This window comes from Marmota monax, unplaced genomic scaffold (genome assembly GCF_021218885.2).
Source record: "Marmota monax isolate L192 unplaced genomic scaffold, Marmota_monax_Labrador192_F-V1.1 WCK01_AAM20220418_F8-fsc00056, whole genome shotgun sequence".
Lineage (NCBI taxonomy): Eukaryota > Metazoa > Chordata > Mammalia > Rodentia > Sciuridae > Marmota > Marmota monax.
The window spans coordinates 11494353-11638531 of NW_026695212.1; the positions used below are offsets into that span (position 1 = coordinate 11494353).

The 144179-nt window shown below is 35.1% G+C and overlaps 3 protein-coding genes across 4 annotated transcripts in view; 2 read left to right on the forward strand and 1 right to left on the reverse strand.

The window, feature by feature from the left end:
- Positions 1–315: 315 nt before the first annotated feature.
- On the reverse strand, positions 316–49007 carry Caps2 (calcyphosine 2). Of its 2 annotated transcripts, none has more exons than XM_046430705.2 (19): positions 48937–49007; positions 44258–44373; positions 41601–41650; positions 39183–39228; positions 38969–39091; positions 37650–37826; positions 34038–34094; positions 33168–33290; positions 29607–29674; positions 24661–24756; positions 19074–19148; positions 18009–18104; positions 17824–17917; positions 12336–12454; positions 11286–11362; positions 9666–9820; positions 5995–6132; positions 3896–3992; positions 316–520 (listed from the first exon to the last, which is right to left on the reverse strand). In XM_046430705.2, the coding sequence occupies exons 2-19, from the start codon at positions 44336–44338 to the stop codon at positions 345–347; spliced, it is 1848 nt and encodes a 615-aa protein (XP_046286661.1). In that variant the 5' UTR covers positions 44339–44373; positions 48937–49007; the 3' UTR covers positions 316–344. The 2 variants fall into 2 exon arrangements, with proteins under 2 accessions (XP_046286661.1, XP_058430624.1); XM_058574641.1 differs by having other exon boundaries at positions 48890–48994.
- Positions 49008–51020: 2013 nt separating this feature from the next.
- Glipr1l1 (GLIPR1 like 1) lies at positions 51021–70604 on the forward strand. Its single transcript, XM_046430659.2, has 5 exons — positions 51021–51214; positions 59524–59769; positions 63335–63435; positions 66764–66852; positions 70516–70604. The coding sequence occupies exons 1-5, from the start codon at positions 51044–51046 to the stop codon at positions 70602–70604; spliced, it is 696 nt and encodes a 231-aa protein (XP_046286615.1). The 5' UTR covers positions 51021–51043.
- A 19625-nt stretch (positions 70605–90229) lies between these two features.
- Glipr1l2 (GLIPR1 like 2) overlaps positions 90230–144179 on the forward strand; it is a 58289-nt gene continuing 4339 nt past the window's right edge. The window contains exons 1-4 of the mRNA XM_046430660.1: positions 90230–90463; positions 105321–105566; positions 108296–108399; positions 141591–141676. Coding sequence (XP_046286616.1) covers positions 90230–90463; positions 105321–105566; positions 108296–108399; positions 141591–141676 — 670 coding nt within the window. The remainder of the gene's footprint in view (positions 90464–105320; positions 105567–108295; positions 108400–141590; positions 141677–144179) is intronic.

A 144179-nucleotide genomic window follows, 5' to 3' on the forward strand; every position in this document is an offset into this window, starting at 1 on the left:
CAGATGCTCTCATATAGTTAATCTATTGAGACTTGTAAAAAATGACCTCAAAGATAGACAATAAACTGAGGACTTACTTTACAAACCTTGAGACAGGAGAGCACATACACAGCACCAAACACACACACACACTCACCTACACCCAGTTTTCTCAATATTTCTCTTTTCAGACTCATTTTTTTTTTTAGAAAAAATAAAGGAATTCCTAGAAAAATATACTCTACTGTTTCATCGTATTTTATATTCAATCCCTTTCTACTATAAAATGTTTAGTGCTGAAGACACTATATATATATATATATATATATATATATATATATATATATATATATATATAATTAAAACTAAATTCCCCATGGAATACGTAAGATGTTAACAAAATCTGCATCATCTGCTATCCCTATGCTTAGACCTTCGTAGTAATCTTCAAATTCACCATATGATACTTCATCAGACTTGCTGCAGATGGCCTTTAATGTTTCTAGAAAATATGATTTGATTTCTTCCTCTGTGGAATGGCCTGTAAAATAATACCAACTATGAAACAGTCTCTGTTAAAAATTGGTAAAATAATGATTATAAAGGAATGCTTATTCATTTTATAAAATCTTTTCAACAATACAAAATAATACGTAAAACTGTGCTCCAATTTATTTAAACATGAGCTAGAATTAATTCCATCTCGTTACCTTGCCACTCCCTCCTCACCCCTCTTTCTCTTGCATTATCTATTTCCAGAATTTTAGCAGAGAACATGACAGAAAAATAAAGTTATTTTAAATAAAGAAGCAAGAATTAAAGAGGAAAGGAAGCTATAGAAGGCGGTCAAATTATAAATGGAAATAAATGGGTACATATGAAAAAGCAGAAAAAGGCTAAAAGAATCTTTGTGGCTTTCTAAAATATTTTAGAGTCAGGTTGTATTGTAAATAACAGAATTAAATGGGAATATCCCCTGATCATTTATCTAGTAAGGTAAACAAAATTAGGGTAAAAGCTGGATCTTTTTCACAAACCAGAGATTCTCTAATGTATTCAGAACATAATGCTTGTAAAGTGCCTTTCAACTAATTGAATGCAATCTTTTAGAGTATCAAGAAGGTTTCTGTCATTCAAAATCATACATGAGTAATACAGAACAAAGCGATTCTTAGTCAAGGCTAAAAATTAATCATAATATAATCTATATAAAAACATAAATTTGGGGGCTAGGGATATAGTTCAGTTGGTAGAGTGCTCACCTCACATGTACAAGGCCCTGGGTTCAATCCCCAGCACCAAATAAATAAATAAATAAATAAATAAATTTTGGCAGGAGAAAATTCTCTCCCTGTTCACCATTCATACATTTGAACAGATAAGTTCTAGTTCAATATTTTTTTCTAAGAAAAACTTTTCCTAGTTAAATTTATGCTTCAAATATCCGAAGATTTTATACCTCCTTAAAATCTTCTACATAGGAAAGTGCCTATCTGCTATCATATGTAACTTAATTTTACTATCTTTAACTCCTCTTAAAGATTAGAAAATATTTACCACAACCAATACATCTAATACCATTACACAGAAAAACACTTGGGATATCCCATTTTTGTTAAACTTTAATGCTTGTAATTAATTACTTAAAGTAAAAAAAATATAATATTTCGTATTAGTCAAATAATATTGTATGTGGTATAAAAGCCTTAAAATGAAATTAATTGTAAATGATAAGCAACTTTTGCCCTAGAGATGGGCATGTGAATAGTTTGCAATAATAGATAACAGAGTTTTTCTTTTCTAAAAACTTGTGTTTCTCTTTCGTAAGTGTTTAGCTTGCTAGCTAGTCCTCCTTAATGTGAATGCAAAGACCAAGTATAGAAATTTTGAAACTAACAAAGGCTTCCCAACAACAAAAGAAAAACCCTCTTCCACAATTCAATGACACAAAATAGAACTAATAATGTCTTCTGTCTAATAATGCTTAACATTATTAGACAGAAGACAAAAAGAAAAAAATAAACAATAATGAAGTCACCTAATTTTGAAATGAGTAAACTACTATGTTCTGATATTCAGTATGCCTAGTTAAACATAAAGCATGGGGAATGACATGTTTAAAGGGTAAAAAGTATACTATGAAATATTATTAGAAATTCTCTTGGAGTAACTGTAATTCATTTAAAGTCACTAATAATCCAACGAAACTATTATTTTATTTTATTGGCACCAGGATTTGAACCTAAGGGTGGATGCTTAACCACTGAGCCACGTCCTCAGCCCATTTTATATTTTATTTTGAGACAGGGTCTCATTATGTTACTTATTATAGCCTCACTAAATTGCTGAGGCTGGCATTGAACGTGAGATCTTCCTAACTCAGCACCTCCCCGCCCCCAAGCTGCTGGATTATAGGCATGTGCCACCACACTCAGCTTCAAATAAAACTATTTTAACCTAAAACAGATTACTGGAAATTTGGAAACCAGTAATAATTAGCACTAATCTTCAATACTAACTCATTTTTTTCTGTTTTTACTCCCCAATTAAAATTAATAAACAAACCATGTGCAGAAGTTAATAAGAAAACAAAATAATTAGTGCATATTTTTAATATTAAAAAGCAAAAATTTAAAATAATAGTACTATATAATTTAAATGATAAATTCAGAAACTTCATAAAAGATGGCCAATAGTCATAAAATAGTAAAAAAAATGGTCAATAAATATTCTCTAGTAATCAAGGAGATGCAAATAAAAAAATGTTTAACTTACCAAATGGACAAAAAGTTAAACTGTTGGCAAAATTGTGAAGGAATAGAATTTTCCAAGTAGTGGTGGTATAATCTAGTATTATCATCATACAATATAATCTGGAAGTATAATTAAAAGTGGAAATCTAGATATCCAACTAATTCTAGGTTTTGATATCTAAGGAATCAGAAGAAAATGAGCCTATACTCATAAATAATCATATATGTTGCTTTATTGGTTGTATATCAATAATTAGAAATTAAAAGCCCACCAATGGGCTATGAAAATTGTATAATATTGATTTGTGAAAATAATAATATATACAAGGTAAAAACAAAGTGACTAAATATGCATTAACATGGAAATAGATCCAAAACACACTGTTGATTATAAAAAGCAAAGTATATAACAATATGTTTAATATGTCTTTCAAATCAGGAAAAATAATCTTCAAAAAGTATTAGATTTTTATAGCAGATATACAGCTATGAAAAATACATAGATTAAGGACAGAAATATATATATATATATGTAAAATGAGAGTAACTTTTACTTCTCTGAAGAAAAATGTAATGGAGAGAGGAGATTAGTGGCGGTCAAATGCTTTATTTATAATTAAGAATTCATTCATAAATCAATTGTGTAAAAAAAAATTCAGGAGAAATACAATAGGAACTGAATTCCTAGAATTATTTTGGGAAATTTGCTTTATCCTTCTAGTATGAATAAACACGTAAGCAGATAAAGTAAAACTAACCCTGAGAATTGGCAGATATAATTACCTATTTTCTAAATCTGGTCTTTTAAACTCAAATTCCTCATCCTCTCCTAAGCAAAAATAAAATAAAATAAGAATTCTATATCAATTATAAATATCAAATCTGGGCATCCTTTCACTTCTGTAATCCCAACTACTCAGGCGGCTGAGGCAGGAGGATGACAAGTTCAAGGCCAGCCTGGGTATCAGGGTGGGAGGGAGTGGGAAACGTGTATAAACAGTAAACCTAAGAACTTTTAAATGAAAATGGTAAATAGCTCTCAAGTTTCTGGTTCAAACAAAAATTATTTTTTTCCTTCCTCAGTCAATGCTTTAAACTTAAAGATGATGCTTTTATCAACCAACATTTTAGAAATCGAATGCACTTTGACTCATAACAATTACCTGAAATTACTTGAGGATGCTTCTTGGCACAATAACATTTTCTTATGTCTGTGAGAGTCACAATGCCAGTTTTGTTGAAATCCAGTTTCATAAAAGCCTAAATAGGGAAATGTTATTTTTTTCTATGAAATCATTACACATAAAAACCTAATTATCTATTTTGCAGTAGGTTCTTTCTGAGCTATAAACAGGACAATTTAAAATGTACTAAATTGACATACTAAAGAAACATCATAAATACAGGGGAAAAGATAATGAAGCAAGATGTTAGGAAACCCATACTCAAATATTTAGTTCTACCACCTTCTAACATCCTAACCTTGAAAGTAAGCTAACCTCTGTTGCCCTGGCTTTCCTTCTCTGCAAACTGAAGAGCTGGATAAAAGACCTCTTGCGTAACTTCCAGCTCCAAGACCCATAGAAAACTGCTAAATGACCAAAACAAATCACCAGGAGAACTATTTTATGCAAAAAGTGAACCTGCAAATATCCCTTCACTAAAATCAATGAAAAGGTGAAATAACTTTAAATGAGTGTTATTAACCTATTTCTTGAAATTTAACACTACCTTTTGAAATGTTAGTTATTTTACTGCTCTTCTAGTTCAATACGACTCTCAGTATCATAAAATATATATATAAAAAAAACTCCACTGGGAATATGATGAGGTGCATAAAAACACATAAGCTTCCCAAAGCAACATACCACATTGGCAGAAGAGTCAAAACTAGAATCTGTTTTATTTATTCACACTCTTGAGTTCATGAGTTCACAGAAATCTGGTACCTGTTGAAAATTAAATCACACCTCCCCAAATTCTTATGTTGAACCCTAACCCCCAGTGCCTCAGAATGTGACTGTATTTGGAGACAGGGCCTTTAAGGATGCAACTGAGCTAAAACAGAATCATTAGGGTAGGTCCTAATCCATTAGGACTAGTTTTCCTATTGAGAAAGCAGGGGGACACAAACAGAATAGACAACAATGTGAGAACACAGTAAAAGTGCAGCAGCTGCAAGCCAGGAATACACCTCAGAAGAAACAAAGCCTGCTGACCCCTTCTTCTTGGACTTCCAGCCTCCAAGCCATAAGAAAATAAATTCTGTTGTTCCAGTAATATAGTCTGTGTATTTTGATAATGACAGCCCTTGCAAACAAATCAAATACTCCATAACTCCTATTTTTCCCTCTATTCCCAGTACCAACATATATGAACAGGAAAATCACCAGTCTCTACTCCTGACACTCAAACCTATCACCAGGACATGTAGAGTACAAATAAGTACCAATTTATAAATATTATGTGGTGAATTTGTTTTAGTTAACATTTTTATTGTGTCTCTTGAATCAGTAAAGGCAGAGTTTAATTTCTATTTGAGATTTATACCTGAAATAATCATATATCTCACTTTATACAGAAAAGCTTTGTTTCAATGCTAACTTTAAAACATATATAATTTTGGGGCCCAAATACAAAAGAAAAAGAAAATTATATTGATCAAAGTTATACTCTTAAAATGGTCACCAGAAGTCAAGTAAATATGTAGTTTTCTATAAACACGGGGCTCCTATTTTAATTCTAATTTAGTATGATCATTATAATCCTCATGTTATCATTCGGCATGCAAATTACAAAGGCCAGAGAAACATTTTTAGTTATCATCATAAAATAACATGTATTGAGCATTGACAATGGGACAGTCACAATGCTGAGAAGTTTATATTTTTATCTCATTCAATCCTGTATTAATTCCATGGGACAGGAAACCCAGGCTCAGTGATATCTCATAACACATAAAGTCAAATAGCTATCAATTTATGGAAGCAGCAATTTATAGAGTTAGTAATTTATAAACAAAATTTGATTTCAAATTCCTTCCCTCTTATACTATTTTTTCTGAAACTTATGCTGAAGCTATTTTTACTTTATTCTGGGTAAATCTATATGCATTTGTGTTTATTTTTGTTTTACTAAACCCAACAATGTTTTATAGATACAATTATGTGACACATTTTAAATGGTAATTTGTGGAAGTTTTTAAATAATGAACCTAACTATATATTAAAAGTAATAATTTTAAAGATCACTTAGCAGTTACCTTTCGAACAAATGATTTCCTGTATTCATTCATTTCACCAATAATGGCACGTTTGAATTCTCCATAATCTACCTTGTCCTTGTCCTTGCCCTCGCCATCACCACTGCCACTCAGAATCAGCCACAAAGACTCAAAATCCTAGAAATATTCACAGGGTTCATTGTTACACCTCTAAGTTAGACATAGTCATAAAAAAATAGTCATAGTCATATTTTGTTACATCTCCTAAAGCCCTAGAAAAGGCAGATAACTTAATAGGAACATTCAAAAAGTCACATATAAATCCAAACAAGCCATTATGAAAATCACTTAAAGGAAACCTGAAGTGAATAGTTCTATAAAATTAAGAACAATTTAGGGGGCAATAACTCACAAGTATATCGTGTTTGAGTTATTTTATTTTTGATTGACAAATAATTGTGTATATTTGTATAATACAATATGGTTTCTACAATAATATTCAGTGTAGAACAATCAAATCAGGCTATCATCAAATGAAGATATTAACATATCTATCACCTCACATGTTTATCATTTCTCCATGGTGAAAAATGTTTAAAATCCCGTCTTTGGCTATTTTGAAATATACAGTACACTATTATTAACTACAGTTACCATACTGTGCAATAGATCACTAGAACCTCTTGCCTTACTGAAATTTTGTACCCTTTACCAACATCTCCCCTTTTTCTCTGTATAGCCCCTGACCCCTGCAACTAAGCCCATGTTCTGGTAAAAAAATTAATCCCTTAAAATTCAATTCATGGTTAGATAGAGTGAGCTACTATGTACTGGGTTTGAACTTTTTATTATTTTTATAATGTGCTATATCTGTGACAATTCAAAAGTCACGTTAGGTTCTGAAACACCTCCAACAGCATCCAACCACTAATTATATTCCTCCTGGTCTTCTTCTTTCAAAGATGCGAATGAGTCTAATGTTATTGCACAATTCACACTGAAAGGTGTGATTTGAGTAAACAAATCCCTTATGTTGGTTTGTACACTATGCCATTACCAGTTACTTCTTTGGCAAATGCACTATTTAAGAGAATGCTCTTTTCACAGCATTCTTTTTTTTTTTTAAAGAGAGAGAGAGAGAGACAGAGAGAGAGAGAGAGAGAGAGAGAGAGAGAGAGAGAGAGAGAGAATTTCAATATTTATTTTTTCAGTTCTCGGCGGACACAACATCTTTGTATGTGGTGCTGAGGATCGAACCCAGGCAGCATGCGTGCCAGGTGAGTGCGCTACCGCTTGAGCCACATCCCCAGCCCTCACAGCATTCTTGATAACAAAAAAATTGCAGCATGAATTTTCTTAAACCCAGATAAGTATATTATCAATGTTTTAATAAAGTTGTTAGCTTTAAACAAGACTAAATAAAACACGTAGTAAAGTACCTAGCAAATAAATACTCAAAAAGTATTCTTTTCCACTTCCTCCTATTTTTTCCAAACAAAACTTTAGTTAGAAAAACTATATCTCCAACTGCCCTTCTTCCCCTCAATTCTCAACAGCCCATTCATACTTTTGTCTATCCTAATGCCCCGTACATTACAGAGATTTTATGTGTTGGTTCAATCAAATTGAAAATGAGCTTGAAGTTTAAAGTCATGAGTAATATGAACAGGAGAAGACATATTTGTTCACTCAACTCAATAGAATACTAGAATTAAAGGATATATCTTAAAGCTTAAAATAAGTTATTTTCAAGAATTGAGTAATTTTACATAAGTGACAACAAATTTATGTCCTCTAGATATGGTACAGAATGGAAAGTTACTCATTTGAAAAAAGCTGGAGTAAATTCATTGTGGTATTTTCTATATAAATTAGGCTCTTTATGGTACAATTTTTTTTTGTTTGTTTATTTCAAATCAGGCAGGATGACAATGTCTTCCCACAAACACTTTCTAGTTCCACAATAGGCCTGGGGAGGCGGGGGTGGGGATGATTCTTATGTCTTATTCTCAAGCCTCTTGCACATGTTTATCATTCCATGAGCAGGTTCCAGTGATGTGACAGGAAACATAACAGGAATATTATTTAAAATAAATGAAATAGGGGAAGACTTACTCACATTCTTATATGTTATCCTCTTTAGTTTTACTCATAAATCTAATCAAACATTTAACAATCAATCAAAAGGGGAGGAACTGCAGTGACACAGGAAAATCACTAGATGATGCCAAATTATCTGGGGTCAAGCTCTCTATCATTTATTGACTACTTGTGTTATTATCAAAAGCAAATATCAAGACTTTCTAATTTCTTATTGCTGCTTTATTTTTAATCTACAAAAGAAAGAAGTGAGGGGGAATGATCCCAGGTATGTACCACTAGGTGGGCCACAAGCTTAAACATCATTAAAAAAAAAAAAAGAGCAGGTATGTTACAAAGGTGATAAGCAATATCATTTGGGCACAGGATTTTGCAGTTGACAAGGCATATTCCCATGTAATTTTTTTCATTTGAACTTCCATGCAATCTTATTAGGGCAATCAATTGGTCACACAGAGCTTGTCAACCAGAAAAGTTAAAAGCCTTGTCCAAGAACACACAATTAAAGCCATAGGACTAAAACTTGAACCTGAATCTTACAAATACAATTTGCAGGGTTTCTTCTACAAAATAGGCTATAGCTTTAACAAGACCATCTGGAGCAAAAGAGAGCAATGAGAAAGAATCCTTTAGCTGAAGTCTTGATGTGAGTCAAATTTATATGCTATTAGAATATAATAGAAATTAGCATTAAAGACTTTAGTGTATCAGACTCATTTCTCACTCTTCTTTTATTTTCCTTGTTTCCACACATGCATCTGTTGAAACTAATGCACTGTTTATTTAGCACTAGCTGTATGCCAGGTCCTGTTCAAGGTACTAGAAAAATAATGGGACCAGAAGCACCCTGGTCCCTACCCTGATGGGACCTAAGTTCTACTTGGAGGCAGAGCCAGACAATATTTACAATTTGACATGAAAAAATAAAAATGGGAAGTTGACACAGAAAGGCTCAGAGATCAGAAGGTGGTGCTCTTTTAGACAGAAGTGTCAGAGCAAGGCTGTGTATAGAAAAAGCTCTGGCCTAAATAGGAAGACAATGTAGCATTTAAAGACCTAGAAGAATATGACCATCTGTACACTTTGGGGAATAGGTTACTCCTTCCCCCTCCACGCCTTCATATGTGCTCTCCTTTTCAAGAAATATCTGCTGTCTGATCCACACTCCTCCTCTTCCCTTGGTTCCTAGTTAATTCTTCCTCATCCTTCAAAACTCAGCCTGGATCCTCTCCCAGAAATCTTCCCATGATCTTCCCTTTCCTTCCCAATAACCTCGCATAAAGTTAGCTACCATCCCATGTGTACCAAAATACTGTCTACTTAACACATATATAATTTCACAATCATTTCCTCAATTATGAAGATCATGAGAGTAAACAGTATGTCTCCTCAGAGCTTAGCACAATGCCTGGATACTAAGCTCTTAATAAATGTATTATTGAGAAATGAACATTGAACTTTCAAAAATCAATAGGACTTGCTGCCTGGTGGCTTTACACAGACAATAAGGCAAGAGGAAGAAGTCTACTTGAGCTACTAAAATTTCAGAAGAAAAGTGAATGATGCTACCCAAGAATACTCCCCTGCAGAAAACTTTACTTGGTACATACCTCTTCCAACACTTCTAAATGAAAAACTTTCAGAGCTTGCTTCAAATCTGCCTTATCTAAAAGCCCATTTCCTTCCTTGTCCAATTGTTGAAAGTGTTTTCCCAATCCAGTCAAAATACGAACACCTCTTTTAAGTAGTTTTTCTTTTAGCACATCTGTTTAACAATAAATGGGATGGAAACCAATTGTTACTGTGCACAAAGGTATCAAACTGCAGTTGTTTCTCTTGTAAGAAAATAAAATTTTATGTAATGGGAATAGTGTGAATATTGAACCAAATCAAGAGTATGACTAACAAAACCCTCCGGAAAACAGAATGTTTTTAATAAAGAAGATTATATATGCAACCACATGTAAATATACCAGAACTACAGCGCCACTGTGTGGTGAAAATTTAAAGTGTTATATTTTAAAATCAAGTTTCCTTCTATTAGCAAGAAAATAGCCTAAATGTTTCAAGTTAAAAAAAAAAAAAAGTTCAAAATTTATAAACAGTTTGAGTCATCAAATTGAAACTCAGATATTAAACAGCATCAAGGTTGTTGAGTGCTGTCCTATAACTGTATATGTAAAGTAACCCTTCTTTTTGGAAATTCATAGGTTATATGCTTAGGTTCCTAGATTCTTCTTATAGATCAATTATTTCACTTAATACAGTTAGGAACAGATTCACTTAGCAAAATATTGGGAACTTTACTAAATCAGTTATTATATTTAATACATTGGAGGAAAGAACAAATGTCATTAGATTCAATAGAGGTAAAAACTGTAAAAATAGAAAAAAACTACTAACAATAGCATCAAGAATATTTGATTCAAATATTAATCTCAGACAGCCATCAAATGTTTCTAGCCTTCTTACTGTGAATCTTTTATCTTTAAGTAAATATCTTAGCATTCATCAGAAATCATAAAGTATTTTTGATTTCTGTGATTACTTGTTTAATGCTTTTCTCCTCTCCAGACTATGAGATCCAACAAAGAAATTATCTATTACAATCTAGTATGCTGCAATAGTTGTAAGACAGGACTCCTAAAACAAAAATCTGTAAAATGCTTTAGTTTCCAAAGTGTGTGTGTGTGTGTGTGTATGTGTGTGTGTGTATGTGTGTGTGTTTCATTCATTACCTACAACAAGCCTGAAAAGTTAAAAGACAGGCATTATTATCCTCATTTTAGAGATGAAGAAAGAGGTGCAAGGGATTTACACAAAATCATATGTCTATTAAATGGCAGAGTCTAAACATGAACTGAAGCCATCTAGTCAAACAATTTTTCTTTTACACTAGACTACCAAAAATCTTTTTAGACATCATTTAATGCATAAGACAAGTATTATGAGAATCAATTTTATATTTTATTTAGTTTATGAATAAAACTCATATCTCACACTTTCTAAAACTATTAAGTTTGTGATCCACATTTACTCAGGACCATTAGTGCAGAAGAAATCTTAAAAATATTTTAATAAATAAATATGTAAGCTTTAAAAAATCAAATACGAAACATACACCAGGTGCTATAAAATTAACAAATATCTCAAAAATAATGCTTTGACTGATTGCAACAAACATGGATGAAAATTAAAACTAGTATTTGAGATAGAGTGCAAATGCATACCTTGAATGGTCTTGAAGACCAGCCTATCATTGGCTTCTTGATTGATTATATCATTTTCATATTCCACTGAAGTAGTTCTGCAATTGACATGTTCACAATGATAAAAATATACTGGATTTCACAATGTCAAGTACAGAAACTCTAAGTTCTTTGCTGCTCCAGACCCAAAGAAACCCTCAAAAAAGTTGGAAGAGTATAGAGTTCAACCAAGTCCCAATTTTCCTGCTGCTTTAATGCCTAGGAAAGTTGAGATAAAATCTTTAAAACCTTCCAAGAGCTACCTGTGAACATATCCATCTTTATGGTTAGCTCAATGTTCTTTAAAGACTTAATTAAAACTATTAAACTCAAAAGTTCTAACTTAAAATGTTAAAACTGCTTGCTGTTTTAAAGAAGGCCCTCAAAATAAATTCAATTTTAGAAATACAGGAAACAACAAGTGAGGATTTCCTTACTGGCAATTTGTGGGATATGGCCCTTCGTGAATGTACACTACACATAAATTATTGTCATTTTGATTCATATTTAATAACAAGAAAACACTATTCTGTGTTTGAATATGTAATGTGTGTGTACTCCTATAATTTAAAAAACTCAAAATCATTTAAAATCAGTTTTTGATTCACAGCACTATTTTTTTTACCATGCATATAATTGATCGATGAAAACTGTAAGAATACGGAATCTGAGATATGTTTTATGTTAAAAAAAGCACCACACTAACAATGTGGGAAAAATTATTATGATATACTGACATTCTATATTTTAAAACTTAATACTTTGGTAGTATTTGGTAAAATGAAAGTGTTAGGGGAAAGGCAAATTGATAAGTTATCTTTAACATAATAACATTTAAATTTTTCATTGATGATAACTGTCCCCACATATAGAATGTATTTGAGAGCCAGATAACACAGATAGATATGTTACATAGCTATGTTTAAAAAAAAACTAAATTCTAAATGTGTTGTGATAGAATCTTATTTTAAAATAATTATAAAAAATGTGTTTTGACTTACTTTCAAAATAGCAAATGTCTATTTGACTTACTTCAGAGAATCCAAAGCTATTTGATCAATATTGGTGATTCGAAGTCTAAGTATTGAGTTTTCTTTCATGCTTTCTGGAAGGCTTGGGTGATCAGAGGTCAAAAATGTCAAGGTTGCACCCTGAAGAAATGAAGAGGTAAAATATTTAAAGCTAGAAAGTATACAAGATATAAAATCCAACTAATGCAAATTTAAAATATTTGATTCAATCATACGTGACATAGTATATTTTAATAATGATAATGTATACTTGGAGAATATTTAGAAACTACACAGGTGTCAGCTAATATGATAGAAAAAACAGAAACAAATATTCCCAATTAATTAGCACAATTTTCTATCTAACAGTCCATGGAAACAAAAAAAAAAGTCACTAATGTAAGAAACCTAGAATTTTTAATAAGAATCACAGGGAAGGGCTGGGGATATAGCTCGGTTGGTAGAGTGCTTGCCTTACAATGCATAAGGCCCTGGGTTCAATCCTCAGCACCACACCAAAAAAAAAAAAAAAAAAAAAACAGGGAAAAATTAGTTCCATTTGTCAAAATTATGACATCCCTAAATAGAGAAATAGATCTATTGGTCCACAGAAAGATATAATATGAATTGATAAACTCTAACTGATGTTCTATCACCTGGTCTTTTAATGACATGTCTCATAAATAAAATCTAATCTTTACCTAATTAGAGCATCAAGATTCACTAACAAAATTCTTAAGCCACTTAAGAAAATTATTATTTAAAATTTCTGTTCATATATACGTATATCCAATATAAAGACAAACACAAATTTAAAATAATCCTTCCTATTGAATATAAAGGGAGAAATTTTCTCCTTTCTTTTTTCTTAGAACAGTTATTTTAGAACATTTTTAATTGCAATGGAAATACTTCCTCCTTTCTTTGAGATGTATATAAATTTTTTTGAAAATTAGACAGGCCTACTGCCAGTTCTCTGTCCTAGGAAAATCTTTCTGTAAAACCTGGGAACCACTTTTTGAAATGTAAACATCAAGGGCAACAGCACTCTTATCTCCCACTTTCTGTGAGAAGACAGGAGAATGATTTCCTTAGGCACCTTGCTCTAAGTGCAAAACTATCTCTTGTCACAAAGATGAAAAGTCTGTTTTCTCTGGATAAAGTCAATTAGCTAACACAGACAGCCATCCCAATTACAAGGTGACTCTAGGATGAACTATGTGTGACAAATGGTGCTGTCAAGTCCTCTTTCTGGAAGGCAAGTTCCTTGTATGCAATGGGTTATGTCTTTTTGGCTACATAAAAGGGTGAGATTTCTGTCTTTGCACTACTCTATTACCAAATTGCCTATGATATGCATTACATTCTGGCTTAATACTTTTCCAATAATAAAAGTATTTTCCTTAGTCCTTTTATGGGAGACTTTCTAGGTTTCAAATGCTATTTCCCCGACACCAGTCATGAAAGTAATCCTTAAAATATTTTTCAACTAAGAAAGTAGGAAGCAGTGATATGGAGCTTCCCAGCTAAGGCTGCAGATGGGTTCCAGATCTGCCAAGCTAATGAGTTGGGTGAATTTAGGGGCAAGCAGAGCTTCTTTGTCACCTTTACGTAGCTTCATGTTTACTTCAGTAACTGCCCAAATATTTTCACTTTTTATAGCAAAAAAAAAAAAAAGCAGCAGCACAGCCCAGCAGAAGTCAAATTAACATCCAAAGTTAAGTAGATAAATCAAAGCAGAACCATTAGAGTGGAGAATATGGTCCCAAAGTTTTGAGGCCTACTACTAACTTACAATGTGCCAAACAGAAATGATCAGTTATCTTATCATTTTGTTTATATTCATGAACATATATTAATACCACTGAACAGCTGAAAAGTAATCAAGATACAATTTAAAAGTGTACAAAGCTTTCTCCCCAATCACAGGTAGACTTATGTCTATAATTAAATATCAAACAAATTTAAAATGAAATGAAAGGATAAATTATCTCTATCAAGTTTTTCTATGACAAAAGATTACTTTAAGGCCATTTTCACATTTCCAGAGAAATCAGCACAATAATTCATCAAAATGAGAACTTAATAGATTGTGGAAAAATAATTAGAGTGAAAATTTCACAATTTTCTTGGCTACTTATTCCAGGAACTAAAATTAGACTTCCGTCTCCCAAAACACAAGACTTTACTTACTCTTTTAAGGCCATGAACCTAAAGTTCCATAGATGTGGATATTATCTAAGAAAGGTAAGCATGACATTTTTCATTTTCCAGGAAAAAAATGAGATTTTGTTTATTTTTCAAAGGCAAGATAGAAAATTTAAAGATCTAATAATAATTCTTACTTTTAGTAAAGATTTAAACATGTTTGACTATAAAACTTGGCAAATTTTACTTATATTTCAAATGTAAAGTTATACATTTATTCAGCCTCACTGACATCTGGTGAGAACTTTCAGGAAACTCATTAACAATATGCTGCACTTCTAGAACTATCAGCATGCTGGAAATAAGCTTATGCCCAACATGGCCCTTTCACATTTGTACATTCCTTCATGCAGTCTTCACTGACTAAGAATTTAGATATCCATGAACTCTTCTTTGTTTTAGTGCTCTTAACACAAAAGTTAAAATACTAAAGTTATTCCTCAGGCATTGAAGGTATACCTTAGTGATAGAGCACCTGCCTGGCATATGTGAGGCCCTGGGTTTGATACTCAGCACCAAGTGTGTTTTGTGTGTGTGTTCCTTTAAGAATAAGAATGGTTCAAGCATTAATTGAATTCAAAGATTTTAAAATTTAAACATAAGTCCATTCATTCAAAAATATTTATGCAAGTGCTTCTTAAAAATCTGTCACTTGTCAGGATATCAGATGGATTGTAGTACCCCAGATAGATAAGTAATTACTTTCAAAGAGTTATAGTCTCATGACAGAGAAAATTAATAGATTAACATATATATATACATAATATAATGTCAGATAACAGAAACTCTGAGAAAAAAGTAAGCTGAACAAATAATGAAGAAGAATAGAAGGGCTATTATAGATAACATGGTCAGATTTTACCCTTTAGCCTTCTGGGTCTTCATGATAGAACAACACTCAAAAGTTAAGAAAAACTTAAAAATGAGTGATATTCTGGGAGCAGAAAATAAAATCCAATAGATGGACTGTCAGGAATAGAAAAGAGGATGTATCTTCCTTTAGGAAGATCCAAAGAGCCTGCAATGCAGACGTGGGAGGCAGAATTATGAGAGATGAAATTAAATATTATAGTGACTTGGGTCATAATAATCCAGGAAGGATGTCTAATAGGATACAGCAGTTTAGACTGGATTTGTAATTGAAGGAAGATAAGATTAAGGTGAGAAGTTGCAGAGTCTCCTACAAATAATATCACATTAAGCAACTGAAGAGACTACGTGATATGTGTAACAGGATTATATATGTGAGTGTACGTATGTATAATTATACACGCATGCATAAGGGTCTGTGCAGTCTGTCATTGTTCTAATGCTATATTTACACATGTATGAGTGAATATATACATGAATGCACTTTTACAAGGATGTTTCTATGGGTACATGAGTATTATCTTAATTGGCACTCAAATTTCTTTTAAGAAGTGCTTTAGGAAAAAAGATCTGATAGGACATATAAAAATGAAAAGATATGTTCTATAAAAATATCTGGAAGGAAGAAGAAAATACACTCCCCAACCCTAATAAAAAATAATAGGGCTGCATATTTCTAGATAAATAAATAGAAAATTAGGGGAGTGGGAAGAGGTGGAAGAGACAGAAAATGGAGAGGAAGGACTTTACCACAGAAAAGTACCCAAGGGATAATTTTAGGAATAGAAATTTCCAGTAGTAATTCTAAATTGTTTATATTGTTACAATATAAACCTCCCTAAATGTCTCCTTTGAAATGTTTGCCATACAGACAAGGAATCATAAATGTGGTTTATGCATGTATGCCTGACTTTCTTTTTCCTTTTCTCTCCTTCCTTCCCTCTCTCCCTCCTTCCTTTCTCTCATGGAAATCAAAAGGAAGCAGATTTCCACACCTGGGTTAAAGTACTGTGGAATGGGGATGGTGAGAATAAATCATAAACTACAACAAATTTTTGGATATGGCAATTCAGAGCAGGCAGTACCTGTAATCTTGGGATGGGCATTAAACATCTTTACCTCCTGAATACGTTTTTATTTTTCTAAGTAGCTTTGTGGATACAACCTTTTGCTTAATTCAGGTTGCCACAACTTCTCTCCTAGATTATAGAATTCAATCCAATTCAGGCCTCATGTACACAGTCTTCAACCCATTCCACACAGTGTAATCAGAGAGATTTCTCTAAATTATAAACATGACAACGTCACTTTCCCCCATTCTTCCCACTTCTTTTCTTTGAATGACTCCCTGATGAATTTCACATAATTCTTTTACATAAGACTACTTTCAACAAACTCGACTTTTCCCTTGACAGCCCCCACCTTGAACTCTATTCCAACCAGACCGAACTACTTTTAGTTCTCCAAATAATCCATGTTCTTTCTTGCTTTTGTCCTTTGGTTGAGCTGTCTCCTTTCTTTACCTAGAAGCCTTTCCATATGGGTATGTTCCCATCCCAGTTGAAGTAACTCCTAGTTAAGGTTAGAGGACACTTTCTCCAGGAAATATTCTCTGGCCCCCACAAACCTGGGTCATTAGTCCTCCTATTTGGCCCCATATTATCCCTCCCGTTCTGACTTTGTTTCTCATCAGATAATAAGTGACACAAAAGCAGGGAACAGATCTAACTTTTCCACGGGTCTATATCCAGTGTTTAGCATATGCATATATATTTATCAAATGAATGATTACTATGGACAGTGCTTTATTTTATTCATTATATAATGTGTGAATTTAATGATAGGCAAGGTTTTAGGTTCACTCCCCAACACTTCAATAAATAATAAATAACATTTCAAAGTACTACATAAATTATAGCATCTGTGATCCAAAAGAAAGAAACCCTTCCATTTCACCAGTGCCAGAAGTTTTTCAAGAAGTGAAACTCAAAAGAACAGGTTACCAATGATATGACAGGTCCAGAGGCCACTGCACCTCTACAGAGGAAACCAGGCACCATCAGGGAACACGGCTCTAGCTGAAGCATTACTGCTTATATTATTGAGGTGGCCACTTATCCAAGGATATAACCCTGTATAGATTTTTAAAGTATTAAAAGACAAGCTCTCCTGAATAAAACTACATTGTAGAATGGTTGGGATTATGGTAAATAAATGCTATGCTTAGATTCAGGCCACTGATATTTGGGCCTGAGAAGCAGAACCCTCTGAGGAAACATCAACCATTAGCCCATTCACGCAAATGTCTCTGCTCAATAAAAAGGAAAGGAAAAAAACCTCAAGACTAGAAGCTCTGCTCCTGTGCTCCCAGAGGGACTCCACATAATCCAACATCTGGTATTAAACACTTGCACACAATACTGGTAACTTACAATATAAAAATCACCAAGTTGGTATGGTTTTCCTTTTCTTCGTCCACTCTGATGACTATAAATGTTTTTTTGAATAAAAGGAAGCACATTTGTTCTAGAAGTTAGATGAAAAAAAAGAAGTAAAGTTATTCAGTTTCTCCCAGAAATAATTATCTTGAGAGTTCTAACAATGTTTGATGACATACCTGTTTTTCCCAAATTGCCGATACTCATACATTGTCAGAGACTGGTCATGAGTGAAAAAGAACCCAATAAGTTCTCGGCAGGCCTCACGTCCATTTCTGGAAGAGAATGACAGCAAGGTTTTCAAACAGAATAATTTTTAAATTAATTGTAAACTAAAACTGTGCATCTCAAGAGGGGATAATATAAACCTGAGTTTTGGCAAGGAGGGAAGGTTATGGGAAGCTATAGGTTTCCACACCACAGCTTGCAAGTTAAATGTGACTGAAGAAAAAGATACTTTCCTTATGCAGATATAAGTATGGCTATGTCACGCTGTAGATTACTAATTCAACACAGATGTTTAACCAAGTAAAACATCTTATAAAATACTGAATTTGCAAGATGACACTCAAAGACATGCATTTATTATCTTTTATTTTCATGGATAGGCTTAAAATCACTGAAAGGTATTATAATTTTAAAATGCACATTTTGTCAGAAATACACACAAAAAATCAAGCAGCATTATGTATTAATGGAATTTTATAAGACTGAGATAACAGATCCAAAAATCATCTTCCTTGTCATTTGCTCCATCAATAATCTACTGTTAACTAAAACCATTAAAATTACATAAAGTATCTTACATAGAAGTTAAGACAAGTAATATAGAACCTTCTAGTAGTAATATATGTATTATAAATTCACTTCTAAGTTTCTTTTTAAATGATATTTTAAATTACTTTTTAGTCCTCAATAGACCTTTATTTTATTTATTTATATGCAGTGCTGAGAATCAAACGCAGTGCCTCATTCATGCTAGGCAAGTGCTCTACCACTGCACCAAACCCCAGCCCTTAAATTACTTTTTAAATAACTTTTAATTAAGATATTTTTCTTAGAACTTCATATTTCCTATATTTTCTATAACAGATTAATAGCTATAACCTAAAAAATGTATTTTCTAAATTCATGGTTTCTCACTTAAATAGTACAAATTTGTACAATCTCATTATTGTTTCTAGGTGAAAAGAGAATATACCTTTATAATCATAAAATTAAAAATTTAATATAATCACAATTACCTCGATATGATCCTACCATCAAATTGTACTTTATGAGAAAGCACATTTTCAGTTAATGTAGAGTGGGTTCTTATCCTGTTAAAAAATATATTTTGTCAATAATTTTTTAAAGTACTATATTTAAAATACATGATAAATATACAGAAAGATTATGGTAATGGTTTGGAGCATCATATATTAGATAAAGATAGGAAATTCTTTCAGATGGCTCATGTACCAGACACAGAAGAAATCACTGATGTAGTACGTAACACACAAATGACTTTTATATTAGAATCCATGGTATCAAAGTGCTATAGAAGTGAATACTGAATACAGAAGACACATTTTTGACTGGCACTGGACCACCTGAAAATTTCTAACTTTCCTCTCCTCCGCTTCCCTTGGACCAGAGAATTTTCTTGCTTAGCTGTGGAGGCCACCTGTGAATTATTTGAGCTGATTTGAGCGTCTTCACTCAGCCTTGAGCCAGGGAGACTTAGGTTTGGCATTGCAAACTATTTTGTGGTTCCTCCCACTCAATGGATTGCACAAGGCACATGACCTCTGTCTTTGCTTGGCTACTGAGACCGCTCTCATAGGTCCAGAGTTGGGTGCAACCTACTGGAAACTGGACAGCACACCTCCTATCTTATTTGGCCAAGAACATTCCATGGAAAACCTTTGATGCTTCCCCCATATAAGTAAAGCATGCACGGGCTCTTTTGCTCTCTTTTCAGGGTGGAAGCTTGATCCCTAAGATCGGAGAGCTGAGTTTTCTCCCCATCCTTCCTAAAATTACTTCCTGTGTCCTGTAGTTTCTTCACCGTTTTCTCTTTGCTTTATTTCGCAGCAAGCGAAATATTACACACAGAGGAAACCCAAATTCCACTGCCCGCGTGGGTCTGGGGTGAGACTTAGCCTCTGCAATGTAGGGGTGACTAAGAAACTTAGTTTTGCCGATGAGCTTCTAGGGAGAGTTTCATTTTTTTTGGATGAGACAGTAGCCTGAAAAGAGATCCTGCTTGTGAACATGAAAGGGTATTAGTGCCAGGAGCCACGACAGCCATCAAGCATCCATGTCAGAAGGGCCAGTAAGATCTAGGAAAGTCAGTCCAAGGTCACAACATCACTGAGCCAGTAGTCAAAACCAACCAATAACTGCCTCCAAGAAGTCAATATATAAGAAAAATAAATCTTGACTCATTTAGCCATTATCAGTCAGGTTTTCAGTTATGGGAAGCTGAAAGTATTCCTTTCCAAAATAACACAGTGGGAAAGAGTGCTGGATGAAGTTCAAGTCTTGAATTAAGTCTATTGGTTACTTAATCCTTATAGTCTTCAGATAAAACTAAATGATCTCATAAAGTGTGCCAGCCCTAAAACTGTTTAAAAATATGAAACAAATTTCAAATGCACACACTTTGGCACACTATAACTAATATCCTTTTTCTTAAGAGATTTGAAGATTTCAATGATGTATCATTAGTACTCTTCCCAAATAATTTAATATTTTTCCAATAAAACTACAGGTATAATGAAATAGCAATAATATAAATTGTGTGTGTGAGATCATGAAAAGCAGTTCCTCTATACTTCTAGGTCTCTACAAAAAAGGAAGCAGGAGATAGAAAACAACAGCCTGCAGATCAAATGAGAATTTGTGAACACATAGAGGAGACAGGCAAGCTTAGTCCTCCCAATTCAGTTTAATCCACTGTCGTTAATGTATCTATTGAATGCTCACTACATGTCAGGAACAATTCTAAGTGCCTAGAAAATAACAGCAATAACAGCCACCGTTTATTGAGGACTTCCTAGAAACCAGTCAATGGGAAGTCATTTTAATGTGCATTAGTTTATTTAATGTTTACAATAACTCTGTGTGGTAAGTACTATTGTCCCCATTTAAAAAACAAATTTACAGAGTCAGAAATAGGTTAAGTAAATTGCCCAAGGCCATATGATTAGTAAATGGCAGAGCCAGAAAAAAGATTGCTCTTAATCATTGTATTACATGGCTTCTCAGCAGTGAACAGAACTCTCTTTAATGGCAATAGGTTGTAGTAACAGCATCAAGGAGCCTAGAGTCTCCTTCAAAAGATAAAAGAAGTAAATACACTGAAACTATTAAATGCAAAGTGCAATGTTGGGTTTTAGGTGCCCAAGAAGAAGCACAAACACTTTTCTCTATCCAAGTTCTGAAACAATAATGAAAGAAGACCATGCATATAGAACACCAAATATGAATTTTATAAAGCTGTTGGAAACCTTGTCTTAGGTATGCAACAATAATAAGCTAAGTCCTTAACTCTACAATGAAAAAGACTAACCCGCTTATTTCCATTAAAGGTGGATCCTGTAAAAATTTAATGTCTAAGGTAAAATGTGTGCTTCTGCAGATAGCTGTTCCCAAGAAAAAGGGGAGAGAAGAGGCTGCCCTCACATACCAATCCCTGCTTCTAAATTTATGCAGAGTTCTTTTCTCCTGGAAGAAGGAAAGAGAGGATGAAATCTATAAATTCAATAAATCTAATCATTGCACCTATAAGATTTTTCATGGAACTAGATTACCTTTAAGCAAGATTTAGGTATTTACTTTAATATAAAGAATACCAATTAAGATAGGTACAGGGAAACAATAGATGAGATAGAAGAAAAGGTCTAGAAATCATTTATCCAATGTCACATATGAAACAGTGACATTATAAGAATGAAAGTGACTTTGTGGTAGGCATATTTCTTAAAGACACAAATTTATATATATATATATATAAAAACACATATATAAACACATATATCCATGTATACATATACACACATATATATGAAAAGATTGGTAAATTGGTTAAAATTCATATAAGAATATCAGGATGGTCAAAAAAAAAAAAATATATATATATATGAAAAAATACTCAACTTTATTAGCCTCTCATGAAATGCAAATTAAAATCACCAGTGCACATATATAAGAAGAACTAAAATGAAAAAGATGGACAATACCAAGCACTGAAAAAATCTGCTGCAACTAGAGCAGGGTGTGGTAGTGTACACCTGTAATGTCAGCAGGAGGTTTAGGCAGGAGGATTGCAAGTTCAAAGCCAGCCTCAGTAATTTAGTAAGGCCCTCAGCAACTTAACAAGACTCTGTCTCAAAAAAAAAGAAAGAAAGAAAAGAAAAAGAAAAAGGAAAGGAAAGGAAAGGGAAGGAAGGAAGGAAGAAAGGAAGGAAGGAAGAAAGAAAGAGAGAGAAAAGAAAAATGTATAAGGCCTAGGGATGTGGCTCAGTGATTAAGCACCCCTGGGGTTAGATCCCCAGTACCCAAAAAAATGTACTGTAACTACAATGTAAATTGCATCTAATGTAAATTGCATCAATTAGCTTGAAAAACTATTTACCAGTATCTTTTAAAGCTAACATGTGCATACTAAATTGTCCAGTAATTCTAAGTATTTATTCGGCATAAATGAGTACATATGTTCACTAAAAGGCATGCACAAATAAGTTCATAGCTGCACTATTCATAGCCAAATATTTATCAACATCTAAGAATAAATAGTGGCATATTTGTATAACAAAATACTGTATAACAGCAATGGGGAAAACTATTAATAGCAATATGGATAATACAATGCTGAATAAAAGAAGGCAGATAATCAATGACTGATATTAGGGGAAGTAAAAGAAGGTAGACACAGAGTTCAAATTTTGTGTTTTCACTTATATAAAGCTCATAACCAAGCAATTCTAATCTATGATGTTAGGATACAAAGGTTCACCTGGCATGAGAAAGAAAGTGAACAGTAACTGGGGAGCAGCATGAGAGGGTTTATAGGGTCCTGATCATGCTTTGTTTTTGATCTAGGAATTTGGCACATGAGTATTTTGGTTTGCATAATCTTATGCTGTACAATTAAAATTTGTGCACTTTGTAAAGTGTATTTTATTTCAATAAAAGTTTAATTTAAAGGGTAAGTTTAGATGTATGGTAGATAAATGATAGCCCCCAAGGATATTTATATCCTAATGCTTAGAACATGCAAATACTTTACATAATAAAAGAGACAAGGTTGCTTGTAATCCCAGCAGCTCAGGAGGCTGGGACAAGAGATTGCGAGTTCAAAGCCAGCCTCAGCAAAGAGTAAAGTACTTAAGCAACTCAGTGAAACCCTGTCTCTAAATAAATATAAAATAGGGCTGGGGATGTGTCTCAGTGGTCAAGTGCCCCTGAGTTTAATTCCCAGTAGTCCCCACCACCAATAAAAGATAAGGCCTGTGAGGCTCTTAAGATATGGAATTTACCAGGTTTACCCAAGCATGTTCAATGTAATTACACTAATCTTTATAAGAGGGAAGCAAAGAGAGAGATGTGTCCATAAAAGAAGAGTGTCAAAGTGAGGTAGCATAAGAAAACTCTGACCAATCATTAATGGCTTTAAAGATGGAGGACAGGGCCATAAGTCAAGGTATTAAGGCAACCTTGAAAAACTGCACAGTACAAGGAAATGGATTGCCCCCTGAAACTTAATCCAATCCTGCCAACACCTTAATTTTAGACTATTCACTTCCAGAACTGTAAAAGAATAAATCTGTTATTTCAACATACTAAATTTGTTGTAATTTTTTACTTAAGTTCAAACAGAATAATATATGATACTTTGAAATATTTAAATATATGGAAGCAAAGGCTTTCAGAAAATTAAAACGAGAAAAAAAGATAAAAGTAATAGGAAAGTACAAAGATAGCAGACTGAAATACAAAACAGCTACTGTAGATCCTGGTAGATTTTCTGTCTATTAAAACTGAGTCTACAAGACAACTGTCTGTGAAGTTGCTAAGGAATTTAAGCGCAGTGAACTATATTGGTCCATTTCAGTTGTGATACTTTGGATCTGAAAGGTACCACAGAAGACCATATGATAAAGGTACATTCCCCAGCTCATGGTGCTATTGTGAGGTGGTAGAATATTTAAGAGGGGTATCCTAGATAGAGGAAGTTATGTCATTAGGAGTGTGTCCTTGAAGAACCCTACTGGACCCTGGCCCCTTTCACTACCCCACCCCACTTTTCTGTTTCTCAACTGCCACACTCCTGCTGTAAAGTACTGTGCTGCCACAGGTCCAAGCCACAGAGCCAAGCACTATCAGCTGAAACTATGAGTCAAAATATGCTTTTTTTTCCTTATTAAGTTCATTATTACATAAAAGCTGATTAACACACCAACCTAAAGGTTTTTATAACACACAAAGTAAAATTAAAAAATAATTAGAACTGATATTAATTTTATGATACTTGGACAGAATATATTGCACAGATACAGATGTCTGAGCTACTCTGTTATGTATTTTCACATATTATTCCTAAAGGTTATGTAAATTTTCCCCTAAATTATAATTAAAAAATTATAGGGCAAAAGGGGTATAATAAGGTATGGTTTCCAACATCTTAAGGTGGCAGAACTGTGATCTGGACTCCAAAAATTTCACTTACCTTTATATAATAAAAAAGCAAAAACAAATAAAGCCTTTTATGTTACCCAGAGAGATATATTTTAATAATTCATTGATAACATAGTGCAACCTCATTTCATATAATTAAAATCTTACTTTGTTTCATGTAGTGTTCTTTTCCTAAGTCGAAGAGGATAAGTAGTTTCTTGTTTCTCAGTGGTTACATTTTGCTCTGGATCACTGATGACAGCCCTACACAGGAAAATATGAAGTCTAATAATCAAGGTGATAATGCATTACTCTAGCATTCATATATTTTTAAGCAGCTGGAAAAGATCAAACACTAAATGAAATTTAAATCACTATTAGAATAACATTTTGCCAGAAATGAGTAAATTTAATTATTAAAAATATTGGCCATAAAAATTGAATATTCCTATCTCTTATTCCATAATTATTGTCTAAAAATAAATTGAAATTTTGAAGGATGCTAAGTGCTTCATGTCTTTCTTTTACTACTCTTTAAACAAATAGATACTACACTGGTTTCTGATAGAGGAAAACACTGGTAAAGAATATAATAAGAATAAAAATGCAACAAGAATAAAGTAATGAGTACTATAATAGAAATTCAACGGGCAAACAGAAGATGACTTAAATCCTGGAAAAGAATATATAAGAAAGATTCCACCAAAGCCCTCAAAGAAGAGATGTCCGCACTACCTCTGAAAAGGTTAGTAGAAGTAGCTGTTCAGAGGAAAGGGAGTCAGGATATCAAGAGAAGAGCAACAACAAATACAAGGCCGCAGGAGTAGAGCAGCACAGCACACGTGAGCAGCTGCACAGAGGGCAGGGATAAGAACACACACTCTGGGGCTGGAATACCTGGGTTCAGCCCTTGCCTCTTCCAGAAATTAGGCGTGTGGCCTTATCTAGTCTTTTGACTTTAGGGTACAGTTTCTTCACTCATAAAAGAAACAATAATGAGCTGGGCATGGTGACACACTCCTATTATCCCAGTAGTTAGAGAGGCTGAGGCAGCAGGATCACAGGCTCAAAGCTAGCCCCAGCAACTTAGCAAAATTCTAAGCAACTTAGTGAGACCTATCTCAAAATAAAAAATAAAAAGGGCTGAAGAAGTAGCTCAGTGGTTAAATACCTAGTTCAATCCTCAGTACCAATAATAATAATAATAATGATAATAATAATAATAATAGTACCTCTTTCAAATAACTATTATGAAGATTAAATAAATTAGTTAATACATATTATTTAGAGGAGTGTCTATCATCTAGTGTTAGTGAAGTGCTCACTCACTGAGCTTATGCCTCCCTGTTCCCATTTTATTATGTTCTGCCAAATATGAAATATGAACAAACACAGAGTCATGACAGGCTATTAGGTAACACTGCAATAGGCTAGAAAAAAGATAGCAAGGTGGCATTAAAAATAGATGCAATATAATGGATTTGAGAAATACTGGAAGAACTAGGAGATTGACTGGCTTTAACATCGTTAAGTAGAAAAATCTACCGTAATCTTACAATGTGAAAGGAGTTTCATTTAATAATGTAAGGAATATGGGAGTCATATTACAGTTTTGGTTTGTCATTATTGGTAATAGTATTTTAATGGCAGAAAGGTAATCTATCCTTACTTCTGTCTTTACCCAAATACAAATTTATATAATCCTTAACAACCTTGTTGCCCTCTCTTTTTTTCCTATTTCCCTGGCAAAACCCCAAGTCAGAGTGAATTGATGATGAACTGGTTAAAAGAATAAATACATAAGCCTTTTTGAAAAAGGTATCATGAGTCTTCAAAAAATACAAAGATAAACAGCAAGTCAGAGATAGAAGAATTTATGAATTTTTTCAGTTTCTTCAATTGCTTAAACATTCAGGAAAAGCTTTAAGCATTTCTACCTTATACTGTAGGTACTTTCTATTTGTGTGCCAAGTTATGAACCAAACAATTTTAAGCTGAGTATAAAGATAATTTTTTTTTAATTTTCCTGGTGAAGAAGGCTGGCATTTACCAAAAAATGGCACCTATTCTGTTCTCACACCTTCACAGGTATCAGTTCTATGTTAAATAGACACATAAAGAATGTTAGAGTTATAGAAATCTTAAATGTTCTTTTGGAAGAGGCTAAAATCAAGACATACAGAAGGAAAATACGAAGGCTCAAAAAGTAATTTTAGTCACATAGCTAAACATAAAATTCAGTTCTGCTGACTTAATTAGTCCCTTTTTCCAGTTCATTCGTTCATTTGCCCATTCAGCAAGTACTTAGTGTACAGATACTCCACTAGGGAACAGAAATGCAGCAAAAATGAACAAAACTTCCAAAGAGACTGGCTTTATGGAGCACGCAGACAATTAACATGATGAATAAGTAAAGTAAGAGGTAAATTACATATTGATAATTCCCATGGAAGGAAAAACAAAGTAGTAAGAGGCTATAGAGTTTTGAGTAAGGGAGTTATAACTTCTTATTTGGTAGCCAAGGTAGATCTCAATAAGGTGACTTCTAAATAAAGGTAAAGTGAGCAAGCAGCAATATGGATTTATGGGGAAAATGCATTCTAAGCAGAGAGGAAAATATATGCAAAGTACCTGAAACATTAGTAGAACCTGATATGTTCCAGAGCAGGGAGCAAGCCAGAAGGCTGGAGTAGAGTAGACAGATGAGAGGAGCAGGACTCCAAAGTCTAACAGTAAGCAGATCAATGGTAGGACTGAACACTATATTACTGGCCCCAATTTTTCAGCACTCCTGATTCACATCCTTAACATGGCTTTATTATAAGTGAAATGTACTTCCTCTCCCCTTGACTTTGAGCTTAGCCACTTGACCTCCTTTGGTTAATTATATATAGTTGGATGATTCTGCTAATCTTAAATGCACTGATTCATGCAAGTGTGGATGATCTACAATGATATACAAAATCTGCCAATCTACAATGGTCCAAGCTAAATAGTCCCTCTGCATTTATAGAGGAATCTTTTACTTGAGACTATTTGGCTATCCAAGTATTGTTCTGCTCTCATGTATGGTAGATGCACAAGAGGGTAAATTGAAATATATGAGGTCTCTTACAACCTAAGCTCAGAATGATGTGATCATTTATTTTGTTCATATATAACTGGCCAGAGGAATAAATAAAATCCATCCATCTAAGCCAAGTCTGGACAGCAAATCTAAAGACACATTAGCAAAAATTAAATGCTGTTTTTTTCTTGAGAGAGAGAGAGAATTTTTTAATATTTATTTTTAGTTTTCGGTGGACACATCTTTATTTTATTTTTATGTGGTGCTGAGGATGGAACCCAGCACCCCACAAATGCCAGGTGAGCACGCTACCGCTTGAGCCACATCCCCAGCCCAAAATGCTGTTTTTTTTAAGCTCCTAAAAATTACTTATACTTACATATAAGCATTGTAATTTTATTATTATTGGTTTGGTTTAATTACTGGATGGTTTGATCTGTCTTAATAATTTTAATAATTTCATTCTAGCTGCTGGGTTGAGAATAAATCTACAAGAGGCAAATGCAGACACAATAAAAGCAGTTAACAAATAAATGAAATAATCCAGGAGATAGAAGGTAATGGTTGAAACAAGGATGGTGGCAAAAGAAGGAATAAATTTATTTTAATGGTGGAACTGAAAAATGTCTGCTGACAGACTGGATATAGAATTTGAATGAAAGAGATGAGTTAAAGGCAACACCAGGATTTAGACCTAAATAATTTCAAGAATGGAGTTTCCACAGAGGAAAATTAAAGAGGACTGGGTCACGCAGAAGAACCCAGACTGGAAAATAAAATTGTTAAATTGAGATCTTAAATTAGAGATGCATCAGGATACAGAATGTTTTTAAGAGCATGATTCTAGATGAAATCACTAGGAGGCAAATACAGAAAACGTCCTAGGCAGTGCCATATTTAAAGACTGGGGAGACGAAGAAGAACCAGAAAACAATTAGGAGTAGAAAGTAGGGGGAAAAAACAGTCAAATGTGGTGAGCAGGAAGTCAGTAGAGAAGAGAAAAAAGTGTTTCAAAAAGAAGTAAGCTTTCAAGGGAGCCAGTGTTGCTGATGGGGCAAGTAAATGAGAACTGAGAAACCACCATTTGTCTAGCAATACGGATGTGACTACTTACCTTATGAAGAGAATAAGGTAGTAGAGGTAAAACATAAGTCAAGTCCATGGGATGATAGACTATAAAATAATTGTTTCAAAGAACTTACTGAAAAAATATGCTTGTAGGATTATCATTCTTTCCGCTTCCTAAATAAACAACTTTTTCAGGTTGATCTTAAGTCTTACTTTTTCCTTGAAGAGTTCCTGCATTAGTCCAGCCTCTTCTAAAATCTTACCATATTTACAAGCTGTCATACTATTTAGCACTGCATGTAATAGAATTTTATATAGTTTTCTAAGGAGCTTTTAAATTCTTGAAGGTTACTCTCACAGTTCTCAAACTGCATAGGGGAACTGTGGGATATTAATTTTTAAGGGAAACAGGCATTCGCCATCTTTTGGATATCATATAAACTACTAGCTGAAAGTAGCTGACAGCTTCAACACAGGATTATGTTATTCTTTCTTCAATGATGTTACATCTTTACAAGAGTTCTCTACAACCACTGTAATAAAAAAGCAAATATGTGAAAATCAATGCAGAATAGAAAGTGATCCTAAATGATTCTAAGATTTAAGAGATTGTTCAGTGCTTAAAAGATGTTTACAACCCATTAGTAAGCAACTGTGACAATTTAAGAATGAAATAAATATATTTTCTTCTAATTTATCAGCATCATTTTTTCATGTGGCCACAAAGTTGTTAGGAAATAGATACTTAGTAAGTTGTTTAGAAAAAAGTTCTTAATAAATAGAACTATTATGTATTTCTATTGGTCTAAGGGTGCTCTGAAAAAAATTACTAAGACACTAAGAGTGCAATGAAGAGAGAGCTTGGGAACCTCTAAGTCAGCCATGCCTTGAGTGACCAGGGACATGTGTATCATGCATGAAAACGAAATTCAATGAAAACTTTTGGAATGGATTTCTATTACCAGTTACTAACTCTCACCTAGATAAGTGGTCAATCATCATTTGCTCTGTGACGGTCTGTTTCTTCTTCTCTGCAGCCACAATTTCCTGAGAAGATAAAAATAAAAACATTTTTATTATCCATAAGGCAGAAGAATTAATACCAAAATCCTAAAAAAATAAACATTTCTAATGTTGCTCTTAAATACAGATTGTTATCCATCATTAACATACTTAAGCTTTAATTATTTAATCTTAACTTACCACTTTCTAAAAAGTAAAGCACTTAAATTTCAATACAAATCATCAGACATTTCCAACAAGCTATGGAGTCAGAATAAAGGGAAAGAAGGATATGACATGCCCCCCCCTTATTACTCCCAATAAGACATGTCCTACCAAATGTATCTTAACCTGCTACAAGAATACCAATACAGAAACAAAAAGAGTGCAGTCTAAAACTATTCACAGTTGAAGAGGCTGAAACTGAAATAGAATCATTCAACTTTACATCAAAAATCTAAAACTGAAATAGGCATGGTTGTGCATGCCTGTAATCTCAGCAACTGGGGAGGCTGAGACAGGAGGATTGCAAGTTCAAGGCCAGCCTCAGCAACTCAGCAAAACCCTAAGCAATTGAGCAAGACCCTATCTCAAAATAAAAAATAAAAAGCACTACGGATACAGCTCAGTGGTAAAGCACCCCTGGGTTTAATTCCCAGTTAAAAAAAAAAATCTAATATATAACAAAAGAATTCCCATCTTTAAAAGGAAGATAATCTTTTCTATGTCTGTCTTATGGTTTCAGTATGAGGTGTCCCCCAAAATGTTTCTATGCTAGTGGAGGAATGTTCAAAGGTATCATGATTGAACTGTGAGAGCTGAAACCTAGTCAGTCCATCCTAGTTTGAATGACTGAGTGGTAGCTATAGACAGGTGGGTGTGTGTAGAGGAGGTGGGTTACTCGGCCTGTGCCCTAGAAGAGTGCTTCTTCTTCCCTGGAGCTCCGAAACCATGAGCCCTAATAAACTTTTCCTCCTCTAAGTTGTTCATGTCAGGTATTTTGGTCACAGTGAGGCAAAAGATGACTATAATAGTATATAATACCTTAATAGTATCTAATCAATTTTCCTTAATTACTGGTTTTATTAAACTGTCTTCATACTATTTTTTATTTTTCCAACTCATCTAAAAGCATTTTTACTACTTTTTAGGTCATATCAAATTGGAAGATTTGCAATCATTCAATTCTAATTAGAGATTACACAACTATAAACACTAAAATATTTCTTTAGGGGAAAAATAAAAGAAGTTAAAAATTAAGAGGTCAAAACAATGCATGTCCTATTCTTAGAATATAGTTACCATATCTCTATTATTGACTCTAATAAAAAAAAATCAACCAAGATAATTTTGTTTAAGACAGAGGCTTTGCAACTTCAGGGAAGGTGTTCAATTTAAAACTAACACAAAATATCAAGTAAAAGCATATTATAAAAATAAAAAGTGAAAATTTCTATGAATGTTTATATAATAACACTGGAAAAAGTGGCCATTATTATATAAACATTAGCCTATAATTGAATTTAGTGTTTTTTAGTAGAAATTTAAGATGTATTGTTTACATATCCAAAAATACCCAAAATAGCTTTTATATCTTTTAATACATGACTGTTTCTTATGCTATTCTCTAAGTTCATAACACACTATAATGATTTTTTATTTAACAGTAAATTTAAAATGGCAATTAAAAAAGAAAATTATATAACTCACAGCTAAAGCAAAGAGTATTTTATAATACTTGAGGATGATTCAAAAAGCAGACAGTAAAACACATTGAAATTATATACAGAAGAGATCCACTCCAGCCAGAATGTAGATGAAAAACTCAAAACCTAGACAAAGACGAAGATTAATGACTCTCCTAGAGCCCATGCAAAGGGCCACCTTCAGTGCTAAAGTTCATGGTGGTTTTTACTTTGTAGGGAAGATTGGAACCACCCTCAGTCACATTGATTTAGAGGTTTGTGAAAGCATAAAGCAGATTAGAAACAGAAGTCACAGGAATACAAAAGAGCTGACAACACTGAAAAATAACAACAGCACCAGGAGAGGGGCATAAAAACCATAGTGTCACTACTTGTTGTTCCTTTAAGTAGCTAAAGAAGTTTGTACCTCCATCTTTAAAACACATTGGTGATCATTTCAAATGTCTGAAAAGCCTACTCATATCCACATTGCCATGGAGAAACAAAACAGATAAACAAGTACTACAGCAAAAAAGCAACTCAAATTACTTGATGGTCAATTTATATACATCGCCACTAATAATGTCAATTCAAAGAAAAGAAATATACTACCACCCGGATGGCTTTGGGTTATACCAAGAATAATACCCAATGGACCCTAAGTATAGGTGATATCCATCTCAAATACAACTTCAGAAAATAAACCTTATTGGGGACACTATTTTGCCTCATAATTTTGTTATTTTTACGATGACCCAAGTAATACTACTAAGCATAAATATGTGAATAATAATATGCATAGAAAACTACATGCATGTGATTTTAATGGAAGAACTGCAATAAATTTGAGACATCCACAGACTGTTAGCCTGACTGATCCAGAGATTAATTACACATCATTATCAATTCATAATATATTGATTCTAGATGACTGCAACTCAAGTTAAAAAAAAGTATATACACATACACACATATATATACACACACAATAGTTTATCTATACAATTGTATGTGTATATATAGTGTGCATACATAAACATATGTATATATATTGTGAATATATATATCTATGTATATACACAGATATATGTATATATATTGCATATATATGTTGTGTGTGTATATATATATTTTTTAATGATAATGTAAAATGTAACTAGCTAAATCCATGTTGCTTTATTATTATTTGGGTTATCTAAGCCAGAGCTTTCCCATCTCGTAAGCAGAATCACAACACTCGTATTGCATGACCTTTTCAGGATGTCTAAGATACTAATCACCTGGGGTTCTAGGGGATGAGCACACTCCACCTTCAAGCAGTTTGGTCCCCTTACCATGGGATACTACAGAAATATTATACTTACCTGTGTATACCAGAACTGGTCTAAGCACCACCTATCAATCTATTTAACTGTTAAAAATACAAACTCGAAAGTTAATATTGAAAGTCTGGAGTTTTGCTTCAATTTTATTAAAGAAAACATCTTTAATTCCTGGCTTTTTCCACAACTGGCAGAATCTCTGTAATGATAGTAGCCTATGAATTTCAAAACAATAACTAGGCATCTGTTTGAAGGGAGGATGTGATACCAAATAAGCCCACTAACATAAAAAGTGGCCAATTAATATTTTGAACAATATAAACTAAATTTTTGTAAATAAAATGCAAGACACTTTCCACAGAAAATATACCAAACACAAGTTAATCATTTATAAAAATAACAGCTCAATTTATACATCAATGAATACTCATCTCAGTCCAAATTCAATTGTTGCAATTTTTCTAAGTCTGTAAACTCTTGGAGGGTAATGATCCTAATGACTTATCATATAAGAGAGTGCTGAAGCCTGACCGCATCTGATTTCCTTGCGTTGTGCTGTACATGTTGAGAGTTGTGCACATAGTCACTCTGCAAGAGGGCTTTCCTATCCAGAGTTGTGAGGTCATCCAAGCTGTTTTCTTCACCCTGTATACACTGTATAACGAAGCAATAAATGGACCATTATATACATATTTTGAATATTTGTATTTTTACAAAATAATCAACTAGATAATGACTAAATACCTCAGAGATTACTTTTATAGGAGTTTTATAGTACAAACTATGACAATCTGATTGCCTCTCTTTGAATCCAGCTCTTCTACTTTATCTTTGTGCCTTGGTTTACTCAGATAAAATAGGAACAATAGTAACTACTTGACCAAAAAGATTAAATGAGATGGTACATGCCCAATTCTTATAAAGAGTACCTGACTAGTCAAGCGCACTGGCACACACCTGTAATCCCAGAGTCTCAGGAGGCTGAGGAAGGAGGATCACAAGTTCAAAGCCAGCCTCAGCAAAAGCAGGGCTCTAAGCAACACAATGAAACCCTGTCTCTATAAATAAAATACAAAATATTTTCCTTGGTACCCAGCCACCCCCCCAAAAAAAATTACATGACAAACTAAACATTAAATAAGAGAATGATTTTAACTATTACTGTCCATGTTGAGTTATTGTGAAATTAATAAATTAAATTCAGAACCAAAATACTAAAATATGGTAGTATTCTCTAAGGTAAAGAATTCTTTGGGATTGTCAAAAAGACAGAACGACAAATTTTTCTATGAATATGAGATATACTTATAATGACTTAACTAAAAAAAAGTTTCATTATGATAGCAACTTGTCAAAAACTTAACAAACTTCAAGAATTTTTATCCTATGGATTATTCTTACTTTAGATCTTCCCGAAAGATCACGCTTCAACTTCATACTCTGCTCTTTCTTCATGACCTTTGGTGGGCTACATGAAATTTTATTACATATGTGTTCATGATTTATTGCCTGTGTCTTCTATTATAAGCTCCATGAGGTCAGGAACTTTTGTCAATTTTACTGCTGTATCTCTGGTGCTAGAAAAGCATTTACTACTGGGAAATCAATCTATGAGAATATTGAATAGTCTGATTTATTTAACTGACAATATAATTCTTTTCCCCAAATAATGATTTATTTAAATGGGCACCAAAAAGATGCTTAGCATTAGACAAAATAAACAAAGTAATTTAGTAGATACATTTAAGCATAAGCAAAACTTTTTTTCACCTTGTTTTTAACACTTTACCAAAGGAAAGCAATGAGTGATATTTCTACTTGATACATCAAATTTAACCTCCCCAAATCATACTTCCATATAGTCTTTCCTCAACTCTACTGAAGGTCAACTGCTTAGGCCAAAAGGCTCAGAGGAATTTTTTCATTTTAAATTATTTAATTGATAAAATTGTGTACATTCAAGGTATATGATGTGATGATTAGCTATACATATACATGTGTAATAATTACCACAACCAAACTCATTAATGCATCCATCATCACAAATAGTTATGCACACAGGTGTGAAAAAACTGGAAATTTCAATCAAATTGAAAGTGAAAACTACAATATTAGTAACTATAGTTACCAACATTACAATAGTTCCCCAGAATTTATCATGTAAGTGAAATTTTGTACCTTTTGACCAACATCTCCTCATCTCCCTGGCAACCACACATAAGCAAGCACATAGAGCCCTTGTCTTTCTGCTCCTGGCTTTTTTAATTAGCATAGTGTCCTGCATATTCATTCATGCACAGCCATTCTTGCTCTTCCCTTTCTCTCAAGCCTACAACCCATCTGTAGCCAATCTTCTTAGTCCCACCTTAGCCAGAATCTGAAGTCATGAGACCACCTCTTATCCAATTCTGTTGCTACCACCGCCTAGATCCAAGTCATCATCTTTATATCCTGCCTGGTTTACTGTGACAATCTCCCAGAGGTCTTCCTGTTTCCAAAGTTGCCATATTCTTAATTAAACCCTTTCTTGACAGAACTGAGCAGCTTTCTAGCTCAGGGTGAAAGGACAAAGTCCTTACCTGTAAGGAGCTACTGTGATCTGGCTCCCAGGCTCCCTTTAACTCTCTGCCCAGTCTCCTCCCAACTCTCCCAGCTCTCCTTCCTCCTCTGACCACATTCTGCTCCTCAAGATTTCCTAAATCATCTCAGTTACTCCTACCTCATAACATGAGTTTCTACTGACTGGTTGGTTTCCATCTCTCAGGTGAGAGCTAAAATGCTATCTTATGGAAAAGGTCTCCCCTGCTGACCCTAAACAAATTACTACCCCATACCTACATCCTGGCTCTCCCTATTCTCTTCTATTCATAGCTCTTATTATGACCATCTGTGATGCAAAAATGGGCTGGTTGGTTATGGAATGCATTGATTTATTATGTTTTCTTCTTACTATCTCTTTCCTTTAGGAAATAAGTTCTATAACAGCAGAAATTTTTGTTTGTTTTATTCCCCTATTCCCAGAACAGTTTCTTGCATATAGTTAAAACATTCAATAAATTCAATAACTATTTGTGGAAAGAAAAAAAAAATACATTAATGAATTAAATCATTTCTATAACCAAAAGGCATTTGTCTTTTAAAAAGCTGATGAAAAAGATATATCTAACCTGATTAATAAATACAATTAATGAATTAATATGATTTTCTTAAAGTTGAAATTTAATAATTTCCATATTTTATTTAAAGATGTTTCAGTATTTCAGATAATATATACATGCACACATGAGAGTACATTTTCAGTAGAAAAAAAAATGGGTAACTAGAAATTCACCACCATTTTATACTAAGTGGTAATAAAACTCAACAAGGAAATTTGGCATTAGAATCAAGTTCCAACTGATGATTTGTCAACTTGTGTATCAGCCTGATAAGTCAGTACCTATGGCCTTCTGTTAATGCCCTGGATCCTAAATACATCTAACCTTAACTTTTCTTCCTCAATAAAGAAAGTCAATTTACATGTTTCTTTCTGCTCTAAAAAGAGGGGATCCCATTTCTAAAATCAAGGACTTCTATTTCCAAACATTATAATGTTAACTCATGTAATTGTAGTAGAATTTATCAATAACTCAATTATATAATAGTCTTGATAATCACAGTACTACACATTTTAAAAGACCTTTTGTTTATAAAAGCTCTTTTGCAAAAACACCAAAAATGTGTTAAATAATTTCACCCTTTTAATGTATGTTTTAAAAAAAATCAAAGAAGTCAAACAACATCTTATCTAAGCAGAAAATACACATAGATTGGCTTCTGTAAAATATCCATTCTAGATAAATATTTATCAGTCATATAGAGAGATTTGCAAATAATATTTGTTCCTCTCTTCAAACAAAAAGTAAACAAGTGTCCTCATCTGAACTTGTGTTCCAAGAAATTAAAGTTTCACTTTAAAAATATTTTGAGCTATTTTTCTGCCACTCCATAGAGCATGTGCTTACAGAAACCTACAGTCCCAGCATATTTACGGTGATCTTAATATTACACTTTGCAAATAATACACGGCTGCTTGGTAAAAGTTGTGAAACTATCCTATAATAATATTATAGATATCAACTGATAATGTTTGCATATGTTTAGGTCTGGAAATTTGTTTTATGATAAAAAGCAACCAAATAATTTCATTAATTTTGTTATTCTTTCACCTAAACATGATTTATTTAGTCCTAGATAGTTCATACATGGATTTTTAAAAAATAGTTGCAATGCCACACCTACTTATAAATTTCAATTTTTTTAACCTATGGAAAATAAGCAAGTAAAACCATTAAACTTCCAAAAATACATAATTCTTATAGAAGGTTAACTAAATTAAAAATCATATCCAAATATTCTCTTATTTTTGGCCTGTAGTACCATAAACTGTTTTCAAGCCTTCCCAAAAATAAAGATTGACTTCCTGAATGTTTATGAAATACCATTAAGCTTATCATGTTTAATTTGCTCTTATATCCATAAATGCTGAATTTTTACCTAATAAATATTAATGAAAGCATAACAATTTCAGCAATTTGTAAGGTTAAAAAAATCTAAAAATGAGGCAAAAGTCAGTCAGGAAATAATGGCAGTTTTAGAATAAAATAGGTCCCTATATATTCTGAGGTTTCAACTTTAAAACTTAAAGACTATACTCCCACAGAATATATATATATATATATATATATATATATATATATATATGCACATACATATTCTTACTCCATTCTCAAAGCAAGTAAAAAGCTTCTAACAGAAAAGATAATTCTAGATAAGGCTAGAATTTCTGCATTCAGAAAATGGGATAATAACCCATTATGTTTTGTAGAAAAAGCTAGCTACTATAGGTAAAGTAATTACAATAATATTGGCCTGGCCTACTGAGACAAATGTTGGCTATTGTTAGAAAGAGATTTCTATAACCCATGAATTATTTGCTTCAAATTTTAAATTTTAAGAACTCTCACTTATTACCTTTTCATCAGTCTTGTTTCTTGAAGGCTGTTGATGTGTAATATTTGATTTTGTCTTTTCTGAACTTCTCTGACTATATTGTGTATATCCCTCTTTCATTTCAGTTTTATATGGTTGATATTTTAGCTTGTATTTGCCTGTTGGTGATGGCAAATTTTCAGGTATTATGTCCTGTTCCTAGAGGTAAAAAGAAAAAAGTCTGCTGTTCTCAGAAAAAAATAAATTACTATAACTAAATTTCCTTATTGATATTAACAGGTTTACCATTTACCTCACCCTTTATGTTTAAGAAACGGACCATTATAACCTATGGTCTAAACAGAGATGATATTTAAAAACCTTGAGCTTATATGGCATCGCTGACCAATAAGAGCCAACAGAACTGCTCAGAATGAGCATTTGAATACCAATAATCTTACACTTGATTTCACAGCTGAAAGTGAATCCTGGTTTCAAAAGAATTTGAGAGAAGAAAAAGAAACTTTTCCTTCTTCTGGCAAGTTTTAGGTAGACACTTTTTTTGTTTTCCATTGTCAATCATGTCTTCCAAAATAGTTATAGGAATTGGAGATCACGAATGCTGAGAAACACTGATTGCCATTTCTGAAATATTAAGATATTCTGCCTTCTGATATTATTTGATTCCATGCTACATTTTCATGGGAATGAGAGATAATAGATAAGAGGAACCAGTGGATAAGAGGAACCAAAAAGAAGTTTTAAGCAAATACAAGGGCATACATATTGATCCAGAGAGGCATAGACATTTCAAAAGGAAAATATAAACCAGTCCATTCCTTGAAAATTATTAAGGATATCCAAATTTAACTCAGGAAAAAAAAAGGGATGAGGCAAAACTTAAGGACAAAATCTGTAACAACATACAAATTAGGATACTCATGCAGTTTTCAAAAATGAGACTGAGAAAAGCATGAATAGAACCAGCTATATGATGGAGATATGCAAAGATAGAAAGGTAAGTACTATTCATAGAATAATACTAGTCAGAACCTGCATTCACTAGATATTGTTTAAAATGTAAACATGCCCCAAGGAGAAACATTGGATTAAGTATAGTTATTTATGTACTCCATAGTATTCTAGTAGCCTAATGTATTAGAATATAGCTGTATTTTACCAATTTTACAAAAGAAAATTTTAAAATATCATTCCAATGTGTGATAAAAATATAAAACAAACTAAATTATTTTACCATCGTTATTGTTTGAGATTTTCAAACAAAAATTTCTGGATCAAATATGGTGCTAATAATGCATACTATAATTCTTAAAATTAGTAATAAGCAAATATATACTAACCAGTTCATTTAGATGATGCTGAGCATATGGTATTTGACCTGGTGAGACCCAACCAAGATCAGATGACTTTGGTGGGTTAAAATGATTATGCACCATATTAAGTGGAATATATGAAAAATCATCCTAAAAAATAAAATTTAATTGTATTTTAGTATATGCTATGTGTAATATAGTGGTCAAGTGCTTATTATGTTAAATAGGAAGTAAAAATTACCTCATCATCAGAGCTCACAAGGCTTCCCAAATCAAGTGGTGGGACCCTGAAAGAAATAAGTATATATCTTATAACTTTTTCAAATGAAACTTTGATAAATGCAAATCACATATGTTAGATCACATATAAAGCCACACTGAAGCTAATGGTATTCTGGCTCCCACCAGACTGTGATTATCTTTTGTTAAATGTACAGGGATTTTTCGGCTGATGGTTAAATGCAGTCAATATTAAAAATAAAATTATATAAATTTGTGATTAAATTATATTAAGAACAAAGGTAATAAATACTCAAAGTTCATCGGTTCCTAATGATTTCACTGGACTATACACTCCAGAGGCTCTGTGTACTCTTGTATCTCTATTGTGATATAATTGTGCCCAACTTTACAACTTTGCATTTACTGATTTGACATGGACAGTCTAAAATCAGTCATGATGAAATAGGCAAATGCTATGACTCAGGGCTTGATTTATTACTTTGTTGATTTCTGAGACTTGAAAGTATGGTGGAGAAAATGTTAATAATGCGGATGAAATTAAGAGTGCATCATGTCCACAGCTGTCAAATAGTGAATAACAAAAAATTATTTCTATATTCAATATTATTGATTTTACCAGGATATTACTCATATGATATTAAAATGATATTACTCATATCATTTTACAGTAAAGAAAAATAGCTTGAAAAATCACTTTAGTTCACATGGAACTACAATGGTTCATCATAGTGAAAACAGGTTGGCTACAGTTCAATAAAAAACAAAGAAAGTATTCTGTGACCAACAATTGGCTAACTGGACACTACAATAAAGAGTTATATGTTTTACTAGCATTTGTAAACTTCTTGCTACGTATACCTCTTATCATTAAGTTATAATAAACTTAAAATACACTTAAATTTATTTATAATAAAAAGGTTAAAAAAATTATAGTAAACTTGTAATACACTTTTGGAACACCAGTCGTTAAATATTTACCAGCATATAATTGACTACTGCTTCCCACATATTCAGTACCTTGTATCTTAGTACTCAATACCTTGTATCTGAACATAATTCTTTATGTCCAGATAAGCAGCAGATATCTACTAGGTAGAACCACATGAAATTATAGATATCGGCTCATTTTAAATGTAAAATACAAAACATAAATTAATGTATTCTAAACCAAAACTCAAATTTTAATAAGTTTGTTTAAGTTGTAATATACCTCAAAATAAGATTAGAGCATGGGTATATTTACCATTAAGTTAAATTTGACTATACCAATTATAAAAATAAAAATGTTATATATTTCTTTCACAAATTCATTTAGTGAATTATTTGTTATTTATGGAGTCATAAATATATTTAACTTTTATGATTTTACATCTCAATTAAAAATAAACTGAAATTTTAAAATAGCATAATAAAAATGAATTTTTTTAATTTTTATTATTGGTTGTTCAAAACATTACATAGTTCTTAACATATTTCATACATTTGATTCAAGTGGGTCATGAATTCCCATTTTTACCCCATGTACAGATTGCAGAATCACATCGGTTACACATCCACTGTTTTACATATTGCCATACTAGTGTCTGTTGTATTCTGCTGCCTTTCCTATCCTCTACTATCCCCCCTCCCCTCCCCTCCCCTCCCATCTTCTCTCTCTACCCCATCTACTGTAATTCATTTCTCTCCCTTGTTTTTTTTCCCTTTCCCCTCACAACCTCTTATATGTAATTTTGTGTAACAATGAGGGTCTCCTTCCATTTCCATGCAATTTCCCTTCTCTCTCCCTTTCCCTCCCACCTCTCATCCCTATTTAATGTTAATCTTCTTCTCATGCTCTTCCTCCCTGCTCTGTTCTTAGTTGTTCTCCTTATATCAAAGAAGACATTTGGCTTTGTTTTTTTAGGGATTGGCTAGCTTCACTTAGGATAATCTGCTCTAATGCCATCCATTTCCCTGCAAATTCCATGATTTTGTCATTTTTTAGTGCAGAGTAATACTCCATTGTGTATAAATGCCACATTTTTTTATCCATTCATCTATTGAAGGGCATCTAGGTTGGTTCCATAGTCTAGCTATTGTGAATTGTGCTGCTATGAACATTGATGTAGAAGTATACCTGTAGTATGCTCTTTTTAGGTCTTTAGGGAATAGGAATTTTCTTAATAAATAAATATTTTACCTTTTTCAGGAAAATAATATTAAAGACAATAAAAGAAAAGAAGTTTTACTCATAATCCTACCATTCTATCACAAGATGATTTTGGCATAATAATTTTTAAAACTTCCATATACAAATAGGTTTTTCTGTAGTTCCCAAACATAGGTACACACATAATTTTTCTTTCATTCTTAAGTTGGCAAGGCATCATAAATATTTGCCCATTGACCAATTCAAATGTAAAGAAATATTACTTACATAGGTGAGTAGGGATTCGGAGTTGCCCATGATCTGGAAACCCATCCTTGCTTTAATTTAAAAATAAAAATTAGAATCAGTATGCATATACCCTTTATGTTTTAAATGACAAGCAATGTATCAATGCAAAACTAATTATAATTTCTTTCAATAAACTCTCTATAAAAATACTTATTAAGCTCTTCCTTGCTGTCTATGAGGCGTAGATAAAACAATATATGCAAGACAATTATTACCCATATAGCACTGTCTGTCTGTTAGAGAAGACATCACTCAAACAATAACAAGAAAAATAAGTCTATGACAGAGCAACCGTGTAGCAAGTGTACCTATCCTAGAGAATTAAGGAAATTTTTGCAAACCAGAAAGCAACCCTTAAAGGGAGTTCTGAAGAATGAGGAGATAGCCAGATGAAAAGAAAAGGGAGAAAACCACTTCCACCAAAATCAACTTACTGCTGAAATGTTATGTAATCGGGTGTTTTTTTATAATATTGATAGAAGCATGGGCTGTTATATTCAAGACTGAAATTTATGACTATAATTTACCATCAGAGTAAGAGATACAAATTTAACTCAATATCAACTTTAATATGACATTGTTTCAAATACTATTCTAATATTTAAGATGTGGAAATGGCAAAATTCTAAAAGAATCATTTAAATGAAAAAATAAACATGTAATAGAGGCATAAAGGTATCATGTTAACTTATATCCCCTTGCCTAACCTGGGATCTGAACAGTTTTTCATGTTCTTTTCTCTATTTATCTGTTGTTAGTGTTTGTAATGATGATACTTGTACTAATAAGTATCAGATTTTTTTTAAAGAGCTTATATGTTCTCATTTTTTAAATACTATTCTTCTTAAAACACTCCAGAAACAGCATCTAGTAATTAGGCTTCAACTATATTGACACTTGGCCAATAAACTGTAAGAACAATCTGGGATTAATTTAAAAAAAACAAACAAACAATAGTTCAAGATAAGCATAAACATGTCCCCTAACTCTACTACTAGATATAGTTAGTAAGACATAAGGCAGGTTTTATTTTTACAGAAAAAGGTAATTACAGAAGCTATTATTTTCAGAATTTAAACATTGATATCTTCCTAATAATTAACCAGAGGGGGAAAAAACCCTGAAGTTTCCATAATCTGATAACCAAGTAATCAGTGGAAAAGGCTGTAATACCATGCTTGATATTTTAACTAGTGAGAAGGGCTTCGACCCAAATTATCAATGACTTGAAATTTTTAAACTGTGAAATAGTAAACCATAAGAACTCCAAAGCATTCACCCATTCATATAGGGAGCTGGTTTAACCTAAACTAAAGATCACAGGTCTTGAAGTCAGAACTAGAGTTCAAAGTACTAGCAAGTCACTTAATCTCTAGAAACTTGAGTTCTTGCATATCTAAAAGCAGCAGGCAAATAATAGTGCCCACCTCTAAGGTTCACAGTTTGATTTATATGTTATTCAGACTTTTATTATGGTCAATGATAATCAGTAGGTATTCAGTATCTAAAATAAAAATAGCAAAGAGATGTGTATCACTTTCATATACCTTTAAATTAAATGTGCCATTTATCCAATTCTATGTGGATGCAGGGACAAAGTAACTTTAAGATTTCACTTAATTAATTGATGAAATCTACAACAGTGGTATCGTGAAGGCTGAGAAGAATAAAGGTCCTAATAATAAAATCCTGAATTCTCTTCCTGCATTGCTAATAGAAAATGTAATATTCTACAAAAATTTTAATTTTGGTTTAAATATAAAAATTGCAACTTGGATATTTGTACTTCTATCCTTTTGAGCATGCAGTCATCATGACCCTGCTTCCCTTCTCCACCTTTTTTGCAAATCAAATGCTAATTCTAGTGCATACAGATGTCATTCTTCACTGAAACCTTCTCTACCTTTGCCAAACCAATCTTCTTTCTGCCTTTACACTTTTGTAGCTATTTCTTTAGTTGAATTTAACACTCGGAATCATAAATCTTAAGATTAACTACAGGATCATTTATTACATCTCATTTATTGTTGGGTCTTTAGCACCTCGAATTGCACTAAACACATTATAAATAAAAAAATAAAATTCAAAAGAATGTAGTCACAGAGATTCTATTTTAAATAAACCTAGTGTACATTTTTAAAAAGTTTGGTTTATGATCTTCTAAAACTTCCTCTGAATATAAATTATACTATATATTATATAATCACTAAACACATTTTTAGAGTTTTTAATAATATAGAAAATGCATTTTAAAAGTTAACATAAAGTTATATTTGCAGTTTTCAATAGTGTACCAATTATACATAAATCCATCAAAATGTAATAGGGCACATACTCATGAAGGAAATATTGATATGTTCTTCTCTCTACTATTGTTTCTTCTTTTAGAATTTTTATGGACACGTGGATAATTTTTAAGTAACAATAATAAAATGATCAGCATGATTTAAAAAAAAACTAACTCAGTGAGTTTTCAAGTAATAATTAACTTCAATTTTGGTGGTTCCATTTTTCAAATCTAGGAAACATTAATCTAAATATTTGTGAATATAATTAGTTATCAAAGCATGAAGAAAGGACTCATAAAATTATTTAATGAGTCATCATGAAAGAGAAAAACTAGATTATTTACATACTTGTAGTGGCTTCTTTCTTCTCAGGAGTAGCTGAGATTGGCTCCTAGGAGAAGTAGCCACTCCTTTTACCTCCAAATCCATTCAAGTTCCCGTATTTTTCATGCAGTATCCTGGTACTTTCAAAAAGGCAAAACAAATGTAAAATGATAATGCCTATCTAGTTTTAAAAAAGTCATACAACTTACATAATAATACTTCATAGAAAGAAATCATATGGTCAATCACTTTTACTTCTTTCATCAGAATCATATTTGTATAGGGCAATTACATTATACCCTGTGGTAGTCTGCTCCTAAAGAGATCCCCATTGAAATGTCTGGACTCTAAATATGTACCTTACATGGCCAGAAGGACTTTTTAGATTTGATTAAGAATTTTGAGATGGAGAGATTTTCTTCTACTATCTGGTGAGCTCAATGTGACCCCCTTCATGTCCTTATAAGGGGGCGGGGGGGGGGGGAGATTACAGTGAACAGAAATTTAAGGATGGAAGCATAGGTCAGAGAGGAGCCACAATGCTCTGTGGCTGGCTCTAGAACTAGCTCTAGGATGGAGGGAGAGGTCACAGACAGCTTCCAGAAGGCAGAAGAGACTAAGAATGGTTTTTCCCCTGAAGCCTCCAAAAGGAAACAGCTCTGTTGACCACAGTGGTTTTAGATCCTTTAGGCTCATTTTGTACTCTGACCTCAAGATGTGTAAAAGAATACATTTATGTTGCTTTAAGCGACTAGTCTGTGATTTTTTTTTTTTACAGTAGTAATAGCATACTGCTATATCTCTCTTATCCACACAATGAGACATATGTTTATTCAGTCATTTACCCATTTCCCAAAGCTTGGTGGATTTTCCTTGTGTCAGAGTAGGCTGATGAAAATATTTTTAGCAAACAGTATTCTTTACTTAATACAAAGAATCAAATAGAATGAATGATCCAATTAGTAACTATGTGGTAACTATGTTTTCAAAAGACCATTGAAAATAATCAATTTTCAAACACATACAAAATAAAATCAGATTAATATATCTGTCAACAAAATTGGGTGTAATTTAGTTTATAATTCATCTTTATATTACCAATTTAATTTAAAAATTCATTCATATTTCTTCTATCATTAGACTTGGATTTATTTTTATAGCAAACTATTTTTAGTTGGTTTTTTTAAAAGAAAGGTAGTATGGCATAGTGCCAGCTTGCGTTAGATAAATTGTATTAAAATCCTGATTTTTGCTACTTTCACATAATTTAAGCTTGGATAAGAACTTAATTTCTAAGCCAATGTTCCTAATGTATAAAATAAATTTACAACTTACTCATTTGCATCTTTCTCATTTTGATGGAATAAAGTAACATTCAATAGATTAAAACTATGGTTATTATTAAAATTGTGCTTTTATTTCAGGCCCACTACATTCTTCTTACCTGAAATCTCAGTTCCTTTCTAACTCATCTGCGTGGTTTCCTTTCACCCCTGAAAAACTGTTGCCTTAAGCTTGAAATTCTACTCTTTTTTTTCCCTTTTTTTTTTTTTAGTTGTAGTTGGACACAATACCTTTATTTATTTATTTTTATGCGGTGCTGAGGATCAAACCCAGCACCTTGAACATGCTAGGTGAGCATACTACCACAGGGCCACAACCCCCCTGTAATTCTACTCTTAAGAGTACAATAGATGAATGGATAAAGAAAATGTGGTATATATATTCAATGGAATATTACTCAGCTTTAAAGAAGAATGAAATTATGGCATTTACCAGTAAATGCATGGAGTTGGAGAATATCATGCTAAGCAAAATAAGCCAATCCCAAAACAACAAAAGCCAAATATTTTCTCTAATATGAAGATGCTAATTCACAATAATGGGGTGGGGAACACTAGAGAATAGAGTTACCTTAGATTAGGTAGAGGGAAGTGAAGGGAGGGGAGGGGAGGGGGTGTGAGGATAGGAAGGATAGTAGAACAAAACAGACATTATTACTTTATGTATATATAGGACTCCATGACCAATGTGATTCTACAACATGTACACTCAGAAAAATGAGAAATTATATCCCATCTATGTATGATATATCAAAGTACATAAATGCATTCTACTGTCATGTATAACTAGTTAAAACAAATAATTTTTTTTTTTTTAAAAAAGTAAATTCAAGCTGGGCATCTTGGCTCAAGCCTGCAATCCCAGTGGCTCAGAAGACAGAAGCAGGAGGATCATAAGTTCAAGGTTAGCTTCAGCAACTTAGAGAATTCCTAAGCAACTTAGTGAGACATGCTCTCAAAATTAAAAGAAAATTAAAAAAGAAATGGGAGGGGGGTACTAGGGATGTAAGTGAGTGGTAAAACACCCATGGGTTAAATTCCCAGAGCCCCCCCCCCCAAAAAAAAAGAGTAAATTCAAAATTGATCAACCAAGAGTACACATATTCTAAAAATATCACAAATCATCTGATTATAGGAGTATTTTCTCCTATAATACTGCAAATGGCTTTCTTTTCAGAGTTATCTTTCAAAAAGAATCAACTTTTTAAAGTTGTTATTTGTTTGTGTTGTGTGGGTGCTCCCCACCCCCATGGGTAGTTTGTTTAATAGCATCACAAAAGTTATCCTATTTGCTACGATGATTACCAGCTAACAAATCCAAGTTGAGACTACACTGAGCAGTCAGCTAAGTGATTTTCTCCACTCTTTTTCTTATTTTTCTCCCAGCCTCTCAACTTTGTACCTTAATAATTATCACAGCCAGTTCAAATCACTACTGGTCATCTTAAATCGCTACAATTCATTTGCATAGTAATAAAACTGGAAAATTTAAACCTTCAAATATCCTGTTTCTCCTAGTCCCTGTGCTTCCCCAGGAACCACAGTCATCACTCTTCATTGTAATCAGCTTATTTCATTTCTCTAATAAACTGTCACGACCACAAAGTTTGATATCTCTTGCCCTTAGTATAACATAGGCACCTAACAAATATCTACTTAGTTAATAAATAAGTTAGTGCACCACCAAATACCTGTACATATTTTAAAGATATTCTTAGGTTAGTTGCACTTCTCTGAATCTAGTTATGACAATCATAATGCCAACATATAAATCCTGTCTTCAAGCAACTGGATAAGGTGTTTGAATGGAAGCAATTATTCATAGCAATTATTACTCAATATCGAACTGTAAGCCTCATAAAGGCAAGGACTACTACTGGTTTTATTTAACCTTATCTCAGGACCTAGCAGAAAGCCTAGAAAATAGTAAGAACTTGGTATTTGTTGAATAAGTTAATTCAGTCAATTCAGATACAAGTTAATTCAGAATTACATAACTTAAAAATAATTAATTCAGATACAGTTAAGAGTGTTCAAAAGGCAGTGCCATCACACATGGAACACTGGCATCTACAAAATTAGTGCGGTCAGGTCACCAACACCCTGGAGACTCTTAAGATTTGACCAGGGCTTCAAAGGTAAAACAGCCCAGCCTTCTGATTTTCAAAATGAGCAAACTGATACCTGGAAAAGTGAATCTTACTTTGCCAAACTGTTTGCCAGTTATTGCAGAGCCTGAATTCGTAAGAAGGTTTCAGACTTCTTCACAGTACTAAACTATGCTGGTACATACAGATACTAGTTGCATCAGAGAGGAATTTTGCTGCTGGGACTACAGAACACCAAAAACCTAAACTTGGGGACCCAAGAATCAGCATTTCAAACAAATGGCTGGGAATCCATCTTTGGAATGCATACTGAGGCAGATGGGTGGGGATTGAATAGGAGTTGGCAGGAAGAGGGAAGAGTACTTTTGAATGGCTTTGGTCCCCACTCAAATTGCTACAAGTTATAAGATGTTTTTGCTAGCATGTAATAAGTGTTGTTGACTAGTGTCTTTGATGCAGCCCAAAAGAATTGAACTCATCTCCCACTTCCCTCACTTTTAACAAGGATTATTTCCAATTCCAATTATCATCATTTCTCTCTTGGTTGCTGGTGGCTATGAAGTTGCATATGCAAAATCAGAACACAATAGAAAGCAAAGAATAAACTGATCTACTCCAGGAGAGAAGGAAGAGATTCGTCAATACAATTCAGTATTTCAGCTCCAGGAGGGTAGAACTAAGTCTTTCTTGGATCCCAGGTGATAACTGACGCTGGTATCTGAAATTGAACCTGAGGTCATTGTTAATGTGAAACAAAGCACAGCAATCTTCCTTTCCCAAACATCACTGCCCTCTCCCCACAGTTAAATTATACTTCAGAGCACCTGCAGTGTACCATAAGAAATTCCTCATCCAGTTCCATCTGGGAATCATGAAGAGGCTAGGGCCACAGGGAACAGCCAGCCTGACTTGACCTAACAAGTTCAGTAAAGCCCAGGTCCGGACCAGGAGGGCTGGAAAAGGCATAAACTAGGGAGATTCCCCCAGAACCCATTCAGGCGGCGGTGTCTAACAGCACTGGCTGGAAGGGGCAGGTCCCTGGAGAGGCGACACAGCAGGCCAGCGTCTGCAGGTTGCCCGGCAACAGGCGCCTCCACTGGGGCCTCTAACTGTCGTCTTTCGCTTCCAAGCGGAAAGACGGTCAGCAGCCCGCCTCTTTAGCTCCTTGCATGCCAACTGTCACCCCCCAAATGTGTCTGCTGTACCTTCGCCCCGCGGGCCTGCGCCCCGAAATTCCGCTGGGCAACCTTACCCCGCAGTACGAAGTGCACTGGCTGGAAATCTTCTTAGGCCCCGCCAGCGCCACACCAGGGACCGGCTCTGGGAGCCCTTAAACCCAGGCGGGGAGCTGGAACGGACTCACTCCCAGCGCTTCTCCAGCGCAGGGAGAGCGCCATAGCCCGGCATGGATCCGCCGCAGTTGTGCGATTAATTGAATAGAATTATATTTAATATATTTCTTAGGTAACTACATTTTATGCTTAGCGCCCAGATCTGCTGTCAAGGAGCTTGCAATTATTCAAAAAGACAATATTTCAGAATAACATTATAGAGAAGTATAGATATTAAACAGATTTGGATATTAATTTAAATAAGTATGCACGTATGTACATTTACATTATCACATATATGTTGCATGTGTGTGTGTATATATATACATATATTCTATATAATATGTAAAACTGCATTTTAAAATGTTGGTGTAACCGAAAGGGTACAGGCCTAGAAATCAGGAAACCTCGTTTTATTTTTTTACCGTACTAAAATTTTAGCCTCACTCTGTACACAATGTCTTTGAGCATCAACTCCTTACTCATAAGGTGAAAAATTGGTTTCATATATCATTAAGGTTCCACTCCAATATAATGTACGACAGCTTTCCTAAATTACACAGCCAAATGTCAGATACCCAAATTAGAATTAAGATGTTATGAAGCCTAATCTAATTCCCTTCGCACAAAATCATGTTGTTGTTGTTGTTTTGTAATCTTTAGTATCTTTTCAAAATTAGCATCCCTCAAAATATGTATCCAAATTTACAAATTGAAGGCATTTTTAGAGTAAAAATATACATATATTTTTAAAACATTAAAATAGTAAAATTGATGGATATAACATAATCACTCCATTTCTTCTCTACACTCCATAAAATTCATCCACCCATTATCCGGAAAGAAAGAAAAGCAAAAATCAACTGTTAAAAAATTAAACAGAAACAAAAAACTAAACTTTTAAAAAATGACTGAAAAACTATAGTTGTCAAGTAATCTTAGTCATTCCACAAACAGATCAAGAAAACATCTTTAAGACACAACCTTGCCTATTCTTGGCACTTAGGCTTAGTACACCTCAATTGTTTCAGTATTTCTAAATATAATTCCCTAAACCACTAGAAACATTGTCTAAAATACCACACCTATAAAATTCAGACATTTTGTTAAGACATTTCTTTTTCTTTTTTTTTTTTAAATTGACTCAAAAATTTGTACATATTTATGGGGAAATTTGTTATGTTTTGATGCACATATACATTGTGTAGCATTCAAATCAGGATAAACAAATCTATGTCATGAAACACTTATCATTTCCCCACAATGAGAATATTACCAATCCCCTCTTCCATCTTCTCTATCACAATCTCTCGTCACCCTGCAATAGAACACCAGAACTTAGTTCTATAACTAGAAGTCCCTAGGCAGTCTCTTTGGTAGGAAAAAAAAAAAAAAAAAAGAGGAAAGAAGAAGAAGAAGAAAGGGGGTAGGGCGGAAAGAGGAGGAGGAGGAAGAGGAAGAGGAGAAGACAGCAGCAAATCAAATGTTTAAATGTTTAACAAGGTAATAACTTTGGATCACAGTATGACAGCGAGTTTACAAATCGCCTACTTTAATCCCGAGTCTCTGAGGAAGGGGGCAAAGTTCTGCAGTAGTTTATTTAAAACAATACGAATGCTATTATCATACACAGATGCTGAGTCTGTAAAACTAATGCATAGGGTTTTCCACAGGGCATCCAATTGTCAGCATCCAATACACCTTGTTCTTTGTATAATGTGGTGCCGCCTCCATGTTGCAACTGTATTACAATCCAGGCAATGACTCAAGATGATCAGAGCCTCAGAAAGCACTTAGGATCCTGAGTCAAAACTCTGCAGTGCCGCGCTGCGCTGGGCAGACTTGGTGGGGGCGGATCCTGCCTCGAGCCCGCCCTGCCCCGAGGGTTTTGCCCAATGAGCGGGGCTTCCCCGCGCCGGCTTGTGCAGAGGATGGAGTCCGGCGAGAGCGTGGTCCCTGGGGCGGCAGAAATCCAGCTTCCCCAGCCGTTACTGGTTGGTGCTGTTGGGACATGGTGCTTGTCCCTCCATGGCTCTTAAAAATCTTATTAGTTTGTGGACCTTAAGTCTATGTGTAGCGGCCAGCAAACTTCCTCCAGTCCCGTCCGTCACAGACCCACAATTTATAGACCAGTGCGTCCAAGCCCACAACGAATGGAGGGGCAACGTCAACCCCCCAGCGGCCGACATGAAACACATGGTGAGAAAAGAACCAGAACTGGTCTCCTATGCTTCTTGTTCATCCCAAGGTATCCGGGCCATACGTTTCGTGGACTTATCTCAATACAGCCAGGACTCCACTTGTGGTTTATAGAAAACTCACACCTTGGCTGGGCTGTCTCCTCTAGGGTTGTGATGGAGTGGAGGAGATGGGAGCTGTTCTTTCTGTTCCTTTTGCCTAGACATAAGCTCCCTGGGGGCAGTGGTGGGGGGGAGCAGATGGTGTTTGGAAGTTGCATGGTCTTCCCCTCTAAGGTTCATCCGTATTTTGCAAGGGTGTTTTTGTTTGGTTCTTTTGTTTTTCTCTTCTATTGGATGGTGCCTCCCATCCTGCACATTCAAGATTCTACATATAAAAGATACATACAGTAGAGTGATGGGAATTCTCTCATAATTTTATATTTTAGAAACCCAAGTTTAAAACAACACAGTGGTGTAGTATTCATTTGAAAAATAAAATGTTCTACAAGGATGTGAAAATCAGCTCTTGAACAGTATCAGATGGTGATTTTCATGAAAAAAATAAATAAATTTGTGAAATTTAATCCCCCAAACATTGCACTGGTTGTATCTTTCTTAGACCTCCACAGTAGGGCCAACAAAGGGGAAAAGAGTTCTGTATGGAAGAAAAAGCAAAGAGAACATTATGTTATTAAAATAATCATAGATTTTACCCATTTTTAACAAATTCTTGACCATGTATTACTTGGAGTTTCCTTTGCATTGTAACTTTTTCTTGCTTAATACCACCACAATGAACATAAATGTATAAATGTTGTTAGTATTAATCTCTCTTACCATGCTATGTAAATTGTAACTCACATTTATTCCAGGGGTTTTGCTTTGTTGTTTTTTGGTACCAAGGACTGAACCCAGTGGTGTTCAACAAGTGAGCCACATACCCTGCCCTTCTGCCTCAATCTCCTCCTCAGCCACTAGGATTATGAGCATCCACCAAAATGTGCAGCCAGTTTTCTTTTTTTCTATCTGGAAGACAATAAAATTAAAATTTTTTCAAAAAAGAAAATACAATGGATGCTATTATAAAATCATAGCTCAAGCACTAAAGTTCAGAACTATAATGTTATACTATATAGGAGAGTGAGAGTTTTGTTTTTTTTTTTTTGAGTGAAGGAAATTTTAAATAGATTTTTGAAAGTCAGACAAAAACAAACTGACCACTTTAAGAATGCAAAATTTTTAAAGTATTTTCATGTATAATGTTTAGTTTAATCTCCAACTGATTGGGGTAGTCAGGAGTATGTTATTTGCTTGTAGTATTTCCTCTATGTTTATTTAGACAACCCTCACTAAAAGACTATTTTTTTTTGCTATAAAAATGCTATGTGATTTATATTTGTGTAGGCAGAAGAGAGGAAAAGAAGGAATAAGGTGAAGAGACATGAATAAAATTTGAGTCTTCTTTAAATGTATCTTGTTTTATAATTTGACTCAGTAAACATGTAAAATTATTATGTCCTTTTTGTATTTTAAACAAAAGGAAAAGTATCCCTTAGACACAAACTTAAAAAAACTAGTATATAAAATTGGCCTCCAATCTACACTTTTAAAAATTTTATAAGCATTTCTGCAATATATTATTTCAACTGTACATTTCTAGTACAATGAACTTTGAGGGAAAAAAAAGCAACAAAAAAACCTGAATTCAGTAATGTTAATGCTAGTGTGATTTTTGTGAAGTCTTTTGAAAGAATTCTATTGCATATTGTATGATGAAGCAAAATTTTATAATTTATAGGAATTAAGACTTTCTGCATAAAAAAGTAGATACAAGAATATAGTCAAAGACATTAAAACACTGTAATCTTTAGAGTGAAAATCACAGCATGAATTCATGATTTCTTACTTAAATAGTTATACCTTAACCTTATCATCGAAGAAGTATACAAGCAATGATATCCATTAGCAATGAGAATTCATAGCAAAATATTTTCATAATAACGGATGATTTCCTTGGAAAAAATGGCTGAATGTAAGTGTGAGGCAGAAAACATGCAAGAAGAATCCGGAACACTAATAACTTATCAGAAAGAAAGGAAGACCCAAAGATTAATTGATTCATAGTAAAAAGACAAAGGACTCTTATTAGGATGAAGTTTACTAAGTACCATTAGTCTTACTATAACAATGAGGGAATACTACAGAAAGTAAAAGGGGAAAAATAAAAGTTATTATCTTTAACTGCATTGAAGAACTACGGATGCAAAATGATTAAATGAATTACCTTTAAGAGAAAGGTGGCCCTTACTAGAATACAGCACGTATCTTTGTTTTTGTCACTGGGAAAGTTATGGAGGCATGAGGCATTGGTAGGTAGAAAAACCAAACCTGCCATAAGCCAAGCAAAGTGGTGAAGTTAATGGAAAACTGGACATCTTGTAATGGTTGTGTGGCTATTATGGAGGACTGAAACCTAGAAGACACCCAACCACAATAATTCTTCAATTCTTTATGCCTTTTTTTTTGAGAGAGTGAGAAATAAGTGCCAGTATTAGAAAGCTGGATTTAGGCATCCAAAGCAGAGTGCTTTAACAAAGCCCTGCTACACTTAAAGCCCAAAAGGATGCATCTTACTGCACCTTCAAAATTCTTGAAATAAGAGCTTAACTAAAAGTAATGTTCAGTGCCAACTGAGAACAATCACACGTTAGACTAAGCAAATAAACTCCTAACCATAGCTATTCTTAACATGGGCAGACTAAAGGACAAAACTTTGAAAGGAAAATTATTAGTTTCTGGCATACAACCAAAATACAGAAAAAAATATTTAAAAGCCAGTAGATGTAAATCATGCTAAACTACCAATTGAACTAGAACAAAAAATTACCCAGAATTTTTAATTAGTAAACAGAGTATGTTAAAGAACATGTGTGTGTATATATACACACAATTAAATAAATACACACACACACACACAGTCCCTGAAAGGAAGTATTTATTGGGTGGGTTTACAAGAAGACTGGACATAGCATAAGAAATTATTGGTAAACTCAAAGATAAATTATTAGAAATTACCCACACTGAAGCACAGAGAAAAAAAACAACCCAATAGCAACGGTAGAAATAACAGAATGCTGGAGACCTCTGGAACAAATTCAGATGATTTAACATACACATATTTGAAAGGGACAGAAGAAGTATTTGAAGAAATAATCAGCAACAATTTTCCAAAATTTATGGGAAGACATCAAGTCACAGATCCAGTGTCTCAAAACTCAATCATCTAAGCACAACAGCTAGTCACACGAGAGTCAAACTGGTGAAAATAAAAGACAGGAAATCTTGAAAGCAACCAGAATGGGATAAAATAAATATTTCATTTTTTAAAATTTAAATATAAGGCTGAATTCTCTTCCTGCAAAGTTGAACTCAAAAGACAATAGAATTTTAGCCTATAAAGGTCAGAAGGGACTGAAAAAAAAATAGAAGGCTAAAAACACTTTCAACATATGATTACTTGCCCACTGAAAGTATTCTTCAAAAACAAAAGCAGGTAACAGTGGCGCATACCTGTAATCCCAGTGGCTCCAGAGGCTGAGGTGGAAGGACTGCAAGTTCAAAGCCAGCCTCAGCAACTTAGGGAGACACTAAACAACTCAGCTAGGCACTAAGCAACTCTAGCTGAGTTGTCAGCTAGACCCTGTCTCTAGATAAAAAAGGGGGGCCGGGGATGTGGTTCAGTGATTAATCCCCAGTACCAAAAAAAAAAAAAAAAGTAAAATAAAGCTATTTACAGGCAAATAAAATACTGAATATGAAAATTCAATTCAAAAGCAGAACAGCTCTGTAAGAAGTACTAGAGAAAGATTTTAAGCTTTTAGGAAAACAATCCCAAAAAGAAACCCAGACCTAAGAGAAGAGTCCCAAACAGACTAGATGTGGGGTTAAATATTTTAAGTTTTCTTTATAATGCCTTCATATTGTTGACTATTTAAAGCCAATGTAAGAATTTCAAGATGCCTTAATAGAGGTACCCAGAACTCACTCATTCTTTCACAAAGAAAAACTGAAGCAAGAGGTATGTAGCTCCATTTTATGGTGTGTGACCATGGGAGAATGCTGGAAATGAGTGAGAGAGAAACTTGAGCCTTATTAAGAGTCAGAGACCCACTAAAATAGCATAATAGGGGAAACAAAATACCCTGGCTCCAGAGCCTGCATGGAATGGGTCTTCATTCTGCAGGAGTGAGGGTGAAAGTCTCAGCCACTTCAATCAGTATGTACGGTTGCTGGCAATCCTAGCTATTGGAAAGCTTCACAATCCCCACAGGCTTTCAGCCTCCTTAAGTAAATAACTTGAAATCTGCACAGAAGTCTGGCTTTGTAAAAAGATCTCCCATTATCTCCAGTAAATCCCCAAGATGCTGAAGCCAGGACCCATCTTGAGAAGGGACCTATTGTCTGAATTTGGACTGGACTAGGAGTCAGAAACCTCTGGTCATAGTTCCAGGACCCTAGAGATATTCCACTGCACTCTGTAGCTGCCTTCCAAACCACTCACAAGAAGGGCTCTGACCTAACCTGCCATGTGGCCTGCACAGTATGGAATCAACACATTGATTTGGAGGAGAAGGGAGCCACCCACAAGAACCAGGAGCTTCTGGAGCTTGCCCTCTGAGACTAGGGGCATGGCAGGTTACATTCAGATTCATACTGATGCCACAACTGAGTCACCTACCTGCTTCCTGCCACCCCTGCACAAGTACCAAACACAGGTACCTGTAATGAACAGGGTCGGGAAAGAGCTCTGTGGATTCACTGCTAGCATGCCAAGTTAAGGCAGCCTTGAGCAAAACCACAGCTTTAGTTATTACCCTGGTCCAGGACATATGACCAAAGGGGATCTGAAGAGAAACTTTGCCTGGCTCTGGCCATGTTCCACCCTAATTCACTCCTGTGAGCACTGCACCTGAAGGAATTGGAAGGAGAAAACTTAATGCCTACATAGCACCCAGAGGCAGGTGCCTCCTCACCAAAATACTAGCAAATCAAGTACAATAGCACGTAAAAAGATCATATACCAAGATTAAGTTTGTTTCAATCTAGGGATGCAAAGATGGTTTGCATCTTTTGCAACATACACAAGTCAGAATTTGAAATTCAGTAAATGTAAATCACATCAACAAATGAATGATAAAAAGTGTATGCTCACTCAATAGATGCAGAAATGAGCATATGATAAAATTCAACATCCCTTCATAAGAGTCCTCAAAATTAGTTATAGGATCATACCTCAACATAATAAAGGCTGTACATGACAAATCCACAGCCAACATCATACTGAATTGTAATAAAATGAAAGCATTTCCTCTAAGCCTAGGTATAAGACAATGTTATCTACTTTCACTACTCTAATTCAATATAGTACTAGAAGCTTTAGCTAGAGCATTTAGGCAAGAGAAAGAAATGCAAGGCATATAGATAGTAAAAAGAAGGAAATCAAATTACTCCTGTTTGCAGATGATACTATTCTATACATAAAAAAAAAAAAAAACACCTAAGGACTCCGCTGAAAAGCTATTAGAACTAATAATTAAACAAATGCATTAAAGTAGCAGGATTCAAGTCAACACAAAAAAAAATCAGTAGATTTTTCTATACACCAATAACAAATTTGCTCAGTAATAAATTATGAAGGCGGTCCCATTTATAATAGCCACACATCCAAAAATTACTTAGCAAGAAACTTAACCAAGGAAGTAAAAGACCCCTACAATGAAAATTCTAAAATATTGGTGAAAGAAATTGAAGAACACACACACACACACACTAAAAAGAAAAGATCTTCCATGTTCATGGATTGGAAGAATTAATATTGTTAAAATGTCCATCTACCCAAAGTGATCTACAGATTCAATGCAATCCCCACCAAAATAATGATAGCCAGGCGCAGTGGCACATGCCTGTAATCCCAGCAGCTCAGGAGGCTGAGGTAGGAGGATCACAAGTTCAAAACCAGCCTCAGCAATTTAGCAAGGCCCTAAGCAGCTTAGCAAGACCCTGTCTCAAAATAAAATTTAAAAAGGGCTGGGGATGTGGCTAAGTGCCCCTGGGTTCAACCCTGGTACAACAAACAAACAAAAAACCCATGACATTCCTCACAGAACTAGAAAAGCAATCATAAAATATATATGGAAGGACAAAAGACCCAACATAACCAAAGCAGTCTGAACTAAAAGGGCAAAGCTGGAGGCATCCCAATATTTGATTTTGATTTTAAAACATTCTACAGAGCCAAATCAGCATGGCATTGGCATAAAAAAAATAGATACAAAGGCCAATTGGGCAAAAATACAGAATCCAGAAATAAACCCACACATCTATTGCCAACTGTTTGTCAACAAAGGTACCAAAATCATACTTTGGAGGAAAGACACCTTTAATAAATGGTGCTGGGGAAAGTGGTTATTCACAGGTAGAAGACTGAAGCTTGACCACTGTCTTCACTCTGCAAAATCAACTCAAAATGGACCACACATCTAAAATATAAGATCTTAAATTCTGAGCCTATTAGAAGACAATAGGGAAACATTTCAAGACTTTGGTACAGGCAGGAATTTTCTGATAGACCTCCAAATGCATAGGTACAACAACAAAATGGATAGATAGGTTAAATTAAAATGTTCGTATCCATCTAAAGAAATCATCAACAGAGTCAAGAGACATTCTACAATATATGAGAAAATATTTACCAAGTAGAGGGTTAATAACCACAATATATAAAGAACTCAAAAAAATAACTTAACAAAAATAGTCCAATTTAAAAATGGGCTAATGGTCTGAATAGACCCTTCTCCAAAAAAAAAAAAAAAAAAAAAAAAGAAGAAGAAGAAAAAGAAAGAAATACAAATGGTCAGCAAACAAATGGGAAAAAAAAATCTCATTATCATTAGCCACCAGGAAAATGCAAATCAAAACTATAATGAGATACCATCTCACCCCAGTTAGAATTAGCATTTTTTTTAAAAAAAGGAGGACAAGAATGTGGAGAAAAGGAACACTTATACACTGATACACTGTTGGTAGAAACGTAAATCAGTCCAGTCATTATGGAGAACAGTATGAAGTTTTCTCAGAAAACTAAAAGCAGATGTACTATATTATCCAGCTATCCCACTTCTGGGTATATATCCAAAGGAAATTAAATCAGCATATAAAAAAAACTGCATACCTGAGTTTATTGTGCTACTAGTCACAATAGCTAAGAAATAGAATCAGCCTAGGTGCCCATCAACATATGAATAGATAAAGACAATGTGGGAGGTATACACAATGGAGTATTATTCAGTCATAAAGAAGAACAAAATTTTGAAATACTCTGCAAAATGAATGGAACTGGAGATGTTCAGATAGACAAGTACCTCATATTCTGTATCATGTGGAAGATTGCAAAAAGCTGAATTTACAGTAGAATGTTATTTTTTTATTGGTTGCTCATGACAATACAATGATCTTGACATATCATACATTTGATTCAAATGGGGTATGAATTCTTATTTTTCCATGTGTACAGATTGCAGGATCACATTGGTTATACAGCCACGTAAATGCATACAGCAATACTAGTGTCTATTGTATTCTGCTGCAGAATATGTTATTAATTATTAGAGATTGAGAAATTGGGGTAAGGGTAATAAAAGGGTGTTGGATTGTATCCATACTTGCTGTATACATGTATAGAAATATATTGAACCCCATTATTAAGTATAATTATTGTGTGTTAATAAAATAAAATGCAAATTCAAAAGAAGTTTGCAGGGTAGGGAAGAAAGACAAACCATATGCTAACTCTAAGAAGGACTTAGCAGGTATGGAAGGTGCTATGGAAGCAAGGTTTGGTAACTAGGGCCCTACACACTTCCACAGCTAACACTGAGGAAGGAAATCCCACCTAAAATGTACAATTAATATGTGCGAATTTAAAAAATCATTAAGAAATTTATCCTTTACTCATAATAAATTTGCATAACCTTCTGAATTACTAAATTTTGAACTACAACTTATTTTAATCACATTCAGAATATTGGTTGAGTGTGTCTAAGTACCAGGCCATCCACTAGGTACCAGAAATACAAAGATGAACTGCCAGAGTGAGTATTAAGTGTGTATTTCTGAAGTAGATCTAAAAAGACGCGACCAACTTTAAACATAATAAATACCAAAGAAAAACTATAGTTGTATTAAAGTAAACAAAATGTAATTGATTGCAAACAAAACAATTACATAAAAGGTATGCAGAATTCAACTTACACCATTTTTGTTTTTCAGTTTTGGGATGAAAGCTTGGCAAAGCTGGCTAAAGAGTGGACAACCAAGTGCAAATTTGAACATAGAAGTTGTTTATCAAAACCATATCAATGCAATGAAGACTTTGAATTTGTTGGAGAAAACATTTGGTTAGGCGGATTTAGATACTTTTCACCAAAAGCTGCTATCACTGCTTGGTATAATGAAACTGCATTTTATGACTTTGATACTTTAGCATGTTCTAAAGTTTGTGGCCATTATACACAGGTAATATTTGGCAGCACTGACTAGTTCTTATTTATGTGTGTTACAATTGTCATAAAAAAATATTTTTTGAGTTTCAAGAAAATTCACCTTCATTTGGGACATATTTTAATTGGGTACAGACCTCTGTGTAGTAAGGTGTGTTTTTTTTCTAAACTTAAAAAAAAATCATACTTCACTGTCATTTTATTTGTATTGTTTCCAACAAAAAATCTACTATAATCCTCTTCTTCTGCATGTAAATGTCTGGCTGTCTGCTTTAAAATTTTTTGCTTTTATTATAAGTCTTGAGCAGCCAATAATAATGTACATAATTTTCTTTGTGTTTCCTCTGTTGTAGTTCAATGACCTTGGAGCGAGCTCTTGTCTATAGTTTGAACCAAATTTGAAAAAGTGTTAGCCATTGTTTTTGAAAATATTTCTCTCACTCTCTCCTCTTTTCCCAGTGTCCAGTTGTCCATGTAGAAGACCACTTGAAATTGTCCCAGTTTTTTGGTGCTCTTGTTATTTCTTGAAGACATTTCTCTGATTAATTTCAGATAGTTTTACTGCTGTCTTTAAATTTGCTAACCTTTTCTTCAACACTATTTATTCTCCAGTTAATTCCATTTAGCTTTTTTTTCAATCTTAGACATTAAAGTTTTTATCTCTAGAAGTGTGACTGTGGGTTTCTCATAAGTTCAATAAATATACCTACTGCATTTTATCTTTCAACTAGCTTTTTAAGCATATGAAGTATAGTTATAATTGTCATTTGATTGTTTCTCCTGATTCTTCTAGTATATACATATTAGCTGTATGTTAATATCCATGGATTGACTTTTTCCATTCATGATGGATCGATTTTCCTTTTGCTTATCACATTGTGTAGATACTATTATATTTAGAAAATTGCAAATTTCCCTTGTTGGTTATTGAATTTATTTGTATACCTGTACATACTCTTTTGGTATCTCCAGGGATACAGTGAAGTTACCTGAAATTTATTTGAAGCTGTTGGTTCCTACTTTTGAAATATACTAGGTAGAATGAAAGCAGTGTTTAGTCTAGGGCTGATATAATCTCAGTACTGAAATATTCTTCTGAATACTCTACATAACACCCTGAGAATTATGACATTTTTCCAGTCTGGATAGTGAGGTGGATCCTGTTCCTGGCCCAGGGTAAACCTTGGTATTGTGTTTTTCTAGTTCTTACAGGTATATATATATATATATATATATATATATATATATATTTTTTTTTTTTTTTTGCCAGGCTTAGAGCAACTTCCTGACATGCATGCTGTTTAGTATTCTGCTGAATAGATGATGAGGACCCTTCACAATCCACAACAGTGTGTCAATGTATAAATTCTCGTCTCTCCAATACTATATTCCCTAATCTCCTGCCTATTTGTTCTCGTTGGATTCTCACTTCAGACCTCCTCAAGAATCCTTCAAGCTTTTTCTGAGTCATGGTCTAGAAGCTCTCTCAAGGCAATAAGCTGGGACAACTGTATGGGTCACATTTTCTCCTGCAGACTCTCAGTGTATTACTTTTGTTGCCTAATGTCCAATGTCTTGAAAACCAATATTTAATATTTTCAATTACTTTGGAGGTTTGAGGTAGGTGTGCAAATCTTTTCCCTGTTACTTCTTTTTGATCAGAAGTGGGAAGCATTTTTGAGCCAAGCTTAATTTCTAGGTATAGTATTGACCTCCTGGGAAGACCTGTTCAAGCAATAGAAAGAGCTAACTTTCATCTCTAAACTTACCTATCTGTATAGGTTGAATTAATATTAATATGTAGGGTTTTCAAGAAAATAATTTATCAGAGGTTCAGTGTACAAGGAAATTAGCAGTTTCCATGTTCCCCTTCTGTTTACTCTTTGTTCAACAACAGGATGTTCCTCTAAGTCTGGAAACCCTCCAGGACATCAGAACAGATGTTGCTGGTAAAGAATATGGTTTGGCTACTACTGGGAAAACTGAGAGAATGGTCAGGTTTCCTTATAACAAGTAAGATGTAATATCCCGAATATGGTATCAAAGATGGGTCATGATACATGATACATGCATGGCCTGTATCAGTTCTTTGCCTTTTGTTGTAAGGAAAAAGGGAGCTGTTTTCAAACATTGCTTCTTCCTTAGCATTATTACATAAAAAAATAGAAGCTAATTCTTCATTGGATAATTTACATATAGTTCAAATAATTAGGAATATATACATCCTTCTACTTGATTGAACCACTATATCTTGAGCAGTGTTCTAAACAAAATGTTTTGTATTTACCACTCACTAATATTCATACTGATGTTACATCTAATATATATATTAATGTTATATCTAGTCTATTTCATGAAAGCCATACATTTTTAAACTGAACAAAGCCAATATTTATTTTCACCCTTGCCAAAGCTAAAAAACAAACAAAAAAAAAATCACCATTTAAATCACAATTTAAATATATTAAGCCAATAAAATTTTATGGTGCAGTTTTCCGTGAAACAAAATTGTAAACATGATTTCTTAAAAATTATGTACACTTTCAGTTGTATAGTTTATTAGCTTTTCATAATATTCAAAAGCATTTTTTGAATAATCTGCTCAATCTTATTAAGTGAGGCAATCTCAGATCAGTCACCTCCAGCTATACACACAATGAGAAGCATAATTCATCTCTTACTCCTCAGAGAACCTGGCATTTTATGCCACTGTGATGTCCCAAAAATATAGAACCACTAAAATGTACTTTTCAAATTAAATTTTGATTACATGGCAGTCATAAAAAAGGTTGCTGATATATCATTTTATGAAATAGTAGTATTTTCTTAATGGAATTGTCAAAGTTGGAAAACTCACTTGTGTTGTCAAAAATTTTCCTGGAATTATTTTGCTTTGTAAATAGAGTAAATTAAGCATTTCCTCCTTTTTCTCCACTTATAAAATGGAGACAATTCTACTCTCCCATTGTTAGAAACGATAATGATGTTCTTCACATTTTTTATTACTCTTCCATGGTTTGTTTTCCATAGATATCTTCTTATTTAGAAATGTTTGCTATTCCTTACAACTATATAAAAATGATTCACCATACATATGGCAAACTTTTTTAAAAAATAAGATCATGGCCGGGAGCAATGGTGCACACCCGTAATCCCAGCAGCTCGGGAGGCTGAGCCAGGGGAATCGCAAGTTCAAAGCCAACCTCAGCAATGGCAAGGCACTAAGCCACTCAGTGAGACCCTGTCTCTAAATAAAATACAAAATAGGGCTGGGTATATGGCTCAGTGGTCAAGTGCCCCTGAGTTCAATCCCTGGCACCAAAATAATTAATTATTAATTAAATGTTTTTAATCCATATAAAGAATATGCTTAAAACTGCAAAATTCTAAATGTACTAATAAGTACATTTTTCCTCAGAAAAGCAAAATAATCACTTAAAATATTAGAAAAAATATAGTCAAAATATATGCATGTATATCTTTTCAATAGCATAATAAAGATATGTCTACTCCCATAATGCATTGTTTGAACAGAATTATTTTGAATATGTTACTTTATAATTCTTTTCCTTTCCTTATAGGTAGTTTGGGCTAAATCACATAAAGTTGGTTGTGCAGTTTCAATATGTCCTAATCTTGGCGGACCTACAGCTTCAATATTTGTGTGTAACTATGGACCTGCGTAAGTTATTTTTCTATATAAAATGTTTATATTGAAATAAATGTTAATAAGTGTTTACAAAAAGAGAATCTTATATTAGAAACAAGTATTTTTTGATAAGTAAAGTCTCCCTCTAAAATACTAATAAAACAAGGTAGGTGAAAATAAAAAGTAGTAGTAGAACATTCTCTTGTATAAAGTAGAACTGTGTTTGTTATGAAATGTTTAAGCTTGAGAGTGAATAATGGCAATTGTTTCTTAAGTAATATGAAATAAATTGCCCAGTAATATCTAAATGCTGGAATGCAAAATGGTTGGCAGATGATTCTCTAATATAATATTAACATAATTGGAATGAGAAAATGATTGAGAATAATGGCAAAAGCACATTTTTCTGAGAAAAGAGCAACATACTTTTTAATACCCTCCTGATAATAACTTACCTAAGAGGCACTATAACATAAACATAATGGGAAGCTCCAAAAATGAAATTAGACTTTAATCCCTATGGATCTGTATAAGGAATATAAAAAGTTAATAACAAAGTTCTTCAACAAACAAAACCTTTAAAGCAAAATGTACAAAAGGTAAAAGTGTAGACAAAGAATAAACATACAGGATTGGCAAAAAGGGGGTAGGATATGCCAAAAATACTATGGAAAGATTATGTTTCTCTCTTTTTGTATTTTCTTCTACTGCCTCCCACTTAGAAGTAAAAGCAAGAATGATAAGTACATTGAGTTAAATTTGGGGGCAGAGAACAATTTTGTAGATATCAAAGAAATTACAATTATCAATATTTTCTCTTAAGGAGACTAATCACTGAATTTGGAAGAAAAATATAAAAATAATAGGAGATTAATGCTCAGTATTTGATTTTTTTTAAAAAAAGCTAAATAGCATAATGTTGCTTTGAACAAATTAAGTTTTGGGATCCAAACAAATATGTTCATAACAGATTTCTTATTGGTCTTGTGGTAATATTCGGAGGATGTTGTTACATTACTCCTGGCCAAGTAATGGAAACAACTATACTCTAACCCTGAAACAACAACAGACAAAATACATGAAGCGACAATTTTGAAGTCATTGCCTATCATACAACAAAAGATTGGCACATGGAGTGGGGGAAAGAGACAGAGGTTGTTAGATTCCAGTTGAAAAAACAGCTAAGAGTGCAGGGAAACTAATACTGCTAGAGTTCATGGATAAACATATTAGAGAAAAGAGAACACACACACTGAACACTCAGCATATAGTGATTAGCATATGTTTGTGAAGAAACTGATGAAGAACCCAGTAAAGAATTAGAGGGAACCATTCTGGCACTCTTACAGGGAGCAAAGCAGACTGCTCCAATTTTCCTATCAATTCACAATAAAACCTGAAAGAATCCAAAAGTTCCCAATTAAGTGCACCCCAGAATAAAAAGATTGATGATTTATAGAAAACATGATATACAGGAACTAACACTTAACAGTGTGGGGCATCTAATTAAATATCACCAGGCATGTAAAGAAGCAGGAAAATTAGACTTAGTACAAGGAGGATAATCAGTGGAAATTGAAATTAACGCAGAACTAACAGAGATTTAGAGTAGAAAGAAGACAAAATTGTTATGATTGTATCCCTTATTTTCAAAAACTAAGCAGATAAGATACTAAAAACAGAAAACTACCATGTCTGAGTTGAAAAGACAAGGTTCTTTTCTACCCTAAAGTTCTACTCCTTATGAAATGGAATAATTTAACTTGACTATGAAAAGTAAAAGACATATACTATAAACCCTAAAGTCACCACAAAAACTAAAAAAAAGAAAAACAAAACAAAGAATAATAGCAGATAAGCCAACAAAGCAGTTAAAATGAAGTCTTACAAATATTTTGATTAAGGGCTGGGGCTGTAGCTCAGGGGCAGAGCGCTTGCCTAGCATGCATGAGGCACCGGGTTTGATCCTCAGCATCACATCTGTCCATCTACAACTACAAAAAAAAAAAAAAAAAAATTTTAAGTGTTTGATTAACACAAAGGAAGGCAGAAAAAGAGAATGGGAGAACAGAGAACATATGAGACAATAAAATAAGCAAGAAGGTAATAGACTTAAACCTAACTACCTCAACAATCACCTCAAATGTTAATGGTATAACTGCCCTAGTTAAAAAGCAGAAATTATACAATTGGTTAAATTTGTTTAAAATATTTGCTATTCAGAGACATTTGTTAAAAGAATGAAATGACAACCAACAGACTAACAGAAAGCTCATAAAACATGTGTCAAATAAGGACTTATATTTATAACATAAAAAGCACTCTATAGTCCAATATTAAGAAAATTCAATTTTGAAAAATGAGCAAAAGACATGCAGGTGGTATATAAGTCACCTGCAAAATGCTCAACACTATTAATCGCTATGGAAAAGTAAAATCACAACGAATACTACGGTACAACTATTAGAATGGCTAGAGATGGGACATTCCAAGTACTGAGGAGGATATGAAGGACCCAGAATTCTCACACCTTTTTTATGGGTATTATATTTAAGGATTTGTGCATGAATGATTGAAATGTTCAAAGCAACTTTATTTGAAATAGCCACAAATTTGAACAACCCAAATGTCCATCAGTGGTTGAAAGGATAAATTGTGGCATATTCCTTAATGGAAAGTACTTATATTACTGTGTTTTTCTTTGTGTATTCTGGGTAAATAATACTTTTCAAAGTCTCCAAAGTACTCGAAGATTTTTTTAAAAAGACATTTGTTAAAATGCATTGGCTTATATTATCAAAAAGCAGGCATAAAAGCTGTGAAGTCTTCTTGATAACATTAACAAGTAGAACTAGATAACTATGGTATTGTTTTACATATATATATGTATTTTAGTCATAGGTAAACAAAATGTCTTTATTTTACTTTACATGGTGCTGAGGATCAAACCCAGTGCCTCATGCACGCCAGATGAGTGCTCTACTTTTGAGCCACAACCCCAGCCCCCCACCATGGTACTTTTAAGTAAAGCCATATAGTGTGTTCTCATTTGCAATTTAAATTTATTCCATTTACAAAGGAAGAAGTAATCATGGTGACTATTAAAAAAATTGTGACTATAACATGCTGATAATTGGGTTCAATCCAATTTGTGTTTTATGTTTAGGAATAACCTGTAAAGAACAGTTTTAATAGTTTCCTTTTATAAAAGAAATTAGCATAAAGTTGGGACAAAAGTTGGTTGCTATTTTTCCCTTTTCAACATTTATGATTTAGTGAGTGACCAGAACAACTTTTTCAAATGCACAAAATTTGAAAAATAATTGCCATTAGGGTAACATTTTTTTTTTCTCTTTTTCAGAGGAAATTTTGTAAATGTGGCCCCTTACACCAAAGGAGCACCCTGCTCCATGTGTGCTGAAGGAGAGAAATGCGTCAATAAGCTGTGCCGTAAGCATTAATAATAAAAATCATAATGTAACGTGGACCTGGGCAATTGGATGGGTCCTTTGCCTCATGAATTCAAGGAATGAGATCCAGGGATAAGCAAAGGGTAGAATAATAAGATTTATTTAAAACAGAAAAAGAGAAGGGCTCCCAAAGCATGGGAGAGGTTCCTAGGAAGCGTTCCACTGTCTTCTGTCTAGGGGTTTTTGTGGGCTTGATTTTTCCTCATAGTTGATTGGTAGGACAATACCCACAAATACAATTTAGAAAGGGGCCAATCAGCCAGGTGCTGTGCTGCAGGCTTATAGTCACAGTGGCTTGGGAGGCTGAGACAGGAGGATCGAAAGTTTAAAGCCAGCCTCTCCAATTTAGCAAGGCCCTAAGTAGCTTAGCCAGACTGTGTCTGAACTTTTTTTTAAAATTAAAAGGTAGCTCGGTGGTTAAACGACCCTGAGTTCAAAGAAAGAAAGGAAGAAGGAAGGGAGGAAGAAAGAGAGGAAAGAAGAAGTCAATAAACTCTCCCCTACCCTCTCCTCCCCTTCTCTTCCCTTCTCTTTTTTTCATCCTTAGCAAATCTGGAGAAGCTTTTCTAAGCATAATCAGCACAAGAAGAGGGGGAGGTCTTGTAAGAGGAAGTACTTTTTAGGGAATATTTTGCTGTTAGTTGTGGTTAGGGGTTATTAAGGGACCATCCTTGTGGATAGGACCATCTGGGGCCAGGTGCTTGATTTCTCAATCTTCTCTTTCTCCTTTTCTTTACCAAGACCCATTTCCTGGCTGCCTGGTGTGGTCTGTCGTCCTGTCTCAATCATATTCTATTTGAACACTAATGTTTCCAAAAATTCATTACATTTAAAAATGTCATCCTTACAATTTGTAATTTATGGATGAGTTTTGATTGTTTCTATAAGGTAATAGAAATCAATCATCATAAAAAATTATATTTAAATTCTGATGATCCCTCCCTTCTTCACTGATTATTCTTCCTTTCAAGCTAATGGACAGAAAGAAATGAGTTACTACTGTGATCTGGTTTTCTACTGCACTCAAGTATTGGCTAAAACGTTTATTTGCATTTGCTTTCATACCCCTTCTCTAACTTATCAGAATAGTGACTCATTCAGAAGTAAACACTAATCAATGTCCTTAATTTTGACTTAAAAATCATGTGTTTCTCTTCCATTGTGAAGTTTTTGGTTCTCAAAACAAATATCCTTTTAAGGGTATATATGTAAGTTCTTGGTGGAGAAAGAGATAAATATAAAGATATATATATTTAACATATATAAAGAGATTATATATAATATATAAAGATTATATATATTTGGAATATGTAAATATTCTACATATAAAACATAGATATGTAATATATAGATATTATATATAGTATCTTCTATATTTATATTTTATATATGTAATATATATTATGTATATATATATATGAAAGAAGACAAACACAAGGAATGCATATTGTTCCATATGAAATCTAAAATCAGGCAAAATTAATCTATTTTAAAGTTGGTATAGTGGGTACATACACATTTGGAGAGGAAAGAATTAGTGATTAGAAGAGGACATCAAAAAGATTTCTTTGGACCTATGCTGTGGTTACCTAGGAAAGTGCACTTTTAATGATACATCAATCTTTCCTATCATAAGATATGAGGTTTTTTTACATTCAAATCATACTTCAATTAAAGAATGTACTAGAAGTGAGTTCCTTCTAATTTCAGATTTAACTGGAAGCCATTTTTAAAATAAATTGACTGTTTACTTCCTGTTTGCAAACTAATGCTTCCTAGTCGATGGAATATGGACTAGATACATGCATTTATTCACTCCCATTTCCTGCCCAGTATTCAAGTCACTGTTGTTTCTTGCTAAAACTAACGTAGTCACCCACTTCTTCCTTTACTACAAACTGTTTTATACAAAGAAAATCAAATCAAATTAGTTCTTGTCTTAAATCCCTCATTACAATGAAAGAAAAATCTAATTCTGTACCACATAACCAACAAGTCCAAGCGTGATCTGGCCCGTGCCTCTTCTCTGCTCTCATATATATTTTTTTTTTTTTATCTTCTCCTTGAAACAGACACTAAGCTCCATTATCACCACCCTCAAATATTCCAACTTGCTGGGAGCCACCCTAAGCAGGATCTATGCACATACCTTTAAGTCTTGAGCAAGGAGGTACTGGAGTGGCATTCCATCTATTGCAATGCATGTGGACTTATCTCTGCTCAGAAAGGTGCCCTTCGGGAGTGGGCGTTACACACTGGAAGTGGGCTGCCTCCTTGTTCCTTTGTAATACTACCCCTCCGCCTAATTTGGACAGAATGTTCCATTGAATAGTTCCCCCCATAAAAGCCAAGCTTCAGGGCTTACTCCCTCTCTGGCACCAGCCTCCTGGGGAGGGGGTTCTCTTGCCCCCCTCCCCTTGTGGGAGCTTGCGGCTGGGGGCAGGGAAGCCGTCCTGAACACCCACTGAAAGGTATTTTGTGTGTCTGCGTGGTCATTTCGTGTCACACCAAATTCACTGGAGTGACCCCGGTTCAGTAGCCAGTGCTGGACAGGGGGCTACACCAACTTCTATATAAAACTCCATTATCCAGATCACTGTAGATCTGTTTCTTATGGCCGGATTGTATGGTTTTCTCCTGGTGGCAAACTGTCTTTAGAGATGATTATCAATAATCCTTTACCTCCAAAGCAGAAACTTTTTTTTCTCCTCTGGAATAAGGACCTGTATCAGCTCTGAGCCTAGGCTTTAAGAGATCTGACAGATTTGGCTGTTCCTGCACTAGAAGCCCACCCCTTACCCTGTTTTATATAAAGAAAATCAAATTAGTTCTTGCATTAAATCCCTCATTACAATGAAAGAAAAATCTACTTCTGTACCATATGATCTCCCCTCCCCCCCCCCCCCCACTCCCAAACATGTAAAGAAATGAGTGTTCTCTTGCTTGGAAAGGCAATTTTGAGAAAGGTCTTAGAGGAGGAGGGGCTATATTGCTGTTTCAACCCCAGCTGTGCTATATGTAAACACAGCCGCGATGTTGGCCCCTGATCATGCACAGCATAGCAAAAGAAATACCTAGCAGAGTGAACCAACCAATCCAAATGACTGTGAGAAACGATAATAAATTGTTCTGGTTCTAAGACATTAAGTTTTGGAGACATCTGTTTGACAAAAGTCGATAACAAACATTGTCCACACCTTGTGATTTTTTTTCATTAAGCATATAACACATGACAAAAATATAGAAGTTTCTACGTTTTTCTTTGCTGAGTAGACAAGATTCAGGGTTGTCTTGGTCCAAATGAAATTTAGTTACTGCCCAGTTAGAATTTATGGAAGGCTTGATTTAGACTGCCTCTGCTGTCCCTGCTCCAGGAGTGTAAACTTCCACTCATTTCTGACAACCAGCTGGTGGGTTTCACCCATGCCCCCTCTCCAGTGGGTTCTGGACTCTAATCCTATTGAAGGATTATAAGATTGCTGAAAACTCTGCTTTGCTTTCCAGACTCTTTCAGCCTCTTGCTCCTCACACCCTCCAAATTAAACAAATAAGTACAAATGGGTATCCCTTTGGCTCATTTCCTTCATCTCCTCTTCCCATCTGGCCCTTGACCCCTCAGTTCTCTGAGCTTTTATCTGTTTAGGCCTTCAAGCAGAAACCCGAAATACTGCTAGTTTCTCTGTTTCCAAAAATTGGCCTCCACCCACACAAAGTTCAGATTTTCAGCCTTAAACCTAGGCCCAGAATCAAGAGGGTCCCAAGGAGAAAGTTGCTTTCATCATACCATCTCATCTCTGTATAGATCTCCTACTCTGAAATTTCAGGCCTGTTGCTACAACAAATTTCTGATGCTCTTAAACCGTGTTTTGTTGTATTTTCTTTCTTTCTTTCTTTCTTTCTTTCAATTTTTTTTTTCAGTTGTAAATGGACACAATACCTTTATTTTATCTATTTATTTTTATGTGGTGCTGAGGATCGAACCCGGTGCCTCATACTTGGGAGGCAAGTGCTCTGCCACTGAGCCAGGATCCCAGCCCCTGTATTTTCTTTTCCATTTTCTAGTTGCATTTGATGAGTACTTTTTATTAGTGCTTTATAGTTATACATAATAATGTGGTTCATTCTGACATAATCATGCCTGCAGGGAATATAATTTGCTCCATTTCAGGCCCTAGTAACTTTCTTTTTCCTTCTTCTCTTCCCTCTCCTGTTCCCCGTCCTCTACTCTGCTAGTCTTACTTCTATTTATTCATTGTTGCTGTTTTGTTTTTTTTTTAATTGATGCTCTATAGATATACGTACAGGAGAAATTCTCTGTGATATATTCATATATGTAGATAGCACAATTTAGTCAATTTCATTCTAAAGAACTTCCTTTTTCTGTCTTTCCTCCTTCCCCATTTCCTTTCTCTACTCCCCTGATCTACCTTCTATTTTCATGGGATCCATACACACCCCACCCCCACTTTTTTTGTCCCTTATTTTGCTTTAGCTTCTGCTTATGACAGAAAACTTTCAACCTTTGACTTAAGTCTGGCTTGCTGAGAGCTTTTGTATCACAAAGTACTTTATCTGGGAGATGTCAGCCACCACTGACAACAGGCTCCAAGACATCACTTATAGTCTGCAAAGGCCAAGATAAGCTTTTTGATAACTGGTTGGGGGTGCTTTCACAGCATGTCTTTTTTCCAAATTATTCAGAAATCATTTGACTATACTTGACCCTTTGATGGTGCAAATTAATTTTAGGGAAAGCTGTCAATTCTGAAGAACTGATTTTGATTAGAATTGCCTTAAACTTGTAGAAAAATTGGGGAGAAGTTATAGATAAATTTGAAAGAATAAACATCTTTACAACACTGATTATTTCCATTAAGAAAACTGGCTTATTTAGATTTTTTTAAATGTCTTTCAGTTAAGTTAGAAATTTTCTCAGACTTGCTATTAAAAATATTTTAAATTCCCTAATTTATTTTGAAATTTATAGAAACATAAATGTTTTTACATATTAGTCTACTCTCCAGGAATCTTACCAAACTCTCTTATTATTTCTAATAGCTTATTGATTCATTTGGATTAGCTATGACAGTCATATTATATGAAGGGAAAAAAGCAAGTTTTGTTCTTTCTTCTAATCTTTACATTCATTATTTATTTTACTAATAGTAATAGACATTGTCTTCTCCAGTGCAATGTTGAACATAAGCTATAATATTTTCTTGTTACTGGTCTTAAATACAATGTTTGAACATTATGCAAACTTATTTTAGATTGCTTTTAATTTGGCTTCGTAGTTAGGTTATGGAAGTATTCTTTTTTTCCTAATTTTGCTAATGTATTTAAACTTATTTAAATTTAAATAAATGTTGAATTTTAACAATTTTAACAAGTTACCTGCATCCCTCAAAATGACCCTAATTTTTTCCCTTTAATGTCTTAATATTAAAACTGTATCAAATGATTTCTAACATAACACAGCAACACTAAAATCTTTAAAGATAGTAGGAGTACGGCAGTGGCCCACAAATCCAACTTTAAACCATTTTTTCCTTCCTGTTATAAATCCAATTTGAGCATGAGATTTCCTTTATAGATAGTTAGAATTTTGTAAAAATTCATTTAGAATTTTTGCATTTAATTTTAGAATTAAAATTGGCCTATAATTTCCCTTCTTTGTTTCTCCTTGTGTGATTTTCAACTTCAAGGTCGTAGCAGCTGCAAAGGAAGTTGGAAGCTAGGAACATTATTTCTTTTAATATTTTGGTTATAGTTATACAACATTCTGATTATTTCACTTTTGGAAGTTTGGGAGACTTTCTCTGGAAAGCTACTTTATTTTGGAGTATGTGTGTGTGTTTATAAATTTTAATTACTCATTTAATGATTATATGATATCCAGGTATGGGGAAAAAACAAGCAAATTCTCTTATATTTTCATCTCTGCTATATCTATAGTTATGTTCCATTTAAGTCCTGTGTCTTTTGATTTGTGCTCTTTCTCTTTTTGTTGAACAGTGTTTATTTTTTTAAAAAAATTAGCTTGATTGACTTCATTTTTTGAGAAACAAGAGTTATGGCAGAATGTTTAAATATAAAGGTCTTGGAGTCAGATGAAAGGTGATTAAAAGGATTAAATGTGATAAATCATACAAAGCAATTTGAGTCCCAAACAAGTTAAAATCTCAATATATTTAGCTATTGCCAGAGTGTGGTGGGGCACCATGTAATCCCTGCAACTGGGAGATTGAGGCAGTAGGATCTCAAGTTTGAGGTCAGCTTTGGGAACCTAGCAAGACCAGGTCTCAAAATAAAGTAAAATTAAAAATGAGAAGGGCTAAGTATGTATCTCAGTGGTAGAGTACCCTTAGTTTAATCTCTAGTAGCATAAAAGGAAAAAAATATTATAGTGATTATTATAATTAAATTCTTCATTATTTTCTATCATTTGACCCAGTTTATATTTTTCTTGCCACTTATTGTTACCGCTGTTTACCAGTGACAAGTCCTTGCTTCCCCAATGCTGAAGTATAACACCAGAGAAACACTCCAAGGCATGTTTAGAGTGAGAAGGTAGAAGCTTTATTAAAGGACAGTAGAAAAGACTTCTCCAGGGAAGAAGAAGGGGACCCAAGAGGTGGAATCCATGGAAGGGGGAGGTCTTCTCTCTTTTATAGCTAAGGTCTACTTTCTGCTTTCTTGCATTCCTGTCACATTCCTATCCTTTGTTCTGTTATCTTACAGTGAAGGAATGTAGGTTGAAAGGCCCAAAGGGTGGGAGACAGAGGAGGCCAAAGGAGTAATCTGTGCAGGAAGGGCTTTTGGATTAGCATCTCCATGTTTGCTGGGAGCTGCTTCATTAACATTTCCTTGGGATGGGCTCCATCTTCATCTTACTTGATATTAGACCCTATGTACCTAACTACACTAACTACCTATCTTTAAATCTGACTTCATTCCCCCCCTGTAATTTTGGGAACTCCTTACTGCTGTAAGGAAAGGGGGCAATGACCGTTCTGGCTTCTTCAACCTGAAAGGGGTGGTGTTGAGAAAGCAGTTTTGGAGTCCCCCTTTTAAAAATCAGGTCTATCCAGTGGTCCATGATAGAAGTCCGATTGAGAAGTAACAGGTTGGAGGGCCATTTGAGTGATGGGCGGTCTATAAAAGAAACAAGAAGTTATTAGTACTGGAACTAGATTAACGCAACAATAAATGTCACAGCATAGGAATATCTTAACGAGTATGGTGACAATGACAGAAACTAACAATGTTTTCCACCAGGAAGAACCAGGAGCTAAGATATTGTTCCCATGACAAGGTTGGCGAGGACATGGCTTCTATCTGTAAATCTTTAAGGATATTTGTCACATTGCCAGAATTGTCAGGGATGTAAACACAACATTCAATTTTAATAATGCCATAAGTAACGCCTTGAGCTGCAGTGAGGACATATAAAGCCATCTGGTTTTGTAAGATGGCCTTCCTCATAAGTGTTATTTCAGTGTTAAGGAGAGAGATAACTTTCCTCAACATCATGGAGGGCAGTTTGAGTATGATTGTTTAAAGTCTCGACATGCCACATTACATCTTTTAAACCAATTTGTGGGATAAATAGTGAAGCTAGATGATCATACCAACAAAACACAGTTTGTCTCCATCTATGTTTGAGATTGGGGAGGTTTGCTGGCTGTTGAGCTGGTCCCTTCTTTTGTGTGACCACTCCTAGGGATGTTCCTCCTCTCTCAAGTGACAAATAGGTTGAACTTTTGTTCAGTAGGCAAGCTAAGGGCAGGGGCTTGGAGTAAGGCCCCTATCGATGCCTTAAAGGCTTTAATCTGTTCTGGTTCCCATATCAGGGAAGTTGTTCCTTGGCATAGTGTCTCTTTGAGGAGGCTATAGAGAGGCTTAGTTAATTCCCCATATCCAGGGATCCAAAGCCTACAATATCCAGTTATCCCTAGGAAGCCTCTAAGTTGTCTTATGGTTTGAGGTAGAGGATACTGTCCTATAGGAGTTATTCTTTCTGGTCCTAGTTTGAGGGTTCCTTGAGACAGCTGTAATCCTAAATATTGAACTTGTTTTTGGCACAATTGAGCTTTTTTCTTTGATACTTAATAACCCTTATCAGCTAAGAAGTTTAAAAGTTCTTTAGTGGCTTCCTGACATTTCTTTTGAATGGAGGCACATAAAAGTATGTCATCTATATATTGTATGACAGTCAGAGATGTTTTATCTCTGATCTCTGTTAAATCCTTAGCTAGGGTTTGGCCAAACAAATGAGGGCTATCTCTGAACCCTTGGAGCAATACCATCCAACTTAGTTGAGATCCGCTATCTGGTTCCTCAAAGGCAAACAGATATTGTGATTAGGAGTCTAAGTCCATACAGAAAAAGGCATCCTTTAAGTCTTACACAGTAAACCATGCAGCAGCTGCTGGAATCTCAGATACCAGAGTGTATAGATTAGGAACCATAGGGTGGAGAGGAACAACTGCTTCGTTAATTATTCTCAGGTCCTGAACTAGTCGCCATTCCCCATTGGGTTTCTGAATTCCTAAAATGGGTGTGTTACATGGGCTATTGCAGGGCACTAAAAGTTTCTGTCTTTTGCGGTTCTGAATGATCTTCAATAAGCCCTTTTTTGCCTCTGGGCGTAGGGGATATTGTCTCTGATGTGGAAAGACAGAAGGATCTTTTAAGACTATTTTGATTAGAACTGCACTTTTTGCCCGTCCAGTTTTGCCTTCAGTAGCCCACACTTCAGGGTTTATATTACATTCTAATAAAGGCAAACATAATGGCCCTCACGGTCCCAAATTCATTGTAATGGATGTCTGAAGTTTTGAAAGTAAGTCTCTTCCTAATAAAGGAGTAGGACATTCCAGGACTATCAGAAATGCATGAGAAAACATCATCCAGTCCCACTCGCAACTCAGTGGGGGAGTAAACTTTCTGGTAATAGGCCGTCCAGACTCTCCTTGTACTGTTATAGTATTAGAGGAAAGAGGTCCGGGGTAAGAGGTGAGCACAGAATAACTGGCACCAGTATCTAAGAGGAAGTTGACCTCTTTGCTCCCTACAGAGAAGCATACGTGATAGGAGTTACGTGAGGGAGCCAGAATTGAGCCTGGGCCCATCAGGCTTGTGTGGAGGAGTCTGGCCTCTAGGACCTTCGCCCCTCAGGACAGTTGCTCTTCCAGTGATTGCCTTGACATTTAGGGCAGGGCCTTTGCAGTGGTCACTTGGCTACTGGGCAATCCCATTTGAAATGTCCTTCCTCTCCGCAATGGAAACAAGTCCCTTTTGTGGATTGAGGAGCATTTTGTCTTCCTTCTTTTTCACCCTGGGAGCTTACTCCTCTAAGAGCAAATACCAGTGTTTCAGTCCTTTTTCTGTCTCTGAGCTCTTTCTCCTTCTTTTCCTCTTGATCTCTATTATAAAAAACAGAAGTGGCAAGCTGGAGGATGTTATCTAAAGATTGATCAGGGCCATATGCCAATTTTTGTAACTTCCTCTGAATGTCTGACTGAGTGATAAATTTGTCCTTTAAAAGTAATTGGCCCTCTGTGGATTCAGGATCCACGGTGGTGTGTTTTCTTATTGCCTGAGTTTCTCCATGAAAATAGCAGGGCTTTCCTGGGGTCCCTGAATAATTTCTGAAACCTTAGAATAGTTAATGGGCTTTTGCTTGATTCTCCTGAGGGCCTCAAGGACCAACATTTGGAAACGTCTAATTTTCCAAGCATCCTGCTCATCATTTGAGTTCCACTCAGGATCATTTCTGGGAACTTCCTGTGCTCCAGATGGATGATTTGGTTTGCTCCTAGTCTGTTCTGCTGGGGCAAGAGCAAGGTGTAGGTCCATCTCCAAATTCCTCAGCTGCTCTTAGGGCTGCTTCCTTCTCATTGAAAGTCAAAGTCTGGTTGAGTAATAGCATAATATCTTTCCAGGTGAGGTCAAACACCTGGCATATGTTTTGAAATACCTCAATATATTTATCTGGGTGCTCCAAAAATCTCCCCAAGTCTGTTTTTATCTGCCTTAGGTCTTGAAGGGAGAAGGGAGTATGTACTTTGATTGGTCCAAATTCTCCTCCTGGCATCTCTTGGAGAGGTAATATATTTGATCTGTCTATTGGGGCAGATGCAGAGAGGCCAGGAAAAGGAGGACAGGATGTCCGCTGTTGCACAACAACAGCAGATGGAGATTTTGTGGGTCCTCATGATTCTTTCTCCTCAGTAGGTGAGTCCCCAAGATTTTCTCTCTTCATGGCAGATATCATAGCTAAGTCTACTTTACATTGTTGGCATAATTTGGGGTTTTCCCTTAGGGCAAAGAAAACCTGGACATATGGCACCTCGCAACATTTCCCTTCCCTTTTGCAAAATTTATCAAGCTGTAAAATTGTATTAAAATTGATACTTCCCTCTGGTGGCCAGGTTTCTCCATCAGGGAGTTTGTATTGAGGCCAGGCATGGCAGCAGAAGAAAATGAGGCACTTTTTCTTGAGCGTCTGTGGGTCAAATTTATCCCAATTTTTCAATATGCAGGTAAGTGGTGTACCTAGCATATTGGAGAGAGAAGCTCCTATCTGAGTGAGAAGAAAAAAAAAAAAAACAGGACTCAGGGGGCCGCGCCAGAGAAAACTGTTCTCATTAGGGACGTCTCCCTAAGTTTGAGCTTCCTTATGGTCCAGAAAACCCCTCTCTCACCTTGCTTTGCCAAGGGTGTTTCTGGTCCCCTTTGGCAAAGTGCTAGGGTCTCAGTTTGCCCTGTGCCAGAGACCCCAGGAGGATTCAGACTTAAGGGCCTTACTGCTTTCCTCCCTGCCACTAAAACCCACAGCAAAAGCGAATCGCCCACTCTTTTTGTTGCCTTTTGCTCCATTGACTAAAGGAATCTCCTGAGGGTAAGGGATATTTACTGGTTGTAAGGCATATAGTGCTTTCTATTGGAGAGACTACTGGAAGACTTGATTCTAAAAATGCCTTCCTCTGGCAGCTTAAAGAGAACACAGCACATTCTAAACATCGGAGTGGTAATGGAAGATTTTAAAACAGACTAGTGAAAGTTACCTATGTGCATAAGGGAACCTGGGCAACTTTTTACTAATTATCCCATGTCTTTCTCAGTCCTACAACCTGAATTGCTAGCGTTTCTGACCGGCAAAGAAAGGAGAGCATCCAGGAGGGGATGGATGCGGGGTCAGGAGTGTTACATGGAGGCAAATGTAATTGGGGCTTTCCCTCAGTGCCATTCATCTACTGATCACCCTAGATACCCCTTAGGGCTGTCGGGAGGGGGTTCAAGAGAAAGGAACCTTAGGAATACATCTGAGTGCAGCCCAGACCAGAATTCCACAGTTGTTCCAAACTCCTTTCTCCACCTCCATGCATCCAAGGCAGATCCGGATTAGGGACATCAGGATTAGGGACACTGTGTACTCACGCCAATTGCTCTCCAGGCCCAGATAGAAAAGTGGGAAGCGGCTTTGGCAGAACCCAACATGCCTGCTCTGTATGGAACAGGTGATTGAGAGCTGCCTAGGTCAGGAAACCTCTCACCCAAGTCTTGAAGAGTGGCGGCTGCACTAGTTGTATTTAAGTATTCGTCGGGTGCCCACATCACCTTCCAGAAAGAAAGAGAGAGAAAGATGCACCTCAGACAGACATGGGGTGCATGGAGAGGTGCTTACCTTGGTGTAGAGCTCGGTGGGGAATCGCCAGTCTGTTACCACTGCTGTTTACCAGTGACTGATGAGTCCTTGCTTCCCCAATGCTGAAGTATAGCACCAGAGAAGCATGCTGAGGCAGGTTTAGAGTGAGAAGGTAGAAGCTTTATTAAAGGACAGTAGAAAAGACTTCTCCAGGGAGGAAGAAGGGGACCCAAGAGGTGGAATCCATGGAAGGGGGGAGGTCTTCTCTCTTTTATAGCTAAGGTCTACTTTCACCTTTCCCACATTCCTGTCCTTTGTTCTGTTATCTTGCAGTGATGGAATATAGGTGGGAAGGCCCAAAGGGTGGGGGACAGCGGGGGCAAAGGAGTAATCTGGGCAGGAAGGGCTTTTGGATTAGCATCTCCATGTTTGCTGGGAGCTGCTTCATTAACATTTCCTTGGGATGGGCTCCATCTTCATTTTACTCAATATTAGACCCTATGTATCTAACTACACTAACTACCTATCTTTAAATCTGGCTTCATTATCATTTTCTGAAATAATCACTTATACTTATTTTATTGATATATTTCATTTTTAAATTAATGATAGATTTTACCACTCTTTATTGTCCTATAGTGAATGGGACTTTATTTTTTCTGATAACCATTATGTACAAAGCTCAAAAACATGCTCAATACATAGTAGAAAATGAAAGAATGTGAAGAAATCAATGAAAAAATAAAAGCAAATTAAATTGATGAATTACTAATAAATTAGCATCCTGTCAGAATGCTAAGCTGAGAAGAAAATTTTGATGTGCAAAGACATTGAGCAAACTTTGGGGCAAGGACCTCTATAGAAATGAAAGTGATGTTTAAAACTCAACACGAAGGAATTACATTTTGTCAGGGACTTAAAATGGATATATAGCAATGTCAGAAACAAAGTTACCTACTTTGTAGTTTTGTATATTTTCGATTTTTGAGTCTTCAACATAAGAGGCATTGTAGAAATATTTGTTGACATGACACTGTCGGCAGAAAGCACTGTAAAGATTTTTAAGCAGTGTTAGGATAGAAACATTTTATTTTTTTTAAATTAAAAAGGTATTAATTTTCTACATTGATTACCTTATTCTAAAACTCAGAAGAAATTGAATTCTTTCACTGAATTCACTGAATTTCTCAGTGAATTCTTTTCATTTTATTTTACTTTCCTCTATTTTAGGAAATCTAGATATTGTTGTACCTAACAGAATGTATCAAAATATTTCAGTGTTGATTCAATTATTTCTTGCCTTTGAAATTAATAAATCAAGCTTTTAATTTTTCTATTTCATTGACAGAAGATGCAAGTTTGCAGTCAAAAAAAGACACATCTCAGCGAACAACATGTAATATATTCAGCCTAAGTTTGGTTGTTTTGAAAACAGTTTGTCATTTATATGCATAAGAAATTTCCAAGTGTGAAGATAAAGGAACATCTTCATTTAAATGTAACTCATCATCATTTTGATTCAGTATTAAACTTTCTGTACTCCTCTCTGGTATCCAAATTTAATGTGTGTTTTTAATTCAAAAGATATATTTATTATAGTATGGAAAATGGGGAAAAGTAAAAAGTGTGCGTGTGTTTGTGTATGTGTGTGTATGCATTAGGGTTCTCTAGATCAACAGAACCAACAGAATGAACCATATAAATATGATTGTAAAATGGGAATTTATTAGATTGGCTCACAGGACCAGAAGCTAAATAGTCCCACAGTGGCCATTTGCAGGCCATCCTGACACGTGACTGGGCGACTCCCATTAAGGGTCTGAGGCTTCTGGCTGTGTCGGAATTTTCCCGGCCCTTTCCTGATGAGAGAACCCGTCCGTGTGGGGGTGTGACTGACCACTGACCCCGGGGGCCCAATCACTGACCCTGACCTTGGAGTGCAGTCCCCCCTCAACCTTCATTGGATGGAATTATCCCCTGAATTTCTTGTTCCCCAATAAAAGGCTACTCCCTGGCGTTTTCACTCTCTCTCTCTCCTGCTAGCCCTGAGTAATCCTTGCTGCCCTGCTGGGCGGTTAGAGGTCGGAGCCAGAGAGGGGAGCCTGGCAATAGAAATAAGGTAACTGAGTCTATGTGTTTTATTTCGATCTCTTCTAACTAACTTTATGCCGAGAACCTCATTAATGAAACCATTGCGCAGGCCGCGTGGTAGAGTCCCACAGTGGCCATTTGCAGGCTGGAGAGCTGTGGAGGAATCAGTAGCTGCTCAGTCCAAGAATCTGGAGCCTCAGAACAAAAGGGATCAATGATGCAGCCCCAGTCTGGGGACCAAATACCTGGAAAGCCCCTGGAGAGTCTCACCAGAGTCCACCTCGAAAAAGGAGCTGGAGTCTGATGTCCTCAGGCAATTGCAGGAATAGTCAAGCTTGTATCGGCTGCTTCTTCCTAGTTCTTCAAACTTTTTTTCCTATGGAAATGTCTAATCTATTGAACTATGCTGCCTACACTTAGGGTGGGTCTCCACCTCAGTTTGCTGTCTCAAATGCCAATCGTTCCTAAAACACCAACAAGCCTCTTAATTTTAGGCATCTCAAAATCCAATCAACTTGAGAATTCAGATTAATCATCACTATGTATTGAAAAAGTCCCTTTTCTTATTTTCTAATGGGAATGAATTATAACTTAAGTTACAGTAGATATAAGGAATTAAATATATTTCACACATGGAACCAACCTGGGTGCCCTTAAATAGATGAATGGATAAAGAAAATGTGGTATATACATTAGATGGAATATTACTCAGCTTTAAAGAAGAATGAAATGATGGAATTTGCTGGTAAATGGATGGAGTTGGAGAATATCATGCTAAGAGAAATAAGCAATTCCAAAAAACCAAAGTCTGAATGCTTTCTCTGATATGAAGTTGCTAATTTGCAGGAAGGGTAAGGGTTGCAGGTGCTAGGGAAGAATAGGATTACTTTAGGTAGAAGAGAGTAAAGGGAGGGAGGGAGGGGATATGGGGACAGGAAGAATAGTACAATGAAATACATTATTACCTTATGTACATTTATGACTGCATGACCTATAATCACAATATGTACAATCAGAAAAATGAGAAATTATACCCCATTTATGTATGATATATCGAAGTCCACAAGGGCATTCTTTTATGCATAACTATTTAAAACAAATTAGAAAGATTAAAAATATATGAAATAGTTTCTTTATATTCCAGTACTTAATTATTTTAAAAATGTTAATGAGAAACGTTTCAGATAGCATATAATGTTATATATTATGGTCATTATTATTAGTGGCTGGGGAGCAAGTCAATGGATTGAAACTCTTGATTTAATAAAAGTGATTAAATCAATGGATTAAATGCAAAAAGAAAAATTAACAAACTTTTAAGACTTCACAAAAAGGTATGGAAAGCTCAAAACTTCTAAATAACACGTCAAAGAAGAATTGTCGAGAGAAATTGCAATATTTTGAATTAAATACAAGTAAAAACACAACTTACCAAAATATGTGGGATAGAATAAAAGCAGTACCCAGAGGAACATTTATAGCACTGAATTGATATATTTAAAAAGAACAATCTAAAATCAATCATCTTAAGTTTTCACTTAGGAAACTGGGGGGGGGGGGGGGGGAAGAGCAAACAAAATCCAAAGAAAATAATAAAAATCTGAGCAATCAAAAAATTAAACTCAGGGAATCAGTTTAGAAAATAACTGAAAAAAAAACAAAAAACAGAAAAGATCAATAAAATTCATATGTTATTACTTAAGGGGGGAAAGGGAGAAAGAACATAAATTACCAACACCAGAAATGAAAAGAGGGATGTTACTAAAATAATATCTCATGAACATGAAAAGGATAATTGAGGAAAACTATGAGCAACTCTACCACAAATATACTTAGATGAAATGGACCAATTCAATGAAAGACACAGTGTGCCAAAACTCACAAAAAAAGAAATAGACAATCTGCATAGGTATATAGCTATTAAATAAATTAAACCAATAATTAACCTTCCAAAAGAGAACACCAAGCCTGAATTAATTCACTGGTAAATTCTATTACCACTTGACAAAATCCAACACCCGTTCATGATAATAATTCCCAGTAAACTAAGAATAGTAGAGACACTCAGGGTCACTCCAGGGGAACTGGGCTGCATAAAATAACCATACAAGAGACAGAGATACCTTTTTCTTTGGGGGTCCAGTGATGGCTCCTCTGACCTTAAGGGTCTGCAGAAAGGAGAGCAAGTGTGTGCTGACCTCTTTTATTGAGGAAAAGCCATTCAAATGAGGCAAGGGGTCAGGTTTCAGGGGGCTGAGTCTAACTTCATGATGTCTGCTGTCAGCAGCTTGACTGACATCTAGGAAGGCCACACCCATAGGCAGAGCAAGAGAAGGGGACACACAAAGGGTGTTTCCATGGAACATTCTATCCTAAACAGGGCAAGGGGATAATATCACAAAGGAACAGGTGAGCGTACCTCAACCCATGGGGCTGCAGAAAGCCATACCTATGCATGAAGACACATTCTGCTACTTCCAGGATCAGGGCAGCTGTGTGGGGCCACTTTGAATGTGGCCAGATCACTGGAAGTGACTGACAGAGACTCAACCGATCAGGGAAGGAAAATGCTGGTCACTCAGCATGACAGCCCCCCACAGAGGACTTCCTAAAGATATTGATAAATAATATCCACAAAAATCCTTAGAATTAACTTCACACTTAATGGTAAGAATCTTAAAGCTTTCCCACTAACATCAAGAACAAGGTAGACCTCTCTCCCCACTGCTTTTTATCACCATATTGAAAGTTGTAGCTAATGCAATAATACTTGAAAAGAAACTAAAAGGCATACAGATTGGAAATAAATATTTTCTTTGCAGATGACAATCATTTGTGTAGAAAATCCAAAAGAATCAACAACAAAAAAGAAAATTAACAAGAAAACAAAACAAAACAAAACTCCTGAAACTGTTACTAGGCAGAGGTTCCTTGGTTTTTGTCTTCTTGAAAGAATAACTTCACTCAAGAGACATAGATAGAAAAAGCATAGACAATTACATAGTGAAAATAAATTCCAGGGAGAACATAGGGTAGGCCATCCCAAGGGAAGAAGTGGTCTTTTTTGCTTTGTGAGTTTTTATTATCTGCTTGGGATCTTCCCATTCCATGAACTATTTATTTGGGAGTAGTTACCACAATTGCCTACGATGGCTTGGTGCCAGGAATTTTGTGGGTGCTCTAAAGTTGGAAAGTCCCTCAGGCTGGTTACACACTCATTTCTTAGTTTTAAGAAGGTAGTAATTGGCCATGAGAGGTGGTTTATTGGCAAGGTTTTTTTTTTTTGTCACTCAAGACCTTTTGTTCTTCAAGATGAAGTGAGCCCTATTCTCCTTTTCTCCACCCCCCTGCTCATATCTGTCAATCTACTCTAACAGATCAAATAAGTGATTATAGAAAGGTTGCAGGATTCAAGGTTAATATAAAAAGGTCGATTGCTTTTCTATGTACTAAAAATTCACTAGAACTGAAGTTAAAAACACAATATTGTCAGGCATGGTGGCACACACCTGTATTCCCACCAGCTCAGGAGGCAGGGGCAGGAGGATCACAAGTTCAAAGCCAGCCTCAGCAACTTAGCAAGGTCCTAAGCAACTCAATGAGATCCTGTCTCTAGATAAAATATGAAAAAGGGATGGGGATGTGGTTTAGTGGTTTTGAGCCCCTGGGTTCAATCCCTAGTAACAATATCCCCCCCTCCCTGCCCCGTTGTGGTGTGAACTGATCAATATAATCAATAAGTCACAGACATAGGTTCTAGATAAAAGAAATAAGATAACAAGGATAAGCAACAGTAAGACATAACTTCATAGATAAGTTCATCAGGAATAAGCCTAAGTAATAGTAATAAAATCATGTAACTGTAAGACACAGGATTTAAACCACAGGAAAAAGATATGGGACAGTAAAAGGTGACAAGTCAGTACGCCAGTATAGTTATAGATAAATATAGGCTGATAGGAGTTAATATAGATAAGGTTAATCAATATAATTGTGAACAATTGTATTAGCTTGATATCTATAAACTTATAGATATCAGTAGTAAAATGATGAGTAAATGAGATAACTGCAAGCATCAAATAAGATACTAGTACTGAGACAGTGGGAATGACGTCACTGTCACTATACAAACAAAAAGGTGTGGCCAGAGGGACTCCATTTTAGCTGTTCCAAACTCCATCTTAGTTTTTCTGTTATTGCTCCTGTGAAGAGAGATCTGCATGACCCATTTCTGAGAAACAGAAATTAAAGCTGTGTTCTTAAAAAAACAAACTGTTTTTCTGTACTTTGTTCCCCACAGAATATACCAAACTCAGGATATGGTGGTGGTCATGGTGAGCTACATCCTGCGTTTGAGTACATTTATGGGTCTACATGACTTTAAAATAGGTTATCGTCCCTGCTCAGCTGAAACTCAGGATACGGTTGTCTAACACTTGTTTGGACTGGAGATGTGATTAAGCTAACGTCTTTTTTTTTTTTTTTTAGCTTTTTTACCTTGCTTTCTTGCATGACACTGAGAAAAGCAACTGAGTTGTGGGCTTTTTTTTTAATCCTTAAATTCCCAAGACACAAGTGAGGAAATTGTTATTCTCCCAGAGTCTCAGTCTCTACAGGTGGGAGACAGTCCCTGGTCAGGTAAATAAAGCTGTTTTTTGTTTGAATTCGAACTTAGAGTGTTTTCTGAGGCAGGCTCCCCATAATATCCCCCCACAACAAACAAACAACAACAACCAACATAATACTATTTATGTTAGCACCCCCCCCCAAAAAAAAGAAGTATAAATCTAACAAAAATATATACAACATCTATGTGAGAAAAACCAAAGTTTTTTTTTTTCAATTTTATTATTATTATTATTATTATTTGGTACTAGGGATTGAACTCAGGGACATTTCACCACTGAGCCACATCTCCAGCCCTTTTTTGCATTTTATTTAGAGACAGGGTCTCACTGAGTTGCTTAGTGCCTTGCTTTTTGCTGAGGCTGGCTTTGAACTCATGATCCTCCTGCCTCAGCCTCCTGAGTTGCTGGGATTACAGGTGTGTGCCACCATGCTCCACAAACCAAAGCATTTTGATAAAAGAAATCATAAAGTGAAAATACTCATGCTACAAATGTTTTCTATGTATACCTATATGATGTGTTGTATGTAACCCGATTCCAGAATGAATTGGAGTCCCTGTAAAGAAAGCAAAAGGAGACAGAAGCAAGGTACAGAAACAACAGGTTACATTAGGTCACTGGCATCATTACTACATTACTATTCATGGTCTCGTTAGGCAAGTTACAGAGTTAGTAACATTATGCAGTTTATTAATCAGTTACAAATTATGTTGCAATGTGCAATGTTAGAAGCTTAGTGTAACTTTCAAGAAAGTCCATTGTTTAAAGTTATTGTTATGTGGATAGGCTTTAGGAGCAGCGGAACTGGGTGCAACATTGTAGTTGTCTAACAAGAAAGTTCCTTTATTCCCAGGAGCTGACTGTCTGAGATCAAGAGGCTGATAAGACTCTAGCACACAGCTTCCTCATGAAAGGCATTACCACAGCAGCTAGGCATTCTGCACTTTTGCAGAAACTTTCCAGGCACGGAGTATGTATTAGTTATCTTACTAGTTCCTGGGATAAACTGCAGAATGTTTCAGCAGTGGAAAACAACATGCCTATTATTCCCTGGGAGTTTGTTCATCAGAGGAAATTCGCTGTCTTGTATATTTCCACAGCTAAAACTCTTACAGGTCTCAGCACCTAAAATACAATTTGTCTCTTTCCAAAGTCAAGGCCATGAAATTGAGCATACTCTGGGAATGTTTATATAAAAATCTCACTCTTAAATATGTATTATTCCTGTATTTTGGGGATCAATATTTAGAATTGATGTAGGAACAGAGGAGGCTGGACACCCGAGGAATTTTCGGGACTGCAGCCAGCCAGTCCAGAGTGTGGCTTGTGCCTGAAAGATTCTCTGGACAGAGATTTTGGGAATTTTTTGAACTTTATATCTAGTCTGTGTGTGGGGGGGAGGGTTGGAGCTTCACATGACAAGTGCTTTTCCTTCCATCCTCTAGACCAGGCACAGGTTCCACAAGTTTACCAAGAAAACAGAGATAATATCTTTTTGTACAACAAGCTTACAGACTATTCTCTATCAATCACACCTTTTGTGTGCAAACCTGGCATTTATAAGAAAGAGGAAGCTTCACAGCAAGTGCTTTCTGCAGATATCCTGCCTGCTGATATTCTTTGTAAAGATCTTTCTGACTAGGGAAGCTTAATTATAGCAAGAGATCTTCTGGGTGGGGGTCTGTGGCCTGCTTCAGTATAGTATATGTATGAAATAACTATAATCTTAGCAAGGGACAGCATTGTCCAGCCTAGGTTAACAACTTTCAAACAACGTATTTATAAATTTGGATGCATTTATAAAAATATATTTAGATCTGCTAGTAGTTCATGAAATGAAAATTAACAGGAAATAATTAAATAAATAAAAACAAACACTTGCAAGATAACTTTAGACAAATTATTTCTCCTTTTCTTAATTTTTCTGTTTGAGAAGGTATTAGTGATAATTATATCTTAAGGTTTTTATGATCTGAATGAGTTGATACTTGCTAACCATTTGAAATACTGAATCACACATAATAGTAAGAATATATGAAATGAATTTTAAATATTTACAAACCATATATGAAATGAATTTGAAAGAATATTGACAAACCTATATTATAATTGCTTGAAAATTCATCTATAATCTTTACTTTTTCCCCCCACATTTTTGTATTGGTGCATTATAGTTGTACATATTGATAGGATTTGTTGTTACATATTTGTACATGCATTCAACATAACAATCTAATTTGACCAATATCACTCCCCAGCACTTTCCCACTCCCTCTTTACTTTCCACCCCTTGGTCCCTTTTATTTACTGATTTTCCTTTGATTTTTAGGAGAACCACCCTCACCTTTGTTTTCTTTTTTCCTCTCTAGCTTCTGTATATGAGATAAAACATATGCCGCTTAACTGAGTTTGACTTACATTACTTAACATGATGGTCTCTAGTTCCACCCATTTTCCTGCAAATGTCATAATATCATTTTTCTTTATGGTTGATTAAAACTCCATTGTGTATATATACCACATTTCTTTATCCATTCATCTGTTGATGGACAGTTTGGCTAGTGTGAACTGTGCTGCTATAAACATGGGTATGACTTTAATTCATTTATAAAACTGTATGACTATAATTGACTTATAAACATAAAGATGACTTTAATTTTTCAAGGTAAATACTGAAAAGTGGTATAGCTGGATCATATGGTGGTTCCATGCCTGTATTATCTTTAACCAAAAGTTTCCTATGGACAGACTCCATGTTTGTTAACTTTTGTAACTCTAGTTTCTAGAGTTGGCTCTGACACATAAGAGCTATTAAAGAAATATCTATTAAATTAGTGAGTGCCATGTCTCGTAATGATATGAGCTGTCCAGGATACAGTGACTTCCCTGTTAATATAATTATTTGGTCAAAGGATGTGATGATCACCAATCACTGATGTATTAGAAAATATGTTTAATCATAGCACTAGTGAAATTGTCTAAAATTTCTTCCAAATCTAAAATTCTATTATTCTATTTACTGGAAAGTGAGGTTTGTATTTTGTCTACTGGTCTTTTTCAATTACCTAACATGCGGCCTGGTAATTTATGTTAAAAGAATAAAGACATGAACAAAACCATCTTTTGAAGGTCTGCTACTTTTCAATAGTGTGAACAGAAAATAATTTTCATTTTTAAAAATTATTGGGGATACCTGTGATTGAACCCAGGGGTTCTTTACCACTATGCTGCAACCCCAGCCCTGACCCACTTTTTAAATTTTTGAGACAGGATCTCCTTAAGTTACTTAGGGCCTCATTAAGTGGCTGAGGTTGGACTCCAACTTGGGATCCTTCTATCTGAGCTATCCCAGTTACTGGAGTTACAAGTGTTTACCACAGTGCTGGGGTATTTTTAAAAGTACTTTGCTTTTTTAGATATTTTTTAAGGCAACCAGTTACAATGTTTTCTTTGTGGGAAATTTATGTCCAACTGTCCCAGTGAAGCCAGAATTAGACAGGCAGTCAGTATAATTAGGTAAATGGAGTCAGGTTGGGTCAACGAGGCCAATTTTGAGTGAGTCTGGGAAGTTGGAGACTGTCCCCTGAGGGATTGAAATGTTAATTCCTTCAGAGCCCTTCCTCCCCCTTATCAAGAACCTGCCCTTCCTCCTACTAGCCCAATGAGTTGCCCCTCTCTTCAGGGAGCTATCAGGTTGTTTGTTAATGTGTGCAGGGCTGCTCCATCCTGCCCTTCCCCCTTCAGCTCACCTGTTTCCCACCTTTGGGCCATCCCACCAAGCTCCTGGGCCTAGTCACATAAGCAGAAAGGAGAAAGATAAGGAGGAAAAGGCAGGAGAACAAAGGAAGCCTAGGACATAGGGAAAGGGCAGAACACCTCACCTCTTGGGATACCAGGATACCAGCTATGGCCCCCTTCTCCATCCTGGGAGAAGTCTAAATTATCTCTTTTTAAATAAACCCTGCTTCATATGCTTGCCTCTGCATGCTTCTCTAATGTTCAGATTTCAACATGTGGGGAAGCAGGACTCCTCACCGATAACTGGAGGTATCACCAGTGATATTTAATATCACCTTAATGTTGTTGAGTACAATATATACATACCCAAAACCAATGCATACTTTTATTTCACCCCTAGTATTTAAACTCTTCAGAGCAATTTTTTTTTTTTTTGAGCAAAATGTTTGAACTAGACCAGGCCACTGCCAAGATTCTAGCTATTTTTATCTGAAATAAAGGAAACAAACAAAAAGTGAGTTCTTTCCTTCTATGAATGGGACAGCCAGTGGCAGAAGAGGAATACTGATATCCCATCCTCAATAGTACTGATGAGAGAACAGAAATATTCTCATTTAATAAGAGTTTTATAATCACTACCTCATCCTCAATCCTGAACTTTCAATTCTTCTATTTGTTTTGTAATTTCCCATAAAGAAGAGAGAAAAATCTCAAGGAAGAAGTCAGGCTTAAAGAGGATATTCTGTCCATAATAAGAATAAATAAATAAAAAGAGCACGCTACACCAAACTCCCAATTCAACAGTTAAAGATGAAAAGGAATTAATTTTTATCAGTATCATAGAAAGAATGGCCATTTCCCCTTGCACAATTACAAAGTCCCTTGAACATGTTACTTATCAGCAACTGGCATTTACCATATCAACCGGTAGTTGGTCAATGAAAGATGACACATCATTCTGAGTCAGAAATCAACTCAGGATAATAATTTGCTACATTGCCTTGTGAACAGCCTCAAATCATTTCACTCAAGTATCCCTTCGATTAGTTCGCAGACATGTATTTTAAGCTTTGTCTGTCGCAAGGCTCTGGCTTTCCTGTCCCACCTCCTTTTTCCTCCTTAATGCTTTGCCAGGTTCTGCTCTCCTGTTTTCTGGAAGATAAGACTTGCTTGCGCAGCCCGGTAGATTGGCAGGTCACAGGGGCGGGCTGGCGCCTGCGCACTGTCCTATCTGTGTCGGGTGAAATATGGAGGCCACAAGGCCCTTCGCCTCCGGGTGGTGCGATCAGTCTTTCCCCCTGGCGCTAGGGGGCGTTTTGAAGCTGTGGCTCTTCGAGCTGTGGCTTCTCCTGTTGGGTTCCGGTTTGAATGCGTACTTTTTGCCGCACGAAGAGGACGTAGACTTCATCAATGAGTATGTGACTCTCCACAATGACCTCCGGGGCAACGTTTACCCCAGAGGGTCTAACCTGCGCTTCATGGTGAGACTCCTGGGCGGTTTCCCAACCTCCTGGCACTCTGGTCACCACGCACTCCTCTGCCTCCGGAAGTCTGGGCCACTGCCATGAGGCTTTGGATTCCTGAGAACCACACTTACACCTTAGGTTTCAAACATAATGTGTAAAATCAATGGCCCTCTAAGACATGGTTATTAAGAGGATTTTGCATAGGACCGACTCTAAGGCCAGTGTGGCACTCAGCTGAGGTGCATATTTTAAGAGGGCACCACTTCAAGAAGATACTTTAATGTAGTAGTTTTCTTTTTTTTTTTAATTAAAAAGTCAATCAAACTTATTGACTTATAATCAAGAAAATATCAAAATTTTAAACAAAGACAAGGATCCTTGGAACTGAACTATAGAGAAGCAAGTAAAGCACTCTTAGGGCAGTGCAATTGCAAGGTTAGTCTGTTTTTATTTAAAATTTTGATTTTTTTTTTTATCGTGGATGTTTTTCACATTAATTCCGACTTTAAAAAGTAGTGTTTGTCTTCAATACTGAGTGTACTCTCCACGTTTTGCTCCCAAGGTCTCCTCCCTAGTCAGCATTCCTTAGCTGCCCTGCTACCTCCCTCCCACTTTCGTCTCTTTCCACCTTTTTTTTTTTTTCTATTTTCATTTAATACCTCATCAACTATTCTCTCCTTGCTAGGAGAATTTCATAATGGTCATTAAAAAATGACCACAAAATCCAACAAGTAAAAGACTGTCCTCTTACTAGGCAATCAGGAGTTTATAATTTACAGTATAAATTATATTACAGGTACTACCTCCATATACATATTTTCTTCGTTCAGGAATAGTTCCTGGCCAAAAAAAAAAAAAAAAAAATAGAAATGGGATAAATAAAAGCATTTGATTTTTAAACATTTGTTACATAGCAATTGCTCTTTTAAAGGCTGTGGCAAACAGCCTATAAGCAAATACCAGCTATATAGAAGTGTTGTTTTCCATATGGTCACTGGCATTTTCAATCATTTGCTGAATTAATCAGAAAATGATACTTAGTTTTAATGTTAATTTTTAAAGTACGATATGGATTAGACATATTTTAGTTTTTTCTTGTTTATTTTCTTTAACTTTTATTTTGCCAGCATTTTCTCATCAAATTATAGGTAGTTCCATTTGCTGAAGATAGTTTTGTCCAAGTCAGATTTTTATCTTTTTAATTCAATCATAGACTTTGGAGATATTTTAGAATTTTAACTACATATTTTCTATCCATTTGGGATCACTTCTGTTCCTTCTAAAATTGGAATTATCCTTCCTCCTGAAAATTAATAAATTCACAATACTTTTTAATTCGACTTTTCATAGGTTTTTATATCTCTAAAAATTAAATTAGATATTTCAAATATAAAAAAGTAGTTTAAAGAATAATAAACCTGGAACTCACAATCCATAATTTAACATATGAACATTTTTACAGAAATAGTATTTTGGTTATAGCTTAAGACCCCACCCTAAATTTTTTCCTGTTTCTTCTAAAAGTTGGTGTATGTTTCCCAACTATTTCTAGGAAATAAATAATTAGTATAAATACTGTATTCTATCATAATAGTATGTTCTATTTAGAAGTTTTCTGTAATATATTAGGAGATCAGATGTTTTATTTTTTATTCTCTTACTAGTTATTCTTAGCATTTTAAAATATATACCCCATTTTACAAATTCCAAAGTTAATCAGATCACTGTCATCCGACATGGGTCAGAAGTAGGCTCTCCAAAGAGGAAAATGAAACCCCAAATCACCCTGATTGGATTCTTGACTTTTATTGCTGGAAAGAATTTCAGGATGCCTCCAAATCAAGGCACAAAGATTTATTTAAGGGCATCAAAGGTATACACACCCCAAAGGCAGGGTGTAGGTGCCCCTTACCTTTTAGAGAAAAGACAAGTGACAACTGCAGGGTTGAGTTCTCTGATTATGTATATGATTTTCCTGGGAAGAAATGTGCAGGTTCTCAGGAAACCTCCTTTGAAAACAAATGCCATGACAGACATTTGATATTTGGGGTTCATTATTTTTTGGGAGGAGGGTTAAGGAGTCTAATCATAAATCACTTTGGGGCACACTATTTTCATTTTGAACCTGGTTACATTTAAATTGTTTGTGTTCTACTTGATCTGTTACAAGTGTATGCTGGAGGTTTTGTCCATACAACTAAAGAAACAAGCATGACTGGTCATGCTCATAGATCCAGTCTTCATCTATTAAGGGTCTCTTTTCCCCCAAGAATCCACCTATGTTATTAACCTCCTTCCCAATATTAAAATTTTTTATAACACTTAAATTCTTTATATTGCTCTTCTATGTCCATGCTGTTGATGCCAAAGGGACTCTTGGGTTGCTTCCACCCTTTGGCTATTTTGCTTAATGTTACTTTGAATGTTAACAGACAAATATTTGCTCTAGTCCCTGCTTCTCTTCTAGGTATACACTCAGACTAGAATTGCTGTATCATTTGGTAATCTCATGTTGTTGTTTTTTTCTTTTTTCAAAGAACTAGCATTTTGTTTTCCATAGTGGCTGCCCAACTTTTGTTCCTACTGGGAATGCACAAGGATCCTAGTTTCTTCATATCTTTGTCAAATCTTGTTATTTTCAGGTGTTTTTTGTATAATAAATGTCTAATGGGTATGAAATGATAGCTCATTGTGATTTCATGATTAATGACTTTGAGCATCTTTTCATGTGCTTTTGGCTACTTGTTTTTCTTCTTTGAAGAAAGGTCTATTTACACAGAATCTCCCAGACTAATGGAATAGAATATAGGATCCAGAAACAAATCACTATACATACACACACACACACACACACACACACATATGGACAAATGATATGCTGTTGAACTCATTTTTAAAGTTTTATTGGGGACTTTTACATTAATGTTCTTAAAAGATATTCATCTTTAGTTTTATTTTGTTTTAGTATCTTTGACTTTGGTATCAGGATAATGCTGTACTCATAGAATTAAGAAGTGCTTCCTCTGTTGGTGTTAAGTCATGTTTAAGTCTTTGGTAGAATTCACCAATGAAGCCATCTAGCTGAAGGACTTCCTTTATTGGCAGATTTGAATTACAGATTTAATCTCTTTACAAATTGTGAATTCGTTAGATTTTGTACTTCTTCATGATTTAGTCTTGATGTATGTTTCTAAGAATCTGTCAACTTCATCTAGGTCATTCATTTAATTGACCTACATATGTTAATAGCACTAGTGGTCTTATAATACTTTTTATTTATTAAGATCAGTAGTATTGTCCTCTCTTTCACTTCTGATTTTAGTTATTTGAGGGTTTACATTTCCAGTTTTCCCAGTGCCATTTGTTGAAGAGGCTATCTTTTCTCCAATATATGTATTGACACTTTTGTCTGGTATGAGGTAACTGTATTTTTGTGGGTTTATTTCTGTGTTTTATATACTGCTACATTTGTCTCCATGTCTGTTTTGGTGCCCATACAATGCTTTTTTGTTATTATAGATTTATAGTATAATTTTGGTATTATACTAAATACTAAATATTTATGAAATATTGTGATGCCTCCTCCTGCTGCTGCTTCTTCTTCTTCTTCTTTTTTTTTTTCCATTAAGGATCGCTTTGGCTGTTTTGGGCCTCTTAGTTTTCCAAATATCAGGAGCAATTTTCTATTTCCACGAAGAACATCATTTGAATTTTGTTGGGAATTGCATTGAATCTGCATAGCACTTGTGGTAGTATACCCATTTTGACAATATTAATTCTGCCTATCCAAGAACATGGGAGGTCTTTTCATCTTCTAAGGTCTTCCTCAATTTCTTTCTTTAGTGTTCTGTATTTTTTATTGTAGAGGTCTTTCACCTTTTTTCTTAAATTGATTCTCAAGTGTTTTGTTTTTCTTTGAAGCTACTGTGAATGGGATGGTTTTCCTAATTTTTCTTTCAGCTGATTCATCATTGGTGTGTAGGAACACAATTGATTAATAAAGTTTAATTTTATATCCTGCTGCTTTGCTGAATTCATTTATGAATTCTAAAAGTTTTTTTTTTTTTTGGTGGAGTTTTTTGGGGGGGGTGGTCTTCTATATATAGGATCCTGTTGTGGGCAGACAGGTCTTGTTTGAGCTCCTTTTTCTTATTAGTATTTCTTTTATTTCATTCTTTTGCTTACTTGATCTGGCTGAAGATTCTAGCACTATGTTGAATAGAACTGGTGGAGATGGGCATTCCTGTTTTGTTCCAGTATTTACAGGGAATGCTTTCAGTTTTTCTCCATTTAGAATGAGTTGGCATTTGGTTTATCATATGTAGTTTTTACAATGTTGAAATATAGTCTTTTTATTTCTTTTTTTTTTTAGTGTTTGGATCACGAATGGATGCTGAATTTTGTCAAATGCTTTTTCTGCATCTGTTGAGATTATCATGTGATTCTTGTCTTTTAAATCTATTGATGTGGTGAAATACATTTATTGATTTCTTTATGTTGAACCTATCTTGCATCTTTGGGATGAAACCCACTTGATCATGGTGCACTATCATTTTAGTGTGTTTTTGTATGCAATTTGCTAGTATTTTATGGAGAATTTTTGCATCTATGTTCATCAAGGATATTGGTCTGGAGTTTTCTTTGCTTGATGTGTCTTTGTCTGGTTTTGGATTTCAGGGTGATATTGGCTTTGTATAATTGGCTTTGGAAGTTTGTTCTAGTTCATGGAATAATTTGAGGAGTATTGGAATTATTTATTCTTTAAAGATTTAGTAGAAATTTTCTGAGAATCCACCTTGTTGGCAGGCTTGATGACTTCTTCAACCTCATAAAATTAACCTGTTTAAATTTTCTATATCTTCCTTGTTCAATTTGGGTAGGTTATATGTCTCTAGAAATTTATCAATTTCTTCAAGGTTTTCATGGGCTGAAAATGGATTTTAGTAATTCATTGGATTTTAATAATCTGCGTTTTTTCTCTCTTTCTCTTGGTTAGCTTGGCTAAGGATTTGTCAATTTTGTTTATTTTTTTCAAAGAACCAACTTTTTGATTCATTTATTTTTTGAATTGTCTTTTTTAAAATCTTTATTTCATTGATTTCAGCTCTGATTTTCCTGTCTTCTGCTGATTTGGTTTGGTGTTGGTTTGTTTTCTTTTTCTAGGGCTTTAATATGTAATGTTAGATTATTTATTTGGTATCTTTTCATTCTCTTAATGTATGAGCTGAATGCTATGAACTTTCCTCTTAGAACTGCCTTTATAGTGTCCCAGAGATTTTGATATGTTATGTCATTATTCTCATTACCTCTAAGTATAATTTTTACTTCATTTTTGTTTTCTTCTGTTATACATTCATCATTCAGTAGTGAATTATTTAGTCTCCAGGTATTAGAGTAATTTTTATTTTTCTCTTGTCATTGATTTCTAATTTCATTACATTATGATCTGATAGAATGCAAGGTATTATCTCTTTTTCTATTTGATAACAGTTGCTTTGTGTCCTAAAATATTATCCATTTTGGAAAATGTTCAATGTGCAGCTTATAAGAAAATGAATTCAGTCACTGATGGATGAAATATTCTATATATGTCTGTTAAGTCTAAGTTACTAATTGTAATTTTAGTTCTGTAGCTTCTTTATTTTGTTTTTGTTTGAATATTATATCTTTAACATAAGAGAGAGTTATGTTAAAGTCACTCAGAATTATTGTGTTGTGGTGTGTTTGAATCTTGATATTGAGAAAGGTTTGTTTGATGTACATAGTTGCTCCATTGTTTGAGGCATAGATATTTATGACTATTATTTCTTTCTGTTTTATGAATCCCTTAAGAGGTATGAAATGGCCTTCTATATCTCTTCTGATTAACTTTGGTTTGAAGTCCACTTTTTCAAATATGAGAATAGAAACCTATGCTTGTTTATGAGATCCATGTGAATGATAGTTGTTGTTGTTGTTTTTCCCCCTCTCCTTTTACCTTCAGTCTATGGATATCTTTGCCTATGAGGTGAGTCTCTTGGAGATAGCATATTGCTGGGTCTTTTTTTAATCCAATCAAAGAATCTGTGTTCTTTGATCTATAAGTTGAGTCGATTAACATTGAGTGTTACTATTAAGATGATTTTATTTCCTGTCATTTTTATTTATTTTTAGTTTTTTAGTTGAGTTATATTCTCCTTTGATACACTATTATTCTAGTTTAGTTTCACCCTCTCCTATTTTTTATGTGTATTCTTCATTTCGCCTTCATGTAATATTTTACTGAGTATGTTTTATAGTTCTGGCTTTCTAGTTGTGGATTCTTTTAACTTTTGTTTATCATGGAAGGTTTTTACCTCATATTAAAATATGAAGCTTAATTTTTCTGCATATAGTATTCTTGGTTGGCATCCATTTTCTTTCAGAGCTTGGTATATATTATCCCAAGATTCCCTAGCTTTTAGGATCTGAGTTGAAAAATCAGCTGAGATTCAGATTGGGTTGTCTCTAAATGTGACCAGTTGTTTTTCCTCTATTAGCTTTTAAATTTCTATTCTTATTTTGTTTGTTTGGCATTTTCATAATAATTTACTTAGGAGTGCCTCTGTTGTAATTTTGTATATTTAGAGTCCTGTATGTTTGCTATATTTGATTTTCCATTTCCTTCTTAAGATTTGGGAAATTTTCTGTTACTACTTTATTGAAAAGATTGTGCATTCCTTTGGTTTGTAGCTCTGAGCCTTCAACTACCCCTCTGAATCTTAGGTTTGGTCTTTTAATAATATCCCATAGTTTTTGAAAATCCTATTCATGGTCTCTTAACCCTTTTTCCATGATTAACTTTATTTTAAAGATTATGTACTTTGTCTTCGTTGCTTTAAACTATGTATTCTAAATGGTCTATTCTATTGGTGATGCTTTCCATTGAATTTTTAGTTTGGTTTATTGATTCCTTCATTTTGAGAATTTCCTTTTGATTTTTCTTCAGAATTTCTATTTCCTTATTGAAGTGATCTTTCAATTCTTGTATCTTGTCTCTGATTTCACTCCTTACAGTATATTTTATCTCATAGATTAGTTTAGCTATAAGCTTTGTAAATTTCTACTCTGATATTTCCTTCACTGTGGTGTCAGTGGAGTCTGCTATTGAGTCATTCTGGTTTGTTTGGGTTGGTTTTTTTCCTGCTTTTTCATATATATATATATATATATATATATATTTGTGTGTGTGTGTGTGTGTCTACCCATCTATCCAAATGGATCTGAAGCAGCAGGGCTTGTTTTCTATGTGCTTTTGGTGATCCTGTCAGTTTCCTGTGCCTCACGATTAAGGGGGAGCCAAATAATTGCACCCAACTATGAATACAGTAGATTACATCAAATTAAGTACTAAATTCCTATTTAACACTTACAAAGTTAATTGACACCAGAGAGAGCTATGGTAGGCTCAGCAATTTATAATAAAAGCAGTAAGTAATCATGAATTATATCTGGCATAAAATCAAACAATAGGTGTTTTCTATGACTACTATTGTATTTATTGTTTCTATAGCATTAGTTATGGGGTCTAGCCTTTTTAAAACCAATTAGTGTTAGGAGTTAGAGTTCTTTAAGAGGAAAGAAGAAAAGATGAGGGGTAGAAAAGGGTTTGTAGATTCAACAGGTGAATAGGGCAAATACAAAGGCGACATAAGCTATGTTTTTTTATGAGGGGGGAGAAGAAAAATAGAAGTAAAAGAATTAAAGGAAGAGTGAAAGAGCAGTAGAGTTTGGTTGTTAGCAAGAGAAAAGAGAGAAATAGAAATAAAGGGAAACAGAGTTGTGAAATAGACAACACAAAAATGAATCCAAAATATACTAATATAAAACCCCAACCCTCAAAAAACAGAGTAAGGAAAAATGACTACCTTCAAGATATGCTAGAAATGAGGAAGCAGAAACAAACATGTATATGTACAAATGTATAAATGTCCATCATGTATCAATCAGTACAAATTCAAACAATCAAACAAACAAACAAAAAAACAGCAAAATAGTCAATGAGAGTGTATGCTTGCTGTCTGTGCCAAAACGTTTTTCCCTTTTTCAGCTTCCTTTCTCAGCAGGATGGTGTGGGGACCTGTAGAAGATGCTTTCAACTTCACCTCCAGGGTACAGTTACCGTTGGGTTCTATTTGCTGACTTTCTGGAAACAAAGCTCCCGGGGAAGGGATTAGGTCTAGTATTGGTCCAAGTGTTATATTATGTGGTATTGGTCCAAGTGTTATATTGTGTGGAGAGTTATTGGCTGTAAATGAATCAATGTACTTCTAGGAGTGTACCCTACTCCTCTCCCCAGGGTTCCACTCATTGGAAAGGGCAGTCAGTCCTTTGCTGGTTCTGTTGTTAGGGAATACTGCCCTTTTTGGCTTCTCAAGGACTGCCTCTGAGCTCTGAGTTTAATCCACTCCACCAGTTCAGATCCTCTGTCTGCCACCTGCCACTGGTCCTGGGTACTGCCAAGTTCAAGAGATTGGGGAAGGGTGAGCTTTCTCCACCCTCTCTGTCCTGTATTATCCCCAGGCAAAATGGTCTCCATGCCACAAATTCTTTGTGCCAGAGATTCTCCTGATTTTCTAGGCTCAGTTTAGATCTTGTAGTTGGTATCTGCTAGATTTCTTTGTTGGACTCAGATCCAAACGCACAGATCTAAGTTCCCAGTCTAAGTTGATGAGCTGAATAGCCTCTGGGTCAGCCCAGGGCAGGCTGCCCCTCCGATCCTGGGATTTTCCATGCCAAGACTTTCCCAGCACTGTTTAGTCTTTTCCGATCTTGTGTATTAATTTCCCCCATTCCTGCCAGGAGCTTAGCCCCAATTCTGTTCCTTATCCTTATCTGATGTACTCCAAATTTCCCAGTCTTCAAGGCTCCCTGTTCAATACTGAGTATCAGTGGAGTGCTTTTTTTAGACTCACCTCACAGAGAAGTTTTCTGGTGGTTTGAGTCCCATGTTCCGGAGCTGTGAGAAAAGCCATTTCCGGCTAATCTGCCATCTTATCCTCTCACTCAGCTGGTTCTTAATGAATAAAAGACAACTAATTGAAAAATGGATTTATAGTTAAAAGGTCTTTTCTTGACCACAAGGAGAACTGACAGAGATTTTCTTCTTGAGCAAACTTTAGTAAGACTTCTCTGAGCCTTCTTTAAGTAGGCTTCAGCCTTTGTCCCTGTCCTGAGGCCTCTATTATCTAGTTTTAACAACAATCCCACCTAGCCCAGTTTAGGGAGAATCCCTTACCTTTGGTATTTGACTATTCAATATCTGATCAAATTCTTCATCCTTCTTTCTTGGTCTGTGATCACCCTGGCCTTCCCTCTGCAAGAGTCCTGTTAGGTCAATTGAGCAAGAATCACTTTGATTTATCCTTTTAGTAAATTTCCATTCTCTGACCCCCTTATTTGCTCCAGTGCCCAAAATTTCCACTTATCCTTGTATTTGAAGTTGAGCCTCATCCCTCTTTCTTATAAAATCTTACTGTGTTAGCAAGTATCATGGGTAATTTTTTCTTCAATTGGTTCAATTTTTCAGGTCTGACCTTATATTCATCAATTTATCTGTAGAAATATTTCTGTTTATTCAGTATATGAATAAATAAATGAATGTGCAAAGGCACAAAGGGAATATTAAAAAGATGGAGAAAATAGAATGCAACATTCCCAAATCTAATAGATATTGTGGAAATGAAAACAGAATAAAGGGGAGAAATTAAGAAAAAATAGAGGCAAATTTCCCAGAGATGAAGAAAGATATGGATTTTCAGATAAAAGAGATATTAGGAAAAATTGTGAAAACCTGAACATTGGGTGCCCTGTTTATTTTATTGACACCAGTTATATTTTTCATAATTGTCTTTGAGCTAGGCTATTTACAATTGTGAAATCCATACAATACTGGTGATATGCAATAGAAATGCTAAATTGCTGTGTCTGGTGAACTGCAACTGATTATTAGCCTATGGATAAGGCCCAGTTTTTACACTTACTTGTGAATTGATTTCCTGCACATAAAATTGAGAATTCTTTGTATTTTCCTTGAAAAAGTTATAACTTCCTAGAAGATCTCTTACCAATTAATCAGTTAAATGAAATCATCAATCCATATATAATAGTTATGATTATACTTTTTATATTATTATTATTTTTTAATTTTAATATTTATTTTTTAGTTTTTCGACAGACATAACATCTTTGTTTGTATGTGTTGCTGAGGATCGAACCTGGGCCGCATGCATGCCAGGCGAGCGCGCTACCACTTGAGCCACATCCCCAGCCCCCTTTATATTATTTTTTAAAGAAACAAAAAATATTTTTTAATGGAAACACTAAATGCTAAGACAAATTAGTGAGAAAAGATTTATACCTAGACATATTCTAGGGAAACATTGAAAAAATTAAAATTTTCATGTTGCCTCCAATGAAGCATGAATTAGAATATGGATTCAATTTTTCTACATAAAGGCTAGAGGCTAATAAAATTCTTTACTTTCTCACATTTCTCATTAATTACTCATCAGCCACTTTTTGAAACTTTAGCCTTTATCTCCAACTACAATTTGATTCATGGTTGAATAAAGGAATTTGAAACTATCATAATTTATTTATACATAATCATGGGAAGCAGTTAACTGAAATGCTTACAAACATGGAGTTGAAAATTATGTTTCCTGGGCTTAACTACAATCTTTATATAGATTACTATGAGTCATTAAGTGATCTACTTAATTTCTTTCTATTTTAGTTACTTCCTCTCTGAAACAGAAATACAGGTTGCATGTATGATGGTATATACCACATAGTCTAAATGTATAGTAGGCTATACCATCTAGTTTTATGTAAATATGTTTTATGATATTCATACAAAAATGAAACTGCCTGATGTATTCTTCAGAATGTATCTCCATGGTTAAGTGTATACATGCCTATAGTAATAATAATGCATATTACTACTTATAGTAATACATTCATTACTTATAGGGTTATTATAAAAATTAAATGAGATGTTACATTAAAGAAAACTTAAAATAGTGATTGGCACATGGTGAGGTTGTAAACTATGTTCAAAGTAAGGCAGAAGAAGGATAGGTAAGATGAATTGTTTGCAAAGGGAAATAATCTAAGAAGCTATTAATATGGAATTAATTGTAGGGTATATATACTATAGAATGCTATGCAGAGTTTGTACAAATTAAGCAGATCTGGTCATATTAATGTGGAACAATTTCTCTATGATAAGTATTAGTTGTAAACCAATAGTATTGTATACGGAATGATGTGTTAGCTTTTCATTATTGTGACTAAAAAGCTGAGAAAAACAACTTAAAGGAAAAAAATATTTATTTTGGCTCACAATTTTAGAGGATTTAGTCTCTAGTTATTTGGTCCCATTGCTATGGGTGAGGCAGAGTATGGTGGTAGGGAGCACACAGCAGTGCAGAGTTGTTTTCCTCATGGTGGTTGGGAATCAGAGAGACTGCTAGGGCCCAGGGACAAAATATATATTTCAGGGGCACACCCTCATTCCTCAAACTAGGCCTCACCTTTTAAAGTTTTCACCACCTCCCAATACCACCATCAGCTGAGGGACCAAGCCTTTCGCACATAGTCTCTGGTAGACATTTTAGATTCAAGCCCTGTCATTCCAACCCTGGACCTCAAGGTTTCATGTCCATCTCATAATGCAAATTGCCTTCAGTCCATCTCCAAAAATTCAGTAGTTCCAACATGACTCTAAAGACCAAATCCTAGATTTCCTGATTCTAGAAAATCTCTTAGCTGTGAGCCCCTGTAAAAGAAAAAAGAAAATTACATACTTTCAATGTAATATGGTGGACAGAATACAAGTTCCCATTCCAAAAGGGAGGAATAGGAAAAATTCCAAGGAGGTATTGGAGCAAAGCAAGACTGAAATCCCACCAGGCAAATATTAAACCCTGCAATTCCATGTTCAGCCTCCGGGACATATGTTGGTATGGTACAAGCTCCATCTCCAGCTTCCAGGGTTCTCCATTATAGCTTTGACTTTGCTCTTACAACTTCATGTATCACACTCTCAGACACTACCCATAGGGATTCTAATCCTGCCACACACTGCCCAGCCTCCCAGGCCTTCTTTTAAAATCTAATTGGAATTCTCTGTGACCCTACAACTCTTTCACACTGGATACCTACAAAACCAGCATCATATGGATGTGCCAAAGTCTACAGCTAACTCAAGCAGTATCTGGCTCTACTTGAACCATGGCTGCAGCAGCCTGCATAGCTGAGTGCCTGCATAGATGAGCATGGTAAAATGATTTCTAAGCCAGTTGCCCTGGTGCTCTCTTCTCAAAGCATTTCAAACAAGTTATAGCTTTGATCGCTTGAGCCTGTGAGGGAGACTGACCAATTTCACAGATAACCTCCAGGCCTTTTTCTATTGTCCCTGTATAAAAGTATTTGGTTTCCTTTAATTAGCACTAATCTCTTCAGCAACCACATCTTCTTTGGCCCCAATTTTGTACAGTGTTTTCACATCTTTTGCCCTGGTTTTTACTGCTGATTCTTGTTACTAATCTATATAAATTAGTCAGCAATACTCATACCAGAGCCTGAATGCTATGCTGGAAATTTCCTCTGCCAAATTAATTATCTTTCATCTTTATAGTCAATTTCACATAGTCTCAGAATCTGGAGAAATGTTGACAAATTCTTTGCCAGAATCGAATGTGGCCTCTAGTCCAATTCCCAAAAGAGTCCTTAGTCTCGTCTGAAACCTCATGGGCATAGTCTTTACTGTCTGCATTCCTATCAGCATTCTGGTCTTTGAGGTGTAATCAGAACTGCCCATAGAGCTCTGCTTACAGCAATCAAAGCTTTCCGTGGGCTGTCTCTCAAAACATTTCCAAACTTCTCCCAGAAACAGTTCTAAAGGCTTATGACCACACATGGTCAGGTATAGTCATATCAGTGATCCTATAACCGTGGTCCACTTTATGCTTTGAATATAGCCATTGATGCTCTGCAACTGTGAATTATTTTTTTAAAAAGAACTATTTATTTCTCTTCCTCTCTCCCTGTTTCTCCCTAATCTTTCCTGCTCCCCATTCTTGGGAAACAGGATTGCTTTCTTCCCCATTCTAAGCAGAGTTATCTATCCATTAGCCACAAACCCACTACAGGAATGAAGTAATTCAGAAGACCTCAGAAATGACTGTCTCCCAAATTAACAAGTGAATTACAACTCCAGACAGAACATGTGCAATATAGCCTTTGCATCACCTTTTCTAAAAGCCACCGGCTCCCCTTGATGGAGTTCTGTCTCATAGCTTCTGAGACAGAACTCTCAGTGCTTCTCCTTTGCTAGCAAAGTAATAACCTTCTTTTTCCTTTTTCTTGAAACCATGTTCTTGTTATTGAATTGGCATCAGGAACAAGGACTGAGCTTTTGGTAACAATTACACTTTTCATCAGTTTTTTGAGTTAGTCAGCTTCTAATACTGTGACAAAATACCAGAGGGGAAAAAAAAACAGAGGAAAGGTTTATTTGGGCTCTTAATTTCAGAGGTATCAGTCCATGTTCAACGGATTCTGTTGCTATAGACCTGTGGTCAGGCAGAACACAAGGCACAGAGGATGTGGTAGAGTAAAGCTGTTTACCTCATGGCAACCAGAAAACAGAAAGATATCCAGGAACCGGGGACAAAATATACTCTTCAAAGACACATCACAGTGACCTAATTCCTTGAAGTAGGTCCCACCTCCTCAGGTTTCCACTACCTCTCAATAATGCCATCAGATGGGGACCAAGTATTTAGCATATGGCCTTTGGGAAACAACCATAATTTGTAATCACAATAGTACAAAGAAAAACCAATAACAAAATGCCCATTTAAAACAACCAAACACATATTTGAATGCAAGTGTATATGTGTGTACATACAGAGAGAAATGTGTGAATAGGTAGTCTTTTGAACAGTGGTTACCTTTGTGGAGGGAAATAGTAAAGAAATATTCTAAAGGGCTGATTTGTTTATTTTCTCTAATGAATTTATGTACAATCTGTGAAATTAACTAAGAAACCTAAAGCTATCTTAATGTTTTTCAGAAATGTTTACTGTAACATACATACTTAGTATTTTGGTGTAATGATTATTCTGTTGATTTTCATAGTATGTTTTTATTGTTGTTAAGTAAAGAACAAACCTAGTTATTTGTTAAATGATAAAAGCATACATCTCTGTATATTTACAAATGGTAAGGGAGCAACATCATGTGGTATCTTGTGACATTTCTGGACTTGCATAAAAGTGTTTATGTATCTTTTTTATAAAGTTAACACATGCATTAAAGATTTTTATGTATGTGTTTAAACATTTTATCTATATACACATATGTGTGTGTTATCCTAACAATAAGCAACTTGAATACAAAATTTATGCTGACTTCTCATTTTAATGCTGATAGCACAATATTTGGTATATAATGAAGGCCCAATAAATAGTTATTAGATGAATTCTATTTAAAATTGTTTTGTTACTAAGTACAAAAAACATGGGATTAAAATATATGTTCTAAACAGACTATACTTAAGAATGTTATAATTTGCACTACTTCAGTTACAAATATATGAATGGTCCTTTGTCCAAGGATATAATCATTTCATTTACAATTATAAAAAAATATTTCCTCATAGAAATTACACAAACAAAACTCCTAAGTACAAAATTAGAATTCTTAAACTAGAGAATTCCTGGAAAATAATCAAGAGCACAAAAATCCCTATTTATTATTGTTCTGTTTTCTCTGCTTTTTTTTTTTTTTTGTGTGTGTGTTTGTTGTTGTTGTTGTTTTGTTTTGTTTTGTTTTCTCCTTACAGACTTGGGATGTAGCTTTATCACGAACTGCTAGAGCCTGGGGGAAAAAGTGTGTGTTTAAGCCTAATATTCATTTAGAAGAAATACATATGGCCCATCCTACATTTAATGGTATTGGTGAAAATATGTGGGTTGGCCCTGAGAATGAATTTACTGCAACTGTTGCTATCAAAAGTTGGTATGCAGAGAAGAAATATTTTAATTTTGAAAATGGAACTTGCTCTAAAAACTGTTCTAATTATATGCAGGTATCTAATTTTTATATTGCTATTAATTCAGTAGACTTCTTAATTGCTTTACTAACTAGTTTTATGTTTTAAATTTATAAGTAAACACAAATGGTACAATTATTACTTCTAATAAAATTCAAATTCTATTCAGTCCTATCTTCAAATGTCCATAGTCCCATACATATGTAAATCATACAATCAAAATATTCTTTGAGCGCCAGGGTGTAGCTCAGTGTTAGAATGCTTTCCCAACATGCATGAAGCCTGGTGTTTCATCCCCAATACCACAAAAAAGGGACATTTTTTAAAAATATAATAAACCTAACCTTGATACCCAAAGATAAAAGGCAATTTTCTAAAATAGTACACACTGGAAAAGGAAGTAAGAATCTAGTAAATAAAAACTATTTACAAATCATTGAGAATAAAAACAAAAGATGATATGTTTTGCATATATCAGTATATATATTATATTATAGCTGACTGATTAAAGCAGTAATATAGTAGTATTCAATGGAAATTAATAATATTATTTTACTAATATCCAAAAATCCATCCTCATACTTTATACTTCAAGAATATTGAACCAATTTTTATTTATTCATTATTTCACATACCACATTGTTTAATAATCATCTAAGTATATGTCTGATAATACACTGAGGGTGGAGAACTTGTTTCTCATTCACCATATTGTGAACATAAAAATATGACATTATTTAGGTCTTCAATAAATATTTGTATCAGAAATCAAGAAGATATTGAACTCCCAAGTTTATTTAAAACATGGTTATTTTTCAGTCAATATTTCCTGGTGTCATGATTTATATAAAGCTCAAAACTTTGGAATTTATTCACATTGATCTCATCTTTACTTTTCCATCAAATGAATCAGTCTCCAAAATTTTTTTGATGAACTTTTTTTTTATTTCAATTTTTTCTTCTTAGTTGTAGATGGACACAATACCTTTATTTTATTTGTTTTTATTTTTATGTGGTTCCAGGGATCGAACCCAGTGCCTCAAGCATGCAAGGCAAGCTCTCTGCCACTGAGCTAAACCCCAGCCCCTTGATTAACTCTTTTTTGTTAGCTCCTTTTTCTTCTAGAAAGTTATAGTTGTTCTCCATTGTCTTACTCATATCAAAGTTAGACCCATTAATATGTCTTTAATACCTTCAGTAAACTAATCAAATCTACTCCCTGACCTGCTACTATACTCAGTATTTTCTGCTTCTTAATGCCAGTTCCTAGAAATTCTTTTGTCCTGAATTTGGCCTGCTTGACTCCATTTCAATTCTTACTGTATATTTTCTGGGCTTTTTTGTTTGGTTTTTTTTTTTTTTTTTTTTTTTTTTTGGTACTGAGGATTTAACTCCAGAGCACTCAACCACTGAGCCACATCCCCTATTTTGTGTTTTATTTAGAGACAAGGTCTCACTGAGTTGCTTAGCACCTCTTTTTTTGCTAAGTCTGGCTTTGAACTTATGATCCTCCTGTCTCAACCTCCTGAGCCATTGGGATTACAATGTGCCACCACACGTGGTCCTATTTTCTGTTCTTTTAATGAATAATTCTGTTCTTTTAATGAATAATTTCTCTAAGAAACAAACTTTTAAAAGTACTAAGATTAGATGGGCTGGGGTTGTGGCTTAGTGATAGAGCACTTTCCTAGCCTGTGTGAGGCACTGGGTTCAATCCTCAGTACCACATATAAATAAATAAATGAAATAAAGGTCCATCAACAAATATATATATATATATATATATATATATATATATATATATATATATATATATATATCACTAAGATTAGAGATAAATAAAAAATTAAAATGGAAATGGTTCCTCTTTCGCAGAGGTTAACAAAACAAAATGAGTACTTTTTCTTTACTCCAGGTGTTAGAAATATTAGAGTTGTACAGAGAAATTTTGGAATCTTTCATTATTCCCATCTTTTTTACTCAAATTCAAAATCTTTATTTTTTCTGAATGAAAAGTCCACATTGTGTATCCTCTTTTGGTACTCGGATTGAACCCAGGAGCACTTAACCATTGAGCCACATCCCCAACCCTTTTTTTTTTTTTTTTTTTTTTTTATTTAGAGACACTGTCTTGCTGAGTTTCTTAGGACCTCCCCAAGTAGCTAAGGCTGTCTTTAAACTCATGGTCCTCCTGCCTCAGCCTTTCAAGCCACTGGGATTAGGAGAAGCATGCAACACCACACCTGGCACCACACTTTGTATCTTATAATGTAATTTCCTCAACAAAAGGAGAGAGAAATGCTAATTTCAGTCAACTATTCTTTACTCTTTTTATCTCTTTGGTTTCCCTTTTGTAATCTTATTGTCTCTCTTTTTCTCCTTTTTATTCACAATTTCCATTTTTGCATAAAGTTTTCTCTCCTTTTTCTCTGCCAGTGACCTAGAACTTTCAAATTCAAATGGGTTGAAAATTAATTTATCATGTATGGATTCCTTTGGCTCTGAAGTATATTCTGGATCAGGGTGGTCAAACTGCTTCTCCTAATACACTATTAGTAGAACCTGTTAAAATGTGTCTCTTAATGTAGTTTTGGAAATGCTGTCCTACATTCACAATAACTTTTAACTGTGTCTAAATTAAAATACTTCATAGTCCTTGAATTTCTTGGCTATCAATTCTGTGTTAATGGAATATATTATTGTTTAGAAGATAAAATATTAATGTTTAGAATTATATTATGTTTTCTTTAAAAATTTCATTGTAGATTGTTTGGGATAACTCTTACAAAGTTGGTTGTGCTGTTACTCCATGTAGAAGAATTCAAAATATTAGACATGCAGCACTTTTTATATGCAATTACGCACCAGGGTAAGTTACTTTAAGATAATAAAAACATAAAAATATGTTTTCTTAACTTTAATATATTATTCTAAGTATTTTATGAACTATAAAAAAGTTAGGTATAAAGTATTAATTAAAAATTTATGTTGAAATATTTTAAATTCCATAGTGAAATAAGCCATAACTTGTACATATTGGTTTTTATTTATACGCTACCCTTGTGTTACATGCTAGAAGAATACTAACTTTAGTATATTTCCAATATCTAGCCTAACTAGTTTAGAATTTAAATTATTTTTCAAAAAATTTATCCCTATATTTATGATAAAAGTTAAAAGAAAACAAAATTAAACATGTTAAAATTTATGTAGTAAGGGTTGTTTTACATATACATCAATTTTTTTTTTATATTTTTAATTTTTTAATGTGGGTTGTTCAAAACATTACAAATTTCTTGACATATCATATTCCACACTTTGATTCAAGTGGGTTATAAACTCCCACTTTCACCCCATACACAGATTGCAGAATCACATCAGTTACACATCCATTGATTTACATATTGCCATACTAGTGTCTGTTGTGCTCCGCTGCCTTTCCCATCCTCCACCCTCCCCCCTCCCCACCTCTCCCCTCCCCTCCCCTCCTCTCTCTCTACCCCCTCCACTGTATAACCCTGAGGGTCTCCTTCCATTACCATGCAATTTCCCTTCTCTCTCCCTTTCCCTCCCACCTCTCATCCCTGTTAAATGTTAATCTTCTTCTCCTGCTCTTCGTCCCTACTCTGATCTTAGTTACTCTCCTTATATCAAAGAATACATTTGGCATTTGTTTTTTAGGGATTGGCTAGCTTCACTTAGCATAATCTGCTCTAATGCCATCCATTTCCCTGTAAATTCTATGATTTTGTCATTTTTTAATGCAGAGTAATACTCCATTGTGTATAAATGCCACATTTTTTTTATCCATTCGTCTATTGAAGGGCATCTAGGTTGGTTCCACAGTCTTGCTATTGTGAACTGTGCTGCTATGAACATCGATGTAGCAGTGTCCCTGTAGCATGCTCTTTTTAGGTCTTTAGGGAATAGACCAAGAAGGGGAATAGCTGGGTCAAATGGTGGCTCCATTCCCAGCTTTCCAAGAAATCTCCATACTGCTTTCCAAATTGGCTGCACCAATTTGCAGTCCCACCAGCAATGAACAAGTGTACCCTTTTCCCCACATCCTCGCCAGCACTTGTTGTTGTTTGACTTCATAATGGCTGCCAATCTTACTGGAGTGAGATGGTATCTTAGGGTGGTTTTGATTTGCATTTCTCTGACAGCTAGAGATGGTGAGCATTTTTTCATGTACTTGTTGATTGATTGTATGTCCTCCTCTGAGAAGTGTCTGTTCAGGTCCTTGGCCCATTTGTTGATTGGGTTGTTTGTTCTCTTATTGTCTGATTTTTTGAGTTCTTTGTATACTCTGGATATTAGGGCTCTATCTGAAGTGTGAGGAGTAAAGATTTGTTCCCAGGGTGTAGGCTCCCTATTTACCTCTCTTATTGTTTCTTTTGCTGAGAAAAAAACTTTTTAGTTTGAGTAAGTCCCATTTGTTGATTCTAGTTATTAACTTTTGTGCTATGGGTGTCCTATTGAGGAATTTGGAGCCCGACCCCACCGACTGTAGATCGTAGCCAACTTTTTCTTCTATCAGACAGCGTGTCTCTGATTTGATATCAAGCTCCTTGATCCATTTTGAATTCACTTTTGTGCATGGCGAGAGAAAGGGATTCAGTTTCATTTTCTTGCATATGGATTTCCAGTTTTCCCAGCACCATTTGTTGAAGATGCTATCCTTCCTCCATTGCATGCTTTTAGCCCCTTTATCAAATATAAGATAGTTGTAGTTTTGTGGATTGGTTTCTGTGTCCTCTATTCTGTACCATTGGTCCACCCGCCTGTTTTGGTACCAGTACCATGCTTTTTTTGTTACTATTGCTCTGTAGTATAGTTTGAAGTCTGGTATCGCTATACCGCCTGATTCATACTTCCCGCTTAGCATTGTTTTTGCTATTCTGGGTCTTTTATTTTTCCATATGAATTTCATGATTGCTTTCTCTATTTCTACAAGAAATGCCGTTGGGATTTTGATTGGCATTGCATTAAACCTATAGAGAATTTTTGGTAATATCGCCATTTTGATGATGTTAGTTCTGCCTATCCATGAACAGGGTATATTTTTCCATCTTCTAAGATCTTCTTCTATTTCTCTCTTGAGGGTTCTGTAGTTTTCATTGTATAAGTCTTTCACCTCTTTTGTTAGGTTGATTCCCAACTATTTTATTTTTTTTGAAGATATTTTGAATGGAGTGGTTGTCCTCACTTCCATTTCAGAGGATTTGTCGCTGATATACAGGAATGCCTTTGATTTATGCATGTTGATTTTATATCCTGCCACTTTGCTGAATTCATTTATTAGCTCTAATAGTTTCTTTGTAGAGCCTTTTGGGTCTGCTAGGTATAGAATCATATCATCTGCAAATAGTGATAATTTAAGTTCTTCTTTTCCTATTTTGATGCCTTGAATTTCTTTCATCTGTCTAATTGCTCTGGCCAGTGTTTCGAGAACTATGTTGAACAGAAGTGGAGAGAGAGGGCATCCCTGTCTTGTTCCAGATTTTAGAGGGAATGCCTTCAGTTTTTCTCCATTCAGAATGATGCTAGCCTGAGGCTTAGCATAGATTGCTTTTACAATATTGAGGTATGTTCCTGTTATCCCTAGTTTTTCTAGAGTTTTGAACATAAAGGGATGCTGTACTTTGTCGAATGCTTTTTCCGCATCTATCGAGATGATCATATGGTTTTTATTTTTAACTCTATTGATGTGGTGAATAACATTTATTGATTTCCGTATATTGAACCAGCCTTGCATCCCAGGGATGAATCCTACTTGATCATGGTGTACAATTTTTTTGATATGCTTTTGTATCCGATTCGCCATAATTTTATTGAGGATTTTTGCATCTAGGTTCATTAGAGATATTGGTCTGTAGTTTTCTTTCTTTGAAGTGTCTTTGTCTGGTTTAGGAATCAGGGTGATGTTGGCCTCATAGAATGAATTTGGAAGTTCTCCCTCCTTTTCTATTTCCTGAAGTAGCTTGAAAAGTATTGGTATTAGTTCTTCTTTAAAGGTTTTGTAAAATTCTGCTGTGTACCCATCGGGACCTGGGCTTTTCTTAGTTGGTAGTCTTTTGATGGTTTCTTCTATCTCCTCAATTGATATTGGTCTGTTTAGGTTTTCTATATCCTCCTGACTCAATCTGGGCAGATCATATGACTTAAGAAATTTATCTATGCCTTCACTATCTTCTAATTTATTGGAGTATAAGGATTCAAAATAGTTTTTGATTATCTTCTGTATTTCTGAAGTGTCTGTTGTGATATTGCCTTTTTCATCCCGTATGCTAGTAATTTGAGTTCTCTCTCCTCTTCTCTTCGCTAGCATCGCTAAGGGTCTGTCGATTTTGTTTATTTTTTCAAAGAACCAACTTTTAGTTTTGTCAATTTTTTCAATTGTTTCTTTTGTTTGGATTTCATTAATTTCAGCTCTGATTTTAATTATTTCTTGCCTTCTACTTCTTTTGCTGTTGTTTTGCTCTTCTTTTTCAAGGATTTTAAGATGAAGTATGAGATCATTTATTTGTTGGTTTTTTCTTTTTTTAAGGAATGAACTCCAAGCAATGAATTTTCCTCTTAGAACTGCTTTCAATGTGTCCCATAGATTCCAATATGTTGTGTCTGTGTTTTCATTTATCTCTAAGAATTTTTTAATTTCCTCCTTGATGTCTTCTATAACCCATTGATCATTCAGTAACCTATTGTTCATTCTCCAAGTGATATATGCTTTTTCCTTCCTTCTTTTATCGTTGATTTTCAGTTTCATTCCATTATGATCAGATAAGATGGTATTATCTCTACTCCTTTATATTGTCTAAGAGTTGCCCTGTGACATAATATATGATCTATTTTTGAGAAGGATCCATGTGCTGCTGAGAAAAAAGTGTAACTGCTTGATGTTGGGTGGTATACTCTATATATGTCAATTAGGTCTAGGTTATTAATAGTGTTATTGAGTTCTATAGTTTCCTTATTCAACTTTTGTTTGGAAGATCTGTCCAGTGGTGAGAGAGGTGTGTTGAAGTCTCCCATGATAATGGTATGGTGGTCTATTAGACTCTTGAACTTGAGAAGAGTTTGTTTGACGAACATAGCTGCACCATTGTTGGGGGCATAAATATTTATGATTGTTATGTCTTGTTGGTGTATGGTTCCCTTAAGCAGTATGTAGTGTCCCTCTTTATCCCTTTTGATTAACTTTGGCTTGAAATCTATTTTATTTGATATGAGTATGGACACTCCTGCTTGTTTCCGAAGTCGATATGAGTGATATGATTTGTCCCAACCTTTCACCTTCAGCCTGTGTATGTCTTTTCCTATCAAATGCGTCTCCTGTAGGCAGCATATTGTTGGGTCTTGTTTTGTGATCCATTCTACTAGCCTGTGTCTCTTAATTGGTGAGTTTAAGCCATTAACATTTAGGGTTATTATTGAGATATGGGTTGTTCTTCCAGCCATATTTGTTTATTTCTGTTACTAAACATGGTTTGTTTTCCTCTTTGATTATTTTCCCCCCCTTTACTGTCCTACCTCCCACTGTTGGTTTTCATTGTTATTTTCCATTTCCTCTTCCTGTAGTGCTTTGGCGAGGATGTTTTGAATAGATGGTTTTCTAGCTGTGAATTCTTTAAACTTTTGTTTATCGTGGAAGGTTTTAATTTCATCTTCCATCCTGAAGTTTAATTTCGCTGGATACACAATTCTTGGTTGGAACCCATTTTCTTTCAGTGTTTGAAATATGTTATTCCAGGATCTTCTAGCTTTCAGAGTCTGTGTTGAAAGATCAGCTGTTATCCTAATTGGTTACCCCTAAATGTAATCTGCTTCCTTTCTCTTGTAGCTTTTAAAATTCTCTCCTTATTCTGTATGTTGGGCATCTTCATTATAATGTGTCTAGGTGTGGATCTCTTATGATTTTGCACATTCGGCGTCCTGTAGGCTTCTAGGATTTGGGATTCTGTCTCATTCTTCAAGTCTGGGAAGTTTTCTCGTATTATTTCATTGAATAGACTGCTCATTCCTTTGGTTTGGAGCTCTGTACCTTCCTGTATCCCAATGACTCTTAAGTTTGGTCTCTTAATGTTATCCCATATTTCTTGGATGTTCTGCTCATGGTTTCTTAACAGTCTTGCTGAGCTGTCTATGTTCTTTTCCAGTTGAAATACTTTGTCTTCATTGTCTGATGTTCTATCTTCTAAGTGTTCTACTCTGCTGGTAGTATTCTCCATTGAGTTTTTAAGTTGGTTTATTGCTTCCTGCATTTCTAGGATTTCTGATTGCTTGTTTTTTATAACCTCTATCTCCCTGTATAGTTGATCCTTTGCTTCCTGGATTTGTTTGCGTAATTCATTGTCGAAGTGATCTTTAATTGTCTGATTTTGCTGTTTAATGTCTTCCTTGATACTCCAGATCATCTGAAGCATGTATATCCTGAATTCTTTATCTGACATTCCATCTGCTGCAGCTGTTACCTCTTCTAAAGTTGTGTTGACCTGCATTGCTTGTGGTCCTTTCTTTCCTTGTCTTTTCATACTGCTTGCATATCTTTCCTGCAGGTGCGGGCGGCGGCTCTGCTCTCTCCTTATTCCAATTGGGGTGTCGTGGCTACCACGCCGGCAGGTCACTGGGCCTGTTCTGGGCGCTGGCAGCGGCTCTGTTCTGCCCCTACTCCAATTGGGGTGACAAGTGTACCACGCCGGCAGGCCACCGGGCCTGATCCGCCGGTCAGTTGCAGGTTTGCCTACCCTGCAGGCGTGGGCGGCGGCTCTACTCTGCCCCTACTCCAAATGGGGTGACGTGTCTGTTGTACCGGCAGGCCACTGGGCCTGTCCCGCTGGTCGGTCGCAGATCTGCCCACCTTTCGGGCACAGGTGGAGGCTCTGCTCTGCCCCTACTCCAATTGGGGTGTCGTGACTACCCCGCCTGCAGGACACTGGGCCTGTTCCTGGCACAGGTGGCGACTCTGCTCTGCCCCTACTCCAATTAGGGCGGTGTGTGTACCACGCCGGCAGGCTCCTGGGCCTGGTCCGCCGGTCTGTTGCAGGTCTGCCTACCTTGGAGGCGCGGGCGGCGGATCTGCCCTGCCCCTCCTACCACGCCTGCAGACCCCTGGGCCTGATCTGCAGGTTGGTCACAGGTCTGCTCACCCTGTGGGCACGGGTGGCAGTTCCGCTCTGCCCCCACTCCAATTGGGGTCACGTGACCACCACACCGGCAGGGCCTGATCCGGGCGTGGGAGAAGGATCTGCTCTGCCCCTACTCAAGTTGGGGTGACGTGTGTACCACACTGGCAGGCCACTGGGCCTGACCCGCCAGGCTGTCACAGGTCTGTTTACCTTGCAAGCGCGAACGGCGGCTCTGCCCTGCCCCTCCTACCACGCCCATGTACCACTGGGTCGCGGGTCTGCCCACCTTGCAGGTGCGGGTGGCGGCTCCGCTCCGCCCCCTCTCCAATTGGGATCTTGCGGTCACCACGCTGGCGAGCCGCTGGGCCTGCTCCGGGCGCTGGCGGCGGCCCGTCTCCTCCCCTCTGGCTCGACGACAAATTGAGGAGACTCGGGTGTCTGTGCCTCATCCCCCCTACCAGGAGACCAACTGTTTATGTTGCCGCTGGTATTGATGAAGTTCTCTCCTCCGCCGCTTTCTGATGACATCAGATCTCTGCCATGTTGGTATCCTATGCGAATGGCAGCATTTCGTTCCCCTTGCCAGGCAACCAAAGCAACGGGTGAGTCCTGACCGGCCCTCAGCAGGACCCGGACCGAGAAGCAGTTTCCGTGGGCTCCTAGCCCCGGGCCAGGGAAGTTCTGGGAGCCGGAACTCGGCCGCTCCGTGCTCGGTGTAAGCTCCTATAAGTGTAGGCTCCAAGAAGCAGTCCCCGCGGGCTCAGTTCCGGGAGCCGGAATTCGGCCGCTTAGTGCTTGGTGTATGCTCTGATAGGAGCAGGGTCCAAGAAGCAGCCTCCGCAGGCTCCGCAGCCCTGGGCCAGGGCGGTTCCGGGATGGTTCCGGGAGCCGGAACTCGGCCGCCCCGCGCTCGGTGTTCGCTCCGATAAGATCAGGTTCTAAGAAGCACCCAGGCACTGAATCCTAGCAATCTGTCTGCAAGCCGCAGGCGAATTGCAGCCTGAAATTACCTGTTCTATGGCTGAATGAGCTGCGGTCAGTCGAAAACAGGTATGGTGACGTCAGCTTTCCAACATGGTGGCTGCTGGCCTCCTCTGTGGTCTAACCGGTGTGGAGAACCGAGATGGACCGCTTCCTTCCCCCGTCTCGAACCCAGAATTCAGCCCTGAGTACGGCGCTTGCACGGCTGGCAGAAACTGCAGCGCTGTATCCGTGCGTCGCTATCTCCTCATTTCCCAGCACGCGCTGCAGACTCTAGCATCGGGGCGATTTGCTGAATAAGCATTGTTACCCTCCGTGCGACAAACCTCTCGCGTTTGAGTCCCCATAGCCGATCCTCGTGCGATGGAAATCCTTCCTCCAGGTTCCGGATCACCCCACTATTGCTGGAAAGTCCTAACAAGATATCCTTTAGCCGTCCTGACTTGTCATACTCCCACACAGTGAAGCAGCACACGGGGGCAATGCACTCCCCTCGCCGCCATCTTCCTTCGCTATACATCAATTTGTAATATGAAAGACATTCAACTGATCACCCAGTGTGGATTGCATTAATTAGGATTGGTCTCTTATATGTAAGGAGCCATAATATCTCTAAGACAGAAGAAAATTTTCAAAGCCTTCTAATCAAGCTATCCATATTAAATTTGAACTCTTTATACTTATCATGTGATTATTTAGCTTGTATGTGAATATCTGCCATTTATGGGACTAATTACCCTTCATAATAACATCCATCTCTGGGCAGGTCTGTTGGAAATTTCCAAGATTTCTTACAGGCCATTATGACACTATAAATAATATTATAACTTCTAAATAATTGAGAAGATATTCTAACCAATGTCTTCAATAAAAAACTAAAAATTGGCTTCTTAATATGATTGAGAAGGAAGTGCTGCTGAATATAATGTTTTGGAACTAAAGCATAAAGAAAACGAAAAAAGTATTGATTATTGATGGTATTCCAGTATATGGAGAAAACAGTAGAACATAACAGTGAATTAAATTCAGAAAACCCTTTCCTGATAAAGAGATGACCACATTTAGTTTATATTCTTGCAAGGTGGAGATAAACCCTTGTTAAAATTTAAACACATAAATAAATCATATTTTAACTACATAATAAAGTGTAACATAAAAAAGCAGGATATGCAAATAAGGAATGGTTGGTATGGAAGAGAGAGTAGTCACAAAAGGAGGTGGCAAATGAAAAGGAAATAGCAAAATAATATTCTAAGTGTAAGGAAGAGAATGCATAAAATCTCTGAGGTTGTATGAGTTTGGTATGTTTGAAGAATGAATAATTCTGGTTAGAAGTAGGAGATGTGGTTGAAAGTTAGATGAGAGAACAAATAGAATAACATAGGCCATATTGAATATTTTCTCATTTATTCTAAATAATGACAAAGTCTTTGGGAAGTCTTAAGCCAGTGAGTAGCAATCACGTTTAGGCTTTGGAAAAAATGATTATGAAAAAGATACTCTGGAAATTAGAAAATGTGGGAAGTAAAATATCATTTCAATAAAGAGATGGAGATTCTGAAAAACAACCAAACAGAAATTCTGAAAATGAAAGACTGAGCAAACCAAATTAAAATTTCAATGGAAAGCATCACCAATAGATTAGACCACTTTGAAGATAGATTTTTCAGGCATTGAGGACAAAATATATAATCTTGAAAATGAAGTTGATCATAAAGAAAAGATGTTAAACTTGGATTCAAGCTGGCAGGCTAGAGAAAGGCTTTATTCCTAGTTGCTCTGTGACTTTGGATTCAAGCAGCAGTAGTACTGCTTTTCTGGGAGGTGAGTGAAAGAGGAATTTCACTAAAGCTTAATATTGGACAGTCAGAGTGTTTTGGAGACTCAGAAAGTTGGGAATATTAAACAAAGAAAGACTACATTGAAGCCAAGCCATTTTTGGCTGCAGCAGTAGCAGTGCTGGTCAGCACAGAGGAAGGGAAAACACAGAGGAACACAATGGACAGATTTAGTAGAGAAAACCCTGAAATCAGAAAAGCAGACTGCTATAAATTCTAGCCAGAGAAATTAAGCAAGAGATGAAAATGAAAGGGACAAAAATAGGAAAGGAAGAAGTCAAATTATCACTGTGTGCAAATGATATGATCCTATACCAAGAAGATAAAACAAAACAAATCCACCAAAGACTGCTGAAGCTAATAAATTTGGCAAAATAACAGGTTATAAAATCAACATGCAAACATCAATAGCTTTCTTATATACCAAAAACAATCTGCTGAGAAAGAAATTAGGAAAACAATTCTATTCACAATGGCCTCAAAAACAAACAAAGAATAAATCTAATCAAGGAGGTGAAAGACCTCTACAATGAAAACTAGAAAACAAAAGAACATTGAAGAAAGACATTGAGGAAGGCCTCAAGATGGAAAGACCTCACATGATCATGGATAGGCAGAATTAATACTCTTAAAATGGCCATACTATCAAAAGCAATATACATAATTAGTGCAGTCCCTATCAAAATACCAATGACATTTTTTACAGAACTAGAAAAAAAATAGTCCTAAAATTTATTTGGAATAATAAAGACCAAAAATAGCCAAAGTAATTTTAAGCCAAAAAAAGCAATGCTGGAGGCTTCATAATACCTGACTTCGAACTATACTACAGAGCTATAGTAATAAAAGCTGCATGGAACTGTCATAAAAACAGACATATAGACCAATGGTAAAGATTAGAAGACAAAGACAAACTCACACAGATAAGTCTTTTGATCCTTGACAAAGGTACCAAAAACATACATTAGAGAAAACATAGCCTTTTTAACAAATGGTGCTGGGACAACTGGTTATCCATATGTAGAAGAATGAAACTAGACCTTTATCTCTCACTCTGTGCAAAAATCAATTCAAAATGGATCAAACACCTCACAATTAGACTAGAAACTATGCAACTACTAGAAGAAAACATAGGGTCAACACTCCAGCTCAGGCACAGGCAATGACATTCTCAATAGGACCCCTAAAACTCAGGAAATAATGCCAAGAGTTAATAAATGGGACAGCATTGAATTAAAAAGCTTCTGCACAGCAAAGGAAACAATTAGGAATGTAAAGAGAGAACCCACAGAATGGGATAAAACCTTTGGTAGCTGCTCTTTGGAGAGTGGATTAATTTCTAGAACATATAAAGATCTCAAAAGCCTTACACCAAAAAATCAAATAACCCAAGTAATAAGTGGGCAAATGAGCTAAACAGACACATCTAAAAAGAAGAAACACAAATGGCCAACAAATACATGAAAAAATGCTCAACATCATTAACAATTCAGGAAAATGAATATATGGTATGTATACACAATGGAGTTTTATTCAGTAATAAAGAAAAAACAAATTGTAACATTTGCAGAGAAATGGTCGAACTAGAGACAATTATGTTAAGCAAAATAAATTAATTTCAGAAGGTTAAGGGTTGTATGTTTTCTCTCATGTGGAAGCTAGTGAGGAAGAAGGAAAGCAAAGTTGCTAGGATCTCCTAAAAATCACAGGGAGATCATTAGAGAAAAGGGGCCAATGAATGGGAGATATGGAAGGAGTGGGGGAAATGCTGGGGATTGATATTGACCAAATTAGATTGTTAGATTGCGTGCATGTACAAATATGTAGCAACAAATCCCCTCATATGTACAACTATAATGCATCAATGGGGGAAAATAGTGAAAGAAAGGATAAAAATGAAAGAAAGAAAAGATGTTAAGAGACCATGAACTGAATATTCAAAAAATCTGGGATAACATTGCAAGACCAAATTTAAGAATTACTAAGGTACATGAAGGTTCTGAAATACAAAGAAAAAGAATGCACAATGTTTTTAATAAAATAATATTCTAAAAATTTCTTATGAAAGACATGGAAAAATGTTTTATGAAAGACATGGAAATTTAAATACAGGAAGCACATAGAATTCCACATAGGCAGGATCAAAAAAGATCTCCAAGACACATTACAATAAAAATTCCTAATATTCAAAGTAAGGATAAAATTTTAAAAGCTGCAAGAGAAAGTGGCAGGTCACAATTAGAGGTGAACCAATTCAAATTTCAACTGAATTTTCAACCAAAACCCTAAAATACAGGAGGCTTGGAATAATATACACCAAGCTTTGAAAGAAAAAGGGTACCAACAAAATTACTATATCCAGCAAAATTATTCAGAATTGAAGATGAAATAAAAATCTTTGATTATATGCAGAAACTACAAGAATTCATAATCATCAGCCTGCACTACGAAACATACTCAATAAAATATTTTATTTGGAAGAAATGAAAAATAAAAACGAAAACCAGCATAGGGATGAATTGCAGTAGAAGAATGAATTAAAGGAAAATGAAGTCTGACTTAAACATTAGAAAATAAACATTACAAATAAATCAAAGTGACAGGAAATAAAAATAATCTCTATAATAAGTTGAATATAAATAGACAAAACTCTTCAACCAAAAGACATAGATTGGCAGATTGGATTAAGTAAATACCCCAACAGTGTGCTATTTGCAAGAAATACAAAGACATCTACAGTCTGAAGGTGAAAGGATGGGAAAAGATGTACCATGCAAATTGTAGCTGAAAGTAAGCATGGGTAGATATTCTCATATCTGACAAAGTGGACTTCAGCTGCAATGCTGGAATTTTTTTCTTATTTTACTATCTCTAACCTTCTGAGTCTCTGATCTGCTTTGAATATCCAGTTTTAAATTCCGGTAAAGCTTTTTTTGTTCACTCACCTTGCTGAGAAGCTGCCTGTCTGCTTTTATAGCTAAAAAACTATTAATCAAATGGATTTAATAGATGGATAAAAATATTTCATCCTCAATGACTAAATTCACTTTCTTCTCAGCAGTATATGAAACATTTTCTAAAATAGATATTTTAGCTCACAAAACAAATCTTAGCAAATACAAAAAAGTAGAGATAATTTCTTACATCATTTTACATCATGATGGAATTAAGTTTCAAATCATTGACAAGATAAAAACAAACTATTTAACACCACCTGGAGCTTAAAAAATACGCTTTTGAACAGTGAATAGATAGCAGAAGAAGTCAAGGAAGAAATTTAAAAATTCTTAGGAAAAAACCATAATAGTGATACAACATATCAAAATCTCTGGGACAATAAGAAGGTAGTTCTGAGAAGAAAGGTTAAAGCACTGAGTCCATACATGTAAAACAGAAAGATACCAAATAAATAACCCAATATTATACCTTAAGGAAGACCCAAATGAACAAAATTTATGATGCAAAAGGAAATATCATCACAAACACCCCTGAAATCCAGAGGATCACTAGAAACTATTTTGAAAATTTGTATTTCAATAAACTAGAAAAATTTTAAGATGTTGACAAATTTCCAGAGACATATGACATACCCAAATTGAACCATGAAGACAGAGAAAACTTAAACAGATCAATATCAAGTAATGAAATTAGAGCAGCTATTAAAACTTTGTGGTAAGATGCAAGATGTCAGGCCAAAGGGAGGGAGCATTCTATGTTGCACCATGACCTGGGACTCAAATAGAGAGAATACTGCTTCTCTGCAAGTGATATTCCTGCTCCTACACAGAGCCCATGAACAACTCCAAGCTTGAGTGTCAGAGTAGGTCTCCCAGCTACTCACCCACACAGGACTACCAGGTGCCCGAGCAGGACCATCAGCATCAGCACCCAAGCAGAACTTTCTGCCACCCACCCAAGCAGAAATACCAGATGCTGCTCCACACAGGACACCAGCAACTACCCATGTGCAAGAACTCCAGTCACCACTCCCATGTGGAACCCCATAAGGGCTCCTCCAGTCACCTCCATCTTGAGACTCTGCAGCAACAGAGATAGTCCCCTGTGTATGGTAGCATACCTGCACCTGGAAACTTCACACAGGCTCTCAAGACAGCCGACAGTCCCACACTGCATGCCACAGAGCTGACTTTGAGCACATCGCCCATATCCAATGCCATCTCCTGATTCCCCCACTCAAATCGACACCCCATTGCTGAAAGCAGCTGCCTCCATGTTAGGTCACCTTCAACATCAGCTTTAGTGGGACAACTCCCAGTTTGAAACTCCAGATGGCTAGGTACCCAGTTTCTAACTCCTCCCCAGCAGTCACTAACCCAGCACAGTGACACCCTGGTTACCTTCACCATCCTTAGGGCAGAAATACTAGCTAACAGCAGATGACCCCACCTATTGGGTGAGAAGGGAAGCAGGAAAGATACTGATTCCCAACCAAAGCAATCTTTATTTCTTCCTTTGAGCTTTTTTTTCTCCCTCTCTATTCTCCTGCCATCACATCCCCAACATATGTGAAACCAAGTACTTTGCATGAATTAGGATTTTGAGGATTGTGACATCTGAATAGTATATTACACATGTGTTGTATGTTCTTTTTTCTCCAATTTTTACTATTTTAACATTTTTTAAAATTTTTCTTAATATATATGTGTGTTTATTTTATGTACTCTACTGTCTTCCTGCTTACTTGTCTACCCAAAATTACTTCCTCTGTATTCTACTGCTATTAACCTTCTCTTTAGATTTCTCTTTCAAACTTTCTAAGGTATAATAACTCTATATCCTGACATCCTACTTCCTCAGCATATCATCCTACACCTCACCCCAGTTCTTTGTCCACTGTCAGAAACTGTAAAGCCTTTTACAAACCTATTGATTATATTGTAGATAATAATTGAATTCACCATTTCTATACATTGTGACCAAACTGTAAATGTCTTACCAACTATTTCTTTTTAGGTTGTATATTGTTTATATTGGGATCTGCTAACATTGTCTTTTCCCTCAAAGGAGAGGTATTGGAACCCTACAGGGGCACTATAAGCCTATAGGGTAAAAATGGTAATGCTTCAGATCCACAGTGCTAGAAGGGAAGACACATGAGCAACATGAAAAGGCAAGGAAGGAAAATGCCCCAAACAAATAAAGATACCATATTATTAGAATCCATGGCTGGCACAGCAGAAGAAATTACAGAGAAGGAGTTCAAGTTGTACATAATTAAAATATTTTGTGAATAAAAGGGTGATATAAGACAGCAAATACAGGCAGCAAAAGATCATTTCAACAAAGAGCTACATAAACAAATACAAGAAGCAAAAGATTACTTCTGTAAGGAGATAGAGGTTCTAAGAAAAAAAACAAGTGGAAATCCTTGAAATGATATAAAAAATAAACTAAATTGAAAGCATCACCAACAGATTAGACCACTTGGAAGATAGGACCTCAGAAAATGAACACAAAATATATACTCTTGAAAAGAATGTAGATCACACAGTAAAAATGGTAAGAAATCATGAGCAGAACATTCAGCAAATATGGGATAGCATTAAAAGACCAAACTTAAGAGTTGTTGGGATAGAAGAAGGCACAGTGTTTCAAACAGAAGGAATGAACAATATATTCAATGAAATAATATCAGAAAATTATCCAAACATGAAAAAAGAATGGAAAACCAAATTTAAGAGGCATACAGGATGCCAAATGTACAAAATCACAACAGATCCACACCAAGGCATATTATTATGAAAATTCCTAACATAAAGAATAAGGAGAGACTATTAAAAGCCACAAGAGAAAGGAAACATATAATATATATGAGGAAAACAATTAGGTTATATGCAGATTTTTCAAACCAGATCCTGAAAGACAGAAGATTCTGGAACAACATATGTTAAGCTCTGAATGAAAATGGATGCCAACTAAGAATCTGTATCCAGCAAAACTAAGCTTCAGATTTGAAGATGAAATAAAAACCTTCCACGATAAACAAAAGTTAAAAGAATTTACAGCTAGAAAACCTATACTACAGAAATCCTTGGCAAAATATTCCATAAAGAGGAAATGAAAAACAGCAATGAAAATCAGCAAAGGGAGATATTACACTAAAGGAAAAACTAATTAAAGGAGAAACCAAGTCAAGTTAAATAACAAAAATTGCTGGGAATACAAATCATGTCTGAATAATAACCCTGAATATTAATGGCCTAAACTCACTAATCAAAAGACATAGTCTAGCAGAGTGGATCAAAAAAAAGACCCAACAATATGCTGCCTCCAGGAGACTCATCTCATAGGAAAAAAACATACAAAGACTGAAAGTGAAAGATTGGGGAAAATGATACCACTCACATGGACTGCAGAAGCAAGCAGAGGTTTTCATCCACGTATCAAATAAAGTAGACTTCAAGCCAAAGTTAATCAAAAGGGATAAAGAAGGACATCTCATAACTGCTCAAGGGAACCATACATCAACAAGACCTAACAATTATAAATATATATGCCCCAAATAATGGAGCATCTGTGTTCATCAAACAAATTATTCTCAAGTTCAAGAGTCAAATTGACCACAATGCTATAATTTTGGGTGACTTTAACACACCTCTTTCACCACTGGATAGATCTTCCAAACAAAAGATGAACAAAAAAAAATATAGAACTCAATACTACAATCAATAACTTAGACTTAACTGACAAATATAGAATAATTCATCCTTCAACAAGCAAATACACTTTCTTTTCAGCAGCACATGGATCCTTCTCTAAAATAGACCATATATTATGCCACAAAGCAACTCTTAGCAAATACAAAAAAGTAGAGATACTACCCTGCATTTTATCAGATCATAATGGATTGAAATTAGAGATCAATGATAAAATAAAAAATAAAAATTACTCCAACACCTGAAGACTAAAAAATATGCTATTGAATGATGCATGGATAACAGAAGACATCAGGGAGGAGACGAAAAATTCTTAAAGTTAAATGAGAACTCTGATGCAACTTATCAAAATCTCTGGGACACTATGAAGTCAGTACTAAGAGGAAAGTTCATTTCATGGAGTTCATTCCTTAAAAGAAGAAAAAGTCAACAAATTAATGACTTAACATTACATCTCAAAGTCCTAGAAAAAGAACAAATCAACACCAAAAGCAGAATACAGGAAATAATTAAAATCAGAGCTGAAATCAATTAAATTGAAACAAAAGAAATAATTGAAAAAATTGACAGAACAAAAAGTTGGTTCTTTGAAAAAAAAATAAGTAAAATTGACAGGCCCTTAGCCATGATAACAAAGAGAAGGAGAGAGAAAATTCAAATTACTAATGTCCATGATGAAAAAGGAAATATCACAACAGACATTACATAAGTACCAAAGATAATTAGAAATTACTTGGAAACTTTTACTTCAATAAAATATAAAATATTGAAGGCATTGGCAAATTTCTAGTGTCATATGTTTTGCCCATATTGAATCAGGATGATATACACAATTAAAACAGATCAATTTCAAGCAATGAAATAAAAGATGCCATCAGAAGCCTACCAACCAAGAAAAGCCCAGGACCGGACAGATATACAGCTGAGTTTTACAAGACCTATAAATAAGAACTAATATATATACTCTTCAAATTATTTCATGAAATAAAAAAAAAGAGGCAGCACTTTCATACTCATTCTATGAGGCCAGTATCACCCTGATTCCAAAACCAGACAAACATACATCAGAGAAAGCAAACTTCAGACCAATATCTCTAATAAATATAGATGCAAAAATTCTCAATAAAATTCTGAGAAATCAAATACAAAAACATATCAGAAAGATAGTGTACCACGATCAAGTGTGGTTTATCCCAGGAATGAAAGTTTGGTTCACCATACAGAAATAAATAAATGTAATTCATCACATCAATAGACTTAAAGAATCATATGATTACATCAATAGATGCAGAGAAAGCATTTGACAAAATACAGCACCCATTCATGTTCAAAACAGTAGAAAAAATAGGGATAACAGGATTATACCCCAAACATCATAAAAGCTATCTGTGCTAAGCCCCAGGCCAACATTCTATATGGAGAAAAATTTAAAGCATTCTCTTACCACTTCTATTTAACAGTTCTTGAAACACTGGCCAGAGCAATTAGATAGACAAAAAAAATTAAAGGGATACAAATAGGAAAAGAAGAACTCAAATTAGCACTATACCTAGAAGACCCAAAAAATACCACCAGAAATCTTCTAGAACTAATGAATGAATTCAGCAAAGTAGCAGGACATAAAATCAACACCCATAAATCAAAGGCATTTATGTATATCAGTGACAAATCCTCTGAAAAGGAAACAGTGAAAACCACCAGGTTTACAATAGCCTAAAAAAAAATACCTAACAAAAGAGGTGAAAGACCTCTACAATGAAAACTACAGCACACTAAAGAAAGAAATTGAAGAAGACCTTAGAAGATGAAAAGATCTACCTTGTTCTTGGATAGGCAGAATTAATATTATCAAAATGACCATACTATCAAAAGCATTATACAGATTTAAGCAATTCCAGTCAAAATCCCAATGACATTCCTCATAGAAACAGAAAAAGCAGTTATGAAATTCATGTGGAAAAATAAGGATAGCCAAAGCAATCCTTAGCAAGAAGAGTGAAACTGGTGGCATTACTATTCCAGATCTTAAACTATACTACAGAGGAATAGTGACAAAAACAGCATGGTATTGGCACCAAAATAGATTGGTAGGCTAGGTACAGAATAGAGGACACAGATACTAACCCACATAATTACAGTTATCTGATATTAGACAAAGGCACCAAAAACATATATTGGAGAAAAGATAGCCTCTTCACCAAATCATGCTGGGAAAACTGGAAATCCATATGCAACAAAATGAAACTAAACCCATATCTCTCACCATGCACAAAACTCAACTTAAAGTGGATCAAGAACCTAGGAATTAAAACAGAGAACCTGCATCTAAAAGAATAAAAAGTAGGCCCAAATCTGTATCATGTTGGATTAGTCTCTGACTTCCTTAATAAGACTCCTATAGTGCAAGAATTAAAATAATAAATCAATAAATGAAATGGATTCAAACTAAAAAGTTTTTTCTCAGCAAAAGAAACAGTCAGTGAGGTGAATAAAGAGCCTACATCTTGGAAGCAAATTTTTACCACTCGTATGTCAGATGGAGCACTAATCTCTAGAGCATATAAAGAACTCAAAAAGCTAAACAACAAAAAACAAATAACCCAATCAATAAATGGGCCAAGGAACTGGACAAACACTTTTCAGAAGATGATATACAATCAATCAACAAATATATGAAAAAATGTTCAACATCTCTAGCAATTAGAGAGATGCAAATCAAAACTACTCTAAGATTTCATTTAACTACAGTCAGAATGGCAGCTATTAAGAATACAAACACCAGTAATGTTGTTGAGGATGTGGGGGGAAAGGCACACTTATACATTGCTGGTGAGACTGCAAAATGGTGCAGCCAAACTGGAAAGCAGTATGGAGATTCTTTGGAAAGCTGGGAATGGAACCACTTTTTGACCCAGCTATTCCATTCCTTGGTTTATAACCAAAGGACTTAAAAACAGCATACTATAGAAACACACTCACATCAGTGTGTATAGCAGCACAATTCACAATAGCTTAACTGGGGAACCAACCTAGATGCCCTTCAGTAGATGAAAGGATAAAGAAAATGTGGTATATATACACAATGGAAGCATTAAAAGAGAATAAAACCATGGCTTTTGGAAGTAAATGATGGAATGCTAAGTGAAGTAAGCCAATCCTAAAAATCCAAAGGCTGAATGTTTTCTCTGATATGTGGATGCTGATCCATAATGGTGATCAGGGGGAGCATGGGAGAATTAGATGAATTCTAGATAGGGCAAAGGGGTGGGAGAGGAAGAGAGGGCACACAGGGATAGAAAAGATTGTAGAATAAGATGGACATAATTACCTTAAGTACATGTATGAAGATACAAATGGTGTGAATATACTTCGTATACAACCAGAGATATGAAAAATTGTGCTCTATTTGTGTAATATGAGTTGTAATGCATTCTGTTGTCATATATAACACATTAGAATAAAATAAATAGATTTTCATCCAAATTCTACCATACCTTTAAATAACAACAAATGCCAATCCTCATCAAATTATTCTATGAAATATAAAAGGAGGGAACATTGGCAAATTCATTCTATGAAGCCAGTTTCACTCTAATACCACAACCAAAGACATGAAGTAAAGAAAACTTCAATCCAATATCCTTGATGAACGTAGATGCAAACTTCTTAATAAAATTTTGACAAAGTGCATTCAAAAACACATTAGGAAGAGAGTGCAACATGATCAAGTGGGGTTTATGCCAGGGATTCATAAGCTAATAGAATTAGTGGAATTTAGGACAAATTAATAGAATTAAGGACAAGAATTACATAATTATCACAATAAATGCAGAAAAAAACATTTGACAAAGTCCAGTGCCCATTTGTGTTTAAAACACTGGAGAAACTAAGATAGAAGGAAATTACCTCAATATTGTAAAAGCCACGTATGACAAACTGAAGATTGACATCATACTGAATGGAGCAAAACTGAAAACATTTCCTCTAACAACAGGAACAAGACAAATGTTGCAACTCCTGTTCAACATAGTCCTTGAAAATCTAGCCAGAGGAATTAGGCATGAAATGGAGATTAAAGGGATACAACTAGGAAAAAAATAAAACAAACAAACAAAAACTAAAGTCTCTCTGTTTGCTGGCGACTTGATATTATATTTAGAAGACCCCAAAAACTCCACCAGAGGACTTCTAGAGCTAATAAACAAATATAGTAAAGTAGCAGATACAAGATCAACATACATAAATCAATTGCTTTCCTGTACTCCAACAACAAATCTGTTGAAAAAGAAATTAGGAAAACTATCCCATTCACAATAACTTCAAAAAATAAAATACTTGAGAATTAGTCTAACAAAGGAGGTAAAGGAACTCTACAACGAAAACCATAGAATTCTGGAAAAGAACTTGAAGAAGACCTTAGAAGATAGAAATAGCTCATATTGGTGGGTAGGCATTTACTATTGTCAAAATTGCTATACTACCAAAAGTAGTATATAGATTCAGTACAATCCCATCAAAATACTAATGATATTCTTCACAGTAGTAGAAAAAACAGTTGTAAAATTCATTTGCAAAAGTGAGACCCAGAATACCTAGAACAATCCTGTGCAAAATGAGCAATGCTAGAGGCATCACAACACCAGACTTCATATTATTCTATAGAGCTATAGTTAACAAAATAGCACGGTACTGGCACTAAAACAGACACGAAGACCAATTGAATAGAATAGAAGACACAGAGACAAACCCACATGGATACTGTCATCTGACATTAGACAAAGATTCCACAGATATATATGGGAGAAAAGATAGCCTTTTGAACAAATGGTGCTGGAAAAACTGGAAATCTATAAGTAGAATAATGATACTTGAGCCCTATGTGTCAACTAGCACAAAACTGAATTCTAAGTGTATCAGATACCTAGGAATTAGGTCAGAAACTCTGCAACTACTAGAAAAAAATATAGACCAAACAAACACTCCAACATGTTGGCACAGAATCTGACTTTCTTAACAAGACTCCAAAATAAGTACAAGAAACAAAACCAAAAATCAATAAGTGGGGATGGGGTTGTAGCTCAATGGTAGAGAACTTACTTAGCCATGTGTCAGGGACTGGGTTCAATCCTCAGAACCACATAGAAATAAATAAATAAGGTGTTGTGTCCATCTATGATTGAAAAAAAATAAAAATAAGTGGGATGGCATTAAATGAAAAACTTTTGCACAGCAAAAGAAATAAGAGCATGAAAAGAGAGCCTATGGAATGGGAGAAAATCATTGTCACCTGATCTTCAGGAGCAGTGTATTTCTAGAACTGAAAACACTTAACACCAAAAAATTTAAAAAACAAAAAATGGGCAAAAGAACTAAACACATATTTCTGTAAAGAAGAAATACAAATGATCAATAAAATATGAAAAAAATTTTAACATCTCTAGCAATCCAGGAACTGCAAATCAAAACTACATTGAGATTTCATCTCATTATAGTCAGAAAGATAATTAGCAAGAATATGAATAATACATATTGCTGAGGATGTGGGGAAAAGGAACACTCATACATTGTTGATGGAGTATGGAGATTCTTCTAAATATTAGTATTGGAACCACCATGTGACCCAGCTATCCTGCTCCTTGGTATATATCCAAACTATCTAAAACCATCATACTGTAAATATACAGCTATAGAAATGTTTGTAGCAGTACAATTCATAATAGCCAAGTTATGGAACCAACCAAGGTGCCCTTCAAAACATTAATAGATAAAGAAAATGTGGTATATTTACATAATGGAGTATTACTTAACCATAAAGATGAAGGAAATTATGGCATTTGCTGATGGAGACCATCATGCTAAGTTAAATAAACCAGACCCAGAAAATCAGTTTGAATATTTTCTCTTATATGTAGAAGCTAATCCAAAATAAGGTAGGCAAGAAAAGAAAATGGTGGGGGAGTTCCATCAAAATAGAAGAAAGTGGAAAAGTGAAAAGGGATTTCAGGGAAGGAGGATGGACAGGATAAGGGGAAAACATGGAATGAATCTGACATCATTTTCCTAAGATACATATGAATATGCCACAGTAAATCTCACCTTTATGTATATTCGTAAGACATTAATTTAAAAAAAATACTCTAAGAGCAGAAAGGTTAATAGAGGGAAGGGAACAGGGGGAAGGGAAAAGAAAGGAGGAGTACTAGGGACTGAATTAGAACAAATTATATTCCATATTTTATAATTATGTCAAAATGATTCCTAATGCTATGTATAACTAAAGAGAATTAATTAAAAGATAGTGCTTCACAAATTACATTGCGAAACAGTTTCACAGAATTCTCCAAAGTAAAATGTTTAAAAATATGCAATTGTTTAATTAGAATAAAATGCTTTGTGATTTTTTTCACTAAATTAATAAAGAAGTAAACTCTAATCATCTAATGCAAATACTGAAATTAAAATCACAGATATCTGAACATAAAACAATATTTATTTGATTTTCTAGTTAAGAAATTAGGAGATATTACATGAACATTCAACAAAAATACCCATTAGAAAACTGACATCTTCATTGTTGTCGACATTGTCATCATCATCATCATCATCATCATGCCATTGAACATTATACTAATTAATGCCTCAAATAAAAAATGTTCTGAATAAAAAAGATTATTCTGATTGTTGTATAAAGAATGAAGTATAGGGAAACAAGGATACAAAAAGCACAATTAGGAGGCTCTTTCTATAGTACAGGACAAATACTGCTATAGCTTAGATTAGGGTTGCAGCATGTGGATTGATTTTCTATTATTGCATATTGGATTACCACAAATACAGTGTTTAAAACAGCATTCACTTATAATTACAGTTCTGTAGGTCATACATGCAGACACAGTGTACCTGAATTCTCTACTTCATACTTCAAAGGCCAAAATCAGTGTGTCAGCTGAACTCCAAGTTGGAGGCTATCATGAAAAAAATCTGCTTCCAAGCTCTGTTAGTAGAATTCAGTTTTATGTGGTTATGTGATACTATTCCCATTTCCTTGCTGTCTCTCAGCCAGGCCTTGCACTCATCTTTTAAAGGCAATCTTTATTCCATGACACATTTTCAACTCAGCAAAAGCATTCTGTTTTTTCTTTTTTTTTTTTTATACTTCAAAGACATGTTTTCCCTTCTATGACCAGCCAAAGTAAACTCTCAGCTTTTAATAAAACCAACTGGGGAATAGGGGAGGTTGCTTTCTCTGCTGCTCCATGGTGTGAAACCAAGAAAACAGATAGGCAGCTTCTCAGCAAGGTGGATGATAAAAAGGGAGAAGACTTTACAGAGATTTAATACTGGATACTCAAAGCAGATCTGGAACTCAGGAAATTGGATATAATAAAATAAGGAAGAAATCCCGAGCAGTACTGCTGCTGCTGCTGCCAGAGTCACCAACCAGAGCAAAGTGGAGAGATAAGGGAACCTGTCTTTTTAGAAGGACTTAGGCATGTCTGGTTACCAAGAAATCAGAAACCAAAGACGTTGCCCAACTAAACTGAAAGGAATGCTGCACAATATCCTTGTGTGGAAAGAAGCTACATCTCTGCCTGCTTCCTGCAGAGGACAGAGGAAGTAACCATTTTGCAGCTACAGAATTGGGGCTGGCAGCTAGAGGAGCCATTTCCTGGCAAACCTTAGTTTGGCTCAAAATACAGGCCTATCAAACCTACACTGCAAGACACAGAGTGTGCCTAAATGACCAGGAGAAATGTGGAGAGGAGTTTACAAAAAGCAATGGTGGTCATGGAAAACCATCTGGCTCTCCTCTTCACACTCCAATCTGGCCACTTGCAGGACCAGCTGGGAGTGTTATGTAAATCGTGCTCAGCAAGAGACTAAGCACCACTTACTTGGAAGGTCGGAGAATTCAGTATTATTTATGCAATTGGACCCAGATGAGATAGTGTTCTAAACTTCTGGGCCCCAAGCTGTGGTCACATGGGGTTTTTATAGGAAATGACATGATTTTTTAACCATTACAACATTGATGGGATTAAATTTTTGGCCTACATGACCAAAGACCATGTATAGAAATATTACAATAAGTAGTTCACAGGTGCAGAACAAAGTCAGTAAAACAATTGTGAGTGTTATCATGAAGTGGCCTTTACCATGATCAACAGTAACTCAAGATAACTTGATTTTATCCCCCTAAGAGCTATATTTCTAAAAACTAAGCCTATAAGGCTATAGTTTAGACAGCAGTTAATTGGCCTAGCAATTAATTAAGTAGCTACATTCCTACAGAGTTCAGAAAGTTACAAAGTATTAGAAGAAGTGACTCTTTTTACAGGCATCTGGTGAATATCTGGCCTTGAAAGCCTGGAACAGCCGTGTTTCCACTTAAAGAAGGAGTAGTTGGAATCCTAGTGACAGTTATTTATAGTTCAATAGATAGGGACTCACAGGCTTCCCATAGAAAGGCTGGCAGAAGGGGAGGGGTATCAATCCTTTTCCCAAGTGTTGGTTCTTCATCATAACACTCTTATCATTTCATTGTATAGTCAGGTCTGATTTTTCTATCATAAGAGAGACCCTCCCTGCCGCAGTCTGGCTGGGCACAAATGCCGCAGTCTGGCTGGGCACACAATCACGAGCCACCACACAGCTTGTAGATTCAAACAGCAACTCTTTATTCCCGAACTCACACCAGCCGTCTACAATCACGTTCTGCGGAAATCCACGTTCTCTGCCCAAATCCACGCCCACTGGGCTTCTATCTCCCAAAAAATACTGTCTGAATCCCGTGAGAACTCAAGGGGAACTCAGGCAGCAGGATATGCCCTATTCCCAGCAGGAATAATCTTAAACCTGGAACGCCCTAAACCCGATTATCCTAAACCGGGAACACCCTAATCCGCCCTGGTCCTTGAGCAAGGTCACCTACATTCAATGTCACTGCAAAATATCAGCAACATGGGGTACGATGGCAAGGAAATTGTCATACCTACTTGGCTAATGGCTCCCAGCACCTCCCAGCTGGTCAGGTATTTGAAAGAGTGGGGGTGGAAGAGATTGAGTTTAGAGACTAAACCCAGGAGACAGGAAATGTGGAGTCCACAGGTGACAGAGCAGACAAAGAATTGGCTCCTCCTCTACACAAGTGGAACCCAGGGGAGATCCCTAGAGTACAGTCTTCCTGCATGGACTGGCAACTGCAGGGCCCTGGAGGTGGGCTGATTTAAAATCTCCAGACCAATTACCATTCAACAAAGAACCTGGAGCCTACCCAAGCGTAAACCTCCAGGAGTTCTGCCTACAAGATTTCCTCTCTCACTCAAGCAACTCCACCCTGAGGGTGGGACAGGCATCAAACTCCAGATCATCCTACCTAACACTGCTGAGAAGGGAAGCTGAGAATCTTTTGAACTCCAAAGGCAACAATTCTTTAACTTTTCATCAAAATCTTTTTTTCTTTTAATTTTTCTTTTTGTTTTCTTTCTTTTTCTTGTCTTTTTTCTCTTTTTTCTTGTTTAATTGTAACCTAAATCATTCATGGACACTTATACATATTCATATTTGTTTTTTCTCATTTCCAGCACTTTTGAAGCTAGCTATTTTTCATGGATCATAGTTCAATAGATAGGGACTCACAAATATTCACAAACAGAATATTTGATTCGTATTTTTCAGTTTTGTTTTGTATGCTTTTTAATTTTATTTTTAATTTTTCAATTTTTAAAATTTTTACTTGATATATTTTTCTTTCACTTATCTGTTTCCCTTGATTCTCTCTCTTTTCTCTGCTAATAGCCAATCTCTGTTGTTCTCTCTTATACTCTTATGTTAACTTTTTACTTCTATTTTCTCTTCTTTCTTATGAGCAAAGACATGATTAAGATGAGTATCTTTTCCTAGATTAAGCAGGTGAGCAATAAATGCCATCACATGTATCTTTATAAAAGAGAGGGAGAGGGAGATTTAGCACTAGACAACCAGAAGAGGAGGAGACAATGTTAGCAGGAAAAAATTCAAGAGGAAAAGATTGGTGTCAGGGATCCATAAGCAAAGAAGGTCCAAAAGCCATTGGAAGTTGGAAAGTCAAGGCACAGATTCTTCTGTAGAGACTTTGGAGGGAGCACAATCCTGCTAACACCTTGATTTTGGACTTTAGGTCTCCAAAACTACAAGAGCATGAATTTCTGTTGTTTTAAATCACCCAGTGATATTTTAAAGTAGCCAGAAAATTAATACAGAATGGAAAAATAAAACCTATTCAACCATACAGAAAATATGAGTCAAAGATACTTGAAAAATTCCTTTATAACACAAAGAGGAAGGAAATAAGTCAAAATAGATTTGAAAAAAAGAAATATGTAGGGGTGGTAAATCTAAATTTTGCATTCTTAACAAAGAACAAATGAAAGAAATCACTTTTAAAAGTACACCATTCTATTTACTTCCTGAGAACATACCTAAATATATTTTCTATAGGGCCAAACAGTGAGTTTTGGCTCAACAGAATCTAGACCATTTTCCATGCCTGGCCTTTAGAAACTTTCTACTTGATCTTTCATTCTCTTGGTCTTTCCTCATCTGCTGGCTGGATGCAACAGATCTGATAGAGAATTCAGATATTCTAGAGGGTAACAAAGCCATAAGATGAAAACAACCCCATGCCTCAGAATGAAACCACATAGCAGACACTCTATATAGCAGATATATCTACCATCTGACACCAATTCTGTACTATGACATTAATTCTACTTACCTAGCATGAAAATGGTGAGGAAAGATCAGATTCAAAATATTCTTTAAATATGGAATTAATATACTTCCTGGTGAATTTGATGTGGGGGCTGAGTGAAATAGAATATTCAAGGATGGCACTTATGCCATTAGTCTTAGCAACTGGATGAATGGTGATGTCATTAACTATGAGAGGGAATACTTTCAGAAGACCAAAGTTTGAAGGAAGACCAAGTATTCTGTTTCTGACCCATTACATGGAGAAATAAATGCAAGAAATGTAAATTAGTCATGAGAAGGAAATAGACATATGAATTCTGGGACAGTTTACTAAGTAAAGAGTACTACAGGTACAAAGACCCTAAGTTGGAAATGTTTCTCAGTTATGAGAAAGTAAGAAAAATAAAACAGAAGAGACTTAAGAACTAGCCCTACATGACTACAATATCTCAACCTCAGTTAGAGGCACCAGCAAAGGTGTATGAGGAGAGGCTATTGTGGTAAGAGAGAAACCAGGACTATATGAGCAGAGTTTTTAATAACATTTAGACTCACTTTCTTGTCAGTCCCTTTTATGATATATAGGCTGTTCTGTTTCCATGCTCTTCTGCACAGACAATTTATGATTCAATGCATATCATTTATATATTTTGAACAGTAGTTCAAATATAAATAAATTGAAAATAATTCATATTGCCCATTTAAAAAGGGGCTATGTGAAGAGCTATGACAGCGATATCTATATCACATTCATTGTCCAGTCAATTGTAATTTGAAGACATGATAACTTTAAATATGAAAAGATGTTCATCTGAAACTTAAAAAACACAGTAGATAAATGAAAAAATAAAAGATTTATGAAACAATCCGTATTATGTGTGATAAAACAAATTATATGAAATAATACTTTATTCATGGCTAAGTACAATATTCTAATCTCTTTTGTATTTTAAATTAATGTTTTTGTGAAACACTAGATTTGATTTATGACCTACTTGAATTTGAAAAAAAAAATTGGCCAATTTAGAACATTCTATGTTGTTTGCCAGGAGAGGAGAAAGAAAAGAGTTGTATAAGAGTTGAGTAAAAGCTATTTTGTTGGTTGCTAATGCACATTTTAAACTAAAGAAAGCCATTGATATATTGAGAGAGGGGATAGAATTAAAAGAGCAAGTTCTATCTGAAAAGAGGCAGGAAAGAATTATACAAAATGAAAATGTGGAAAAATTCTTAATAATGAATATTTTTCATCTCTTCTTAAAGTAGGGCTCATGAAGGTTTAACCTATTTTATTGATCTTTAAGAATAAGATGTTTTGGAATGTATTCAGCATTCCTTATTCTTTTGTTTAAGTTTTATTATTTTGATCTATTCAGCCTTTCCAATGGTTTTCTTGGAGAGGTATGTGTGTGAAGAGGCTGTTATATGTTGCTGTTTTTAAAAGATATACAGCATTCTTTAATTATTGAATATATTTAAAGATTCATGTTTTCCTCCAACTACAATTTTTTGCTGGACTTTAGGATCTCATACAGTATGGCCTCTTTCTCATTGCTTTATGTGGATTATAATTTTCAGTCATTTTAATAAAATATGTCTAATATAAGATATATATTTATGAGGGAAAGTTCAAAGGTATCAAGAAAGAAGTAACATTCCCATTCTGTCTTCTGTTACCCTCCCCAGTATTTCATCCTAAAAGGTATATTCTGTCTGTATATGCCAAATCATATCTGTCTCTGTGTGTGCTTTTCAGTAATTCAAACAGGAATACACTACACTTACTCTGAGGTTACTTAATTTTTTGAAGATATCCTTTGGAAGTTTTGTCATTTGAGTGCAAAATGTTTCTGAATTCTTTTTAATATTTGCATAGTGTTTTTTTAATGTATGTACAAAAATGTATTTAAGCAATATTTTCCTTTTAAGGAACAATTAGGCTGTTTTATTATTTTTATTACAAAAGACGTTTCTGCAATTATCCAGAGAGATATGTAATTCTCAGCAAAGTATTTGTAATTCACAGTCACGGAATTGCTAGGTCAAAAACAAAATTTTCAATTTTGATAAATATTACTAAATAGCTATTCATTATTGTTACACCATTTTTGTATTATAATACTTCTTATATTTCATGTAAGAAAGGACTTATTTCTCAACTCCCTTGTTAAGATAATGCATTCTCACACATTCAGCTATGTACAATTAGGAAGTCAGTATACTTTTGAGGGGTAGGTTACTGAAGATTGAACCCAAGGGTACTTTACCACTGAACTATAATCCCCAGCCCTTTTTTTAATCTCAAACTTGAGATCCTTTTGCCTTAGCCTCCCAAGTCACTGGGATTCCAGACATGCTCCACCATGCCTGGCTCATTATATTTCTAATTATCATCTCTATGAAGGTTCTCTACCACTTGTATGAATCCAGTGAGACCGAACTGTCACACAAGAAGTCAAGCAAAGAAAAGGTATTACTTACAGATAGGCAGGAGGTAAAAACAGAAGTCTAGGATCCAAGTAAGGTGGTCTCCCAAGACTCAGGAAAGTCACTTAGGGAGGATGGTATCTTATCTGTGAATGCCTCATGTCACACCACAGCTGAACACTCTGTCCGGTTTATACTAAGGACACATCTTGACTCACTGAACTCAAGCATTGCAAAATAACCTATTCTAGCTTGGGCTGTTTCAAATGGTTCCTCTTTATCTGGGAACACTACCTTGTCTGCACATTCTGCAGTTATTCTGAGAACCAAAAGTGGGAAAGAAAGTTGAGTTGGCTAGGCCCTCTGAGGACCTGTCCTCTCACAATCTTTATTTCAGGGGACTTCAGTTATTATTTTGTGCATTTCAAAAAAATTGGATTTCATTTACCAAGACCTGACTGTTCCTGTACAATCAATACTTTTATGTGAAGGTTTCCAATACTTTTAAATTATAGGAGTGTTTTATAGGTCAATAAAATTACCTCTTTTGTAGTAAATTTATGAATATTTTACCAGTATAATGCTTAACATTTGACTTTATGATGCAATTTATTTTGTCAAATAGAATAATTTTACTATAGATAAAAATATGTCAATACTTTTCTTGGGTTTTGAGATTTGTCATTCTTAGATGTACTTTCACAAAATATTTTTACTCTATTTAATCACATTAGATTTTCTTCTAGAAATTAATTTTTATCTTTTAAATATGTGACCCATTTTTTTCTGAATGTTTTTTAAGCTGGCATAAAAATCAGTATTCTGCTTAAAATAACCCATAAAGACTGGAGAAAACATAAAACAACTGTTTTCAGGCATTAGAAAACAACCAATATAGGACTAGAATATTTACAAATAGATAATAACTCAGTGGGAACCCCATATTTGCTCTGTTTTTTCTCCCTAAGAATTTACCTTACCTTTAACCAAAGAGATATATTTCAAGCAAAAAATATATATTTTTCTGAGTAAAAGAAACACCAGTGTCTTTGATGCCTGGATATTTAGACTCAGGATACCAAAAAGAAAAGGGCTACAAAGAAGAAACCTTGAAGTCTCTGTAAAATTTCTCTGTGGGCCAAATACTAACCTACACATCCCAAGGTAATATTCTGGAAGGATTATTAGGGAACAGATATTCAGAGGCTGAATACCCACACAGATTGCAGAGGCTGAACAGTGCTGAGAAACAGAGTTGCGATTGAGACCAGGTAAAATGGAGAGATCTTGGCTAAAACTCTGAACATTTATTTCAGAAAAACCATGCCCTAGGATTAAGAACCATTGCCTAAAAGTAAGGACCATGGTAGGAATAAGGTAAACACTGACGTAGAACTATCTAGTCCTAAAACCAGGCCTCAACTGAATTAAGGTTAATTGCCAGTAATTCAACTGCCAAAGTAAAATTCGCCATTTTTTTAAAAAAGCTGATGAGATCATTAATTTTATATATCAACTAAATTAGGATATGATGCCCAGTGTTTGTCCAAACTAGTCTAGATATAGCTGTAAAGGTATACTTTAGATGTGATTAATATTTAAATCAGTAGACTTTAAATAAACCAGATTATCATTTATAATATGGGTGACCCTCATATGTTCAATTTAAACTCTGAGTTTATTTAAAGTTCAATATAAACTTTTTCATATTGGCTTATGAAAGAAAAATCTGAGAATGAAAATTGCCTCCAGATGTTCCCCTTCAGACTCAAGACTACAACATCAGTACTTGTCTCCTGCCACTGGCCTGCCCTTCTGATTTTGGACTTGTCAGCCCCTACAATTGTGGAAGCCAAATCCTTAAAATTCTCTCCCCCTGCACCCCTCTCTCTCTCATGTGTGTAATCTATTAATTATGTTTCTCTGGAGGATCCTAATGCATATTTGGGTACTAGCAATGGGTTTGAGCCCACAAGTATCTATTAGGCCTGCTGGAATATGTAGACCAAATAGCAGAGCAACTTGCATGGCAGCCCAGACCTGTTATAGATCTTTTCTTGTTCTAAGCCACTCAAAACTAGCAGCTTTTAATGCCATTCAGTAAATGGACTGCAGTAGCATATTTTGCTAAGATGAATGAGGGAGTTTAACAGAAATGTGTGTAAAGTAAAATAGCTTTACATATGCATGGATAATTTGAAGCAGAAAACAACAAAATTCATACTTTCTTTACTTTGAATAGAGACCTGGATTACCTGCTTGATGAACAAGGTAGTAGCAGATATGGTTCTAGTAAAGGCAAAGAAAGTTTCCACCACCCCTAGACTGCATCTTTCCAGAAGACTATGTATCTATTAAAACATTTTAAACAGTGGTCTTCCAATGGACTTGGGATCAGAAATAGGATTAGTCATTTGTTAGGCCACCTAAGCCCATGTTCCTATAGGCAGCAAAGTACTGAAGCTAGAAGACTAGTAAAAGTTCCAGTGGGCTATGTTCAGCATCTGGACTTGCTTTCTATGACCCATTGGCTGCTTATTTAAAAATGGCAAATGCCCAAAGACAAAATATTTTATATTTCTTACAGCACTGTTAAGGCAACTATGAAACTTCAATGGACTTTGCTAGATTCAGATACTTAGATCTATCTATAGTTTCCTCCTAATCCAGTCCAGCCATTCCAATTGTAGATGAGAGTTGTATAGTGTATTCAGACTTGAATTGATTTAGGTGAAACTTTTTTGAATGTCAGAACTAGAGGTAGATTGACATAGAAGAATATTAGCCTGACATATACTTAAATAATGATTATGAAAATTGAACTTTAAAAAAGAGGTCTAGCCCAGTGGCTTGGGAGGCTGAGGCAGGAGGATTGCGAGTTCAAAGCCACAAAAGTGAGGCAATAATCAACTTGGTGAGACCCTGTCTCTAAATAAAATATGAAATAGGGCTGGGGAGGTGTCTCAGTGGTTGAGTGCCCCTGAGTCAATCCCTGGTACCTCCCCCCAAAAAGTAAAAAATAAGAAAGAGGACTAGTATTATTGTGTAGTGTGTATATACTGACTAGAATTTTTCATAGGTACAAAGGTAGAGGTCACCCATCCCAGAGGTCTTGGGGAGGATGAGCTTTGCTGTTATGTTGGAGGCATCTGCTTCAGTGAGAAAGAATTAGAGCAATAAAACTAGAATAAGGTGTAGTGAAGTTGACTAGATTAATTCTTCAGTTTCTGGAAGACTGGTGCTCTAGGTAGGTTCTAAATAAAATATATATTCTCCTTGAATAGAACAGTGAAATTATAGAAGTGATATAAGGTCTGCAAGTAATCACAAACCTCTGGATGTCCTTGATGGAACAGTTGCAATTTTTAGGTATCAGATATCTTACTGGGTATAAGCAAAACCATCTTGATTAAATAAGATATGGTTCTGAGATTTGATATTCAGATTTCTAAATATGTGTTTGTTGTGTTTGGCTATCCTTCTAGATGACCTATAGTGCCTAACCAGGAACCTATATGCCTAATGTTTATTTTTATAACTTCCAATTGCCTTCTAGGTATATATGCAATCTTGTTTAAATGGCAAGATCTTGTTTAAATGGTACTAGTGACCCATCCCTGCCACTCAGAGTTATCTTTCACCTATATAGTTTTTCTTTTGTATCCTAGGATTTTATGTACACTTCCCTTTTCCTTCTTTAATTCTAGGTAATTGATGTAACCATTCTTACTTGGCTCTTTAGCTCAGACAATGGATTAATTCAACTTTGTAAAATACCACTTAAATTCATTTGCTTGTTTATTTTATGTCTATGTATTTTTCACATGGATTCCAAAGTAATACATGCAGCTGGATCTTTGGGACAACAGGCATTTCAGGATTTTAAAAAACTCTTCATGTAATCAACATATCATTTCTATAGAATTTTATATACATTTTTACCAACCAAAAAGTAATTAATCGTAAAATATTCTATAGCATCCATTTGGAAAGGATGTATTTTGCTACAAAAATAAAAGAAACTTTAACATCCTTATTTTTGAACTCTTATATTTAAATTAGGATACTCTGTTTCAGGCAAATGGGATTTCATTTCAAAAGAGACTGTGTGTGGGGTTGGAAAAATGGGAAGATTGCATCTCTAATCTAAGTACTTCTTTGAGTCCACTTTCTTAATCAAATAACTGCTTAAGACTAATTAAAATTGGTAACTATAGTATTTAAATAACATGTAAAAATTGAGTCTTTTCCTAACAATTTTCTGCTTTTTTGTAGAGGAGCTCTATCAAGAAGGCCTTATGAACCAGGAGTATTTTGTAGTCGTTGTGGCAACCGTGACAAATGCACAGATTTTCTATGCAGTAAGATAAAGAAAATAACTTAAAAATGAAAAGAAAAACATCCATAATGCTTAGGACAAGAAAAGTGAAGTGACTGCACACTAGTTTTTTTGTGAAGTTAATATTATTCTTATTATTCTAATGCTATTATCATATTATCAAAGGAGGATTGAAACAGTATCTTTAGATTTTTCTAAACTATAGAGCCTTTTCTTCAGAGCTTTGCTTCTATTTCTTCCCCTAAGAACATACCAGAATGTTAGGAATAAGGACTGATAAATAAAAGCTAAACCTTGAAAATGCTTCACAGTTTGACAATGACTATGTTAAACAAAAGAATATCCCAAAATATTTGTAAAGATAAAAAAAGTAAAGTAATAAATATTTAATAGATTTTTCTCATTGTCCCACCCCCCAAAAAAACCTAGAATTCCAAAAATGTTCAGAGAATAAAAAGTAGAAAATGTATTTGATTATACTTTTATTGTTTTTTTCAAACATAAAAGCATATATTCTGATGGTATATTTATAGTTAGATTATACAAGGCTTAAAATAAAGTGGTAGGGGATAAATTCAGAGCATATTATGCTTTTGTGCAAAAAAAAATCAAAACAAAGAGAAACTAGAGGGCAGTTTTAATGTAACAACACTGTCACTATTGGGATGAGCACACTCAAATATTTCTGCCTTTGCTTTACTTGAATCAAGATGGAAAATCTTGCTCTTCCTCTTCATCACCAATAAAATGCAATGAAATTAAAGCAGTAATAAAAAGCCTTCCAACAAAGAAAACCTAAAGAATTCTCAGTTAGATTTTACTAGACCACTAAAGGAGAACTAATGTCAATTCTCCTCAAATTATTCTATAATGGGGCTGGGGATGTGGCTCAAGTGATAGCGCGCTCGCCTGGCATGCATGCGGCCCGGGTTCTATCCTCAGCACCACATACAAACAAAGATGTTGTGTCTGCCGAAAACTAAAAAATAAATATTAAAAAAAAAAGTTCTCTCTCTCTCTCTTTAAAAAAAAAATTCTATAAAATAGAAAAGAGGAAAAGACTACCAAATTCATTCAATGAAACCAGTCTCACCATGATACCAAAAGCAGATAAGGATACCTTAAGGAAAGAAAACTACCAATCAGTATCTCTGAAGAACATAGATGTTTTTTCATTGCAAAATTCCTCAGTAAAATATTAGCAGTTCATATTTTAAAACACATTAAGAAAAATGTACATCATTATCAATTGATTTCATCCCATGAATGCAAGAATAGTTCAACATGAAAAATAAGAAATGTTGTTCACCACAAAAATAGAAGGAAAAACAGAAAACATATGATCATCTCATTTGATGCAAAAAAATGTAAATGTAAAAATAGAAGCTAACTGATGTATGGCTGCACATTGGGTATATTGAGTGCTGTAATATTGATCTCTCCCTTAAAAGTGAGGTATTAGTAACCTGTAGGGACACTATAAGACAATAGGTAGAAGCTGGAATACCTCCGATCTATACTGCAAGAGAGGAAGACACATAGACATCATGAAAAAACAAGGGAGGAATGTGCCCGAAACAAACCAAGATACTATAACAATAGAAGCTGTAGGTAGCACAGTAGGTGAAATGTCAGAGAAGGAGTTCAGAATGTACATAGCTAAAATGATTTGGGAATTAAATAATGACCTAAGTGAGCAGATATAGGCAAAAATCCATCACTCCAACAAGAGATAAGAGAACAAATACAGGCGACCATCAATCACACCAACAAAGAGATAAGAGAGCAAATACAGGTTGCAAGATATTACTTAAAGAAAGAGAGATACTGGAAAAAAAAAACAGAAATCCTTGCAATGAAAGAAACAATAAGCCAATTAAAAACTCAATAGATAGAATCACCAACAGATTAGATCACTTGGAAGACAGGACCTTAGACAATGAAGACAAAATATACAATCTTGAAGATACCATGAACAGAATATACAAGAATTATGGGATACCATCAAAAATCCAAATTTAAGATTTATTGGGATAGATGAAGGTTCAGAGATTCAAGCCAAATGAATGCACAATCTCTTCAATGAAATAATATCAGAAAATTTCCCAAGCATAAAAAATGAATTCGAAAATCAAATACATGAGGCCTATAGGACACCAATTGTACAAAATTACAACAGATCAACACCAAGACATATTTATAATGAAAATGCCTACCATACAGAATAAGGATAGAATTTTAAAAGCTGCAAGAGAGAAACATCAGATTACCTATAAGGGAAGACTAATTCAGATCTCAGATTTTTTCAACCCAGACTCTCAAAGCAAGGAGATCCTGGAACAACATATACCAATCTCTAAATGATAATGGATGCCTACCAACAGTTTTATATCCAGAAAATTTAAGGTTCAAATTTGATGATGAACTAAAGACCTTCCATAATAAACAAAAGCTAAAAGAATTTACAGCAAGAAAGCCTACACTACAGAATATTCTTGGCAAAATATTCCATAAGAATGAAATGA

Coding starts and splice junctions, on each gene's coding strand:
- Caps2 (XM_046430705.2), bottom strand. CDS start 44,338: ATGGATTTGGAGGTAAAAGGAGTGGCTACTTCTCCTAGGAGCCAATCT. Junction 39,092..39,182: donor TTGTGAGCTCTGATGATGAG/GTAATTTTTACT, acceptor TTTATTTTTTAG/GATGATTTTTCATATATTCC. Junction 24,757..29,606: donor ATGATTGACCACTTATCTAG/GTGAGAGTTAGT, acceptor TTTCCTGTGTAG/GGCTGTCATCAGTGATCCAG.
- Glipr1l1 (XM_046430659.2), top strand. CDS start 51,044: ATGGCTCTTAAAAATCTTATTAGTTTGTGGACCTTAAGTCTATGTGTA. Junction 59,770..63,334: donor TTTGTGGCCATTATACACAG/GTAATATTTGGC, acceptor CTTTCCTTATAG/GTAGTTTGGGCTAAATCACA. Junction 63,436..66,763: donor GTGTGTAACTATGGACCTGC/GTAAGTTATTTT, acceptor TCTCTTTTTCAG/AGGAAATTTTGTAAATGTGG.